The following is a 141,807-nucleotide window of genomic DNA, read 5'->3' on the forward strand; positions in this document are numbered from 1 at the left end:
GGGCCAAACTAATCCCATGCGTAATAGTCCTTCGGTTAAAATAGTTATATAATGCTCAAAACACAAGTAGCTGATGTAAAAATATTCAAGGCTTTTATTTTGAAATTTTTGTTAAGCTTCATTTTAAAGGGCCAAACTAATACCATGTGTAACAGTGCTTTGGATGAAAAAGTCAAATAAAGCCAAAAAAGAGCAATTACGTCATGTAAAAATATTCAGGGCTTTTATTGTGAAATTTTCAATATGCTTAATTTTAAAGTGTAAAACTAATCCCATGTGTAACAGTTACTGAGTTAAATCAGTTATATACAGCCCAAAGCAGCAAGTAGTTGTAAAGGCCAGTTCTCAGTCCTGATCTGTTTCAACTGAGGATAGATAGAACTACAACGATGCGTATTCGTAGTCCTAACCAGCAGCCAATAGCCTCTTGAGTTCCGTTGCTATGGCAAATAATGGTCTCAGCAGGTGTGAGCTCTGAGCTGTGAGCTCTCAAACACACAAGTGTGTTTGAGCAAACACACTTTACTGAAAAAAAGCATTGGAAACAAATCCTTCTTGTTCGGGAACCGTAATACATATTCGAAAAGCGTTTTAAGCGTATGACAGTTCAATGTGTCTTCTGCGATAGTCCCGAGATTCATATCTGTACCTCACTCAGAGCATTTACAGTGATGAGAGAAAGAAATGTTGTGCCCAGATATGAACCGAGGTCGGCTGTCACTCTAATATGAGCAAAAATGAGAAACTTTGGGTCGCTTAGAGGCAAATTGTGGACAAACCATAACTGGTATCGACGAGCCGTCTTCACTTTCGAAGAGATCACAGACGTATCTACAAAATGAAATTTGAATGGCATTTCTAGGTGAATTTGTGACGACACAGCAAATCCTCAAAAATAGGGTATTTCTAGGATTTTTCCCATTGAGTTATAATGGGGTTTTTTTCGTAGTTTTTTGCGAATTATGTCGCCACGTTAAGCCCAAATCCCACCACAAGTAATAGCTCCAATGGCGTGAATTTTCTGCACGTTTTGATACCTCATTTGTAGGTGTGCACCCAGCGGTACGAGCCGCATTAACGGTTACGGAAGAATAAAGAATATTAAAGAGACGCTTCTCTCCGACAATAGTAATAGGTTCCTGCCATTGCTTTGCATGGCAGGCCCCAATTATAATAAAGAGACACTTTGTTGGGTGTAGAGTAATAGGTTCCTGCCATTGCTTTGCATGGCAGGCCCCAACTAGAAAATTTCGGAAGAAATTTAGCCGGGGCCTGCCAAGGCGCGCCCGTCGGGCATGGGCCCGGCGTCGTCGCGCCACAAATCGGCGTTGACGCCAAAGAACGCCGCGACGTAAGCAGTGGCACGAGGCTTTTATTTTGGAAGTTTTGTTAAACTTCATTTCAAAGGGCCAAACTAATCCCATGCGTAATAGTCCTTGGGTTAAAATAGTTATATAATGCTCAAAACACAAGTAGCTGATGTAAAAATATTCAAGGCTTTTATTTTGAAATTTTCAGTATGCTTCATTTCAAAGGGCCAAACTAATACCACGTGTAACAGTGCTTTGGATGAAAAAGTCAAATAAAGCCAAAAAGAGCAATTACGTCATGTAAAATTATTCAAGGCTTTTATTTTGAAATTTTCAGAATGCTTCATTTCAAAGGGCCAAACTAATACCACGTGTAACAGTGCTTTGGATGAAAAAGTCAAATAAAGCCAAAAAGAGCAATTACCTGATGTAAAAATATTCAAGGCTTTTATTTTGAAATTATTATTATGCTCCATTTTAAAGTTCCAAAGTAATCCCATGTGTAACAGTGCTTTGGATGAAAAAGTCATATAAAGCCAAAAACAGCAATTACCTGATGTAAAAATATTCAAGGCTTTTATTTTGAAATTATTATTATTCTCCATTTTAAAGTTCCAAAGTAATCCCATGTGTAACAGTGCTTTGGATGAAAACGTCAAATAAAGCCAAAAACAGCAATTACCTGATGTAAAAATATTCAAGGCTTTTATTTTGAAATTATTATTATGCTCCATTTTAAAGTTCCAAACTAATCCCATGTGTAACAGTGCTTTGGATGAAAAAGTCATATAAAGCCAAAAACAGCAATTACCTGATGTAAAAATATTCAAGGCTTTTATTTTGAAATTATTATTATTCTCCATTTTAAAGTTCCAAAGTAATCCCATGTGTAACAGTGCTTTGGATGAAAACGTCAAATAAAGCCAAAAACAGCAATTACCTGATGTAAAAATATTCAAGGCTTTTATTTTGAAATTATTATTCTCCATTTTAAAGTTCCAAACTAATCCCATGTGTAACATTGCTTTGGATGAAAAAGTCATATACGGCCAAAAAAAGCAATTACCTGATGTAAAAATATTCAAGGCTTTTATTTTGAAATTATTATTATTCTCCATTTTAAAGTTCCAAAGTAATCCCATGTGTAACAGTGCTTTGGATGAAAACGTCAAATAAAGGCAAAAACAGCAATTACCTGATGTAAAACTATTCAAGGCTTTTATTTTGAAATTATTATTATGCTCCATTTTAAAGTTCCAAACTAATCCCATGTGTAACAGTTACTGAGTTAAATCAGTTATATACAGCCCATAGCAGCAGTAGTTCTAAAGGCCAGTTCTCAGTCCTGATCTGTTTCAACTGAGGATAGATAGAACTACAGCGATGCGTATTCGTAGTCCAAATCAGCAGCCAATAGCCTCTTGAGTTCCGTTGCTATGGCAAATAATGGTCTCAGCAGGTGTGAGCTCTGAGCTGTGAGCTCTCAAACACACAAGTGTGTTTGAGCAAACACACTTTACTGAAAAAAAGCATTGGAAACAAATCCTTCTTGTTCGGGAACCGTAATACATATTCGAAAAGCGTTTCGAGCGTATGACAGTTCAATGTGTCTTCTGCGATAGTCCCGAGATTCATATCTGTACCTCACTCAGAGCATTTACAGCGATGAGAGAAAGAAATGTTGTGCCCAGATATGAACCAAGATCGGCTGTCACTGTAATTTCAGCAAAAATGAGAAAGTTTGGGTCGCTTAGAGGCAAATTGTGGACAAACCGTAACTGGTATCGACGAGCCGTCTTCACTTTCGAAGAGATCACAGACGTATCTACAAAATGAAATTTGAATGGCATTTCTAGGTGAATTTGTGACGACACAGCAAATCCTCAAAAATAGGGTATTTCTAGGATTTTTCCCATTGAGTTATAATGGGGTTTTTTTCGTAGTTTTTTGCGAATTATGTCGCCACGTTAAGCCCAAATCCCACCACAAGTAATAGCTCCAATGGCGTGAATTTTCTGCACGTTTTGATACCTCATTTGTAGGTGTGCACCCAGCGGTATGAGCCGCATTAACGGTGACGGAAGAAAAATAAAGAATTATAATAAAGAGACACTTTGTTGGGTGTAGAGTAATAGGTTCCTGCCATTGCTTTGCATGGCAGGCCCCAACTAGAAAATTTCGGAAGAAATTTAGCCGGGGCCTGCCAAGGCGCGGCCGTGGGGTTCGGGCCCGGCGTCGTCGCGCCACAAATCGGCGTCGACGCCAAAGAACGCCGCGACGTAAGCAGTGGCACGCGGAGAACCGCAAGAACGTTAAGCGAGGCGGACGTGCACCGTTCGGTACGATTTAAAATGTTGTCAAGGCTTTTATTTTGGAAGTTTTGTTAAACTTCATTTCAAAGGGCCAAACTAATCCCATGCGTAATAGTCCTTGGGTTAAAATAGTTATATAATGCTCAAAACACAAGTAGCTGATGTAAAAATATTCAAGGCTTTTATTTTGAAATTTTCAGTATGCTTCATTTCAAAGGGCCAAACTAATACCACGTGTAACAGTGCTTTGGATGAAAAAGTCAAATAAAGCCAAAAAGAGCAATTACGTCATGTAAAATTATTCAAGGCTTTTATTTTGAAATTTTCAGAATGCTTCATTTCAAAGGGCCAAACTAATACCACGTGTAACAGTGCTTTGGATGAAAAAGTCAAATAAAGCCAAAAAGAGCAATTACCTGATGTAAAAATATTCAAGGCTTTTATTTTGAAATTATTATTATGCTCCATTTTAAAGTTCCAAACTAATCCCATGTGTAACAGTGCTTTGGATGAAAAAGTCAAATAAAGCCAAAAAGAGCAATTACCTGATGTAAAAATATTCAAGGCTTTTATTTTGAAATTATTATTATGCTCCATTTTAAAGTTCCAAACTAATCCCATGTGTAACAGTGCTTTGGATGAAAACGTCAAATAAAGCCAAAAACAGCAATTACCTGATGTAAAAATATTCAAGGCTTTTATTTTGAAATTATTATTCTCCATTTTAAAGTTCCAAACTAATCCCATGTGTAACATTGCTTTGGATGAAAAAGTCATATACGGCCAAAAAAAGCAATTACCTGATGTAAAAATATTCAAGGCTTTTATTTTGAAATTATTATTATTCTCCATTTTAAAGTTCCAAAGTAATCCCATGTGTAACAGTGCTTTGGATGAAAACGTCAAATAAAGCCAAAAACAGCAATTACCTGATGTAAAACTATTCAAGGCTTTTATTTTGAAATTATTATTATGCTCCATTTTAAAGTTCCAAACTAATCCCATGTGTAACATTGCTTTGGATGAAAAAGTCATATACGGCCAAAAAAAGCAATTACCTGATGTAAAAATATTCAAGGCTTTTATTTTGAAATTATTTATATTCTCCATTTTAAAGTTCCAAAGTAATCCCATGTGTAACAGTGCTTTGGATGGAAAAGTCAGATAAAGCCAAAAACAGCAATTACATGATGTAAAAATATTCAGGGCTTTTATTTTGAAATTATTATTATGCTCCATTTTAAAGTTCCAAACTAATCCCATGTGTAACATTGCTTTGGATGAAAAAGTCATATACGGCCAAAAACAGCAATTACCTGATGTAAAAATATTCAAGGCTTTTATTTTGAAATTATTATTATGCTCCATTTTAAAGTTCCGAACTAATCCCATGTGTAACAGTGCTTTGGATGGAAAAGTCAGATAAAGCCAAAAAGAGCAATTACATGATGTAAAAATATTCAGGGCTTTTATTTTGAAATTATTATTATGCTCCATTTTAAAGTTACAAACTAATCCCATGTGTAACAGTGCTTTGGATGAAAAAGTCATATACGGCCAAAAACAGCAATTACCTGATGTAAAAATATTCAAGGCTTTTATTTTGAAATTTTCAGTATGCTTAATTTTAAAGTTCCAAACTAATCCCATGTGTAACAGTTACTGAGTTAAATCAGTTATATACAGCCCAAAGCAGCAAGTAGTTGTAAAGGCCAGTTCTCAGTCCTGATCTGTTTCAACTGAGGATAGATAGAACTACAATGATGCGTATCTGTAGTCCAAATCAGCAGCCAATAGCCTCTTGAGTTCCGTTGCTATGGCAAATAATGGTCTCAGCAGGTGTGAGCTGTGAGCTCTGAGCTGTCAAACACACAATTGTGTGTTTGAGCAAACACACTTTACTGAAAAAAAGCATTGGAAACAAATCCTTCTTGTTCGGGAACCGTAATACATATTCGAAAAGCGTTTCGAGCGTATGACAGTTCAATGTGTCTTCTGCGATAGTCCCGAGATTCATATCTGTACCTCACTCAGAGCATTTACAGTGATGAGAGAAAGAAATGTTGTGCCCAGATATGAACCGAGATCGGCTGTCACTCTAATATGAGCAAAAATGAGAAACTTTGGGTCGCTTAGAGGCAAATTGTGGACAAACCGTAACTCGTATCGACGAGCCGTCTTCACTTTCGAAGAGATCACAGACGTATCTACAAAATGAAATTTGAATGGCATTTCTAGGTGAATTTGTGACGACACAGAAAATCCTCAAAAATAGGGTAAAATAGGGTATTTCTAGGATTTTTCCCATTGACTTATAATGGGATTTTTTTCGTAGTTTTTTGCGAATTATGTCGCCACGTTAAGCCCAAATCCCACCAAAAGTAATAGCAATCATGGCGTGAATTTTCTGCACGTTTTGATACCTCATTTGTAGGTGTGCACCCAGCGGTATGAGCCGCATTAACGGTTACGGAAGAAAAATAAATAAAGAGACACTTCTCTCCGACAATAGTAATAGGTTCCTGCCATTTGCATGGCAGGCCCCAATAATACTTAAAGAGACGCTTCTCTCCGACAATAGTAATAGGTTCCTGCCATTGCTTTGCATGGCAGGCCCCAATAAAGAAACTTTTCTTGGGAGAATAGCAATAGGTTCCTGCCATTGCTTTGCATGGCAGGCCCCAATAATAATAAAGAAACTTTTCTTGGGAGAATAGCAATAGGTTCCTGCCATTGCTTTGCATGGCAGGCCCCAATAAAGCTATTGGCTTCCCAGCATGCAGGCCTGCAGGTTCTTAAAGGGACATGCTCCCATTTCTCCAGCTGAAACGATGAAAAATTTTAATTAAATGAAAAATATCCCGTATCCTTTGTGGTGTGTGTATGTAGCACCAAAAGGGACTAAATTAAATAAACATATCATGAAATAAAAGTGTTTTAAAAACTCATTAAATAATGGACAGTAATATATATTTAAATCTTTTTGTAAAAATAATTAATAAAAAATTCATATAATTATTTTCTTCCATATATTTTTAAATAAATAGAAGAAAATAATATGTATTTTATAATAATTTTGGGGGTCAGGCTGAAAAGTTTGGCAACATATTTTTATACTTTATATCTGAAACCAAAGTGAAATTATTTAATTGTTCCTCAATCTTTGCCAGTGAAGCTGATTCTGATCAGACTGGTTCCAGATCTGAAGGAAGAAAGTCACATTTTCTGGAAAATCAGAAAAAATATTTTAACAGCTGTAAAAATGAAGACTTTCAGAAAATAACAGAACTAATCAAATTCGCAACACATCAAAACTATGAAGCTGGATACTGGGGGATACGGCTTTAAGGGGAGAAGAAAAGATAAGAAAAAATTTTAAAAAATTACAAGACAAGAAAAACTCTGAACTACTACAGTGCGGGCAGCACCTGAACGCCTCACAGTTCCCGTGTTGTCCTTTGAACGCAGCTCGTCGCCGTTGATCCAACAGCTGAAAGGTGAAGCAGGACGCGGCGAACAAGGTGAGCAGAAGCCGCGTTACGATCATCTTCTGCCTGTAAGTGAAACTGCAGGCGGTTATTTCCCGGAGTTAAAGTCCCGGTGAACCGTGAACCGTAAACCGGCTGTAGTTTCTGCGTCCAGGCGGTTAATGAACCAGAGGAGTCGGTAAAATATCTGTGAGGTTTTTAACTTCCAGGACCGAAGCATGAAGAGTCAGCAGGAAGTGATTCCTGGCGTGTTAAAGCTGGAAGTCAGCTCGCTTTTTATAAAACAGTTTGATTTATAACACTGTGGGTTCCGGTGGGCGGGGCTTCGATGTGATTGACGGCCCTCTGGTCCAATAGGAGAGGGAGAAAATATTTAAAGGCCCAGAGGACTTCCGGCTTTTGACTGAACTTAAGTTTGTCTCAAATTATCTCATTTATTTTCCTTTGTGTTCTGTATGACTGAAACTAAAGTAGATAAATAACAAACAGAGTTATATACTTCTTTAACTCTGATGATTCTGGCTTACAAAATGAAAACTAAATAAAGGTTAAATTATAAGATCAAACAGAAATGTAGGAATTTTAATAAATAAATGTGATTTTATGGCCTTCACCTTAGACACTGAGATCTACGATGAAGACTGCAGTGACTGACCCGCTCCACCAAGAGAGTAACACGAACGTTTTATTTTATTTAGCGGGAGATAAATATTTAGTAAATGAGCTAAATGTTATTGCAATAAATTTTCAGACATTCAGTTTGAAAACTTAAGCTTCATAGCTAAAAAAGCTAAATATTCTGTCTGGAAATTTACTTTGGAGTGAAACATTTAGCTTGCTAACAAAATATTTAGTTAGAGTTAAATATTTAGTTTACTCACTAAATATCTAGGTGGAGCTAAATACTTAGTTGAAAAACTAAATAGTGGGAGTTAAATGTTCAGTCTTGAAACTAAATATTTAGTTTGACATTCAATATTTAGCTTGGAGAAATGATTTGCTAATTTACTGAGAAGCATCTGCATTTCAAATTCCACAGAAACCCAATAAGTTACCAAAGATAACTGATAAATAAAGTTGTTAGTAAGATTAGTGCAGCTGCTTTACGTTTAACGGAAGATTATTTGGTTTTTCCAGATGACGAGTTTGCAGCTGAGCGCCAAAGAGGAAATGTTGGAGAAGTTTCTGGACGCTGCAGCAAGAGGAGACCTGTCCCAGGTGTCCACCCTTCTGTCCAACGCCCCTTCACTCATCAACCAGACGGGACACAGCGGCTGGACGGCGCTGATGCTAGCAGCTCGTAACGGCCACCACCATGTGGCGGAGAAGCTGCTGCTGCTCGGGTGAAACGCTGCTCCTTCGTCTGCAACAATCATGATTAGAGACGCACCGATCCACGTTTTACACTTCCGATACCGATACCGATATCTGAGGGTTAGCATCAACCGATACCGACAACAGCTGAATGACTTTAAATGTTTCTTTTTTTTAAAAACACAGACATAAATGTACTGAATTATAAATGTATTTGATGCACCGATGCAGCTCACTGAAATGCACCAATATCTTCAAAACCGATTAAAACAACGTTAATTTGTTCAGTCAGAGCAATTAGGATTTTAACAGCAAACGTAAAATAAATAATAAAGAAACAAACTGACAGAAACAACATGTTGACCAACTTGATTAAACTTAAAAATAAACTGCAACAAATCGTCTTTCAAACGGTTCAGAAAGTTCAGTTAGAAAATCTAAACATGATGTAAAATAAATAATAAAGCATGACGTCACTCACAGCACAAAGTATAGAACTAGATTGAATAGATCTGCCCTTATGGATCACCGATACCAATCTGGAATTTTTTTCAGTAATGGAGAGATAAAGATATTAATATCTGATCAGTGCGTCTCTAATTATGATTCACTATTCAGGTGATACAGAAATACAGAACTGGGTCAAACTCAAAAAGTTGAACTCTAATCAACATTTAAAATGCTGTAAACTTTCACTGATTTTGATTTCTGAATCTAATCTGTTTTTGTTTTTTTGGCCCTCAGTTGTGACAAGTTCTCAGTGAACAGTTCATCACAGACCGCCTACGATATCGCCACGTTCTGGGGTCACAGACACATCGCCGGCCTGCTGGGCCGCGCGGCCGACGGCTGCGGGCGAATCCTGCCCGGCGCCGACCTCCATCCGCACGAAAACTACTTCAGCAGAGAGACGCTGGACCGGCAGAGCGGGAGGAGAACCGATAAGGTCTGGTTAGAGGCCAAACAGAGCGACTCGGAGACCGTCTACCTCCTGTTCTCCAACCTCAGCCCCATGGTCAGAACGCAGCAGCAGGACGGCAGTGAAGCGGTACGACCCTGAGGCTAACGCCGCATCGACGGGTTGATCGGGTCAAAATACGACGCTGCAGAAGGATCTAACATACACTGCATTAAAGGTTCATCAAAGTAATACAAGTAGAAACAAAGATTTCTATTTTTGACAGATGAAATCAACTTAAACATATTAGTATGAGTAGATTGAGCAAGCTAACGCTAACATTAGCATGCTAAAGAAAACTCTTATAGTGAACCTTTGATTTTAATTTTGCTCAAAATCCTGAAACACAACAATTCCTGCGATGGCATAAAGAAATTTACTTTACCTTCACAGTCTTATATTAATAAATTAAAAAGTAAGATGTTGCACTTTTAGCTTAATATAATAAATATTTTTTTTTGTTTCATTGTTTTGATTTCATTTTAAAAAAAGGTCTATAACCGCCACTGGCACACAGTTAATTGTTTTAGCTTTCAAACTTGTTGAAAATGTTCAAATGTAACAGATTTTCTCTTGACTTTCTTTCCTTTACGTCAAATAAATGGATTCTTAAACTAAATTAAAATAAGTCTAAATACTAGCACTAGCTAGCAAGCCCTGATGTTAGCATGCTAAAGCTAGTTTTCTCATCCTCAGTCACATCTGATGTGTTTTAGTGTTTGTTCAGGGAACACAGAGGTAATTTAGTGCAGATAAGTATGAAGTACAACTGAATTGGCATTTAAAGCAGCTGGTTGGAAAATCTGTTGAGTTTGGGTCAGAAATTTGAATCCAACATGTTGAGATTCATCTCAGTTATTTATTTGACCTTTTGTGGCTCCTCCTGCAGCAGGGGGACATGAAACTGTGCCTGTTCAGGTTTGAGGAAGTGAAGGATCTCCTGCTGAAACCTTCATCCGTGACGATCTTCCTCGGAATAGAGAAGACGAAGAGCCCTTCCTCTTCCTCCTCCTCTGAGAAAGCAGAGAGTCTCTCTGAGCCTCCGGTTTGGTTCGCCATCAACACAGACGAAGACGCTGCTGCCCTCCTGGAGCGCTGCAGAGAAAAGAACTGTTCATTCCCAAGAAGTCCCAACAGAGACCTGCTGAAGCTGAGCGAGGAAGAGGCAGGTCAGGAACTTTCTTCTTCTCCTTCTGTGGTTTTCCTGCCGGTTCTTCCTGAGCGGTGATGCTTCCCTCTGTGCGGCTCCAGGCGTCGTGGCGCAGGCCCGGTCGGTGCTGGCCTGGCACAGCCGCTACAGCTTCTGCCCGACGTGTGGCGGCGCCACCAAGATGGAGGAGGGCGGCTACAAGCGGAGCTGTCTGAACTCTGAGTGCCGCAGCCTGCAGGGTGTCCACAACACATGCTACCCAAGAGTCGGTACGAATCTGCCGCTCTGCTCCTCAAACACCAACATCAGCAGGAAAGTTTAGACAAAGCTGCAAAGAAACAGCAAGAAGATAGTTAAACGACAAGCACCAAAAAGGTGAAGTTCTTATGTAATTCCCAATTTTTCAGCTGTCGCCTTCAGTTACTATAAAATGCTAAATGTATCAAATATGATCTAAAAGAAATTTGACTTCATAACACCTTGAAATTGGGCCTCTGTCTCTTTAAAAACTCCTGCTCTTCCTGAAGCTCCGCCTTCAGGACGTCGTTCCAACATGGCTTCTCTATTAACCCTTTAACGTTTTTTTCCTGCGTTGATCTGAGAAGCAGCTCCTTAATAACCTCAGCAGGTGTTTGCTAATTGCTGCTGGCTAGTCTGAAGGAGCTGAGTGGAGGAGGAGCTGTGCCTCGAAGGCGGAGCTAGGTTCTCCCAGGTGTTTTGCACAGCTGAATGGTTGGCATGGAGACTAAAGTATTTCTCAGACATTCATTAAAGAATCAAGTTTTTGATGAGGGAATAACATTATAACGTGATGGAAAATCAGAAATGTGGTTTCTATGATACTGCCCCTTTAACAGTGAGCGATCGTAGTTATAATGAAGAGTTAATGTTCAAACTAAACAGAGCAGGACCCTGAACACATCCCTGTGGGGCTCCATCAGCAAGTGAGATAATACATGAAAAAATTCGTAATAATATAAGAATAAAGTCAAGCAACAATAGTTGCATAATGAGAATAAAGTAATAAAACTTCAGTAAAGTCAAAATAATACAAAAATAAAGTGGTAATAATATGACAGTCATAAAAATATGAAAATAACGTCGTACAACAATAAAGTCAAAATAATACCAGAATGAAGCCTTTGATTGGCTGAACTGAGGTTCACTTGTTCACCACTAGGGGGAGCGCTTGAACACCACCGATCAGAACCAGATCCATTTATCTGATCTTCAATGAAAATACCTTTAAAATTGTCCAAGTTTAAAATGTTAATCTAATTACAACATGTGAAATTTCCAGATAAACACTGAACAAAACTTAAAATACAGTTTAAATAAGTTATCTTTAACTTTTTAAAAAGTCTTTTAAGTAAATTTATTTCTGATCACAGATGAACATGGATGTTTGTCAACCTGATTTCAGACCCAGTGGTCATCATGCTGGTGATCCACCCTGATGGAAACCAGTGTCTGCTGGGCAGGAAGAAGGTTTTCCCCGTCGGGATGTTTTCCTGTCTCGCCGGATTCGTGGAGCCTGGTGAGCTGGCAACACACACACACACACACACACACATCCTGGCCTGAAAAGCCGCCGGCCGCGGTCTGAGCGGGTCTCCATGGCTGCAGGGGAGACGCTGGAGGAGGCGGTGAGGAGGGAGACGGAGGAGGAGAGCGGCGTGACGGTGGGCCCGGTCCAGTACGTCTCCTGCCAGCCGTGGCCCATGCCCTCCAACCTCATGATCGGCTGCCTCGCCGTCGCCGTGTCCACCGACATCAAGGTGGACGAGAAGGAGATCGAGGAGGCGCGGTGGTTTCCACGGCAACAGGTCAGCAATAAATAATCCTGACGACATTAAGAGACGTTATTTTAGGCCTGTTGCAGTAACTAATTTTACTGGATGATAAATTGTCCCAGAAGTTATTCATTAATTATAATATTGTTGTTTTGAGATAATATAATGAAATGAGTTCATCCTCTCAAAGATCGATAAAGTTTAAACTCTGATAAACATTTAACACTGTAACTGGAAAACATTTAAAATATCCAAACAAAACAACAAATAAAAAGAATTATGAAAACAAAATTGTCCTTTAAAAGGTTTAGTTGAGACCAAAACACCAGACTGAAGACTTTTGTCATCCAGTTTTTGGTAGAAAGAAAGAAAAACAAATCAATTAAGAGGAAATTATTGAGTTTGTTTTGGTTTATTATGGGATGGATTTATTCATTACCAGTTTTACCCATTTTAAAAAGCCAGTATCATGTAAAGTCAACCTTTTCTATCTTTCCATCTTGTTATAAAATGTTTCCCTCATCAGAAACAAACATGGAGTGTTGCTTTGACTCTTTCATGCATGAGAAGTCCTGTAATCTCCATGGCAACCATTCAGCTGTAAAACACCTGGCTGGACCCCGCCAACAAGTTCATGGCTTGTTTTTGAGCCATGAACTTGTTGGTGTTTTTGGATCAGCTTCAGGCTCAGCAGGTTCAGTTCAGTTCTTCCTCCTCTGACAGCAGAATCAGCCGCTGCAGGCAGAAGGTCTCAGCTCTCAGCAGGGTTTCTCATTCACCCTCACAAACACAAACCTGAGTTTTCATCTTCTGTTTGTAGGTGATCGATTCTTTATTCAGAGGAGACCGCTCAGTGTTCGTCATCCCGCCCAGGCAGACAATCGCCCATCAGCTGGTCAGACACTGGATCTGCATGAACTCCAACCTCTGATACGAAACGTTCAGGATTCGATCTGTTGCTGAAACGTTCAAATGGACCAAACATCTGATTTTAAATGAAACACAACAACTGCTGGGCTCTATAGACTCATCTCCACACGGCGCTTCAGGTTTTACTTTTTATTTCCTGGTTCATGAAGAGAAACAAACATTTACACAAAGCTGCAACACAAAGAGAAACCACAGAGGAAGAAATCTGCTAGCGTAGGTTTTTGGAGATTGGAGAATAACAGATCATCGTCATCAGCAAAAAAAAGTCATTTTTCCAGGGAAGTAAAATGTTTAATAAATTCCCTGACTTACCTTGACTAACGTAACTGGATAGAAGAAACAGTTAAAAGAAAATAATTAAATCTTTTTGGTCCTTTTGGTTCATAAAACTGTTTTTATTAATGTCAAATGTTTTTACTGATTAATTTTTCCTACATCAAATTTAAACCAGTGCTGCACATGTTGGATCTCTAAACAAATAAAAGATCTCAAATGAATACTTTTCTTTTATAAGTTGCCATTTCAGATGTTTTTATTTTTATATTCATAACGAAGGTTCAGTAACTCATTAAAGCAGTTTCCTGTTTGTGTTGTCATGGACTTTTCAGCCACTAGGGGTCAGTGTTCCTCCTCTGAGTTAATGCAGGACTGATACTGAAGGTTCTGATCCAGCTGCTGGTTCTGCTCTGAAGCAGCCGTTTGTTAAATACTCGACCTCAGGGACCGGTTTGAGCGGTCCAGTCACCGGTTCCGGTTGCTCCAGGAAGTCCGTCAGGAGTTCTGAAAACCGAAACGTGAAAGCCTGATGATGATGATGATGATGATGATGATGGGGTGGATAAACATCTTCCTCGCTCTGAGGAGAGCAGCCGCTCTCTTCCTGTTCCTGCAGCAGAGGACCTTCGGTTCCTCCGATCTCCGACGTAAAAACTGACTGAAGAGAGAGCAGCTGCTGCTCTGTGATTGGCCGAACGTCCCACTCGTGTCCTGTGATTGGTTTGGTACCAGTAATGTGCACAGTGTCCAGTTTGACTGAGAGGCTGCTGATTGGTGGCAGAGACGTCTCCTTATGCAGATCTTTGGGGCGGACCAGGATCAGATGCTTCTGTCCTAAAATGTCCGTCACCTGGAAGTCGGCCACGTCCAGGAAGTTCCTCTCCGCACATTTCTGAGAAAATCAACAGAAACACTCAGATGACGAAGATGTTTTGTTCCTGCAGTTTGGCTGATTTTTAAATGTTTTGCTTTCGATCAATGAAAACTTCTCATTTGTTATAACCTTACATTTTTAGTTGCTTGGATGTTGCGTTGTTATTGGTTTTTCTGTTGCTTTAACAGAAAGTGAAAAGCTGTGAAGTTTATTGCTGTATTATTTTTTCTTCATTATTTTATTTCTCCAGTTGTAGCACAATGTGTACTCTAGTTAACGTGTAACTAACCGCATAGCTCCGCCCCCAAACAAATTTAGAAAAATCCTACCAAAGTGGGCGGAGCAAAGACACACAGAGGGGCGTGGCCAAGTGTCCATGTTGCCCCCAAACACCATTTTATTTTTGGCTCCAGTTGTTTGCAGAACCTAGCTAATTTGTCAATTTTTTACTGCATATAGCTTGGATTGTAAAATCTTTTATTGGAGGAAGAAATCTTCCCCAAACAGAAACGAAATGAAAGAATAAAAGTCCGATCACCTTCAGGTTCGGGTTCAGCAGCCACTGGCCTGCCGTGCTTTTTCTAGGGCTGGAGATCATCGGGAAGAAGTACGACTTGTATCTGCACAGAAACGCCATTTATAGTCAGAATCAAAAATATACAAACATGAAGACATGATCTCTACAAGCAAAATGTCTAAGAGATAAAGTCACAGGAAATCCTGAGGAAAGCTGAATTATCTTATCGCCTTCACATCTGAACTTCCTTTCAGTAAAGTGAAAAATAACAAAATAAACCATCAAAGTTCACTGAGGATCTTTAAGAAACGCCTGAAACTAATAATCAGAATCAAAAATTGTTTAGTAAGAAGAAAGTTTTACATTTTAGAAACTGGTGATAAATATGTTTTAGATACTAAAAATTAATAAATAATATAACATAAACTACATTTCAACATATTAAACAGAAGCAACAGACGGACGGAGCAGCATTATCAGATGTCATGTTCGTCTCCAGTAACTCACAGAGTTCTGGAGAGGACGGAGATGATCGTCACCATGACGACCAGGAGCAGCAGAGGAATCACCATGGCAACTGCTGGAACTTCATCTGAGGAGAGAAAATCCCAGAATATCAAACCGGCTCCAACAACTTCATCCTCTGAGACTCAGATGCTGGTTTAGTTCGACAGATCGCAGATTACATGTTGCTGCAATAACATGCTGTCACCAGCAGGTGGCGCATGAAGAGCAGACCAATCAGCAATGAGGAATGTCGGATTCCCCTCAAACTAAAGACAGTCACCATAAACAGTCCAAACTCCAACCAACCAGGAGTTCCTCCCTGCTCAGATCAACTCGTTGCTTTTTAATTTCACACGATTAAAAACAACAAGCTGGTGTCTCTTTCATTTGAGTTTCGGGGCTGAACAGCTCACCATAATGAGTGGCCACAGGGATGATGATTCTGGAAACATTGTCAGCCAATAGGAGCAGAGAATACTCAGTGCTGGGAGTCAGGTTGGAGAAGGTGTGCTGCTGCTGGTCCGGCCACAAAGACAGAGCTGGAAAACAGATTATAGACCTGATGGCTGTTCACAGGTGAAAGAAACAAACATTTGTTTTTATTTCCTTCCAAGCAGCCAAACCTGGATAATCAAGCTAATTTGGGTGAAGCTAATTAACAGTGGTGGACACCTCTAACTAAAAATGTAGCTGTGCTAACCCAAAAGCACTAATCATAAATATTAGTTATGCTAATGCTAAATCCCGATACCAACATAGTATTTAGTGGTAGCTAACGCTAAAGCGCTATACCAACATTGGGCTCTCAAAAAAATTCATAACTGTAAATTTATGCATGTATTAGTTTAACTAACACCCCTAGTTGTTGTTCATATAAGTGCTGTATTCTTCTATATAATTTATTTGTTGTTTGTTTTACTCAATGTTCACTAAAAAAGAGAAAATGAGATGAAACAGAACTGCTGTGGAAACAGACTTCTACATTTGAGCATGAATATAACCAGAATTTCTAACTGGCAATGACAAAACGTCAACAGAGATGTTGAACTTTATTTAGCCAGAAAAACGTTTCAAAGTTAGCTAAGATGCTAAAGCGAAAAATTAGCTCTGCTATTAGCGGTTGCCACCAAAACTGATGAATAGTTTTGGCTGCTTGTGTCTCAGCTTCACTAAACTTTAAATACACGATACTAACATGCTTCAGGTGAAAACAGACGTTGTGTGTCGGCGTCTCTCCTCAGCATCACTCGGTATTGGTCCACTCTGATTGGTCCGGGCTTCCTTTGCCACGCCCACACGACGGTCACCGTGGTTTTAGTGACGCTGACGACCTTCAGACTGACGACCTCCATCAGGGCTGAGAGAAAACGCAGAAGAAAATCACCCAGAGGTCATGCTTCTCTTCATCCTCTTCGTTAAAAACAGCGGTTGCCATGGTTACCTCCATATTGCAGACTGCCGGCCAGAGACCGAGTAGGTCCACACTGCTGGTTATAGACAGGGAACACACTGACCAGGTACGACTCATCAGGGTCAACACCTGGAGACACAAACAGGGTCAGAAACTGAACAAGATGGAAAAAAGAAACAACACAAAAGTACAAACAAAGTTTTCCAAAGAGATTTTAAGAAGCAGCTGCAGCTCAAACACTTGTGTTGGTTTGGAAATTTTAACTAAATTAACTAAATTCAGCAAAAAAAAAAATTAAGAATATTACAGGAAATTAGGGCTGGACAATAATGTATTTCATGATAGATGTATTATCAATAATCAATAGATAATGCATCTATATAGTATTCAATATATAGAATATTCACCTAACTCTGATCCACAAGTGCACGGCATTCTGGGAGATGTAGGCAGAGGAAAGACTCACAGCTACGCAAGATTTGGTGGCATCAACTAACTCACTCACTCTTTGGTTACCTAGCAACTCACTCACTCTTTGGCTACCTAGCAACTCACTCACTCTTTGGTTACCTAGCAACAACCTGTTGAGTAACTTGCGCAGCAGCAGTTCCATGTTTCGCTAACGAGCCTCATAACTTCTTAAAAACAGAAGAACATGGAGGGGAAACTGGATAAAACAGGAAACGTCACCAGCAGTTTGACAGTTTGATTTAAAAGCAAAAAGAAAAAAAAAATTCTTAATTATTGATATCGACTGATATGAATCACTTAATTTCTTCAGGCCTAAAAATTACATGTGGAGTACAACAAGGTTCAATTCTTGGACCACTCCTATCTAATATCTATGAGCTCTCATAAGTAATAATATTAGTTACCATAACTATGCAGATTTACATGACGATGTCACCAGGTGACCTTTGAACCATCCAATCACTGAACAGATGCTTAGAACAGATAAATGTGTGGATGTGCCTAAACTTTCTCCAGCTGAACAGAACAAAACTGAAGTTATCTTTGTTTTAAATCTAGAGTTATAAATCTAGAGCTGTAGATCTAGTTTCAGTGCACAGCTTCTGGTATTACTGCTGGAAACCAGAGATCAGGTTGAACCTTCAGAGTCACATAAAGACAGTTACAAAGTCGGCCTTCTGTCACCTGAAGAACATTTCCAGGATTAGAAACACCTGATTAAGTTGCCTTTGATTTATAATAATAGGAAAAATAGATAATATTTTTTAGAATTATGAACTATAAACATGTCAGGTGACCTGTGATGACAGCAGAGGAACTGGAACCGTTGACTCTGACCCATCGGCTGCTGGACGGGTTCTCTTCTGAGCGCCACTGAACGACAACATGGCCGCCAGGCGGAGCGGTGGCGGTCGTCCACCGGACCTGCAGCTCTTCGTTTTCAGGATAACCGCTGGAAATCCACAAGTTCCTCACAGAGAGTCGAGCTGCAGGAGGAAGAAAGTTTCACAGAAAATGAAACGGTTAGAGAACCCACTAATGAACGAACACGTTTTAAAAATCTTCTCATTTTATAGTATTTAAAGTAAAGTATTGAAGTTTGTCAGTTTTTCAGTTTTTGATTCAGAGGTTTTTCAAACAACCCTTGATAATTTAACCCCAACTGATGTGACAGGAAGTAGTTTTATCCAACATCTGGTCACTTCCTCTCTGAATTCTCAGTTTCTCCTCTGATAAGAAACTCAACCTCACTCAGGATGTTGCAAAACTGAAGCAACAGAAATTAAAACGTGACAATTTAAAAGATAACGGTCAACTTTCCTGTTTTGATGAGACAGGAGAAAAGTTTTCGGTGTTTAATTTACAATGAACTGAATCCTCTGATCAGTCAAGCTGTGAAAAACTCACGGTTCTGATCCTGTGTGTCGATCTGCAGTCGGGTTGCGGGTCCGAAACCAGCTGCGTTGAAGGCCCGAACTGTGGCGCTGTAGTTCCCCCCCTTCACCACCAGGAGGAAAGTCGTCTCGGTGACGTTTTGAACGTGTTCGTTTGGGTCGATGCGGACCTGGTACCCAAGGACCCGACCTGGATCAGAACCCTGAAATCCAGAGAAAATATAGAACATGAGATTCTTCCACACGATTAAAATGTTTCTGTTACTTTTTGAATTATTAATCAACACGTTATGAGTTATGAGGGTTGCAGGGTGGAGCAGTATGGAGCTAAATTATTGCCATAAAATTTGTTTAAAAATGATTTACTGAAGTTTTAAAAAATAGCAAGGAGCTGAATTGTGATCAAGAAATGCGTTTAAAAATTTTTGAAACTGTTAAATTACAAAAATAACTGTATGGAGCAAAATTAGGGCCTTAAAATTTGTTTAATAATTTGAAAAAAGTAAGTGAATTTGAAACTGTAAAATCATGAAAAGGTAAATCTAATTATGTAAATACTTTGCCTGATATTAGCTAAAAGCTAATTTTTTATTTTGTGCTTTTAGTGCATTTAGGTCCTATCAAATTAATCTTTCAGTATATATTTAATGTGTTCAACATCTGGTTCTTATCTGACAGCATGAATTGATTCGACAAGTTTTACCATCCAGATGAGATGAAGGAGGAGAAACTCTTCATCGCCTGTCTTCTCCACTCTGTAACACAACTCTGCAGGCCTGGAGGGAACTGGAGACATAACGGTTAAAAATGATGCCAACCCATCATTTCAGTTAATTAATATGAATAAATAGTTTGTACCTCTGTCCAGGGTTCGTACGGTCGTGTCTCCGCTCCTGTCGCTCCCGATCACAGACTCTGAAGTTTTGGCTGCAGAGACCAAATACAGATTTCATCAGTCAGTCGACTTTCTCAGGCGCAGAAACAGACGACAACACAACCAAACTATACTGTGACATTTATAGATATTAATGTGTGCACCAGTAAATGTTTAAAATCCACACAAAAAGAAATAAAAACACCTCAGGTTTACTTGTGTAAAAACAAGATGCGTCCTCTTTAGCACAAAACATTTTCACATGCATGAAAAGATTAGTGTGGAAACAGCGGGTTTAAAATGAGATAAGAGCATATTCTCACTTTGATAACACGTTCACGTCATTTAGTAACGTCTGAACACGATGCAGTGACACGTAGGCGGGATATGGACTTGCAGAAGAGGAAGTTACTGAAGCAACTAAATACAGAAAATGTGAACAAAACAAGGTGTGGAATGGAAAAAAAGGACATTTTCACAAGATGAAATTTGTAGATAAGATATTAGAACGGCAGACAAAACTAGACATGTAATTAAGTTGCAAAACTACGGTGGCCAACAAGTCCAAACGCATGAATGATGTAAACTCCAAAACACACAAAAAAACTAATGCAACAGAAAAATTCTGCAACCACAGGAAACAGAAGCAAAAGAGAAAATGCTCCTACCTGGGGAAAGAAAAGTGTGTTCAGTAGTTTAGAGAGGCATTCTGAAAGATTGTCTGAAAGATTTAAAACCAGAGGAAATGTTTTAACCTGCATCCAACAGTAACTGAGGCTGAGACCATTCGTCTGTCCCGGTCAGGTAGCTCCGTATCCGGGCCGTCACACGGAGAGAACCCAGGAAGGCCGCAGGGTTGAAGATCCCCAGACAGGAATAGACTTCTGACCCGCTGAGGAAAGACACAAAGACGGCGGCGTGTTAGAGGCACTGTAGATACAAAAGGAGTAAATTTCTGCTAAAATACTCAGAAATATTAGATTAAGCTCAGAAATTATTTGGAAAAAACGAGGAAGTTTTCAAGTTTCAGATATCAAAAATAAGGACATTTCTAGCAAACTTTTGAATCTGCCAGGAAAACATTGAAATTAATAAAATAAATATTTAGGAAAATTAGGAAAATTAGGAAAATCTGACCTTCAAAAGTGGAAAATCTGAAAGAAAAATTTTTTACATTTTGAGATTCTCAGAAATAAAAAAAAAAAACAAAAAAAACAGCTAGGACATTTCTGATTTTGAAAAGTCCAAATTTGCTAGAAAAACTTAAATTTTGGTATTAATCTCAGAAATTTCTTAGAAAAACCTTGGAAGTTGTTTTTTTTATTCACTTTTGAAACTCAGAAATTTCCTTGTTCTTTCTGAGATTAATCTCAAAATCTCTAAGCGTCTTGGTGGAAATGTTCTTGTCCTTTTTATCCGCCCCGACCCGCCGCGGTGCAGAACCGGACGCGGTGGAGTGACTTCAGATCGTCTCACCTGGTGAAGACGAGCGAGACTCGACTCTCAGCCTGCTGGCTCCAGCTGCAGCTCACAGATCTGACTCCGTCTGCAGTCTGCTGGTAGTAACAGGACATGTTCAGCATCTCTGCAGAGGAGAATCAAAAACCTCCAGTCAAGTTCAACACCCGACACTTTCAACCGTCTCAGTTTGGTTTACTGGACAAAATGTCAACTTTACCACCAGCTAGCAGCTAGCTGCTCTGAAACTTTACTTCCTGCCTGCACATTTACTGATCGTGCTCAAAGATTATCATCGAGAAGCAAAAAACGTGGAAACTTCCCATCATCCAACAGTTACAGTCATAATCAACAAACTAGAATAAAGCCCATATTTCAGTTTAAATTGTAATATCCTAATATTTATCGTTTTGGGTCTAAATTGGTCCTGAATTTAGACAGTTTATCTGCTAAATTCAGTTTGTCTCATACCTTTTAGCAAATTGTGATATTGTTGTGTAAATTTGTTTATTGTGCAACATTTAGTATGAAACCAGTGCTGCCCCCTGTGGGTTGAACGGTGGTACTGCAGTTGAATGTTTCTGTTGGTTCCAACAGTCCAGTTGGGTTGCCGTCTACATCACAGCCCCCCGTTTGCTATACAGCCATGTCAGAGACTGGCAGCAGGGTCTAGGAAGGGAAATGTTCAATGCTGTCGCCATGAAAGTTTCCAACAACAAAGGAACAAGTCGTCAGGTTTGTCACTCGTTGCTTTTTTGATAATAATAAAATCTCTAGCGGGTCTGAAAAGTCTCCAGGTTGGGCTGTTGTCATGACAACAAGCCCACTTAGGCCCTCCCCTCATTCTCAAACTTGGCCACGCCCTTAGGTTTTTTTTTTGTTGACCCCGCCCCTAAATCATCAGGGGGCGGAGCTATTCGGTTTTCATTTCCCATTCAGTCACAGTCAACAAACTAGAATAAAAGCCCATGTGGCACACAGAGAACTCCATACGTTTGGAGGTAAAACATTTATTTAAAAAGCCAATAAATTGGGGCGTGCTGTGGTGGCACAGGGGGTTAGCACGCCCCACATTTGGAGACCGGGAGTCGTCGCGGGTTCGACTCCTGGTCTGCCTACTGTCCAAAAAAAATGCGAGCCACTAGCGCCGCAAAAACTCTTCGGAGAAAAAAAAGCCAATAAATTACCAAATATAGTTTATAATGAAACATAAATAATTCTGAACTCTAAAGATTCAAGTCTGGATCTAAAGTAGCGCCCCTGGAGGAACCTTGAGGTATTACATCACAATTGCAGACCTTTAAAAATATTAATAAAACATAAAGTGTGTTAAAATGCAATTTCATCAGATTTTTAAGGCTTTTGTCTAATATTTCAAAGTGTTTCCATGAATGTGTCTCACTCTGTGAAGGTGAAGGCGGCGGAGGTTTGCAGTCTCTCTGGTTGGTGACGCAGATCCGGTCGTTTCCCTCACATGGTTTCAGCTCAAAGTGTCTCACTGTGATTTCTACCATAGAAAAACACAAACAGATCCTGAAACTGCTATAATTTAATATACACAACTTATTTTAAATAAATATTTACTTTATGAAATTTTTAAAGAATCTAAATTTTAGCTCTACAATTTTGGTTCTAAAATCAAGAAAAACAATTTGAAGAAAAAAATTTATTAAAAAAAAATAAACAAAGTATTGCCATAAAACAGTTCAATCAAAGACATAAATAATAATTAAGAAGATTAAAAAAATATAGAAGCAAAAATACAAACAAACTACAAAGACAAAAACAAAAACAAACAAACCATAAAACTCAGAAACAGCAAAAGTTGATATTTAAGAAAAAATAATTGAAAGAAAAGCACAAAGTTTCCAACATACTGACAAGAAAAAAATGTTTAATGTGTTTTGGAAATCCAATTGTTATTCTATATAAATATAAAAATGTTACTTTATCATTTTATGAGAAAAGTAGTTAGATGTAAGTAAAGAATACATTAAGAATTATATTTCAGCATATAAATATTATACCGCCAGTAATAAGGGAAATTACAAATGTACTTATAGTATTATAAATATTAAAACAGTACATTTTAGTTTTAGTAATTCATAAAAAAAAGTGTAAAAATACACTGCAAAAACTAAACCTTACTAAGTATCTGGTCTATTTTCTACTGGAAATATTTTGGTAGACTTGAAGTTTATTAAGATTCACTTAGTGATTCCTTTATACATAAAGTACTAGCATAAACTTCAATGAACTAAAATGTGAATCACAATTTTAAAAATAGTAAATTAGTGCAAACTTAAAAAATGACCTGAATTTGTATTAATCGGTTTATTATCTACCTCGAACATTTTTATACTCAAACTCGTGAATTTAATGAAACGAGTTTTGGGTTCAGACTGGTGGGACTCATATCTGACTGAACTTTGAACGGATCAATGAAAAAACAAGGTTACCGATCGATCGGATGTGGAAAATGTTTAAAAACGTCTCTGAAAATGAAAAATGCTCAGAAGAATTAAAGTTGAATAAAAGCTGGATCTGCCTCAGATGTTTCCCTCCATGGTGGAGCTGTGAGCCAAACTCACCGAAGCAGAATCCACCGAGGCGAATCACCAGCGTCCAGATGAGAAAGAGCCGCTCCAGAGAGCAGCGGTCCATTTCAGCAGAACAGAACCAGCAGGAGGAACCTCAGGATTTTTATATTAATCTCAGAAATTTCTTAACCTCAGGAAACATCTGGAAACATCAGGAGACATCCAGCTGCTGTCTGCTGCAGCCCTGAACCCGAAGGACTCGCCTCTGAGGCCGAGCAGGAAGCGACTCCGTTCAGCGGCTCGATGCGTCACACTGAGGCTTTCACTTCCTCTCCATCATCATCATCATCATCATCATCATCATCATCATCAGGGGAGCTGGTTTTTACTCAGTAGAGATAAAAACAATTTCATTTCTTCATTGTTGGATGTAAACACAAACAAAATCACCAAGTTAAATAAAGAGTGGTTTCTGTAAGTAAAAAACATTTAAGTTCAAAATTACTTTATTAGAATTATAAAAAATTTTTTTTTGAGAATTAAGTCATAATATAATTTTATGACTATTTTCACAATTCCAGAAGTAAAACATTTATTCACCCAATTTAAAATGTTTGAAACTAGTCATTAAATAATGAGAATAAATTCATAGTATTATAATTTCATGTCTTTTTCACAATTAATTCCAAAAATTTAATGCAACTCATATCATCCAGTTTTCTTCAAACAGTTGTTGCTGTTGGCTGTATGAAGTAAAGATCTCCTGTAGCAGTCTGTATCACAGTGGTCCTGAAGAAGCCTCTGACTGAAGAGGATGCTCAGGGTTGTCCATTTGTTTGATTTTAAGACGAATCCTTCACAAATCACACATTTCTTTTTATAGGAGGTCATTTTCTTTTGTCACATTTAAACCAGAATCTTTTGGGTTTCTGTCGTCATCCGTTCATCTTTATAAACTCTGATTCAGTTAAAGCCAGAAGTATTCACACCCGGCTGGGTTATGATAGTTTTCATTTTCTCCAGTTTGAATTAGATTTTACTAGTCATTAGTTAAATATCGTTTAGTTTTAATGCAGTTTTTATTAGTTACAGTTTGGTTTTTCATACTTTGGTTAATTTTTAGGTGCAAAAGTCAAAAAAGGTCAAATTTGCAGATGGCTGACATAAACTGCTTGTGTGTGGAGGAAAACAAAAAAATCTTTCACTTCAGTTTGAAAGGCTAATAAACTAATTTATTAGCACAAAAACAAAGGATATTATATAAACACATACATATAGTTCCAGTTAGTTAAAGGTTTTCCTCATTAATTACTGTTTTCATTTATTTCAGTTAAAATGTTTGATCAGTTTTTGTTATTTTTAGTTAACCATAATAACCTTTATTCACACCTTCAGCACATTGATTTAATGTACATTCTGGTTTGGTTCTGAAAGATGAACAATAGAAAAAGGAGTTTCAGTTGGAACATTTTTTTGCAGTCACCCAAATTTTTTACTTTTCTTGAATAATCCTCATTAGCATCAAATCCTTCTATCTACAGGTCACCTCAGGTGTTTAGATGGTTGGAAAGCCTCTGTGCCATCGCCCTAATCTTCAGCTCCCTCCTCAGATTCAGGCCAGGACTCCGGCGGGGTCTGGGGTATGAATATTTATGAGCTGAACTGGTTCTCTACTGCAGGAGAAATAAAACTCCAAAAACCATGAAATTAACAAACTCATCAGTTCCACTTTTAATCTCCATTTTTGCTCCAAAACAAAATTTCTCCAAGTTTTGTTTCATATAAAATGAAAAAACAAAACAAAACAAAATTACAAAAACTTTTACAAACATTCGAAAACACAAAAGAAGCAGGAGAGAGAAATTCTGTACAAACGGACCGGTGGGCCCACACGGAGGGGGAACGTTTTCACTGCGACACACTGAGGCTGCTGCTGCCACCTGCTGGCAGAAAGTCAAACTGCAGAATTAAACATTTCCGTTTGATCTGATGATTTCCCACATCGGCAGTCGCCCCGCTTCCTTTACGATGAACATTATGACCTTTAAAACATTTCAACTTCCTGATTTTAATCAATTCCAGCAGGAAATGAATGTTTTCTAAAAACACAACGTCCAGACGGTTCCGGTTCTGATTTGGTTCTAAAAACCTTCATTAAGTGCTTCCTGTGAACCCAAAGACTGGACAGCAGGAGAACTCACTGAGCTGCTCCGCCCAGTGTTCTGCCTCGGTTCTGAGGAGCCGGATCCGACCATTCGCTCACCGTTTCCATGGAAACAACTCATGAAATTCATGATTGAAAATCCCGGATCGGGTCGGAGGGAAAGAAAACACAGGAAAAAAAAAAGACAAAAAAAGAGGCGAAATCAAAGGGAAAAGTGGAGAAAGAAGCAAAATGGTGGGTTCTGAAGAGGTTCTGAAGAGGTCCGGTGGGTTCTGGAGAGGTTCTGAAGAGGCCCAGAGTCCAAACAGAGGCAGACATGTTTGAAGAAACTCCCAGAAAACCCCTCGGTACTGACTCCCAGCAGCTCCAGGTCAAACCGGGCCGAGCGGGACCAAACCTGAGCGGGTCCGGTCTGCGTGTGTGTTAGTGTGTGTGTATCCGGGTCGGGCCGGGTGTTATTTGGGGCGGAGCAGCTCCAGCTGGTCCTGGTACTCTGTGAAAAGTCTCTGAAAGCGCAGATTCTCTCCGATGACGGGCAGAACCTCCCGCAGCAGCTCGCGTTTGTGCAGACCCTAAAAACAGCGACACAGGAAGAGACACGAACACAGAACAACTAGATAAGGTCAGGAAAAAGTTTTGAAAAAGAGAAAAACAAAGATTTCTCTTAAAGAAATCTCTCCGTCGCTGATGCTGGATAAATTCATCCGGTCGCCAAACCTTATTGGCAGCAGCAGCGATTTATTCAGCCAGACTTCTAACCAAACAGAAACTGAAAATAAAGTTCTGTTACCAAAGTTGCTGGTTGCCAGGATGAAGCAGCAGATTTGTGGACCGGACCCAGAAGTTCTTTACAGAGTTCCCGGAGCCGGTACTCAGAACCTGGACGGAGGAGAAGGAATAATAATCTGTCAGATTAATAATCTGTACTAAATTCATAACGTCTCTCTGCTTCCCGACTCCAGCTGCAGTTTTCACTCTGATCATTTCCTGTCAACCGTCAGGTCAGCAGAGAGGAGCTTCAGATCTTCCCTTCACAACATGTAGAGGTCAAAGGTCAGGAAAAGGGCTGTTGAGGCTTTTATCAACCTGCTGCCAGCGTATTTACACCGATTCAACATCTTCTTCCTGTTTTCATAAATATACATTTACTACAAACTTAATTTTATTTCCTTTTTATACATTTAAAATCTCATCATTTCCAGGAGTAAACAATAAAAGTAACAAAGGTGAGAATAATGGATCGATGCACGATCAAACCGACGGATTCTGGTTGATCAGAGTAAAGAAAATGAACATGGCGGCCTGTGTTGGTTGAACAAATCACTGAAAGAGAGTAAGTGTTGGTTCTGTTTGCTCAGCCTCGGGTCAGAGCGAACAGAACCCGGCGGTGGCGCTCGGTACCTTCGTTGACCAGGAAGCGGGCGTAGATGAGCAGCCAGTAGCGGTACTCCTGCGCCGACTGCAGCGTCAGCGCCGACGCCAGCTGGTTCTCCAGGAAGGCCAGCGTCATGCTCTGCTGCAGGTGATGCGGCGTGGAGGACAGGCGGGACGCCAGCCGCCCGGCGCTGCGGGGGGGACAGGAAGCGTTAGCTGGGACGCCGCGGCAGGAGGCGGAGCTTAGACAGGAAGACCTACTTCAGGTTGCGTCCCTGAACGACGGCCAGCGGCCCCGACGACGCGGCGGCGTCCTGCGACGGGAGGCAGCTCCTAAAGTCGGCGCACTGGACCAGAGAGTCTCCTTTGTCCGCGATCAGCGTCCTGCAGGAGACACAGCGTCATTAACCGGAGATTTACCGGGTCAGCCGGTTCGGTCCGGTCCGGGTCTCACCATGTCTCCAGAGACACGCTGAAGCAGAAGGACTTCCCGTTGGACAGTCCGATGATCGGGACGCCCTGCTGGGTCAGCAGGGACAGGGACACCGTCGTCTCAGCGCCTGTGGACACAAACAGGAAGACGTTCAGTCAGAAGAGAGACGTCCTGATGGACGTTTCATCGGGACAATCAGAACTACACATCCACTTCATTCAGTCACTGCACGTTTGGTTGGTGAAGATTTAAACTTTCCACCAATGAACTCGTTGGGTTTCCATAATTCAGAGTGATGTCATCACGCCCAGGGCGACCATCTTGTTTGACACGTTTTCAGCTTCTATTTATTTGGACATTGAATTCAGGTCAACTCAGTGAAGCAAAGTTACTGCCAGGATAAGGTTGAGTTATTTCTAATTACCAAAGTAAAGTTGTAATATTAATAGAATAAAGTTGCAGGGTTTCCCTCGGTGTATTATAGGCCTGGCGGCCCGCCATGCTTTACAAGCCTCACCGCCAGGCTAAACCTTTCTTGTTAATGTTTTTAGGAAAATAATAATAAATAAAAAAACACTATTTTTTATTTTTGAGCCAGACTGAAACCAGCTTTCGCGCTTGCCTCGTAGTCACGCTTCATGCTGGGTTTATATTATTTTATTATAATTTTTAGTATTATTTTTCTGGTTACGAAGCATCAAACCGTATCAAATGTTTTGTCCACTTAGTCAGTCAGAGTTAAGATCTGAGAAACTGGACCAACCAAAACAGGTTCTGTGTCCCCTTGTTGAAAACAGACAGAAATGTTAGAGCTACTAAAGCCACATTAGCAGAATTAAATTAAATCTCAGTGCAGCGGATTTAACTCATCCTGCAGGGCCGGTCCCAGGCTGCATGAGGCCTGGAGCAGAATCTGACCCAGGGGCCCCTTTAGCTGCTAAAAACATGAGCGGCGCTAACAGCTTCTGTGTCAGATTTAATCTGGAAGAGAGGGAGTAGATTAACTGGCCAACCCAACAAGTTATAACTGCAGTTTACTAATTTGTTTTTGTGAACAAACGGCTCAAACTCAAAGATTAAACTCACAACATCAGATTGTTGCTATGGTAACAAATCAAAGTGAATATTGTTCTTTGAACTTTTACAAAGTATAATAACATTTAGACTCACCAGAAAAAATGGTCTGCAGAGATTCATTCTTCACCAGAGCCTTCTGCCTCTGCGCGTCCCTGCGCACACACACACACACACACACACACGCACACCCACACACACGCACACACACACACACACACACACACACACACACACACACCTTCAGTTTATCCAACATCAACCATCCACTTCCTGCTCTTCATGAGGAAAGCAGCTAATCAAACGTCAGTAGAAGTGTCTCAGTGTGTGGCGCTGACCAGACAGACAGCGTGGCTCCGGCGGTCAGCACCATGACGAAGTGGGCGGAGCAATGCAGGGCGGAGACGGGCGTGGCCAGCTGGATGGCGGGGAGGAGGCGTCGCCCGGAGCAGGAAAACACCGACAGCATCCTGTCGTCACAGGCGACGGCGAGGACGTCGCTGGAGGAGAGGAGGAAACATTCAGCGGGTCTTCTTGGTTCTCTCAGCTGAGAGACAACAGCGCCCCCTACCTGCTCCCCGCGGCGGCCAGCACAGAGCTGGGCAGCAGCGTGTTCCAGTCCCGCCCGTCCCTGGAGCAACGCAGCTGGCTGAGCTTCGAACCGGCAACCACCGACACATCGTTCTCCACCTCCAGGAACACAGACGGATCCATGCTTACCTGAACACGCACACACACGCACACACACACACACACACACACACACACACACACACACACACACACACACACACACACACACACACACACACACACACACACACACACACACACACACACACACACACACACACACACACACACACACACACCTTTAAACCGCCTGCTAGAGAACGACTTAACAAAGATGGAGGTTAAATTAAACTACAGAGGTTTTACTAAAGCTGCTGATGAAAGGAGAAATGAGGAAATCGTGTTTTTATAGTTTTTTTCTGCTGACTTTACTAAATTCTAACATATTTACTTAAACATATCTTTATCTAAAACAAATATCTTTAGAATAAAACAAAGAAAAGGAGATTAAATTTGAAGTATCAGATTATCCTCATTTATGTATCAAAGCCGAAAACGTTTATCACATATTAAACCTAAAAGAGGTTTAAAAAATTAAATAAAATAAAAAAACTTTGATGCTTTTATAGACCAAAAATTGTTGCAGTTTTTAATAAACTGAATTAAAAAATATCTTCTTTATTTAACCTGTTGATCACCAATCAGAGCCAAATAAAACTAAATCTCTGATTACTACCTAAATATTTGTGCTTCGTTAATATTTTCATCTAACCAGAAATTTTTCTCTGGGATTTAAAAAATGTTGAGTCAAAGGAAACTACAGGCAGCTACCTGCAGGCTGAAGGCTTTCTGCTGACTCGGCGTTGGCAGCCGCAGAACGGCAGCCGCAGCTGGAGGAGCTGCCGCTCTGCTCGGCTCCCGCTCCAGAGGAAGAGGAGTTATCTGGAGGTCAAAGGTCAAACAGAGAGGTCAGGTTACAACGACGACTCCTCTGGTTTAAAGCTGCAGTATGTAACTTTCACAAAAATTGATTTTTACGTATTTGTTGAAGCTGCCACCAGTTTAATAAGAGAAAATAAAACTAAGGAGCTCCTCTGGGTTCTCTCAGTACTAAATAAAAACAACCAATCAGAGCCAGGAGGCGGGCCTTAGCGTTGTTAATCCCTCCGTTTCCCTCTGCTACGCTACCGTTAGCATAGCTTGTCCTGACTGCTAAGCTAATTAGCATAACCACAGATAAATGATTTTCCTGTAACGGTAAGTTGTTTCTCCTCCATCAGAATATTTAGCAGCACATACATGAGGTTGATTAACAGCATTAAGACCCTCCTCCTGGCTCTGATTTGTTGTTTTTGGTGACAGTTTTAACAAATATGTAAAAAACATTTTTTATAGACCCTAAGAGAGGTTTAAAAGGTAAGGTCCTGCAGCTTTAGCGTCAGCTTGACTCGTTACCTGGGTGAAGGGCTGAGGGATGGAGGCGGCCATCTTGTCCTTCCTGGGCCGTCCCTTCTTCCTCTTCTCCACCACCTCTCCTCCGTCCAGCAGCATCTCGGGTTTCCTCTTGGCGAACGCCAGGTTCTTGTTGATGGCGGCCATCTTGTCTTCGCTGTCGCTGCTGGTTTCCTCTTTGGCTTTGGCGTCCTTCAGGGCGGAGACGCCGTCCTTCGGCCTGTTGGACGGACAGAACGGGTGAGACGGGTTTCGGACGCGTTTTCAGGATCCGTTCCCGGGGTCGCTCACCTCTCCAGAGGGGCGAGTCCGGCCGTGGACGAGATGGCCGACGGGATCCCCGGCGTGGCCTTTGACCTCTCTGTGAAGCGGGAGTCCAGGGCCTTCATCGGCTCGATCTTGGAGGCCGAGGTGAGCAGCAGGCCGGACTTCAGCCTGAAACCAGAGAAGAAGAAGAGTGAGTGCTGGAGGCTGGAACCGGACCAGAACCCCAGCGGCCAGACGGACCCGTCTTTGTCGTCCTCCAGGACTTTTGCGACGCCGGCGGCAGGAGGCGAGATGAGCAGTCCGTCCTGGTTGGGCCGGGCGCCCAGAGACGACGGCTGACCCGGGCTGGAGTCGGAGTTGAGCTGCGGAGCGATCTGATTGGACAAGGAGGAACCGGAGGGCAGGATGGGGGCGCTGTTGAAGAGAGCCGGGGAGAAATCCCTAAAGAGGAACCAGGACAGACTCAGTCTGATAAACCAAATAGATTTTTATGCTTTAATCCACATATAACCTCCGTTTAACGGAACTAAAAACGACTCTTAATGTTTAAATCAACATGTAATTCAGTGGGTTTGTGTGGATGAAGACTTTTCTTAGACCAACTACAACCTTTAAAAACGGCTCACATCCCGATCTGCCGGTTTCCTCACCCCGTGTCCAGCTGAGCGATGCACAGCGGCGTGATCCGTCTCCTCCCGTCCGCCGTCCTCGTCTCGACCTGCTTCTTCAGGAGGTTCTGCAACACGGAGAACCATCAGAACCAGAACCTCCCAGCTGGTGCGGTCCGTTTATCCCGACTGGGCTCACCTTCCGGATGTCCTCCAGAGACTCGCCGTTCATCACGCTGTTGACCTTGGGGGCGGCGGCTTCGGGCCCGGCGGCAGTGCCGGCGCCGGCGTTGTTCTGGGCCGAGTTCTGGCGCTCCTGCTGGTACTTGAGCATCTCTGGGTTCTCGATGATGGTGGTGGAGAGCTGGACCTCGGTGCTGGTGATGGCCAGGCTCTTCCCGTAGATGTTCTGGTGGATGGTGTTCTGACCGGCAGAGACAGACAGACGGACTGATTCAGAAAAACTAAAAGACTGAAACTCATGTTGGATGTTGGAATGTTTTGATCTGATCAAATGTTTTTGACTGGATCCAAATCAGCTGTTTGGACGTTTTTCTTTAAAGTTATTTGTGTTTATGTGGCAGAAACTCAGCAGTTTTACTGGTTTCTGTGGAGCCGCTGGTGCTTTTCACACCGGATCCACCAGGGATCCACTGGGAATATTAAACAGTTTGCATTTATCTTTACAGGCTGAAGAGCCTCCTCCTCTCTGAGCCACAGTCACCAGCAGAAAGCCTCTTCCTGTCTGAGCGTTTAACTCTGAGACCTTCTGCGGTTTTTAGACACGGATTCAGTTTTACTTCCACAAATGAAAACCGTTTCTCCCAGTAGAGGTTTGGTTACTGAACAGATGTTTCTCTGAATCCACCGCAAATATTCCCTCTTTGAATAAAATTAACTAAATATAAAGATCAAAATCAAAATAATATTAAAACAAACTGAAAATGAGATTCAAAGAGGGAATAAAATTAATATCATGTGAGGAAAAAACAGGAAGTAATTTCAAAAGTTTCAATTATACAAAAAATTACTGTGGTGTTTTTAATCTCAATCAAATGTTAAATTAATCAGAAATGATTAATCTGAACACTTTATCTGATGTTTTGTAACAGGAGCCAGAGCAGATGGCTGCAGCGTGTTTCACCTTCTCCTCCTCACTCAGAGGGTCTCCCAGCTCGTCCAGGGAAAAGTCCAGGTAGGCCACGGTGCCGTCCATGGAGCACACCAGCATCCCCAGACCGGTCAGGGTCCTAAAGGTCAACAGAAACACCTCAGAGTTCACTTCAGACCCACGTCCGGCAGCAACAAGCAACACAGACTTTCAGAACCTTTAACTCCGCAAAACTCAAACATTTTCAAGGTAAGTTTTCAAACTTTAGAGAAAAAACTAAACAAATAAACTAAAAAGAAAGTAATTCACTATTACATGGCATCATTTATTACTGTTAATAAAGTCATGTGACTGTTTTACATTCTGCAGCAGGGACAAGCTAAACTAAAATAAAGTAACATGGGAAAAATGTTTAACATGTAATAATCTGCCAACTACTTTTTGATCAATATTAAGGAATTATTGACATAAAACAAACTCCTACATCTTCTTAAAAGTTACTTTTAAGTTAGTTTTGTCTTGTTTGAAGACATTTGGGAACTAGACTAAATGTTTGGTAAGATTTTGTGTTTTTGCAGTGCAGGAATAATAAATACTCATGACATCCAAACAAATCATGTTACAGTAAATGTTACTAAAAATGTTCTTGTTTTCTGGCATTTAGCAAACAGAAATACTTTTGATCATGATTGACGTAAAAGAAAACTTTAGTCTGATTTAATTTCAGATAGCAAAATAAAAATAAAAATCTGTCTTTTTGTCAGCTGTATGAAAACATCTGGTTTCAACTGTAAATAATATTTTTCAAATTTAGGCTTTTAATCAAACGTTAGATTGCTCTTTACTACAAAATTGTGCATTTTGAACAGTAAGCACTTTCCAAACCTTGAAAACCCCTCAATGAAATTCAAGAACTTTCAAGGATGATTTTGTCAAATTCTCACCAGGAAATATCCATGATCGATTTATCAAACAGGTCATGGATGACCACCAGAGGGCGCTTCAGTGAGGTGAGCTGAGGAGAGAAGGGATGCGTTAGGAAACGGGCTGGTTCTGGTTCTGGTTGGTGTGAGCGGCTGAGCGGGACCGACCCAGACGGACAGCGAGCGGTCTTTGCTCCCCACGGCGCAGCAGCAGTACGGACAGCTGGGCTTCGGAGAGCTGCCGTTCTTCTGCTTCTTCTTGAAGATCTTTGGGTTGAATTTCTGCAAAATCAACAGAACCGTGTCGGTGGGCGGGTCGGACGGTAAAACCCGGGCCGGACGCGTCGCCGGAGCCTCCTTACCACCACGGTGACGGCTTTACGGTGGCCCACAAAGTCCATGTTGGTCTTCCAGCCGTCGCGCTCCACGATCTGGGCGGTGGGGCCCGAGTTGTTCATGGCGTGGGCCGACACCAGGTACTGGCCGTCCGGGGACCAGGACAGGCGCAGGACGTGGGTCGTCCCGCCGCACTGCAACACGAGTTTACAAAACACTTCAGTCAAAACAAAAGAGAATCATTTTTATAATAAATCAATAGAAATATGTATCACGATAGACACAACAAGCAATATGATTGATAAAATATTCAATAATTAGAATATTCACTGAACTGCAGTGTTGGTGGAATCAACTAACGCACTCATTCATCGGTTGCCTAGCAACTGAGGCCTTTCTGCTCAACTTATCAATACATCATAGGGCTGATCTGTTTATTATTGATTAATTGGATGGCAGAAGGTCATAATTTAAATTGGGTGAAGTTAAAAATGCCACTTGGTGTTTTAGTAGAGCAGGTTTAAGATAAAAGGATTTTTCTTTTTACCTTAAATACAAAATGTTTGTATTTTCTGGACAGTTTAGGTTTAATCACAGCTCTGACTGTGTTGTTCTTTTAGCAAATGGCTTTTTTTGTCTTTTTATCCAGACGACTAATTGATTACTAAATTAGTCGACGATTATTTTAATACTCGATTAATCATTTCAGCTCCAAAATAAATCATATTTATGTTTTGTGAACAAACTTTGGCACATATGGTCACCATGTTGTTGTAAACTACAGAGTTCATAGAGCCGAGTCAACCGATTCACTTCAGCCTCATTTAAAGTTCCAGACAAAACATTAAAAACTTTTTGACTTGTAGTCCTGAAGACCCGGTAGTTTAATCCTGGTGGTTAGCGTTAGCTCAGCGCTGTGGATGCTGGGTAGTTTTAGAGAGCAGCAGCTGCAGCCCGAGCGCCGCACCTCGTTGAAGGGTTTGGTGATGTTCGCCTCCATCTGCCAGTCCACCGTCCTCCACACCTTCAGGCTGTGGTCGTCGGCCTGCGAGGCGATGTACTTCCCCACCGGGTCCCAGGTCAAACCTTTCACCAGGCCTGTGTGGCCGCGCAGGCAGGTCACCATCTCTGAGGAAACAGTGAACAGTTTGATTATATCACTGCACAAACCAAAGGCAGCTTCCATCCAACATCTTTTCTGGGGAAATAAACATTTCAGTCGCGGTTCTGTGTGAAGTTCTGACTGTTGTGTCATTATTATCCATTTGAAAATTTACAAATAAAAACAGACTGACAGGGTTTTTCATCTTTCAAAAATCAGTCAAAAATTATGGAAAACAAAAAGTCCAGTGCGACCTTTGGGTCGGAAACTGTGACCTTTTGCAGACTAAGCTGCCTTGGAACTGGAAACCAGTTCATCTGCTGAATTTTACCAACTAGAACAATCAGAGGGATTGGAGTCAGATTCGTTCACAGAAGCGAGGAGTTGTTCTGCGATTCACTTGGATTCCTCCTGCAGTCAGAGTTCCAGTTTTCAGATTTGAGTTTTCTCCCACCTGGGAACTTGCGAGCGTTCCAGATGACGATGGTGTTGTCGACGCTGCAGGACGCCAGCCACACGTCGTGAGGCGACCACGCCACATCCATCACATCTGCAAACACAGCAGAACACTGAGCACCAGAAGCAGACGGATCCAACATGGCGGCCGGCGGCGGCGTACCTCCGGTGTGGTTCCTCAGGATGGTCACACACCTCCACTGCTCCACGTTGGCCAGCTTGCTGCTGGAGCCGAACACCGTGCTCGGGCCGATCAGCCTGCGGAGACAAACATGGAGTCTCAGACAGAACGGACCGTTTCTGAGAAACATGGCGGCGGTTTGTGGACGTACGCCGCTCTCTTCCACACCATCACCAGCTTGTCGTCTCCTCCTGAAGCCAGGTACAGCCCGTTGTTGGACCAGCGCACGCAGTTCACACAGGCTGCAGAGGAAACACACACACACACAGATTCACTCCAGGTTTAAAATTTTCTAACAGAAAAAAAAGTCACCAGATTTGTCACTAATCATCAAAGGGTCTGAAATGTTGCTGAATATAGCAACAAAGTCGCTAAGCTAGCATCAATGCTTTCCCTCTGCTGTTCCACTCTTGGCCACGCCCCTCAGTGGCTCCTGGCAAAAGTTACACTTTAAATGGCAAACTGACAATTTTGTTAATATTTATACATCCATTTAGTTTGATGCCTGAAACCTGAATTCAAACTGGATCAGTGAACCAATCAACATCTTGACCAATACCTTCAGGCTCCAGGGTTTTATCAGAGCAACTGATTGGTGATAAACACAGAGATGATGCAGAAATTCTGTGGATCATTTCCATTCAGACCGGAAACGATTTGCAGCATATTACAGTTCTGATTTTTACATAAACTCTGTTTTATGTGGCTATTTTTATGCTTCTGACCCACTTTTCACTGAAGGACCTTACAACCGTTAAAGTTCGGTCTAAAGAAATCTAAAAATGCATCTCAGTCACAACACAAACAGAGCTGAGACTTGGTTGTTTACCTAAGTGATTGTCCATCTGACAGAGCATTTTGGGAATATTCTCATTCTTCTCGTCTTCCTCCCTGAGGACAGGCGCCATGTTCCAGATCATCACCTTCCCAGAATCCTCCCCTGCAAAACAAACATTTAAAATCAGTGATTTCCATCAGGAGAGTTTCCATTTTCACTCTGGAAAACATCATTAAACAATATTTACTTTGCAATTTTCATTTGAGTTGATTAAAAATCAGAGACAAAGAGAATCATCTTGTATTTCTTTCATTTCCTGTTAGACTCAAAGCTACCATCTCTATCAATGAACCTGCAGCACATTTATGATCCAATTATAGAAAATCATTGTTTATTTAATTTGCTATTTTTATTTGATAGGGACAGACTCACAGTACATAAACAAACTGAATAAAAGAACAGTCCCAATCCAACTCGTCCGTCGATCGGCTTTTCTACACAGTACGTCTAAAAACTACTGGCAGGTAAAATAGGAATAATAATAATGTAAAATAATAAAACATGATATTAAGAATGTATCAAAAATCATAAATGTAGAACAAAGAAATTAAAAACATGGCAATAAAAAGAAACATTATGCATGGAGTGCTCTGTTTGACTGGTTTGTTTTTTGAACAAATTTAAGCCGGTTATATTCTTTAAATTTAATTAGAATAAATTTATAGACTTTCACATTTAATTGTTGAAATAAAAAACAGACAGATGAGTTTATGATGACTGTAATTATTAGAAATAACATTTCCACAGAATGGAGCGCAGGACGACGTCTCACCTTGTCCACCTGTTGCAAATTTCGTCCCATCTGGATGAATATCGACTGAAAAAATGGGTTTGCCTGAAAAACACAAACGCTAACATGTCAACATTTGACTCAAATCATCTTTAATTCACAGTTAAAACTTGTTGAAGAACAAACACAGGCAGCATCAGAAGAACATCCCAGCATTTTGTCTTAATGGAAATTTCCCAGATATTGTGTGATTTTAAACAGGTTTGTCGGCGAACAGGGACGAGCTGAAACCGGTTCCTCCTCTGCTCTCCAAGCTGCTCACGCCCGCTCTGCAATCTAGGACTTTCTTAGAAAGAAATCTGCTCCTGGTGAACCTTCTGGGTCGACTCCACCTCTGTCTCATAGATCTATATCTCTGTGTTAATGCACATTTACTCAGCTGTAACCTGAACAACCCTGTTAGTGTTTAGTTTTCTCTAATAATGCTAATAGAAATGGATAAAAATGGAGTAGAAATGAGTGGTTTTATCCATTCATGAGTCAGTTTAGGTGCTGGTAATTTTCCAGGATGTTTAATCAAGCTGGAGCTGCAGGACAGTAAGGAGCCCAGGAATGTGCAGCGTTAAAATTATTTAAATGACAGAACAGGTGGAACAGAGGTGCAAAGTAAATACAGGTTAGATGTGGAAACACGATGTTCCTGCAGCTTTTCTAGTCTGTCACATTATTCTGTCTGCAATTATCCTGCATAAATTTGAAAGTTTTACATTTCCATCAGTATTTTCAGGTGTTTTCAAACCAAAACGGACGTTTGAGTTCATGTCCAGCTGCTGAACATCTGGACCAGCATACAGGATGACATGGAGTCAGATTCAACCCTAAACACCTCGGCGTTTCTGACGACATGCTAGCAGAAATACTACATTTTTATGCTGCATAACTGAAGCAAACCCCAAAGTTTTACTCTGTTCTTGGCAGAGAAATCAGAGAAAAGTGTTCGATCTAAAAAAAAATAATAACTTAAACTAAAGTCATGAAACATCAAGAGCTTGAATGGTTATGAGATTCTCGTGGCTTGATAACTGGCAGTAAAAAACCTGCAGAATCAAAGTTCAAAGTAGACACACTGCAGGATGAGATTCAATTCGTGAAAATTATTTTGAATAGCAAAAAAACAAAAACAGTGAAGCAACGAGTAAATTTTGCTGTATTTAAGACCCTGTAAAGTTGGGAAGAGAAATAACTTGACTTAATTTCAAACTACTGCGTGACCACAATCATAACAACCTTAAATACACTAACTAGAGATGCAATGTTTCAATTTATAATTCATACTTAGTTTAATATCGATTGACAGCAAAAACACAACTGAACATGAATTCAGACATTAAGAGGGAAAAACTGTGTCGCAACAGTTCAACTGTTTGGAGCGTCAACAGTTATGTGGAAAAATAACCTCAAGTTTCTGCAGCTTATAATCTGATGTAAATATCAGTTATGAGCTGCAGAGACTGAATATGTGACCTGCCATATTGTAGCTGTTAACAGCCCTGCTCAGGTGTTCAGTTTAACCCGATATCTGCAGCCGCAGCTCGGCGTTCAGGCCGTTTCCTTCAGCGGTTAACTTTCCAAAGTAACAGCAGCTGGAAGCTTCCTCCAGCTCAGCCTGGAAACTGTCAGCAGTTTGAGAAAATGTCACTCGAAGCGGGAAAGATATTTATCAAAATGTCCAGTTTGACATATTAGCTGTGGACGTAGATAATTTTTTGGGTGGTTTGGCGTCGGGGCATTCGAGCTAGTCTGGGGGCTAACCAGCTAGCTGTGTTAGCTAATTTAAATCTATTCAACAGAGAGAATATGTGTCCTAAAATAAAAACTATGGGATGTTTTCATCCCATATTCGGGAATATTTGAGAACAGGAAAGTGAGTTAATAAAAAACAAGCGAGGACGACCATCATACCTCCTCAACTAGTTCCCCCCTCCGACAACAAAAGCACAACTTGGTCCAACAGATTCCTGCACAAGCAGCTTACCGTTGTGGCTCACCCAGCTCGGCTTCAGCAGCTTCATCTTCACCGGGACTTTTTGATTTCTCTGTTATCGGTATAAAAAAATGGGGGAAAGCCCCCCGATCGGTGAGTTCAGGCGGTGAACTAACGCCAACCGCCCTCCCTTTGTTTCAAACTCCGTCCGTCACTTCGCTGTTTCTGCGGTTGAACTCCATCTCTGTCCGCGGCGCGGCAAGCAGCATCCCCGGCTATCAGAGCCGAGCAGCGGGCAGGCTGACAGCCAGCAGCGCGCCGGAACATAAACCGGGTGACACCAGCAGGCGCTTCGGGACCATTTCCGTTACATTTAACCGCGCACAGGAAGGAGCTCGTGCACCTAAAATACTTCTCAATTAAAATGAAAACAAAATTTAAAAGTAATAATCGTAATCATGCTTTTATTAGCTATATTTTTATGATGTTTCTTATTCTTTTTTATTTAAAAAGTAAGATGAAGCGGTCATCGGGGTGATGAAGGTGAGACTTTTATTTTGAAATATTAAAAACAGAGCAAGTGCGCAAACGCGGAAATTCGAACTACTTTGGGTAAAATGAAGCTTTTAGTACAAATCTATTGTTAAACATTGGAATAGATATTCTCATAATTTTGCAATCATATAACGGATATATAAATATTAAAATATACACATGGATTAAACACAATTTCTGTTTATTGTACGTTATTTGTTATACAATAAAATGAAAGTAAATATTTTTTTTTATTTAGCTTTAATGTATTTGATTGTCGGAGGTATTTTTTATGTCATAAATATGCAAATATAAGAGGTACAAAATATTATCCAAATACTTAATTACTTTTTAAGATAATTGTTAAGGGTCCCACAGAAGCAATGGAATGAATTTAAAATTATGTTATCTATTTTTGCCATTATGTTTGATTTTATTAAATACTTGTCCTACTTTAAAATCAACATGTGATTATTATTAATTTTAATTTTATAATGTCCAGGCTAATGGTACAAAATCAAAGTAAAAATATAAATTTTAAGTGTTTGCTCATCAAAGTGAAGATTTGACCTCCTCTGTTTGCTTCTTTGGAAAACTTTTAAATAATTTGTCAGAATCTGGATCTAATTGGAACCTTTCTGATTGGATTGATGGGAAAACTACTGTTGTGAGTAAACCTAGTTGATCCGGTGTAACTGTATCTGAATGACTTTTTGTTTTGAAAAGTTGAACTCAATTCTTCTGTTTTAATCATTGCAATTTATTACTGCATGTGTTTTTGTCTTAGATTTGATTTTATATTTGTTTTTTAAAATCACAAATTCGATTTTTGATGAGAAAATGAATAATTACTGCAACACAAAAAAAGAATCACAAATTTTATTTTTTGTCATTGTGAAGATATGAAATGAGTAATTTTGAACATCATGACTTTACAAAACAGATTATTTTTTTGTACCAAAGAAGAAGACGAATCAGCAAAAAATAGGACATAAAAATTACAAACTGTGAAGAAACAAAGGAAAATTGTTCCCAGGTCAAATCAGCATAAGGCATCCATCTTTAAAACATTAAATTTATAAAACCATCAGAATAAAACACCGGTACAAACAGACACACGTAGTTGTTACAGTTAACAGATGTCAGCTTTTTGAATAAAAATGCAGTTAGTGTAAACAGGAACTCCATCAGCTCATGACGCATTCACTTCCCACCATCTTTATAACATCGTATTCTTTCCTCGGCCAAACTTACAGCAACAAGATGTTATTTTTTCCACTGAAACGGCATCAAGCCAAGCAAAAACAGGAAGTGTTTTTAGGAAGTCCCGTTCTGCTTCACTTTAAGGATCAACAGAGCTGATTCCAAATTTAAAACTTTTAAAATTCAGCAGATATTTCAAAGGAAGAGCAAAACACACAAACTTCCCTCTGCTAATTTGCAACTTACTTGATAATGGATTCATATAAGAATAAAGAAACCACAGCGAATCAGAAAATGCTGAGTCTGGTTGCTAAGGCGATTCAGCATTTTTTATCAGACAGATAGAAATCAAACCTCAAACAGACAGTGACTGTGCGAAAGTTTTAAGTCTTATTAAGGACATTTCTAACTGCAGAAGAACCTTGTGGAAGAGAAAATGGAAAGTTATTGTGCTTACTGTGATTTATGTGTTAAATATGGTTAAAACGTCCCTTCAGCTGCGGCTGTGAAAGAATAATTCAGAAAGGAAATACATACTGTTGGTGAATTTCGAGCATTTATGCACTTTGATGCACAAATTTTACATAAAATAAAACTACAACCATGAAAATAGCTTAACTAAAATAGTTTCTGAATATTTAAAAGGCTCAAACTCGATCATGACACTAGCATGGACATTTTGTGGTAAAATCAAATAAAAACACTCCTAAATATTCACTGTGAATATTTAAAAACTGTGTATGACATCCAAACACCAACGGGTAAAACCTAACACCCGCCGACTCGTTTAAACTTTAAATAGTGTTTCTAGTGTAAACTAATGAATAAGTGGAGACTTTTAACATTTTTGTCCTGATCATGGCTTATGGTTTTACATTTTCCTGTATGAATTTTCCCAACACTGAGCTTAAATCAGCAAACTGAAAATCATAACAGAAATGTAGCAAAAAGCAGCATAAAAACTCAGAAAGGGAAAAGTTTTAGTTCACGTTTTGTTGGAAGAGTTAAATAAAGATTTTATCAACTTAACAGCAAAAATCATCTTTTTTATATATTATCACATTAAACCCGTTTTTATAAGTGGTAGAATATGTAAAACGCTGTGTGGACACACAGACAGAAACTTAAGAAACTCCACAGACATCTTTTTGCCTTAGTGAAGTTTTTGCATCGCATCGCTGAAATCTTTAAAGAAGCCGTTAAAGCTTTGCGTCCTTCCCTCTGTGGCCTGCAGGGGGCAGTGAAGAGTAACAGGCGCCTCACAGCTTTCTGACTCTGTTGATGTCAGATTATGATATTTTTCAGCAGCCAACATGTCCAACTTATCATCATCATCTCTGTTGGCAGTTTGGTTGCACCTCACTAATACAGTAATAAAATACAGTTGAGTTTTCACAAAACAGACAAGAATCACTTAAAAATATTCACCTGTTTTCTGTCATAAAAGCAAATAAGAGAAAATGTTTGAGTTAGCTTCATGTTCTTGGAGGATATTTTCTGAATGCCCACTTTAACAGTCTGTTCAGGCCCCTGAGGTCCGATGATTGAGGCTTTCATGGACCTGATGTCCCTTTGAAAAGGGCTTCGATCTGCTCCAGCGTCTTGCCTTTGGTTTCCGGGACGAAGATGACGGTGAAGATGATGTTGAGGCCGCACATGCAGGCGAAGAGCCAGAACGTCCCGGCGCTGGTTATGAGGTTCTGGGAGGAGGCGGAGAAACGGATTAGAGGCTGTGAATGAACTGAAGCAAATCAGATCGTTCACATCAACACCACTGGGATATTATTAAAATATTGAAACACAAATAAACAAATAGAATAAAAAATAATAATAAATATAAAAAGCATATCAAGTAACTAAATAAAGAGTAAAGAAATCAAAATAATTAAAAATATATTAAATGCATTAAAATTAGGTTAAAAAGAATAAAAATAATTAAAAAAAACACTAAATGTGTAAAGATAAATGCATAAAAGATAAAGATAATATAACAATTAAAAAATATGAAATGCATAAAAATAAAAAACCTAACCAAAATATTTTAAAAACACTAAATACATAAAATAAAATATAAAATATTAAAAGTATGAAAATAAATTAAATGAAAACAAAACAAAATAAATAAATAAAAATAATGAAAAATATTAAAAGCATGAAAAAACAAATAAACAGATGGTCAAAAATAATAGGTTAAAAGTACATAAAATAAATCAACAACAAAAATTTTAAGAATGCAAATACTAAAAAAATAAATTTAAAAATGTAAAGAAAATGAAAGAATCTGATCTGAATCTATCAAACTAAGTTAACTAATTAGACCAAGCAGGAAGCCTTGATCTGTCCTGATAAAAGGCGTAGCTGAAGGAAACATCAGGAAAAGAAGGAATATTTTCCTGGTTGACCCACCATCATGTCCTGGAAGGTTTTGGTGACGACGAAGGCCATGCCCCAGTTACTGAGAACCACCGCCGCTCCAGCAAACCCTCTCACTCTGATGGGAATGACCTCCGACATGATCAGCCACGGGATGGGACCCCAGCCGATGGCGAAGCCTGAAAACCACACGCGTTACCAACGCTCTCCTTTACATCCTCCTGCTGACGTGAACCTGAACTCACCTGCGATGAAGACGGCCATGCTGGCCAGAGCCAGCCAGGTGAGGTCAGCGTGGGGCGCCGCCGCTCCGCTGGGAACTTTGGGCGTCAAGTAGAAGTAGACGCCAAACGCCGTGGTGCTGATCATCATGGCCACGCCTGGATTCAATCAGAACAAGTAAAATTTAGTAGGGCTGTCAACGTTAGCACGTGAAATTAACCTGAAGATGTTAACTCACATTAAAAAGGTTAATTAAACTCTATTTTCACATAAAAGTGTCTGTCCTGTGGTAACCGCAGAGCATTATGGGGAGCAACAAACGACAACGAAAGATTAAAGGTTTCCGAGACAACAGACGGCAACAGAGGTTGAAAATGTTCAACGTTCTTGTGTTGCGTTGCTAACCGGTGCATGAACATCAACGTCGCTTGGATGCACTGTAAAAACACAAAATACTACCAAGTATTTTTGGTCCAGTTTCTAGTGCAAATATCTTAGAAATATGACAAAACTAACATGTTAGTGACTATTCCGCAAGAATCAGGAGCTTGATTGTGTGGATGCACTGTGCTGAAAATGTGCCATATAAATAAAATTACCTTTAACTTGTTTTAAGTAAATAAATCCACTGGCAGATTATTTGACTTGTAACCAAACATTTTTCTCAACAGTGAATTAATTTGTTAATGAAACTAGAAATTCTTCAATATTAAGAAATTCTTGACTTAAAACAAGATCCTAATTCTTGCGGAAAAGTTACTGGTGAGATATTTGCACTAGAAACTTACCAAGAAAACAAGATTTTGTGTTTTTGCAGTTTGGATGAGAACAAACAGCTGTCGCCTCGTCACACAAAACCAACAGGAAATGAATGGAGAGTTTCTAAATTAACGCCTAAAACAATTTTTTTTAAACCTTCCTGAACATAAAAACCTGAAAACCCGAAAATCTTCAGTCATGTTTGGTGTGGCGGGTTTTGAAATGGGCAGTTGCCCAGGGAGGCATCAGAAAGGAGCGGATATGTGTGGTGGAGTAAGTTTCACTTAATTGCTGTTGATTACTGGGAGAAAAACACAAACATAATTGTTTGTGTTTTAATTGGTTGAAGTGCGGCAGGAGGAGGGACTTGCCCAACTGCGTGCTTATTTATATTTCAAGCTTACAAAGCTAGAAATAATGATTAATCATAATTAATCACAGCACTAGACTCTGATTAATCCAATCAGATTAAAAAGATCTATGATCCTGGAAAAATCAGGAATAGGCCAGAAAATATCTGAAAAGTTTGGGGGGAAAAAGGAAGAAAAAACAAAAACTGCATTGATGATTTGATGAAATAAAACTGGTTCTGTTGAGAGAACCTGAGATGACGAGCAGAACCTTCCTGCCGGCCCGGTCCATGATCACCGCCGCGATCCCAGTGAAGATGACCTGAATCAGAGCGACGATCACCGAAGCCAGTTCGCTCTCCTGAAAAACAGCAACATTCAGGAAGGGAATCCAGTTTTCAAACTGAAATCTACTTCTGCCTGTGAAATCAATGGAAATATTTCAGTTAAAATTCAGTAAAGCTGAAGCATTTTCAAATTAAAACTCTCATCTGAGCCCACAGCATCACTTTTTTACAACAGAAAGTCTCAAGATCAAAACCTCACCAGGTGGAAAATAAAAGTGTTGCTTGTTTATTATTCAATCTGTTTCTAGATGCTGTGGAGCTGGAAGAAATCCCAGAGATGAAACGGAGACTTTATGGATGCAGATATTGATATAAAGAGGTGTAGCAAAAGCAAATGAGGAGGATTAGTAGAGCTTGTCATCCTGAACATGTTAGGGTGGAATATCGTCTCTGCTGCCTGGATGTTGAGCTGTTAGCATGTCATGACGGTCATGAGACGGTCACAGCAACAGTCTTCAGTCAGAGGCCTCTTCAGATTCGTTGGTAGACTGACTGCTACTGGAGATCCTTCCTGCCCACATTCCAATCCACAATACAACTTCCTCAATGACTGTCTGAGGGCCGTTGGACGATACTTTATTAAACCCAGAGGGATTAATAAAATATTTTTAAATTTCAGAATAATAAGAAAAATGCAGATTTTTGATTCTTAACGAGAGGAAAACATCTGGTTGTGTATCTGCAACTGCAGAGTGTGTGTGTGTGTGTGTGTGTTTGTTACCTTGAAGTGCGCCTGTACGAATATGTCCTCAGCGTAGAACATGATGGCGTTGATCCCAGTCATCTGCTGAAACACCATCAGCATGATGCTGATCAGCAGCGGCTTGAAGACGCCGGGATCCTTCAGGTCGGACAGGTGGAACGCTGAACCCTGGAAGAAGACAGAATCCTTCAAACATTCAGACAGAGAACATCTCAGATTGACCCTTTAAAGGAGTAAAAACTGTTTGTGTTTTGTGTTAGAACTGTAAATATCTTTTATGCCATATATACTCAAAATTAACTTTAAGGACAGTGAGATTCTTCGTATTATTCTCCTGTGTGTGTTTTTGTGAGAGATGTCTGCAGGAACCTGATAACCTGCCAGATTGGAAGCAGAAACCAGCCACTCTGGAGACAAAACTAAGAACTGCTCTTAATAAAACACCAAAAGGCTAAAAGGTCAAAGTTTGTGACCCAGAGATACAGAAACTGCGCTTGAAACCTCACATGCAGAAAGATTCATTGTATAGAAAGATTTATGACTGTGTGTTAGCAGCTGGGTTCTGTTTCCCTCCACACCTTATGCAAATAGGCCAATGTAAATTATAATGTCATGATTGCAAAATAAAGGAAGAGAAGCAAGAGAAGATTCTCAGAGTGAGTTTGGAGACTGAAAGTCAGACCCTCCTCTCTTCTCCTCGCCAGTAAAATCCAGTTCATTTGTCTCTCTCTTCTGTTATCTATTTTTAGGCTGTAAACTTGACATTATTTTGGTCCTTTGAGCCGGAGTCCAATATACCTAAGGATTCCAGCTGATGTGTCAGAATCCAGAAAGACCGTGTGCACGGCTGAACTCTTTAGAATGAGTTTATAGATCCTTTTCCAGGACTGGAGTCGGCTGGATCACTGGCTGGGATCTGACGGTTGATAGAACTCAGTGACAACTGAAAGCAAGTTAACTTTCTTCTAAAGGAAAGTGTGAATGAGGGTCGACCACGTTAAGGGAAATGACAAAGGTTTTGGGAACCTTATAAACCGTGTGAATCCTAGGCTCTAACATGTAAAGCAAGGTTTAGAACCTGGTCCTGTTGTGGGACAAGGGGCCCGACTAATACCTGTGAGGACGACGGTGTCCTGCGAAGGACAGGAACTTAAATTCTGTAACAAAGTGTAACTGTGAGAGTGATTGATAGGATGTCGGAGTCCTGCTAGTAAACGCTTAAATTCAGTAAAACGTCTGATTGTGTGTGATTGGAGGTATAAAAACCACTCAAATAATTCAGGATGTTGGTGTTGTGGAAAAGAAGGACATGAAAATTATGCTACAGGCCTGAGTATAATTAGGATCAGCTCTGAGCGCTCAGACTCATGGAGTAACCTTAAACATAAATTATGAAATCTAAAATTACAAAGGATCCAATGAACCTTTTTCCTAAAGAATATAGAGAGGGGCTTTTTAGGGTTTTTGTTTGGAACCATAGGTTATAGGAAGTTGTATAGAAGTCATTATCATCGCATAAAGCAGGTTTTGATGTAGTTTTAGTTTCCTAAATTCAGGGAACAATTTCCTCCTTAAACTGGATTGTTTGAGTAAGCAAATGATTTATGAGTAATGAAATAATATGGTTGTAGGAAGGTTTTAAGGTTGTAAATCTGATATTTTGTAACTCCACCTGTTCGTTGCAGGCGTCCTCGATGCGGGAGCACTCCCACTCGATGGGAGCGTCCGGCCCGCGCAGGAAGCGTAAGGCCTCCTCAGCTTCCCGCCTCTTCCCCTTCGACAGCAGGAAGCGCGGCGTCTCGGGCATGAAGCACATGGCGACCATCAGCAGCGACGGCGGCAGCGAGCAGCAGATCGCCAGCCAGCGCCAGTCCACGAACAAACCTGCAGGACGGGTTCAGACACACGGCTGAGACCTGGGAGGCGTTTCAGAAGGAAAACAAAACCATTCATAACACACTTAGCTGGACAATGAACTGTCCCAGAGTTTATTACGATAAACGATGATATTGTGGGTTGGAGACCATTTTTAAGTAATACAGTAACATATTCTAAAACTTTAAATTCTAATGAACATTTAACTTTGCAACTGGAAAACATTGTAAATATCCAAAATAAATAAACAAAACAACAAATGAAATGAACTATGAAGACTCTGTAAACAAAGTTGTCCATTAAAAAAGTTTTTTTCTACCTCAGTATAAGTTAGAGTTTCTCAGTATGATGCAGGTTAGCTTAGATTAGCTTAGCATACTCTAAACTGAACTCTTTTTGTTTTACTGTAACATTGGGCTGCCCATCGTATTTTGTTTTACCTTATTTTAATGGAAGCTCATTTTGGATTTGGTCACATGTACCTGAACATAAATGTAAAATCTCAAAAGAAAGACGACAGGCTGCTCATTTCCACAAAGACGATGAAAAGAAAAACAGATTTCAGATTCTGGTTGTTTAAATCTTTGAAAAGAGTCAAGCTGCAAAAACAAGACAATGAAACCAACAGGGAAACAAAAGGAAACTTGTTTTGATCATAATGAATCACTGGATCTGTTACAGCGAGATTCCTGCTAGGAATCAGGAAATTCAATAATCTGAGATCATCAGATGGACTTTTTCCTAAGATCTAAAGTGAACAAGTGTGACCTTCAGAGGACAAACTCTCAATTTAATGATCATTCTCTTTATAACATAACGTAATAAAAAGGATCATTACATGATTTTTCTGGCTTACAACATTCAGTAAACAATAAATGTAAATACATCCAAGAATAAAAGAAAAATAAATGAATTTTATTTCAAAATGTTCAAAGTGAAGCTTCCTTGTAATTAAATGCTGTGACATCAATAATTATATTTTAGTAAATATATTTTAGGTGTTTTCCGTCCAGCTGTAGTGGACTGTTAGTGCTCTGAGAAAGTCCAGCTTTGTTCAAACTCCTTCAGAGAAACATTTAATCTTAACTGATTATTATTTAATTGCATTGTTTACTTTTGGTCAGGAACGTATGATAGCATCTTACCGTCAATGTGGATAGAAAAAAAGGAATAAATTTCAGAAAAAAAACAAAAAAAACAAGGAAAGTTCTGAGCTGGAAAAGTTGCTAGAAAATAAACACAGAAATGTTTAGATTAATCTCAAATTTTCTAGAAACAAAACAGACTCAGACTCAGAAATTTTCTTATTTGTTCTGGAAAAAATCAGAGATTTTTTGTGTGGAAATTTACAGCTTTTTCCTTTCTATCTAAAGGCTCTAATAAACCATCGTAGGAACGTCTCCAGCTGAAATAAGCGTGCTTCCATCAGATTGGTGCAAATAAGAGAAGCTTTAGTGGGTCTGGTTGGGTGTAATTTTGCTGTGCATGACATCCACAGCGGTTTTGCTGTTAATTCAGCGTCTGACGCTAATGTGGTCATTTTAATCCAGAGGATTCGTGTCAGCCTCCTGGAGAGTCTGAGACAGACAATGAGTCACTTTCATAAACTCATCCTAACTCTTCCTCCCTTCACATGTTTGAAAGATTTAAGAGAAATTCCACTGAATCTGTTTCAGAAAAAGGTCAAGATGCCAAAATGACTTTTCTAGACATTATGCTTCTCACTACAGATATGGACAGAAGTTGATTCAATCGTTTTCCAGGTTTTCCAGGTTTTCCAGATCCAAATTCAAAATAATTTTCGTGTGTTAAGTGTCGAGCCCTCGGGTCCCAGCACTGAGGAGGAAAAGTTTGCAAATGGTGTCGTGTCCATAGATACAGACAAGTTTTACATTCAATTTTGATGAACAGCATCAAAAAGAAATTTGGTGAAATCATAAAAACATCCAGAAGGTAGCATTGTTTATAAATGTATTATTATTTATTAAATTTATTTTTATTATTATAAAAATAAACCAGGATTGTAGCCATTGAGCCATCAGCGAGTCGCTCAGCAAACAGAAGTTAAAGGACTGAAAGACGACGAACATGTTGTTCGCTTTAACACGTTCTGAAAAACTTTAACCCAGCAGAAAGTTCTGTTGTTTTGCAGCTAATTTACTAATGTGCACAGAAAAGAAAAACACTGGATTTTATCCATCACATTATATTAACTTGTTTATGATGAAGAAGCAGAACCCATAAAACACAGACTTATTCTAAATATCTCTGAAAATGTCTAAATTACCACAGAAACAGATTTTTATACTGTTTTATATTTTTGTGTTAAACTCAGTATTTGTCTTGACTAAAATTTTATCTGGTAAAACATTGAACTGAGATATCACATGGTCATCTGGTGTGCACTGTTCAACGTTTGCATCGCACCTTTAACCTAATTAGTGAGATTAAACTAATGAAATTTCTTCATTATCTGTGGAAAAAGCAGAATCCAGATCTTAACCGTATTTACGTCAGAGTTCTGGTTGTGAATAAGAGTGAAAACAACAACGAAGAACAGCTCAGACTTTGATTACACTCTAACACAAAACAGAACAAGATCCCTGAAATCAGGCAGCATCCATCATTTGATCCGTCTGAACTTGTGTTTGCTCTGTTAATAATCAACTTTTCTGCACAGCCAGGCTATCACGAGGCAGCCCACCTGACTGGACACTCCAGCTTTTATTTGGAAAACATGAGTGGCATGCAGCAGCCGGAGAGGATCCGATCTTATCAGAGCTGAGCTGCTGAACTGATCTCCTCTTCCTCCAAACATTTCAATCAAAGCCACAAACAAGCCTCAGATAAACACTCACACCGCGACCGGACAGCCAGACCGGCGTCAGATTACAGAGGAGGAACTCTGTCATTGATCAGAGGAATCCGTTGATCATTCACAGAATCCTGGACCCGATTGTTACAAAAGCAGCAGCGACGTACCTGCCAGGTAAACTCCCATGATCCCAGAGACCACCATGAGCTGAACGCAGGAGCCCAGCATCCCGCGGACTTTCTCATGCGCCGTCTCAGAAATATACAACTGAGGAGGAAGAGGGAAGAAAACCGTTTATTATTGTCACATTCACAAGCAATTCAAAAGTTATTTATGGCTTCTTTCTTTTTTTTTTTTTTTTTTTTTTTTGTAACCCCTCCAGGGGGTCTTTTTGTGGGCTCTAGTGTCCCTTTTCATGAAGTAGGCTGACAGGAAAGGGGGAGGGAGAGGGGGGAAGACATGCGGTAAATGTCGCCGGGTCCGGGAGTCGAACCCGCGACAGCCGCGTCGAGGACTTGAGGCCTCCAAATGTGGGTCGCGCTAACCCCTACGCCACCACGGCACGCCCTATGGCTTCTTTCTAGTAAAAATAAAATCTAATGGTGGTTTTAAACAAACGCTCCATCAAAAGGTGAAGCAGCTTCAGCAAAAATTAATCCCAGTAGAGATTTTCTGTTGATCTTTATCCGTCTAATTTTGGACCATCTTTTTCTAAATAAATATACTAATATAGTATACTACTGCATATAAATAAATAAACCATTTTTTCTCATTAAAGCAACTTCTTTTTCACAATTTTACAACCTTCTACTGGTAATATCATTTTTACTCATAATATTCTAACTTTATTCTGCTGATGACATGACTTTATTGTCGTAATGATTTTATTCTCACAATTAAAAAATAAATCTCTTAGTCTGGCCCTAATGCTCTTTGTGTTGGACCAGGCGATGAATCGATTATTCCATTTTTCAGCCGCTCTGCTCCAGATTTGCTCGAACAGATTGAATTTCCTGGTGTTCAGGTTTAAAACCTCCAGGCGTTTCTCACCGGGACAACCAGCGAGGTGATGCCGCTGGCCATGCCGGTCAGCACCCTGCCCACGTACAGCATCCACACGTTCTGAGCGGCGATGATGATGGTGAAGCCGAAGACGTAGGGCAGCGTGCAGGACATCAGCGTCAGCTTCCTGCCGATCCTCTGCACCATCCAGCCGCCCAGCAGGCCGCCCACCGCCGCGCCGATCGTTACGATGGACTTTAAAAACAAAACGTGAAACTTCAGCGCTCCTCTGATGAACTCAATGCAAATCTTCACTTTAAACAGAACTTATTAATATTAATAAGTTAATTTTCAGCTAAACTGTATAATTTATCTAAATCTTCGTCTTTGACTTCAACCAGATTCAGCTAACAGTCAGTTTTGCATTTTCACTTCTTTATGTACTTTGTTCTAAATGTAAATATGTACAATTAGGTCTCATCAGACCTAATATCTGAAAACTTTTACCTTGTTAATAAATGAATTTCCATCTATTTAATCCAAATCTTCCTGTTTAAGTGTCTGGTTGACTGTTTTTTGCTGTAATAAGTATTTTACGCCAGCATGTGACGACATAAAGCTGCTGATGCAGCCCAAAGTCGGCCCGGCTTCCAGCCATGTGATGTTGCGTCATCGTACCCCAAACCAGGAGCCCTCCACTTCGTTGAGCCGCAGCCGAGGGTCGGAAATCCTGCTGAGCTCAGGGATGGCGGGGGAGCTGTATCCCAGCACAAACCCGAAGCTCATGGGACCCAGAACGGCGGCGAACGAGGCCAGGTACAACTTCCTGTTCTTCACTTTGCTGCGGGCGAAACAAAAGAGGAAGCAGGTTAAATGAACTGTAAATGTCTGTGCAGTTTTATATGTTCATATTTATTTTATTTAGGAAGAATTTTCAAACTTTGTGTAAGAACCACTTTGTTTCAAGTCTTACCATAGTTTCTCAATTGTGTTTTGGTCTGGACTTTGACTAGGCCACTCTACCATATGAAAATGATCAAAGGCATTGTTTTCCAAACGTTTTCTTCAACAATAAAGTAAACAGGAAATGCTCTAAACAACAAGACAAAGTTGCCAGATTTGTGTGAATCACTTTAGAACCAAAAGTTAAATCTAGTTTTCCAATTATTCTTTATTAAAAGAAGTTTTGCAAATGCTTTTTGGCTTGATTTGGTAAAAAAAGAGGAAAACACTGAGTATTTTCACAGCAATAACAGGAATTTGGGGAACTCTTCCTCTAGAAATGTTGCTATATTTAGCCAACTTTAATAAATTAAATAAAAACTGATTTAGATGCAACAAAGTCTGCTTTTCAGTGAAAGTCACTGGACAGATGTGGTTTTGTTCAGCAGAAAATTAAAGAGAATGCAAAGCAGTGATATTAAAAGAGAAATGCTGTGTGCTGTAACCAACATTTTCCATTCTATGGAGACTGAAATGAGTCAGAATTATTCTTAAAATGCTGCAGGCGGCCGCTGACCAGAGTCTGGACACGCCTGGTCCTGTTTCAGGTTATTGTCTTACAGGTTTAACTCCAACTCTGACCAACTTCCATGTCCCCACAGCATGATGCTGCCACTACCAGAAACGATCCAGACCAGAGTGTCCATCATTCCAGTCAACCCTGGCCATTGCCATCCATTAATTTCACATGTTTTCTAATTATGTATTAAAATAAATCCTAAAAGGAAACTAACCAATCAGAGCCAGGAGGAGGGCTTAAGCGCTGTCAATCACTCTTATGCTCATATCCCCACCCCCTTACTCTCTGCTACGCTACAGCTGGTTCACCACAACATAACCTGCCATGAATGCCAAGGTTAGTTAGCATAGCTGGTTAGCATGACCACAGATTAGCACAGTGAGTAGTATTGATTGACAGCGCAGGAAAATTTCTAAATTTGGCATAAATGAAGTTACTAAAATGAACAAAATCAATACAAAGTCCTCAGACTGATAGAAGGACGTTTGTGTTCCTGGTTTCTGGATAAAGTTGGAACATTTTCAATGCTTAAATACCAAATGCTTCACAGCCGACACACACAGTCCCAGGCTGACGCTGTGAGCATTTGTGTTCAACAAATAAAGTCAAAATAAAGATAGAAATAAGTTGAGTAGGTTCACCAGACCCAGACAACCAGAATATGAACAGAGTACAGATCAGGTAGTGGGGAGCAAGACGGAGGAAAACAAGATTTATAAATGAACTTTTGTGAATAAAATGTATTGCATTGGACTGCAGGCAGGAAGCTGCAGCAGCCAGTACCGTGTTTCTGTTGGAGTGGATGAGACTGAAAATAGGAAACTTTTTAACCAGTTGATGATTCTCAATTTTCTGCATTTTACAATTTTATGTCCCTGTAAACAGAAAACCTTTGACTTCTGATTTGATGATCAGACGAAACAAGCAAGTCCAACTCGTCATTTTGGACTTTGGAAACGCCTAATTTTATCTCTACCAAGCATAACTATATTTTATTTAACAGAGAGCAGAAACAGCTTAAGCTGAATGCAGCAGAATAATCTAGGTGGTTATTTCATGTAAATTGTTGGGTGTTTCCCAGCCTTGGTCCTCGGGGTAAAATGGTTCGCTTCAGGTGTTTCTCTTTTCTAACAAACCTGATTTAAAACCAGATTCTGCAGAACTAATTGACCAACTCATTGTGCAACTCAAGCCTTAGATTTGTTTTTTTAAAGCACCTGAAACATCCAGGTACGTTTCTACCAAAGATGAGAGCTGACAAACACTTTTTAGACTTTGTAAGTCCAGAAAACCCGTTTGAAAAGGTCAGATGTCCTCTGATATTCTGGCTGCATAAGTTTTAGTCAGGCTGACCTGAGATAAGCCTCCTGCTCGGACAGCAGTCCGGTAGGATCGTCATCTCCACCCTCCTCATCCAGCAGCCTCCGTCTCTCGGTCTGGATGTCCATGCTGACGGCAGCGATCCTTCCCGCTGTTCACCTTCTGCTCTCGGTCGCCCTCAGCATGAATCCACCGGCCGGAAAAGGCTGCAGCGGAGAAACAACAGCAGCTGCGTTAATAAACTAACAAAAGAGAGAAATGAAGCCGTGGGATCAAATATGAGATCTGCGGTTGTTACCTGAACGACCCGGTTGATCTCAGCTTCCTCCACCGGCTGACAACTTGCTTTACTAACATCAGAGTCAGCTGATCACCTCTATTGCCTGTTACACGACTTTCAAAATAAAAGTCTCAAACACAATCTATTACATGTTAGTACATATTATGACTTGGTTATAGTTGAGAGTTTCAATGTACACGTTTTAAAACATTTACCGGTGATTTTTACATTAAAGACGTGTTATAAACCAGCTTATTACCGTATAAACATACTGAAATAATATCGAGTATACGTTAACATATGGAACCAAGATAAAACCCAGGAAACTGTACAGCTAAAATTACTTTTTAACACCACTTTTAAATATCCAGTCATTTTTTTCTCTCTCTCTTATATCTCATTAACTACATGTTTAGCTAGCAACGTGATGCTAGCAGTGAAACACAACAAAATAAGAATTACAAATCAACAACTGTTCACTCTTACACGACTATGCGTTTGCATTTAAAGTTTTACTATATTATGTTACATAACACAGGACTTTTAGCAGCGAAATGACAGTTCCTGGATTTAATTTGACACTTCCGGCTGTTTAAAAACGTTACCGGAACAGGAAAGGACACGACTCAGCGATGAAACTCTTTGTTAAGAAAATAAAAGCCCTGGCGGTGTTTTGAGTTGGTTTCCTTGGAAACATTCAGGTTTAATGTTAAGGTATAGAAACAGAAGCAGAAAGAAACGAAGCAGATGCTGCAGCAGTTGAGTGACTCCCCTTTGGTAAACGCGTTTTTGCAAACATGGACACGTCCGAGAAGATAAATAATCAAACAGTAAGTCAATTATTAACAAACAACGTAAATAAAGATAAAATAGCTTTTTTCAGAGTTTGATAACTGCTAGGTTTCGTAACTCAATCACTATATTCAAATCAAGTCAAAACTTTTTAACTGAATCATTGTTTTTTTTGGTTTATTTAATTTTTGTTTTTAATTTCAATCTAGCATATTTTTGTTGAGTCATTTTTCATTTGGTTGCTTTAACTTTTATGCATTATCTTACTTTTGTTTTAATTAACTTTATTTTATATTATTATAAAACTAAATTAAAAATTATAACAATTTTATCTTTTCCATTCTAATTTCATTTATTTTAAATGGAAAGAGATTTTATAATAATATTTTTGTTGATTTGTTTTATTTTGGTCTAAGAGAAGCCTGGTTAGAAGGTGAAACAAAGAGGCAGCTAATTAAATATTGGGATAAATTTCTTGTCTTTATTTGTTTGCTATATGTTCCGTCCTCTGCTGTCTATCAGGATGAAGATGAACAAAGTGTTTTCCCCACCGCCGTGTCTGAGGAGAAGCTGGAACGGGCCAGGAGAAAAAGCACCTTCGTGGGCTTCAGTGATCGGCTTGTGGCAGTCAGAGAACATCGCTTTCTAAAACCAAAACTGAATCCGGACAAAATCATTCGGAGCAAAGCTGCAGAGCAGTGAGGACAAAATCAATTACTAACCCAATCTGCAGAAGAAACAAATTCACTGCCAGAGTATCTACCGCAGAATTTACTGAAATCGATTCCTAAAAGATAATACAATTAAACCTGTCGATGATTTATACCAATAATATGTGCAACATCTGATCATATAATCTGATGCTTTTAGGCAATAATTAAAGCTTTTCATTTCAGTTTTATTAAAGGGAAAGAGGCAATGGAGAAGTTCCAGTATGAGGAGGCTGTGCTCTGCTTCTCCAAAGCCATCTACCTGCAGCCTGAACAGGTGAAAACTCACAGACAATGTTTGCTTTTGATTTGGTGAACAAACTTTTAATATGTTTGAACCTTTCTGCTTCAGACTGAGCTGCATGTGAGCCAGGGCGAGGCTTTTATTCAGCTGTGTGACTTCCAGTCGGCAGCCGACTCTTATAATCAAGCCAATTTTCTGGACCCTGGAGTTTTCAACGCTCGTCTGTCCTTCATCTACAACATGCAGGTCAAACGTCCAGCGTTATTTATCCGAAACTCCTACAAATACAACATCTAAGACAAACTCAATGTAAATCTAAATATTTGTTGCTTAAATAGGAATCAGGATTCTTGACTCATTTTCACTTTTTTACTGCATTAAAAAAACGAGAATAAAAGAAACAAAATATACTTTCCAGACTTAAATGTCACAGTTATCTGTACAAAAGACGCAGATATGAACTGATTTTTTAATTATTACTATTTATTCAAAAGTATTCATAGTTTTTGGTTCATTATTATTGTTCAAAGAAATTGAATATCTTTTTCTAGACTTTTGTTAATCTTTTTGTTGAATCGTTGCTGTTTGGACAATTATTCCTTCAGGTTTGGATGCTGTACAGCAGAAAGAATTTTTGCTCTTTACTATTTTACATTTGGATAGTTGTTATGATGTGTAGCCATGGCAACAAGGTATTATTTTTTCAGCTGTTAGCATAAATAATACCTGAACTACGACCCGACATCCCAGAGGAGTTTAAAAGGATGTTTACGGGATGCAGAGAGCGAGAAGGAGGAAGTTGAAACCATGGTAACCCCTACTCCAACATCCCTCTAAACAAACGGTCAGGCAGAGATTTAAAGAGGCAAAAGCAAACGAGGTGGATTAGCAGTGTTTGCCCAGAAACTGAGCTGCTAGCATGTCATGACAGTCTTCAGTCAGAAGCCTCTACAGAGTTGATGGAAGACTGACTGCTACAGGAGATCCTTCCGGTCCTCAGCATCACCATTCACAGAAAAGCTTTGAAAATATTTGGACGATGAGTTACAACAACATTTCTCTTTAGGGAAATAAAGAAGCTTTGAATTTTTATTTTTCTGCTAATCGACTTGAATTTTAAAACTGAGGAATATTTATTCTATTTTCCTGTAAATAAAACTGATGATTTCTGACAGCTGGCATCTTAAACGGATCAGTCCAGTTAAGTCCAATTCTGTTCTGACCTGGAGTCCAGCTGGTTCTGCTCATTTTGACTTTTATTTGCTGTTTATTTGAGAGGGACAGATATAAAAACATAGATCCAATCTGAATCAGTTTATATATCCACAGCTAAACTGCAACCTTATAGAAAGACCTTTAACAGCAAACTGAGTGTTTGGTACAATTTTACAATAAAGCTCCTCGTATGAAAGGCTAATAGTTTATAAATATGTTTTCAATTCATTTATAAGTCATTTACATATCATTAATTACTGTTTATTATACGTTAAGTAAGAGTCAGAGGGAGACCATATGCAGACGTCCTGGTTCTGGTTCTGTTCTGGTTCTGTTCAGACTGATGTCCTGGTTCTGTTCTGTTGTGTTCAGACTGAAGTTCTGGTTCTGTTCTGTTCTGGTTCTGTTCAGGCTCAGTGTGTGTTCGACCGCGGCCTCTTCCTGGAGGCTCTGGACCTGTTTGAGAAAGCTGCTGAGCTGAAGCCGGAGGCCGCCAGCGCCTTCCGAATCAGAAGGTCCGCAGAATCTGCTCCTGGTTCTGGTTCAGCACCTCATTCTCACTCTGCTGCAAACATGAGCAATTCAACAAAAAGAGAATCTAAAAATAAAAACCCTGATGGCAAACAGGGAGACGTTTCATGATAGAAACTCATTTAATTTTTTATACTGTCAATATTTTTACTGTATTTTAATCAAAAAGAACAAAACTTTGAGACAAAATGTTTTGTAGTTTGTTTTATTGCTTTCCAAAACTTTTTAATTTCCCAGATTTCCCAGATGCAATGCTTTTTATTCTAAACATATTGTGCATGTGTCTGGTCTACTGGGATTAAACCCATTTACATTGACTGGTGTAATAAAGATTCACATTAACCATTTGTACTGCAGTGACCTGAAGCACCAACTGCAAAAACACTTAATCTCACCAGGTATTTTGGTTCATTTTCTAGTGTAAATATCTTAGTACACTTGAGATAAGACAAAACTGATTTACAGGTAACTTTTCAGTAAGAAATTATTTCTTAATACTTGTGAAAATTGCTAGATTATTTAATTTATAACCTGGGAGAAATGTTTTGTTAAAAGGGAAATGGGACTAGCACTTTTCCATTGATATTAATGAATTATTGACTAAAACATTCCTATATCTTACTTTAAGTTAGTTTATTTCAAGTGTACTAAAATATTTGCATTAGAAACTAGACCAAAGATATTAGGGTTTTGTGTTTTTGCAGTGTCAGTTAGTTGTTTGTACGGACAGTTTGCCATTCTTTTTAAATTTAAAACTCGTTTTATTTTTCACTCCAGAATCAGTTTAATTCTGGTTTTTACCCTTCAGGTGAGTTTTGAGTTTTCAGTCTTGGGTGGCGTTTCTCGTTGCAGCCTGGCCTGCCTGACAGCCGCAGGGCGACACGACGACTGTCTGAAGGAACTGAACCACATCATCTCCGAGGGTCCGTCTGCCGAGCTTTACGTCTTCAGAGCCAGAGTTTACAAGGCCATGAACCAGGTGAGACCGGAACCAGGTGAGACCGGAACCAGGTGAGACCGGAACCAGGTCAGACCAGCACTGCAAAAACACTAAATCCTACCAAGTATTTCTGATCTGGGTTCTAGTGCAAATATCTTAGTACAATTTAAATAAGATGTAACTAACTTGTTACTAACAAGTAATTTTTCAGCAGTAAATAGGATCTTGTTTTAAGTAAATATGTTTTTAATATTAATGAAAAGTTCTACTTCCACTATCAGATTACTTCACTAATAGCAAAACATGTTTCCCATGTTGTAGGTAAAATATGTTAAGGAATTATTTACTTCAAACAGGCTCCTATATATTGCTGAAAAGTTAGTTTTATCTTATTTCAAGTGTGCTATAAATTAGCAACATAACTTGACAAAAATACTTGCTAAGATTTTGTATTTTTGCAGTGTAGGTCTCACCAGGTTCTGGTCTCACTTGGTTACACTGTAAAAACACAAAGTTTTACCAAGTAGTTTTGATCTAGTTTCTAGATTAAATGTCTTAGTACACTTGGAATAAGGAAAACTAACTTATAAGTCAATTTTCATCAAGATATAGAAAATAAAATTTTTATGTGCAACATTTGTGCAGCCAAACTGCTGCATTTTGTCAGTGCTGCTCTGGTCATTTGAAACATGTCCACCATCACACATTCACACGCTGCATGCAGATCACCTGTGTTGGTCAGAAGCACTGCAGGATTTGAACCCACAACCTTCTGACTTCAAAGTAACCAACCAGAAATGTGTTTTTTTCCGATATGTTTGCAATAATTTTCACCAAATTTCTGTCATTTTTGGCCAGAAGCTGAGGGGCAGATCACCACAGTTTCCTACTTCCTGCTCAGTTTTTGTTTTTGTTTTATGTGGAGAAAAAGTCGACTCAGTTCAGGTGATGAAGCTGGTTCAACAGGACGGTTAGGAACTATAATTAGCAACTGAAACCAAATCATTAGTCACATGAATCTGGAGGCCAGCTTTCATTTCTCCAACAGTTTGGTTGGCTTTACTTTACAGAAACATGAAAACCTGTTGAACATGTCAGTGACCATGGAAAATCACATGCTAGCATTTATATTACAACAGGGACGTCCGTGTGTTAATTTAGATTAAATAATTACATAGCTTTAAGAAGTCCAAATTTAAAACATAATTAATTGCTATTTTTACTTCCATACGTTCCGCTACGTTTCTGGTACATCCGTAAATCCGACGCACAAGCTGCTTCCGATAGCATCTGCTAACAACCATGCTAACAGCTATGCTAATGGCGATGGAAAGCCATTTTTCTGTAAACAAAAAACAATGTAAACAAGTCCCATCACTTATTTTTGTCTTTGTTTTCTACAGTTGAAGTTAAAAGCTGAACTTCCTGATAATGCTTCTCATGTTTTGTATGATTTTATTACAAAAATTGGGTTTGATTTAAAAAGGGTTTTTTTCAATTCAGTGATGTGAATATTTTCAGCCCTAACCTCAGGATTCTGCCTTTCGTCAGACAGCCTGTTGTCTCCGAGACCTGCGGTCAGCGCTGGAGTTGGACCCGGAGAGCCAGCAGGCCAAAGCGATGCAGCAGCACCTGAAGGAGGCCGGCGAGGAGAACAGGCAGCAGGCGGTGATCAGGATGCTGTCAGGCCAACTGCAGGAGGCGCTCTGCCTGATCAACGCCGCCCTGGAGAGCAATCCGGAGAACGGACAGCTCTACCTGTTCAGGTGGGATCATCTGGAACCAGAAGGTTTCTATTGGTGCAACGTTCACCCCGGTCCAGTTCTCTTTGATCCAACTCCAGTCCGTTTGCCTAGAAAGTCCGGTTTGTTTGGGGGAAGTGTGAATGTGCAGTCAAACCAAAAAAACAAACTCTGGCCTGTTACAATAAGAAATATAGCATTTGATTGCATGGTAAATTGAAACAAACTCAATAATTTTCATTTGCATAATTTATTATTTTTCTGTTTTTTCTTTTTTTTCATCCAAAAACTGGATGACTAAAGTCTTCAGTCTAGTTTGGTCTCAACTAGCCGTTTTTTTTAAAGGATAATTTTGTTTACAGAAACTTTTAAACTTATTTTATTTGTTGTTTCTGTTGTTTTGTTTATTTATTGTTGATTTTTAAAATGTTTTCCACTTTCAGTGATAAATGTTCATTAGAATTTAAAGTTTATTGATCTTGCATTTTTATGTCATTACCATTGCAATACTTGAAAATTGCCTCAAATCAAATGGAATTATCTTCTATTGCAATAACTTCTTGGATAATTCATCGTGCAGAGAAATGACAGGCTTAGGTTTGGATTAGGTTGAAGTGAACTCTGGTTCAGTTTGATTGCAGGAAATGGATTACAGTGCAAGGCATTCTGGGTAAATACAAGCAAACCAAATGAGCGCTAACAGGAGAAAAGACTCGACGTCTTTCACCAGAGACAGAACAGAAATCCTCCCAAAAGAAGAAGGAAGTTGCACTCAGTGTCTTCAGAGGTTTTGTGTTGTTTCCATGAGTGGTTCTTGGTGCAGCGCCCCCACAGGTGAGGAGGGGAACAGGTTTTTCAAAAGGTTTGTTTGGTTTGACTCAATGCAGTGAAAAAAAGAACCACAGCAGCTGGAAATGTAACAAATGTTGCAGTTTTAATCTCCAGTCCAACCGAGTCGACAGTGTGACCTTCGTCACTAAGGTGTGAAAACATCCTTATTCTCGTTTGTGTTTGAATCAGCTTGTCTCCCCCCAGAGGGACTCTGTACCGACGTCTGAAGGAGTTTATCTCGGCCATCGAGGATCTGATCCTGGCTGCTGAGCTCTGCGAGCCGAAGGAGGAGGAGAGAAAGGAGAGCAGCTCTGTCCTGAAGGAGGTGCAGCTCCAGCTGGCTCTCACCTACAACGACTTCGCTGTCCAGTGCTTCAGCAGAGGCCTTTACGACGAGGCGCTCCTGCTTCTGAACAAGGCTATCAAGGAGGACAAGAACCTGGGCGGCCTGTACCTGAACCGAGGAGGTGAGCTGGGACTGTCCAACGATCAGGACCTCATAAGACATCCTGAAGCAGAGCGCTGTTTGTTACTGAGCTGGGGTCAAATCAGGCATCTCTTCTGATACCTAAATCATCTTTTGCACTTGATTTGATCCTTTTACTGCCTGTTCTTGCTGCCACAACTTCAAGTTTAACAGGAACCTGACTTACAGTCAGGAAATGACATCTTTGTCCTTCTGTTCTCCAGATTGAAATCTGAAAGAGTCAAAACATTTAATTCAGTTCAAATTATTTATATATTTTATTTATCAAATCGTTAACTTTACAGTAATCCCTCATTGTTAGCATGCGTGAGGAAAAACTCCCCTTTAACAGGAGGAACCTGCAGCACAGTTTGAGTTAAATGTTCCCACTGAGCCCTGAAGCTGTCAGAGCTGGTACCTGTCCAGGTAGGGACGGCATGGCAGGAAGTCATGTGACTCTCAGCCAACAGGAACAACCTGAGAAACCGGATCAGAGCGGGTCCGGTTTCACTGCTCTCCTCTCCAACGAGCAGAGTTACACTTCTAATAAATCAATTATTGTTTCAAAATGTCATTTGTTAAAATCTCATGACCTTTCTTTTACTTAAATGTTTGATAGTATTTATTCTATAACTGTGATACTTTTTTTTTTTACCCCTCCAGGGTCTTTTGTGGGCTCTAGTGTCCCTTATATGACAGTGTGCTGACAGGAAACAGGAAAGGAGAGGGGGGAAGACATGTGGCAATGTTGTCGAGTCCAGGAGTCGAACCCGCGACGAGACCTGAAGGCCTCCAAATACGGGTCGCGCTAACCGCTACGCCACCACGGCACACCCCACTGTGATACATTTAGTGTAACTCTGTATTTGTTGCACTGTTTCAACAACAACAACAACAATAATAATAATAATATCTAGTAGTGAAACTAACTATTATTTTATTTATCAATTCATCTATCAATTATTCTGATCAGTTGGCACATTCTGCTATTTTTTCCTTTTATTCAATATTAGACATAAATTAAAAAATGCAAACAAACAAATCAATTAGTTTTTTAAGAAAGAAAATAAACATCTTATTGCCTAAAATATAAGTAGTGAACATTTGATCATCTGTAGCAAAGGATCCGTCTGCAGCTAAAAAATACTTCTAATAAATGAATGCGAAAGGTACTTTAGATTTTAGTTTTTATTACAGAATTTGAACCGATTGAAGTTTGTTTTTGTCTTAAATGCAAAGAATATACAGTATATTGTTTGTACAGTTTTGGCAGTGTTATGTAAAATGTACTTTTTTGAGCTTTCCTTCATGTTTTAATGTTATTCCCTCATCAGAAACAAACCTGGAGTGTTGCCTTGATTCTTTCATCCATGTTTGAGAAATCCTTCTATCCTGTCCTTTAATCCTCCACTCCGCCCCTTCAGACTAGCCAGCAGCAATTAGCAAACACCTGGTGGATCTGCTCATCTGCTCAGAGCAACGCTGGTGAAAACGTAGTTAAAGGGTTAATAGAGGAGCCATGTTGGGATGACTTCCTGAAGAAAGAGCAGGAGTTTCTTAAAGGGACAGAGACCCAATTTGAAGGCGTTAATTACAAAATCCATTGTTTTAGTCATATTTGATATAAACAGCCTTTCAATAATTGATTAATCACAATTATTTGGATTAATCATTTCAGCCATGGTTTAATCTGATCTGAAGCTATTTAAACGCTGGTTCTGCTGGGTTCTGCTGGGCTCTGCTGGGTTCTGCTGGGCTTTGCTGGGCTCTGCTGGGTTCTGCTGGGTTCTGCTGGGTTTCTGTGACCCGGTCTGTGTTTTGCTCAGATTGTTTCTTCAGGCAGGCCGACTGGTGTTACGCTCTGCTGGACTACCAGCAGGCCGAGGAGATGCTGAGTCCCAACGAGCCGGCCCTGAGGCTCCGCCTGGCCGTCATTCACAGCACTCTGGGCTCCTTCTGCTTCCATGAATGGTCAGAACCAGAACACCAGTACTCCCACAGGAACTCCCTCACAGGTTCAGTGACTGTGTGTTTGTGTCTGCAGGTACTTCCAGGACGCAGCCGACATGTTTTCCCTGGCCATCATGTACAACCCGACCGCCAGTCCGTACTATGAGTACCGGTCGAAGGCGCTGCGCCGGATCCATGATCTGAGTGGCGCCAGAGAGGACCTGATCCGCCTGCTGATCCTGGACCCCGACAACGAGGAGGTCCGCAGCTGATCTTCACATTTCACTCAGGAAAGCTGATGACGGTGTGTCTGTTTGTGCAGATCCCCCCGATGATGATGAACCTGTTCCCCGGCAGCACCGTGGCCCAGGTTCTGTCCAGCGCCAAGGGCCAGTCGCTCCAAGACGAGCTGACGGAAACCATCCGGGTCTGGGAATCTTCTTCTGATCCAGAGAAGAGGTTAGCAGAACCGCCACCAACAGATAAAACCTCCAAGAGACTAACCAGTGGTTTAGTAATCGATTATTCTGATGATTTATCAATTATTTTGATCCCTAATTACTTATTCTGACAATCAATCGATTACACTGATGATTAATTGATTATTCTGATGATTAATAGGATAAAACAATTGGCACCTTCTGCCAATTTTCCATGTAACGGTTTCAGTTTTCTTTATTTAATATTAGAAATACATTATAAGATGCAAATAAGCACATAATTAATTTTAAATAAAAATAAACATATTATTTTCTAAAATGCAACAACAAAGCCTTCCTTTAGTGAACGCTTGATCATTTGTAGCAAAGGATGCACCTGCAGCTGAACCTTGTAACATGTCTTGTTATAAGTGAAATAATCTGCCAGATAATCTGAACTTGTACTTTTTTAATCAATAATCAATATTTTTTATTTTGTTAAAACAAGCTCCTATATATTGTTGAAAAGTATCTTATAAGTAAATATTGTCTTATTTCAAATGTAGAAATTTATCTGCACTAGAAACTAGACCAAATCTACTGGGTACAATGTTTTTGTTTGTGCAGTGAAATGTAAAATGTATATATTTTCTGTACAGTTCTGGCTTACTTATTGCTCGGAGTGTGTTGTTCTTTCAGCAAATTGCCTCTTTAGATTTTTTAAACATTAACCAATTACAAAATTAGTTGACGATTATTTTGAGAATCGATGAATTGTTTCAGCCTTACAGACAGGAATGTCTGTTCGGTTTGTTTTTAGTCTGGAGGAAAGTCTGACCAGCCTGACTGTGAGCGGTGAGAATCCGGAGGGCGAAGCGTTGAGCCTGTTTGAAGCGGCGCAGGAGCTCAGCCTGTGTGTGAACAGGAAGGACCTGCAGAACGCAGCCCAGGCCCTCCTGCAGGTACGGGGACAAGTCAGGGTTACTAAACACGTTCGCTGCATTTTTGGCACAAAATCATTCTTAGATAATGAGATCTTAGTGTGGTGAGTTTTTTTCAAATTAAAATCCTGCTGGCCACGCCCCTCACCTTAACGTTTACACTCCCATGTGAGAATGACTGCAAACAGATGTGCAATTATACAACTACGCATGTTTGAAAAGCAGAAGTGGAACCTCCCGCACAATCAATAAGAATGCAGCAAGTGGTTTCTGGATGGTAAGTCAGCAACAAAACACTTTTCCTTTCCGGCAGCCATTGTACACACAACGGTAAAACCAGCTGACCAAATGTGCTGGAGCTCCACTTGAGTTGCTAGGTGACAGCGCAGTACTCACTGCGACAATAGGAACGTTTTTATGAAACAGCTCATGAAACATCAAAAAACATGATCTTACTGCCATAGAACGGCTCGGTATTTTTTAAGTGTTTGTACATTTTATAGAAGCAGCTCAGACTCAAACTGAAGTGCAAAAGTATTAAAAATGTGAATTTTTCATGATTGGTTTCCTTTGACGCTGCTGACCGAGTTGCTCTGTGTCCTGTGTTCAGGTGAAGGAGGCTGTGGAGTCGTTCATCCCCGTCTGTCCCGTCCTGCGCCAGAGGAGCACTAGCGCCTCACAGTGTCCACCACCAGCAAGCGCATCTATTTTTCCACTGACAGCAAATCTGAGCCGCCTGGGGTCTAAAAAATAACACCTGCTTTCACATCCACACCTCTCTGTTGTTAGATTCTCTGTTTTAACGTTTCTACTTACTGAAGGTCATTCAGTACCGTCACTGATCCAATGGAACAACTGTAGTATTTTCCATTTTAGACATACATTTGAAAGTCTAATCCTACAGAAATGACTAAAAGTTCATTTGCATCAGCTTTTCTGAACAGTAAAACAAGGGCCACTCAAACACATTCCATGGGCCACAAATAGCCCCCGGGCCACACTTTGGACACCACTTTAGTAAATCTTCCATGAAAGAAAACACTTTTTAGTGAAAATGGTCTCATATTTCTTATATTTGCAGGACACAAAAATATTTATCCTCTTAGAAAAAATTATATGATTCAGCATTTTTACTAAAAATAACAGAAAATTCAGGCAAAACATTTCAGGTGTTAAAGGTGCTAATGGCTCCGATCGTTTAGTTTTTATTTTTACTAAATAACTGAGTTTGACACCAAACAGACACGAACAGCCAAAAAACACAAAAGTCAAGTAATGTAGAGAAAGAAACCTGCAGCAATGAAGAAACGCCATTTCTGATTCCAGCTGTAATGTAGCATTTAGTCCAGCAGGTGGCAGCAGAGCCACACTTTGAGCGGTGAGCTCTAATTTTATTGTTTTATTTATTCTGTTTTATTTAACTTGAAGATTGAATTTAAATCTGTTCTGCTCAACGTGGCTGTATAAATAACACATTATGAAATAAAAAGGTAAGTTATTCAACAATATTAAAATAATAATTAGGCTGTTGAGAAAAGTCCCCAAAAAGCCTTAAAATAAAGCGAGTTTTGACTGAAGCTTCTAATCACAAACTAAAAAGTGTATAAAAATCTAGTCTCTAATTTGAGTAAATTTTTGAACTGTGAAGAAAATCCTAGTATAATTATTATCTTTAATAAAAACCCAGCTGCTATATGTTGACACACCTTTACTGTAAACTTTACTGTAAATTAAAAGTGAAATTGTCTTTTTAAATTAGATATTTAAAATCTGTCGTCTATGACTGTTTTTAACTGTTAATAAGAAACAAAAGCTCATTTTTCTGTCACTTTTTAAAATAGGAAAGACAAGAAAACATGTAAATAAAGTAAATCTATGCTGAGTAATAATTAAAAAGTGTAAAACCAGGAAGGATGAGGAGTCATATGTATTTATCTTCCTTCCCTCTAATAAATATGGTGGAAATAAAAAAAAAATCTCTTCATCTTTGTTCTTTTCTTAGAGATAAACCCCCAGCAGTGGTTTCATCCCTGGGAATCAGTTTCAGCAGCGCAGACATGTTGTGGCTGCAGCTGCGTGAGGCGGCTGACCTGCAGCATTAACAGCAGCTGTGGCAACAGCTGACCCACACACACACACACACACACACACACACAAACACACACACACCCGGTCGGAGCAGGAGCTGCGGCACACCGGCTACCACCGCGCAGTAAAAGCACAAACATGCCACACATACCAGAGAGCATCTCCGTTCTGAGGACTTTCAGGTCCAATATCTGAGGAAGATTTCTGGAACTCTGCTGCAAGACGCAACTTTTATAAAACATTGGTTCTTACATATTTGCTTAAATTGTCACCATGTCATAACAGTTTAAGACAACCTGTGGAAAATATCAAGCTGCTCTGCTTTCTCCTCGTACGAACTAGAAACAACCAATCAGAGCCAGGAGGCGGGACTTAGTGCTGTCACTCATGCCTTTGTGTACGCCACATAGTCTGTTGTGAATGCTAAGGCTAGTTAGGATAGCCAACTGTTTATCTGATGGCAGATAAAAAGTTTTCCTATAATTGTAAGTTGTTTTTCTGGCTTTCACACGTTTAGTAGCTCGTTCATGAGGATGATTGGCAGCGCTAAAACCCGCCTCCTGACTCTGACTGGATGTTTTTGGTGCATTTCTTCAGACAGCAGTAGCAGCTCAGATTGATCTTTTCACATATTATCTGCCTCATAAACTCACAATAAATATGGAGAAATATATTTTTTATAAATGTCCCGACCTGCAGCTTTACATTAATTCATCAGAACATTTATTAGTTTCATTTTGTTGTTCTTTATCTTTTCTTTCTGGATTACTTACCTACTGACACTGGAAGAGCTCACCTGGTTAACTACAGGAAGACTTTTGGTCAGGGGTGGGCAACTCCAGGCCTCGAGGGCCGGTCTCCTGCAACTTTTAGATGTACCTCTACTTCAACACACCTGAGTCAAATAATGAGGTCATTAGCAGGACTCTGGAGAACTTGACTGCACTTAGGAGGTGATTCACCTGTTGGATTCAAGCGTGTTGGATCAGGGAGACATCTAAGAGTTGCAGGACACCGGCCCTTGAGGACCAGGATTGCCCACCCCTGCTTTTGGTAGTTGAACATCCAGCAATCGTTTTTCACAAACTTAGCAAAAACATTTTGTTTTCCTGAAGCGTCTCTGAGATTTAAAAGAAGAGAGGAAACAACTGAAGGACTTTCTAACAACCCAAAGAAAAACTAAGTTGGAAACTTTTGATTTATAAAATTCAACATAAAAGGTCAAAAATTCTAATTATGAAATGATTAGAGGTCTGTGTCAGTGAACGCATCACACCCCCGTCCCACCACTCCAGCACACAGGAAGCAGCTGCAGCCTTGCAGAAGGTGTCCAGTCCTCCCAGTTTGGTCCCAGTCCTGGCTGCGTGTGGGCAGACGCCGGCCGTAACGGAGCCGCTTTTCACACCGAGCGGGGCAATAAACGGCTCGCCTTACCGTCCTGTCAGGGCCCAGACACAAACACCTCACTGAGGGAGCGGAGCCGCAGGTTTGGCCCCCGGTCAACGCATTCCCTGACGGGGCCGGGCGGGGGGCGCTCTCGCCGCGGACGCAGACTGTTTGGTCTGAGATAAGCCGGACGGGTTTGTAGACTTTGGGTCGGGTTCAGGACAGGTGACGTGCGGCGAGCTCAGCTCCCACTGAAACCCGGTATGTTCCTGTTCAATTAGATTAGAGGTTCTGGACTGAAGTATGTGGCGTCGGAGCATTTCTCAGAGAAACGGAGACGTTAAAAGCTGCTACACTTTGTTATAATATCACAGTTTATTTAAAAAAAATACACAAACATCAGAACAAAATGAAATAAATACTTCATCACACAGAGAGACGTGTACGACCGAGTTTTAGGGCCACAATAAGAAAATAAAGTAATATTACGAGAATAAAGTCAAAATAATACAAGAATAAATTCATAATATTGCAAGAATGAAGTTGTAGTATAACGAGAATAAATTTGTAGTACTATCACATAGTACTATGACATAGTACTACAAGAAAAAAGACGTACGAGAATACATTTGTAATGAGTAAATTTGTAGTATTAAGAGAATATTTTGTGATTTTCTGACTTTATTTTTTGTAATGTTTTGACTTTATTCTAGTAATTTTCTGTCATATTTTTCGTAGACGTGAGCTAAGCAGAGACAGATGACAGCAGGAGTCCACCTGCTCCTCCAGAAGACATTAAGACGCCAGAGACAGACTGATGTCCTCATGACGTCTCTGGCACCTGCAGGACGGATGAAACGCCTAGCTGTGCTTTACAGTCTAATAATTCTCAGAAGCCGCGTGCTTCCTTTCTAGGAGCGATGGAAAAGAGAAGGAAGAGGCGAGCAGACCGCCGTTTTCCCCAGAGGAACATCTCTAAACACAATTTATCCATCTTGGAGAGATAAACCATCTGCTGGTCTGATCATCTCATAAATCGCGCTGTCAGTTTTACAGGCTCGTCTCGGCCGTCTGTCTCGCGCGTCCCGGGTTCTGATCTGACGTCTCATTCACCTCAGAGTTTTACATCGGGTCACTTTTGTTTGTTTATCATCTGGCTTCCAGTCGCTGGCGGATTCCTCAGATGGCTGCTTAAACAGAAAACCAGCCAGGTCTCAGTTAGGTAGGAAGGAAAATCCTCATGCGTTTCCTGAGTCCTGACAGCCGCTTGGTGCCGGTCCAGCGCCGCCGGCCCGTCCGGCTGACCGCGGCTTCACTTCCAGCCGTTCAGCTCCTTCAGCTTGCTGATGCTCGTCCCTTTGACTGGGTGGGAGGGCGGGGGGGCGCAGACCGGCAGGGTGGGGGTGCCGGACCCTCGGGGCCACAGCTTCTCCGTGGGGAGTCGCCACACCGACCGAGACGACTTCTTCTTCTGTGGTTTGTTCGTCTTTTCTTTGGAAGAACCCGGCGACATTGTCTGGACAGCAAACAGAGCAGAGATAAAGAAACACAGAAACTGGAGAGCTTTACTGAAGTATTTACACCCACATTAAAATGTTTCAGCATCAAACTGAATGTCGTTGGGATTTTATCACTTTTACTGTTGATGCAGGAGCGGCCATTTTGAAACATGATTCCATTGGATTTTCTGACTAGGAATTTGGAGTTTCCGAGTTCCGACTACAAATGAAATGCATCATTAGCCGTTAGCACTTAGCATTAACTTCCGCTCATACTTTGTTCCCACAAGTCTGTTCCAGAAGTGATCCGCGCCATCTTGGTAGGCAACGCAGCACAAAGCATAGATGAGCCATGGCTTCCAGAACAACAGAGAAAGTAGATATCAAAATATAAAAAGTACATATTAACATATGTACATATGTACAGAGAATGAAAACATGTCAGACGATGTGGACAAGCTGCCTCTGACTATGACATTGTTCACCACTGCTACCATGAATACCTACAATCCGTATTTCAACGGATTCGTAAAGGACTACGAACTCTTCATGTGAATAATGAGCTTCTGGTGACTGGCAGAGTAAGTATCTGTAGTAACAAACATGTAGGCTACATGTCTGTCTTAGCTAGCAGGTGAAAGCTACATGAGCTAAGCTAATTTTGCTAGTTCGGCAGTAAGTTCTACAGTAAATGTCAATGATATTTAATATTTAGTATCACACAGAGGTGGGTAAAGTACTCGGAAATAGTAATAGTTTCAATGTGTTGTTTATACGTTAGATAGGAACAAGACGAGAGCTAGTGCTAAGCTTGTGGCTTGTTTATTGTTGTCGTAGCAACTCAATAGCAACTGTCATGACAGTTATTAACAGATACCTACCAAGATGGCTGTCAGCTACAAAGTTCCTGGAAGTGTGATGTCACATGAGAGCTTTATGTTACCATGGTGGCGTAGCGCCTAATGTTTATGATTAGCGTGTTAGCGTCAGCCATGTTTTATATTTTATTTTCTTTTTGCTACCATTTCCTGTGGTTGCAGAATTTTCCTTTTGCAACGTTTCTTTCGTGTTTCTTAGCATCTTTTGTGTGGGTGCTGCTGATTTGTTGTGTTTTGTATTTTTGCAACCTGCCAACATGTGAACAGCTTCCTGGGGTGTGAATACTTGTGCAGGCTCTGAGTATGGTTGTGAATGTGACATACGCAGCAGCAGAGCGTCAAGCAGGTGATCTTTGCAGCGTTTTCTCCCGTCCCGGCGTAGCGGTTCTTCTTGGGCAGCAGCAGCACGAAGGACACGGCCAGAGACAGATGGTAGAAGCTGTGGACGTAGGCGTAGTCCCACTCCTGCAGGCCAAAACAAGACAGCCAGACTCTGTAATTAAAACCCAAACAATCAACTCGCAGATGAGCGGCAGACATTTATCTTCCGGGCTGGGCTTTGTTTTCACGATGAGGCACCTCAAAGTAGAAGCGCAGCATCAGAGCGAGGGCGCCGAAGCAGCAGCCTGGACCGACCTGCTGCGTGTAAACGCTCTTCTCCGGGTAGACGGCCCTCAGCTGCTTCATCTTCTGCAGCTGGAACAGCAGCACAACATCAACCAGACAATAACAGACCCGGCCGACTGGAAGCAGCACTATCAAAATAAAAGCTTCTTAAAATGCAGCTCATGGAGGGAAAGCTGGAAAGGAAGAACTCAGAATATCAGGAGAGGTTCTTCTGTCATTACACAGTCAGAAATTAATAAAATTATTTGAATTATTTAGAGAAAAAAGTAGAAGTGAACTTTTCAAAAGCATATTGTAATTATAATATTCATTCGTTTATAAATGTCGGTTTCAACTAATCGTTTGGTTTACCAGATAAATATTTAGTTAGGGAGTTAAATATTTAGCTATGGTGGCCAAGCTCCTGTGAGGTCACGCCTTGTCATATGGCCACGCCCCCTGTGAGGTCACGCCTTGTCCTATGGTCACGCCCCTGTGAGGTCACACCTCGTCCTATGGCCACGCCCCTGTGAGGTCACACCTCGTCGTATGGCCACGCCCCCTGTGAGGTCACACCTTGTCCTATGGCCACGCCCCTGTGAGGTCACGCCTTATCCTATGGCCACGCCCCCTGTGAGGTCACGCCTTGTCCTATGGCCACGCCCCCTATGAGGTCACGCCTTGTCCTATGGCCACGCCCCCTGTACAAGCCCTTTCCCCTCAGTTTGTTCAGCTTCCATGAACAAACTGGAAACAGTTGGTTTGAAATTAAATGTTTCAATGTTCAGTTTTGAACTAAATATTTAATTTGGAGCAAAATTTAGTTGGTTAACTAAATATTTTACCTGCTGACTTGATATTTATCTTCCAACTAAACATTCAGCTTTAAACTAAATATTTTTATCAGTTACCATGTTATTAATATATTCACACTAAACATTTAATTGGCAAGCTAAATATTTAGCCTGAAACTGACATTTATAAATACATAAATAACTTGGTGAAAATTGTTTTCCTCTAATGACAATCTAAATAACCCAAATTATTTCTGTTAATTTTTATCTGTTATCTTTACAAATGGCGGCCCGGATCGCTCACCCATTTGATGGTGATGATGAAGACGGCTGATCCGATTGGTCCGGAGTAGATCCCGTAGCCCCAGCGGTCCTGGTAGATCCTCACGCCGATGGTCAGCACTCCAAACATCGATATGGTGGAGCGCTGTGGCTCGTCAAAGTCTCCCAGAGCTGGAGAGACGAGACCGGAGACAGATCCAGGTCTTTACTGGGCGCTACCCAGTAACACCAGTGGCTGGACGCTACACCCAGTCACACCAGTTGGGTTAACATTCAATAAGGTAAAATTAAGAGCAAATCTAAATCAACACTGCAGAAATACAAAATATTACCAAGTATTTCTGGTCTAGTTTCTAGTGCAAATATTTTAGTACACTTAAATATTCAAAAGTAACTTTACGAGTAACTATTCAGCAAGAAATAGGAGCTTGTTTTAAATCAAAAAGTTGTGAAAAAGTTCCAGTTCCATTGGCAGATTATTTCACTTATGTGAGAAATGTTTTGTAATAAGTGAAATAATCAGCCAATGGAATAAGTATTTTTTAAAATCAATATTAAGGAATTATTAACATAAAACAAGTTCCTACATATTAAATTTACTTTCATCTCATTTCAAGTGTACTAAGATATTTGCACTAGAAATTAAACCAAAAAATACTTTGTAAGATTTTGTGTTTTTGCAGTGAACCAATCAGAAACTGGGATTTAATGTCATTTAATTCCAGATTAATTTCTGATTGGAGCCTCAGTTAGCACAATGTTGCGCATTTTAAAGATATTTTTAGGGACATATTTGATACAAGCGAAAGACAGATGGACCAATCAGAGGACTCAGATGTTTGACATTTGCTGCAGAGGCTCAGTCAGATGCAGGCGGAGCAAATTTTTTGCTTCAGAGCAGTGAGTGCGCCCGAGTGTTCAGAAATCAAAGACGCAGCAAATGTTGCAGCAACTGCAGCAGGCCGGGACGTTTGAACCGCCGCTGTTCTTCGTACCAAGCAGCATAAATATGGTTTTACCTACGAGCGTGACCCACATGGAGAGCGCCGTGCCGTAAACGCTGAAGTACTCCAGGATGTCGTATCTCATAAAACAGAGGACGGAGAGGCCTGGACCGTCGCAGGCATGATAAATCTGCAGGAACAGAGTCACAGAGTTACACTACACTGGACTAATCCAGGACCCTTCACATTAAAGTTACCGCAACGTGAGATTTTTATTCAGTGTAATGATCAGCTGATTCATTGCAAAAATTAAGTCAATTTTTTTACAATAAAACTTCTAAACAAAGAATTTTAAAATGCAAAAATAATTTACAAATAATTTTAAAATGATTATCAATGAGAAATTAACTATAATTAACAAAATAGCTCAAAAACACAATAATAGGAATTTTAAAATGAAATTAACCCTTTATCTGATTAATATTACATTAATGATAACTTTTATATTTCATTGTGATTTTAGATTTTTCTTTTTACACTTTTGTGGTTTGACTATTTGATTGTTGATTTACTTTGTTTATTTCAGTAACATTTTAAATTATTTTAACTGCTAATTTAACAATAATAATAACTATTAACTGATTTTTAATAACAGTCATTTAATTAGTAAGTATTTGGTTAATACATAAGCAATTAAAGTAACATTACTTAAATTTATGTATTTTTTCAACCAATCAAATCAAATTTAACATAAAAACACAAAAATAAAAAGCAGTAAAAACATCATACAGTCACCAACAGAGAAACTAGTAAACATTATATTTTGTTACAGCTCTTCTAAATCATCCATTCACATCAAATATGTTGATCAACGTTCCAATAATTATGGTTCAAGAACAGAAATAAACAGGTGAGTTTTTGGTCCTGATTTAAAGGAACTCAGGGTTTCAGCTGTTTTGCAGTTTTCTGGAAGTTTGTTAAAGATTATGGAAACAAACTTTTTTGAAACAAACCGATACATTTTTTCCTAAGCTTAATAAAAAACAGACGGTGGGATTTACTGGTCGTCCTTTACGCTGCAGGTAAGTGAAACGGTTTTGGATTCTCACCGCGGTGAAGAACATGGTGAAGAAGTAGACCATGGCCTCGGTGTGGAAGCCCCTCTTGGCGGCCACGCTGGCGGCCGGCAGGAACACCAGGCTGCTGGCGGTGGGGAGCAGCATCTTGGCGATGAAGGCGCCCATGGCTGGATCAGACTGAGGCAGTGAAGCTTTCACAGGAGAACATTTCTGATCTGCTCCTCTCCTCTCTGTCGCTCAGCAGACAGCTGTCCACTGAGGCCATTTAAAGTTTAAATGTCCCTCAGATGACGGGGCCATGTGGGCTCTGGGGCCATCTGGGCTCTGGGGCCGTGTTATTGGTGACCAGCTGTCTGCATACCAGCAACTTGACGCAGGGCGAGGACCAACATGGCCGACTGTTGAGGTGAAGCGTCTGTTTCTGCGTTAAAACGACTCCTGTTAGATTCTCCTTCCTGGTCCAACTGCTCCTGACTTTATCATTACACCTTCTGTGGATCATTTCTTCCACGTTGAGACCAACGTCAGCTGCGTTTCCATTTACCATAAAATAGCACAAATTGAGATTGTGAAAATAAACTTGACTAATTGCAACATTCAAATAATAAAAAGCCTCAATAGAAAATAGAAAGAGAAACAAAGCAGCTGAAAATGGAACAAATGTTTAAGCTTTGGTCTCAACAGAACCGAGTCTACTGGACTACAAGGTGAGAAAACACCGTACAGACGGCGGTTTGTAGAAGTCAGAAGTAGGAAGCTCAGAAACGGAGCCTCTCCTTCTCCCTTTTGACTCGATCAAATAGCCTGAATTCAAACCACATGATTTAAATATAAGCAGCGTTTCTTCTGACACCAAAGCAAAACCCAAAAACTGTTGCAGAAGTGGAAAACAGTCTCAAAACAGACTCAAAATATGTTTAAAAAAACCCATAAACATATATAGATGTATGGCGTCTCCTTTCTTCTTCTTCTCCTCCTCTGTGCTCATGTAGGAGGCGTGGAGGCCGAGAGCGGCTGGGACATGGACACCAGTTTATGGAGCCTCACTGGAGTATCACTTTAGGAGCAATTAATTTCCACTGACCAGGAATAAGTTTGGTGATATTTTGGTTTCTATGAAGCCATTCTGAGACTCTTCAGGACATTTAAGAGGATTTTTAGCTGTAAAACCTTTTCCAGCTTCAGCCTTCTTGGATTAGCAGTAGAAACTGTAATTTGTTGAATTTAAAAAACGTTTCTCTGCAGTCGAACCTTCAGTGCCATTCTCCAGCACAGCTTTCAGGCCAGTCTGATGATTTGTGTGGACGGGAGAGGAGAGTAAGAAATGCAGAGTGAGTCCAGCTTTCTGCTGCTTGGAGGGAATCTGTAGTTTTTATTTGTCACTTCCTGTCGGGGAGAAGATTTTATAGCCGGCTTCGCTCTGCGGTTGCTCGTCTCGGGCTCGTCACCAGGCTGTATGTCTTCATTACAGGGTTTGTAAGTGTTGAGCTGAAATCCTGCCGAGTTACGCCCATCAGCTGGGAGCACTGGTGAAATCCTCCGCCGCTCCAGCTGGAGAGTAAAAACCTGTCGCACAAACATCAAGATGTGAAAAGTTTACTTTTTGGTTTTTGTTGATTTTTATTTTTTGTCTTGTTTTGATCTGTTTTGTAATTGTGCAGCATTTGCTTTTGATTCAGATAAAAGAAAAATATTTCTGTTCATGTCTTTCATTATTAGGATAAAATAACTAGATGGATTAATAATGGATAACTGATTAAATATTTACTTTTACATGTGTTAAAGTAGCGTCACAGTGAGTCACACAAACTGCAGAAAACATGGAAATAGTAAGAAAAACAGAGACAGGGAGTTGATTTAAAGTATTTCCCAGATGTTTAGGACCGAAGCTGCTGTTAGGCAAGAAAAAAAAAAAGATATTTGATTTTATTTTACTCTGTAAAATAAAAACAAACACTTCAGCTAATGCGTTTAGCAATCCAGCACTTTTGCTCACTTTGAAAACGTACTTGGCTTCTCCTAAATAAAATTTTCAGAATAAATTCCAAAGTGCTAATTTACTAATAAGTATAATTATAAAATGACCAAGTTTCCACCAGGGCTACTACTGTTGAAGCAAAGAGCGGCCATATTGAAACGTAAAGAGAGTTTGGACGGCGTTCCAGTTGATTTTTATGACTGGGAAGTTGGAATTTCTGAGTCCCAACTCCAAACTGAATGCACCATTAGTGTGTTAGCAATAGCTTCTGCTAATTACCATGGTGGTATAGCACGTAGCATTAGCAGAATTATTGTCTATTGTTACTGAATCAGGTTTAATGAAAAATCAAATGGAGAAAATTCAGACTTTGTGTTCTGCACATTTACCAGATATTTTCCTATATCTATGTCAAATTAAACAACTTCTGGATTCAAGGTTTTATATGAGAAAAAGCAGAATATGTCAGCATCTTCTCACCAGCTAATAAAAGCTAACATGAAGCTGTAAGGCTACTTTGAGTGAAACAGCTGAACCATCAACCATCATATACTGGACAGTCAACGTCCACTTCTAACCCGACTGGATCATAACCAGTTCAGACCTATGATGGTCAAACTGTGTGAATGTAAACAAACCCCATGTGGCACAATAAAGCTAATCATCAGGCTAATCTGTGTTTGCCTCCCAGAGAAACCTTATTTGACTGAAGGATGTCTGAAGACGGCGTGGCAGCAGTTGGCCCTGCTGCTCCCCTCTCAGCTGTTGCACCTGCTCAAAGACTCGAGGCAGCAGCACAAAGGGTGCAGTGTCACAGGACTCTCACCACATGCCTCTGATTCCCAGGGAGTTTTATCAACCAGAGCAGGCAGAGGACCGGGGAGGCTAAACCGCACCATCTGCCGGGAATCAACTGCAAATACGACACAAACAAATCTGTTGGCAACTCTGCTGTGCAAAAATAAAACCTTTTCTTCTAAGGCAGCATGATCTCAGCCTGAAGCTGTGGCAGAAATCCAACCTTTAGTGGAGGAAAACAAAATGTTTTAGATTTGTTCCTGTTTGTTGGACAAAAGCTCAATCTTAAAACTCAGAGGTTTGGTAAAGTTGATCAAACTCCTCACATTTATGTGTGACAGCAGGACAGAAAATACTTTTTTGGTTGTAGACGGCGTCTGACGGTTGTCATGGAAACCTGAAGGCCCCTCTTCGGTGCAGTTCTTCATATTTATACCTCATGGAAACAGAAAGTCATGATTAGAGGTTCCCAGGAACTCTGAACTAAATAAAACAAAACATTCCTTTCAGTTTGGTGTTTTGAATTAACTCCTGTATTTTGTTATTGTTAGTTAGTTTTACTGGTTTTATTTATTCTACTTTTCCCTGGATCCTCTTCCTTCTGTTCAATCTGCCATTTTAACCAGCTTATGTCCCTGTGTTTGGATTTTCAAAAAAATATCCACACTTCACATGATTCTGCCTACATACTGCCTGCATTTGGTGCTGCAAAATATCCTTGATTTTTTCATTTATGTATAAGAAATTCATAGGATGTATTCCATCTTCTTTGCCTGATATTTTTACCAACTGAATAATATAAAAGGCCGACTTTGTCCTAATTATTATTGTAGGAATAATGTTAGAGCAACAAAAAAGGCTACTGACACTTATTTATCAGAGGTGCTAAAATAATTAGTCCATATCTGAGTCCTTTGTGTTTCTCTCTAAACATTCACACCAGGCCTGTTTCACAACTTTAATCCAACTCCAGTCCATCTGTCTAGAAAGTCCAGTTGGTTTGAGGAGGTTTGACTGTGTAACTGGACCAAACAAACTCTGGGTCACCTACAAACCTCGATCTTGGTTCTGTAGTGCATATGTGAACACCAAGCGGAAAATCAGGAAGCAGACTACAGCGCAGGGCATTCTGGGTAAATATAATCAAAACAAACATGCTAGCCTAGCACTAGCCAGAGAAATGACTTGTGGTCTTTAGAGAAATCCAAGAACAACTAAAATCTGATGCCACTCCGTCTTTGTTTACATTTTGTAAAAAAATTAAGTTGCTCTCAGTGACTTCAGAGGTTTTGTTGTCGTTTCCTTCAGTGGTTCTTGCTGCAGCGCCCCCACAGGTGAGGAGGGGAACAGGCTAGTCCCCAATCAAACCACATCTACCGGACTATCAGGTGTGAAAACATCCTTGGTCAATTTATTGGCTGATTTAACTTAACCTGAGGTACAGCATCCATCCACCCTCAGGGTGATCCGAGGCCGTTTCCAGGTCAGGTTCTGTAGTTTTGGTTCTGCTGCAGGTTTCCTCCCTTTAGACAACAGTACCAACCCAGGATGGACCTTATTAGTTGTCACATCATGGGTTTCCATGACGATATCTAGTGGTCCAATGTTGGAACTAGTGGGTTTTTGGAACCTTTCACAGACTGTCCTTCTGCACTGAGATGTAAAGATTCCCCAAATTATAGCATTTTACAGACGTTTTTTGTTTAGTTTTCCATGTCATGAGACTTATAGGAGCAACTTCATGACACATTTTTTGACTAATGTGCTCAATATTACTCGAGACATGAACCAGGGGTTAAACATTACCCTCTGCAGCCATGAGGAAAGCCCTGGAAGCCAAGGAGGCAAATATGAATGACTGTGCAGGTGTTACTGCCACCGCATGCGTCTCCGCTGCGCACTTCACCGTACCTGACCCGGCTGGTTCAGAGCACAGATATCTGCTCATCAGAAATTGCCAGTAGACTTCAGAGTCAACATTGACAGTTTCTGTGAGTTTTTTGAAAGCAACTGAGCACGATGTGTCACCAGATCACATCAACACTGAACAATTTCCAAATAAATGCAACTTATGCTCCAGTATATCTGGTATGTTTTTCCTTTTCATGACACATTTTTTGACTAACGGTTTGTTGTAAAAGTTGAAATCCCATTAATTTGCATGGAATTCAATGCTACAACTTTTATTTTGAAGGCCACTGCTTTCCTAATGTCATCAGTGCCTTTATGTGGCTCAGCAAATGTGTTAACTGCCCTTCAAGAAGTTTTTTGCACTTAAATATGTCAGCTAGCGTCAAAGAGGAAAAAGTGATGCAGAACGCAGAGTTTATAAAAATAATTGCCATCCCTGATGTGAATCCAAATACCACCGTTCCTTCAGAGTTTCATGCTGTGGATGCTACTAAATGATTTTTAAGAAATGAGAAGTAGAGGTCATTTAGTCCAATAATTCATCTTAAACATCTAAATTATTTATTTTTAACTGTGTTTTATCTAACATCCAATAACTGAGCAAAGCCAGTTTTCTTCCTCTGAATATTTCTCACTGCGGTTCCGTTTATGACACTTTTAATTGCTCTTTGTCTGGAGGCTCTAACCCTAATGACTCCCAACACTTTGCATGCTGCTAATGGGCACGCTCCAAAACACACACACACACACACACACACACACACACACACACCCGTGGGAGTGTTACTTACATTCACTCAGCAGCCTTTATTAAACTCTCACATCAAGGTGGCACGCTTGAATTACTGGTGGGACCGTATTGCTCTGGTCTGGCAGACGGTGTGAACTGCCTCCATCAGCAGGGAGCTAAAGCTAAAGAACAGGACCTCAGCAACACACGTCAGGTCCAACAGTGTTGCTTGAATGTTGCCTATTATGGTTATTATTCAAGCTGTTTGGCTGCAGAGAAGATGCTAAACATGTTTTCCTTTTATTTTATTTTGAAGTGTTTATTTTTGCCTGCTTGCAATGTCAGCCAAACTTCATCCTATAAAAATCCTAGAGGGTTTTTGTGGGCTGGAAAGTGTCCATAAAAGCTGTCTGTCCATATGTCCCTCCATCCATTCGTCAACTTATAATTTTAGTTTTCTAAATAACTGAATCTGAACCAACTATGACCTGTAATGTTGGATAAATAAATTGTGGTGTATTCTAACCAGTTAATGAAGTGGAGAAGAAGTCGATCTGACCAGGAAGCGAACAGACGATTGAGAGGACGCTCTGGTCATGACAGGAGGTAAGTTCACAGACCTGAAAGTAAAACCATGAAACATGGAATGACACAGAAGGAGTTCAGCACAGTGAAAAGACAGCTGTACCAACAGAGGAGCGACTGAGCGAGGTAGAGAGGAAGAGGGAGCGGCGAGAAATAACAGCAGAGGGAAAGATACAGGAGACGAGCTGAAATCATAATAAAACATGAAGGACTGAGACAGACAGGGGAAAAAAGGGCAGGAAGACACGGTGGTCCTCAGACTTCTCTGCTTCACATCATTCACCTGGATCTTCTGGGCTCACCTGACGGTTCCTTGTGTCCTGAAAGGAGTCATTTACAGAAGGAGATCTATGAGCCAGTTCAGATGAACAGAAAAGAAACAAACAAATCACTGCAGAAAATTAAAGGAAAGAAACAGACACAGATACTGTAGATGCATTTAGGTTTACAAAGAGGCCCTGAATCTGCTGCTGAATCAGGGAAAGTTCTGGAAAAATCCCACAGACGAAAACGTCTGAATCTGTTAAAAGAAATGACAGATTTCTTAAACTTTACTAAGATCTAAAAATTGGACCTAGTTGCTCCCTTCTTGACCTCCGGTTAGAAACTGAAACAAAACCTTTTTCTTTCTCACTGTCTGACATTAAATCAGACTAATCCTTTCTGTTAGGACCACATCTGCTACAAAAAGTAGACAAAACCCCCAAAACGGAGACCCTCCTCTCCATGACCACGCCTTGCATCTTATCCAGGAACAACACAAACAGGATGGAGACCCGGTAAAGGTTCATGCTGCCCCTGGGAACCCACAAACCAACCCAGCAAAGCACATGTGAACCAGTTTCACCATGGCCTTGGGTCCATTGTTCCAAAGAGAGGATCCTTCTCCTATTGAATCCCACGTTTTAACCTCATGGATAAGGTCCACCAGACCCTCTGACCGCCACCAGCAGGGAAAGTAGGTTCATTTTTTTGCCCAAGGACACAACGAGTGAGACGGACAAATTGGGAGAACCCACCAGTTAAAAGCCGAACTTCCACCTTCTGAGCCATTATGAATTAACTGATCCACTTCTGACTCCCTGAGGGTTCAAATGATCAAGCCGGTCTCTGCCATCATGATGGAATAACCTTATAGCTCAGACCATCTCCACAAAGAACATGGTGACCAGACTGAGCAGATCTGCAAAGTACTCTTTCCACTTACCAACAATATCATCAGTCCTGGTCAGCATCAAACCAAACACAGCTGGGGAAAGTCCTGCTTTCCTTTAGGTCAACAAGAAGTCTTTTTCAACAACCTCCTCAAATTCCTCCCTTTCCGGAGCTTTTGTTTCTGCAACCAAAGAAGCTGCAGACCTTCTGGCTGCCTGGTTCCTGTCTGCTTAAGGTCAAGCCCTAAAGCCAAAGTGCAACTTGATGGGTTTCATCACTGGCAACCACCAGTGGGTCCTCTGGTCGCTGTCATTGTGGGTACCAAAGACATGGCCCATTCAGACTTTATGTTTCCAACTTACCTCAGAACATGAGAGATGTTGTCCCAGAGGTTTGAACCATATAATTGTTTCCTTAAATGCAAAGGAACTAATGTGGTCAGAAAAAAGCACTGAAAATTAGCAAACATGGAGCTAAACATTTCTTTAGTTCTTTAGAAACATAAAGAACTTTGTATCAAGGCTACTTTAGGCTTTGCAAGGTACCAATCAACCAGAACGCTATGGATCTAATCAATGTCTGCTTTGGTAGATGTTTCAGTGACACTGAAGATGAAGAAACGGGTGAAAGACTCTTACAGTCCAAGGAAGGAGGAGCAGAGGAAGAGGTGATCGATCACTGAGTCTGAGTCCATCAGAGGCGTTAGTGCTGATGGAGCGACTTCTCCTGGGTTAGGGATCCCTCATCCTTCATCCAAAACCAAACAGATGTCTTCCAAGCAACACTTAAACAGTAATTGGCCTGTAGCAAAGTTTTAACCAAAACTTTCTGGTTGCTATGGAGTAAATCAGTGTCAGGTAGAAAGTATGATTCAGAGCTGTAGTCAAAGTATCTTAAGGAGACGAGTAAGAAGATGTGAAGTTGAGACTAATGAACTGATTACTAAAAAAAAATCAGTCAGAAAGCAGAGCAGTCAGCCAGACTCCTCTGGTCCTCCCACCTCCTCCTCCTCCAGCCCAGACAGAGGAGGAGGAGGAGGAGGAGGAAGAAAAGGGATGCAGGGAAAGCACACCTTACCTCCCTCCCTTTCTTCATCCCTCTTTCTATCCCTCCTCACTCCACATTGACAGCAGCTCTCATCACAACTCAACACTGCTGTTGCCGGCAGGCTGAAGCACATTCAGGCACACACACACACACACACACGTTAAATCCCACTTACTGACGCTGAGTGGCATCTTCAGCACACACCAAGACGCCCTTGGACTGCTGCAGGCGAGGTGAGTAAATATTTGGGAACTCCTCTGAGTGTGTTGCTGCTGTGCAGTTTGTGTGATTTCTGTGTTGGCGCTTTGGACGCCTGCATGTGCAGTTGTGGTTTCCCCTCTGCTCTGTGTGTGTGTTTGTGTTTATGAGGCACAATAGAGCCGATGGGAATTGTGTTTTGCACCAGACCAAAACAAATCCACAAAATAATGCTGACTCGCTCTCAAAGGAGTGTGTGTTCCTGTGCAGGCATGCGTGCATGTGTATTCCTGGAGAGGCCCGAAGTCTGACTGGAAACTTGTCAGCTGTTGGGAGATGTGAGTGTAAACTGTTGAGGTAGAGGCTCACAGTGGGTCCAGCACGGCTCGTCTGGGGAGTTGAAGGGATAGAAATCCTACGCTGAACTTTTTCAACCAAGCGTTTTCTGCTTGATGCAGAAAATGTTTGCTTTCAAAAAATGCTCCTGCTGTTTAGAGAAAAACATGTTTCTGGTCATTGTTGAACTCCGTTAACACTAAGGCTGTTTTCACTGTCCGTCAGACTCGGTTTGATTAGAGACCAAAATGGCAGCATTTGGTGCATTTTCAGCTGCTGCGGTTTGCTTTCACACTGCACTGTCAAACAATCCAAACAGTTTGAGCAACCTGTTCATCTCCACTGCACCAAGAACCACTGAGGGAAACGACACGAAAACCTCTGAAGAAAACAATCATCGCAACTTCCTCCTTCACAAAATGTAAACTAAAATGGAGTGGCACTATATGTTAACAATTGGAGGATTTCTCCTCCAACTGAACCATTTCTCCCACTGGAGCTAGACATATTAGTCTGTTTTAGTTGTATTTACCCAGCATGCCCTGCTCTGTAGTCCACTTCCTGCTTTTGGAGTGGTTTCTGGTGCGTTTGGTGTTCACATGTGCATTCGAACCTCAGCAGAGATTACTTAAACCAAACCAAGATTGAGGTTTGTAGGCGGACCGGAGTTCTTTGGTCCGCATCAGAGTTCGATTACGAATTCACACCTCCACAAACAAACCAGACTTTCTAGGCAAACAAACTGGATTTCCAATCAAAGCATTAGGTAAACTTACCTAAGTTACTTAACATCTGTTAACTCCTGTGCTCATATTGTCCACTCTTTAGCTAGGCAGTATAAGTGAAGAAAGAAAAAGCTGAGAATTCACGGCATAATAGAAAGATTTGAGCTCTGCACACGTTACAAAGCGCTTTGATGTGTTTTGCAGTTTTAATGCAGACCATCTGATGAGTGCTTTAGCTATGTATTGTAAATTAAAGCCATTAATCATGTGAGGAAGTCAAGTCAACATGGATCAGAGCAACAACGTCTAAACCGACTCTTTTGTTCCTGATCCAAGCAGTAAAGGTTTTGTGGGGAGAAGCTGCAGTAAACATTTCTGAGTACAGAGTTTAATCTGCATCTGAATCACAGCAAATGTGTGCGATTTATTAGAATTTTATTAGATCAATTACTCTGCCTTCTCAAGTCTCTGCATTGAAACCCTCCAGCTCTTCTTTTCAAATCCAGATGAGCTGAACATAGCTGCGTTCCTGGAAATCCTGGTTCTGAAGAACTTCACTAAGAGCCTTCCTCCCTCCGGCTCCTTCCTCCCTCCGGCTCCTTCCTCCCGTCTCTGATCCAATCCCTTTCTCAGTCATCATTCCTGTGAGAGGAGACCGCGGAATGAGTCAGTTTCTCAACAAGTAGACACCCACAACCAACCTCTTGCCTCCCAGCGTCTGACCGATGCTGGGGTTTGTCTAATTACCAACGTGTCATTCGGCTTTTCGTCGCTAAGAAATGATCAGAATGCCGCGGTCTCCTTTCCAACGCTCAGTGGCTGCTTTTCCGGGATCGGGTATCGCCAAAGCTCCACAGGTGACATTTACCTCAACCTTTTCTCGTACAGCCAATTGGGAATCCTGATTTTAAGACAGAAACATAGATGGGAATTGAACCACCAACTGTGTGAGCCTGGTTGATACTTGCTGTTGATGTTACCCGACACACAGCTGGGATGAAGTGAGTGAAACGAGCCAGAAAGATTCAAGCAGCAGCCATGATAAGATATCAAAGTTCCACAATGTCTCCTTTACGGTGCTTCGTTTGATCGTTTTCTTCACATTGACTCAATTATCTGAATTCACCTGAGATCAGAATGTGTGAACAGCAGGTTTTCTGACCACTGCCTTTGTCTTTATGACCTGTATCTGAATTTACTGAACTACTAAAGCCTCTTTGCTACAAATCATTAAAAGTACTTTAATGCACTTCTCAGACGGCAGTGGTTCAGGTTGGCAGAGCAAGTTGGTCGTAGACCTGTAGGTTCCCGCTGTGAACCCCATGTCCTTCTTCCCCCAAGATAACAGAAAGGTGTTAGGCCGGTAAGATCATCTGATGTAAAATCTTTGCCAAGTCTGTGGGCACGCAGCTGTAGAGTAGAAAGAACTTTTTGTCAGGATTCTCAGATTGTTCTTCCATGGGAATCCTTCTTAAGTCATCATAAAAACAAGAGTCACCTTTCACCCAATTTCACCACCATTAGTGTGTGAATGAGTGTAAGGAGAATGCTGATGTCACCACAGAGGCGATGGACTTTTACTGATGAGGAGTTTGTCTTTTCACTCATAGCAACATGATTCTCAGGTTGCATTCACACCACTCTAATCCAAATCTAGTTTGCTTGCCTAGACAGTCTGGTTCATTTGGGAAGTTTAGAATACGTAATCAAACTCTGCTCCGCCTAAAAACCTCAGTCTCGGTTTGGTTGTAGTGAACGCTGGTGCGGCTCGAATGCATATGTGAACACCAAGTGGACCGGAGACCACGCCAGATCTAGGAAGTGGGCTACATTGCAGGGCATTCTGGGTAAAAACAACCAGAACAAACACTTGAATCTATCGCTAGCGGGAGAAATGTCTTGTGGTCTTTAGCCAAAGACAAACGAGAAATTATCCAGCTGCTATAATCTGACGCCACTCCAGTTTAGTTGAAATTTCGTAAAAAGTCGAAGTTGCGCTCAGTGTCTTCTTCAGAAGTTTTGTGTCGTTTCCTTCAGTGGTTGTTGGTACAGCGCCCCCACAGGTGAGTAGGGGAACATGTTGCTCAAAGGGTTTGGTTCACTTGACACAGTTCAGTGAGAAAGAGAAGCTGAAAATGTCAGAAATATTGCAGTTTTGGTTCCCAGTTGAACCGAGTCTAAAATCAGTAGGAGTCAGTTGAAGTTGTTTGAGCATCTCGTTTGTTGAAGGCTTCAAAAGGATGCACCACTTGGTAGAGACTTTTAGGCAGACCCAGAAGACGAGCTGGAGAATGTCTTTTGACTCATAGCAACATGAGTCAGTCGGGGTTGAGTTAGTCATCCTTTTTACTGTGGAAAGGGATGACTGGGTTTCCCTCCTGCTACCTCTGAACCAATCTCAGGAAAGTAAATAGAAGGATGGAAAACAGAAAGAAAAACTCCTGGTGATTGTTCACTTAGATTTCTCTTCTTTCAAATGCCTGTTGGCCGTCTGAGCATCATTGTGACTTACAGGACGTTTCTGTATGCTAGAGCAATAAAAGACGTGGATGTAAATAACCCTGAAAACCTCAGAAACAGAAAACCTATTTGAAGACTGGAAATCTTGAATCAGAACATTAATCCTGGATGGATGAATAAAACGCTCAAAGCTTTATGTTCCACCCCAGTTAAATACATTCTGCTCATGATTTATACATTTAATTAAACCTTAAACTGTTGGATTATTTCAGGTCTTCCTGTAAAACATCTTCATTTAAAAGACGATATTCGTATAACAGGTGTCGGGCAGCGTGATCAGCTCCAGTCCGGCGTCCTGGGGGACAGACCTCTGCTGTCCGTCTGTCTCCTAAGGTTTCCACGACTACAAAAACAAGACGGAGAGGCGAGGGGCCCCAGGGGTCCATCAGGGTGGGGAGAGAGTTCGGGAGCAGGGAAGACGAGGGAACTGTGTTTACTTTTGTCTTCTTTTTTTTTTTGTCTGCCCTGCTTGGCTGCTGGGAAACGACAGCAGAGTGAGGAAGGAGAGAGGAAGACTCTGTCTGGACGGCAGCAGGACGACTGCAACCTGCAACCCTGGGATTGGTTTCCTGTAGCAGCTCAGTCCCAGCTCTACACGACCAAATCTTTCATCCTAACGTTGTAGAAACTAAAGAGCGCTTCGCTACACTGAGGACAGATGGTCCTCTTTACTGAAGGAAAACAATCATTATGTTTTATTGTTCAGTTCAGCTTGTACAACCAACAGAGAAACAAACATCATCTCAAGGCAATCTGAAGCACAAAAGTACAAATATATATATAATTATGTTAAATTTGCTCCAAATTTAGGAAAAGCAATTAAACACAACATGACTAACGTAATGTCTAGTTCACACGGAAACAGTTTTATCCAGATTTTTCCCTTCCAGTCTTAGGAACGTTCTGAGTATCTGGATGGCTCTTAAAGTAAACTTAGAAGTTATTCCTGCCGTGTGTGAAAAGTGATCTGCTCCGCTTGGAAAGACGTTGGGACCACTTCCATCTAAAATCGGGGTATATTGTAGGACAAGCAAGAACACAGCCTGTTAAATGCAACGTGTAGCCAATCAGTAAGCAAGGTGACAAAGTCTCTAAAATACTGAAGACAAAACAACGGAAAATCCGATGGACATCAGAGATTTGTTTCGTTTTTCTCTGTTAAATATATTTCTGAAACTACCACCATTGCTTCTTCACAGTCGGCCATGTTGGTTTACACTGAAATTGAGAGGTTTTATTAGATTTCTGACCCGACATCTAAACGTTAGTGAGAGTTTGTGTGTGGCGTGTTGCCTTTAATTTGATTTTTTACCGTTGTGTGTGAGGTCTCTCAGGTTTTGAAAACTCCAGTTGTCTAAGATACCAACGGCTGTAAAGTTATCTAAGGAAGATCAATCAGATACATTGAATCTTGACTTTCCTGCACCGCCTGCTCCTGAGCAAGCATGTGGCGACAGTGGAGAGGAATGATTTCCTTTCAACAGGAGGAGACTTCCAGCAGAACTGAGGACAGACAGAAACATTCATCCTGCGGCTTGGTTACTTTGGTATGAATCAGTCCATGAATTTCTTCACCTGTAACTTTTTCTGGTGGCTCGGTTTCTTTTCACGCAGAGAAAACACAAAGCAAACAAGAACTGGAACATTTGGTCTGTTTATGGGTCAGTTGTTCCGGGCCGGCAGAACCAGATGTACACAGGAAGCAGATGGTGTGAAATCACATCATTAGTGTTTCTGGGAACTAATTCAGGTAAAATACAGAGTGATTATGAGAAGACGTCTTAAATGTTGGACTTTATGCTTTATGAAAAAACTCCCTCCGTCCCAAAATGCAACGCTAACCTGGCTACAGAAAGAGGTTTGGCTAACTAATTTTAACTAAACAAAATTTCTAAAACAAGTAAAATATAAATATAAATAATACAAAGTAGGATAGCTCAAAATGGAATATCTCAAATGAGTTGAATAATCCTGAAGAGGTTTAGCTTTAATAAGTTAATAAATCCTAGAAATGAAGGATCAAGATTAAAATTCTTAATTCAACTCAGCTTAAATAGTGCAGAAATCCATTTTTACAGTGTACAGTACATGATGGTATGACGAATGAGTGAATGAATGAACTGAGGGAAAGTTCAAAGGTTTAGTCATGAAAAAAATGGCAATAAAGACTTATAAATACTATCTTGGGCCACACCCAATACACTGTAAAAAAAAAAAAAAACATTAATAAAAAAAGTGATTTCAGAAGGGCACTTTGTCCAGAGGAAAAGAGCAGGCGCTCTAGCACCACCTAGTGTCTGTCTGTGAAAGTCCCTGTGGTCATTTATTATTAAGTTACTAATTACTTTGTCTGTTAATTAAGTTACTAATTACTATTAAATTACTAATTTTCTATGATTTAACAATAATATTTTATGTTTCTTTCTATTGTTTCTGTTTTTTGGTCTCTATGGGAAACAACTTTAAGGTTTTGGCAAATGACGTTCAAAGTAAAACAAGTTTTCAAATAAAAGTTTTAAATAGAATAACTTCAACCTGACTTCAGAGATAAAATATTTCATGTGCAGAAACAGAAAACTTTTCAGCTGTGGTTTCCTGGCCGGCTGGTTCACACCATCATCCTGAGGATGACTGTAGTTTTTAATCCAGTTTTTATCCAGGCCTGCAGAGTGGGAACATGCAGAACGATGATGAAGATGCTTCCCTCAGCGGGGGACGCTGTACACGGAGAACATTTGCTGGAAATTTAGCATTTTGGCCAAATTTCCCCAATAAAGTTTGTACGCAAACTCAAAACGCTGAGCTCAAAGTCAGAATCTGCTCCATCGTTACTAATGTGTGTGTCTGTAAACAGCAGAGAGGTGGAGTAAGACATGCCTGTGTGTTTGGGATACCTGTGTGTGAGCTCCAGCGTGCACAGAGCCGCAGTGTGTGCCGGCGCTGAGTCATGCCACTGGCTGCGTGTGTGCGCACGTGTATCCGTGTCGGACAAAGCGTCTGTCTCCTCCCTGAGTGTGTGTCTGGCAGCTGGCCGCACTCCAGCTGCGTCTGGTTGGATAATGAAATCCAGGTTTTTCTTGCGGCTGCTTCAAGACACCTGCCACCAATATTTAACGCAGAGAAAGCCAGACTGCAGAGGGTGAGACCAGCTGCTTGCTTATTTTATTAAGAGCTGTCCTAAAACTGGGAGTTCAGGGATCAATGAGCCTGTGCTGGTGATCAACGTCCTCCTCTGAGGAGCCTCTACAGTTTGGATAAAACATGCACATGCAGGGAGGTTTAAAGCACATTCTACATACAGTTAAAACCCAAATTAACACAGTTAGGAGAGAAATTTATAGGGAACAGTTTGAGCAAAAACACCCAAAGGAGAAACAACAATGGCAGATAATTAATGGCAAAGATAATGGCCGACAATTAACATGCGAAAGTTCAGGAGATGTTCTCAGAACATCAACAAGAAGTTCATTAGTGATTGCTTTTTCCCTCTGCAGCGAAACGTGACTGTGGTAGAAACTGTAACTATAAATGTTGAGACGGACGTGGAGGCAGTGGCTCAGCGGCATTCGGTACAGGTCAAAGGTCAACAAGTCAGATTCAGAAGGTGGAGGACAACGTAAAATCCAACAAAAGTCAAAGAGTGGACTGATGGACAAATCATTTCAGTCCAGCATTCAGCTTCTATGAACCACAAATCTGGAACAAACTTCCAGGAAACTGTAAAACAGCTGAAACACTGAGATCCTTTAAACCAAGCTGAAAACGCAGCAGGTTAGAGTTTGATTGTCAGTAACTGGAACATATTTGATGCGTATTTGCTTGGTGATTTTGATGTTTGACTAAATATAATGTTTATTGCTCGTTTCTTAATTGATGACTGTATAATGTTATTATCATGTAACACACTGAGCTGCCTTGTCGCTGAAAGGTGCCATATTACTAAACTTGACCTAATTTTATGTAAAAAAGTAAAGTTTCTGAGTTTTCCCTAACCAGATGATAACTCAAAAAACAGATTAATTGAATTTTTTCAGTGAAATTTCCTCTTAAGTCTTTGGGACTTCACTGAATCCTTGAATTTCAGGAAACTCCTTAGAGAAGCCTCCTTTTCCTGTGAGTCTGTGTCTGTTCCTGCCAGCCTTTACATACAGACATGTACATTTCCTTATGGTCTGTGGAGCTAAACAAAGGCCTACCTGTGTAGCAGCAAAGGGAAACTTCCCTTCCTCCTTCCAGCGCTTTAGGGCGTGTTTGGCTTTTTAGAGTCCAGCTCACCCGTCTGCACCACCTGTGGCCTCTCGGCGGCCCATCTGCGTCACGCTCCACCTGCCAGCAGCCGTCTGCGCGGACCGCCAGCCGGTCTGCACGGCCCAGAAAACAGATGTTACTTTGTGTTGCTTGGAACTGGCTTGTATTCATCAAGTTTATATCGAAGCTGCGTGTTATGCAGGTAATTCTGAATATTTATATGGGTTAAAGGGAGGCAAGTTATCGATTAATGAGTTGATTGATCAACTAACAGTTGATGAGCGTCTTTTTAAAAAAAAATCTGAGTTTTCTCTTGTATCATGTGGGCTGATCATCTTTCAAAGAACTTCATTTTTCATCATATGCTGATAATAAAAATATTCATTTTAACATTATTTTGTGTCAACTGTATTAAAGCTGCAGCATGTAAGTAGATTTTTACATATTTGTTTATGGTATAAGAGATCATCTTCTTCCAGTGCTATCTAGAAAAAGCAATCAGAGCCAGGAGGAGGGTCTTAGCGCTGTCAATCACCACTCCATGTGGCGCTGCTCATCCCCCTATCTTTGCTATGATATCGCTTCTCCCCTATCTTTTCATAGATCAGTGACGTGCGGTCAGGGGAGGCAGGTGAGGCAGTGCCTCACCAGCCATCATGGAAAGAAAGAAAATATATAATCATAAAGTAATTTAAATTGTTATATTCATCCGGTGGTTTGTACTAAAAAATATTTATTTTTCATGTAGCTTCACCAATTTCGATTTTTATTTGTTCAAAATCGCTGAATTTTCTTATTTTCCCATTCAAATGCTTGGAAGCGATGCCGGTGAGGCAGCAGCGAGCTCTGCCTCACCTTGGATTGCGCAACCCCTGGCTCTGCGCTGGCTGCTAAGCGGAGAGAGCATGTTGCTGTACGGCGTCAATAAAATGGTTTAAACAAATTTAATATGTGAACTTATTTCCAATAATTTAGCTTATGTATATAATGTACAGTGCTTTTTGTCACCAACTGTGTTTGTGTAACGTGTTTCGTGTAATGAGCGATTATAAACGGCAGAGAACAGGTTCGAGGTGAGGCAGGCAGTTCTCTTGCCTCATGGCAGGGGGCGCTCAAGATCCCAGACGTTCGTCTTGTTCACTCCTCAACTGCCGAGTAAGTGACAGCGAGCTAGGCTAAACAATTCGGGAAGCAAGTCAAGTGCAGCGATAGATTTTGTGAGCTACAGTTTGTATGTGTAAGGATGCAGAAGTGAAACATAACCTGTAAACTGCTGTCAATCTATGCATCTATTTGCAAATCTGATTCTGATGACGTCAGTGCCTCACCAGCTATGAACCTCACCGCACGTCACTGTCATAGATTATATGTCACCTATTATACTGTCACAACATGGTGACAGTTTTAACAAATATGTAAATAAAATATTGTTTTTCAATAAAAGTTACATACTGGACTGAATAAACAGAAAATTGTGGCTTTCTCACATTATTAAACTTAGACAAACTTATAAAATATAAAAAGACAGGAACCTCTTCAGTTGTTGGATAGAAAAATCAAATATGTGAAGAATAAAATGTGAAACAATTCATTCCCCATGAGCAGAGATGTTCTACATGTAACAGATGGTATCAATGAGTCTCGGAAGTCGTTCAGGTGGGTCTCAACCAGATATTTTATTTTTTTTTTATTCTGGGGGAAGAAGGGAAAACAAATGAACAACCTCCTCAACTCCTTCTCCCTGCACTCCAGCTCCACAGCAGCACAGAACAACGCTCTCCTAACATTTTTTCTCTCTCTCAGACTTAACGAAAGTTAACAAAAAAAGAAATCTTCTCACAAAAATCGCAAACGAAAAACAAGAGGAGAAAAACGCCACCTGGTGGCCACAACAACACAATACAGTGGGACAGAGTTAAATAAACAGAGATAAAAAGTATAAATTAAAAATAAAAACACATACCTGGGGGAAGAAGGGAAAACAAATGAACAACCTCCTCAACTCCTTCTCCCTGCACTCCAGCTCTAAAAATGTGAAAATAAAAACAATGTTCAACCTAGCTGTGCTGGACTAGCACCGGTCGTTCGCGCCAAAATAAAAAAGGAAATTATAATAAAACTGTTTATAAAAATAACCTACAATGACGGTCAAAACTGCAAAATAACACACTAACAAACAATAATAAACAACATATGGTAAAGACATCAACATGAACAACATCCATACAGAAAAACAAACATATCTCAGCAGCTAACTTTCCTCTGACTTACCCACAGCAGCGCAGAACAACGCTCTGAGGGAAAAAGGGGGGGCAGAGGAGCTATGAGGGCTGGAGTAAACTACGGAAGCCCAGGAACCACAAACGAGGCGGAGAGCAGAAGGGCGACCCCCGCAGGCAAAAACAACAAATTAAATAAAAATAACTGAATAAGATAAAATTCACAAATTCTCAATATAAAATGAATAAGAAATAATAATTTAACAAAGAAACACATTTGTTACTCTGTTACATACAGAAGCTACGATAATCTTCAAAATCAACCTTGCTTATTAGCATCATGTCTTTTTCTATCACGTAACATTATTTCTCGTTTTAGCTCCTTCGCTTTTCCAACATTTTCCTCACCTTCATGGCAAATCTGTAAGAATTGCTTCAGAAATGGTCTCTGCTCCGTTATGCAGCTCCGCTGAATGACGCGCCGTTGAGGTGAAACGTAAAGAGCTTGTCGAGTATCAAAAGTAACATTTCAAAACAAAAGCGCATAAAATGCATTTTGCATCTCAAACCGGACTCAGTTCTGACCTTTTCCTGTCCCAGTTCTGGTATGACCGCCATCTTTACTCCTGGCTCCGTTTAAGGACGACCAGCGGCGCCCTCTGCTGGATGGCGACCAAACTACAACAATAATAGGCTGTAAAATCGGGACGTTATTAGAAAATCGATTGGAACTAATTTAAATCTAATTAACCATTAGTCAACAATTAGTAGTAAGTCGATTGATTGTATATCTATATCTATAGTTAAACAGTTCCAGGATAATCCCAGTAAGTTTACTGTCTGCTTGGAAATGTTGGCTTAGCTTCATGCTAGCTACTCAAACCGCTAACGTTGTGTTTCAGAAAGCGAGATCACTGCAGGCAGAGAGGAAATATTAAGACTCCTAATGTGTTCTCTGTGCATGAAGCAGCCGAGACTCTTGTGTGGTTTTGGAAGCTGAGAAGCCTCAAATTGGAGTTGAAAAAACCACCCGCATGTCTCGGCTGAAAGCTTCCATCCGCAGCTCATGTAGCTGCCGCAGGAACTCATTAGCGGTGGCGATGCTTCCCTCCAGACCCCTCGGTCTGTGTCAAGCAATCATCGCTGTGCTGTTTTTATCCAGAAACACATGGAGGTCTGCGGCCCCAATGCTGATCCCAACCCCTGCATGCATGTTCTGAATGTTTCGGTTCTGCTGGAGACAAACATGCAGATCCGTATAGAGATGTTGAAACTGAGTGTTTTCTCCGTTCCTGTGTGCAGGATGAGGGTGTGGTCATGGGAGCAGTTTGGGGAGACAGGTGTGGTCCTCCTTGGCTTCCTGACACTGGCCATGTCTGTGGGAAACCTGTCGTCCAGAGGCCTGCAGGTACACAACCTCAGGAGAACACTGCAAAAACACACAATCTTACCAAGTATTTTTATCTACTTTCTACTGCAAATATCATAGCACACGAGAAATAAGACAAATCTAACTTACAAGTAGCTTTTCAGCAAAAGAGGAGCTCACTTTAAGTCTTTAATACCTTAATATTGCAGTATAATATTAATATTTTCTTACTTACTTGTTGAAACAGTCTATGTCATGTTAGTTTGGTGTGACAGATGATCTGTGAAAAATCGAGATTTTCTGTCTTCTTCCAGTGCTAACTAGAAACAGCTAATCAGAGCCCGGAGGCGGGTCTTAGCGCTGTCAATCACAATCTGTTTGGCTTCTCATCCTTTCTCCACATCGCCTCCTCGAGCTCTACTATGCTGCAGCTAGTATAGCTTGTTGTGAATGCGCGGTGTAGGTTTCTTGTAATGTTGAGTTGTTTCTCCATTCGTTAAGCATCAAGTACACAGGTTGATTGACAGCGCTAAGCCCCGCCTCCTTAAACTTTTCCATATTTTGTCCCACTCTTTTTATATGTTTTATTTGGGTTTTATGATGACCAACACACTGTAGAGGGAAAATTACTTTTTGCATTGTTTTACTAAAACAATCTGAAAAGTGTGGTGTGCATTTATACATGGAGGCTGAAATCTTTGCAAGTTTTTGGGGGGAAACAGCTCCATCCTCACTCAGCTCAGATGGTAAACATCTGTATCATAATTACTTCAATAACCTCTGTTATATTCCTCACTTATGGAGGTCATCATTTTTACACCTGTGCAATGCATGCTGGGCCAGAGACGTGGGTAGGTTATAGTGACTGAAGTCTTTAAACAAAACATCAGAGGTCAAGGCTAACGTTACGGGAGTTGCTTCAAACTTTTTATGTGAGATAAATGTTGAAACAAACTAACGTGATTGGCTTGTCATCTACTGTTTGCTATATTAGCTAGAGCTAACATCATTAACTAAACTGATAGCATTAGCTGGAGCTAGCACCATTGGCTACAGCTAGCACCTTTATTCACCATTCATTTAGCATGAATGCTGCCTCAGACCTGCTGATGTAATTGGCCAGGAGTTCTTAGGGTTTAGCAGTGGAGTCTTCCACATCCTTTGGTTTTTCTTGACAGAAACTTTTCCACTTAGCGCTTGTTACGATAACTTGAGGTACAAAGCTGCTTCATGAGTTTAACAATCAACCAATCAGAAAAATGAGTATGAGAAATAACTTTCAATAAGTTACTTTAGACAGAATAAAACAGAAATATCCTTTATTATCCCATAGTTGGGTAACTTGGTTATAACAGCAGCATCAAGTGGGTACAAAGAAAAGTTCAAAAAGTGTTCAAAATATATTTAAAAAAATAAGATTAATGATAAAAAATATATACAGTCTTCAATAGTGCACATCTATTGGACTGAAGGCTTTTTAAACATTTTATTTTATAATTTTAACTTATCTTTCATAATTATTGTGATGTAAAGCACTGTCAAGCATAATTTTGATTGAAAACAGATTATATTTTATTTTAAAAAAATAAAAAATTAATTTGATCCATTTTTTTCTGAGGTGGGCCAAGAGAGTGAAGAAGAGCCACGTTTTAGGAATTTTCATCAATAAAACAATTTGAAAGCGATCTTTCATCTTCCTTCACAAATATGAGCTAAGATGTTAAATCAAATCCCAATAAAACACATTCAAGTTTGTGTCCGACGAACGTTTGGAATAAAGAGTCTCAAAGTCTTCCAGTTCAGGTGTTTAAACTCCCTGAGAAACAAAGAGAGGTTAATAATCTGGATGTCTGCAGTGGAATCGGCCGCCGGCCTCATAAATCTGGACTCTCCTCTGGACTCTGTTGCTCCGTGTCTCTCAGTCTGTCTGGTATTTGCCGAGTTTCCCTCACAGCTGCGCTGCCTCACACCTTTACAAGGAGCTCAGCTCACATTCCAGCGACCCCTCGGACGGATCTGTTTGAATAAATGGATGCCGCCTTCAGCCCGGGCTAATGCTGCTAATCCACGGCAGGAATGTGGGAAGCGCACCGAAGCCTCCGTACAAAAACATGGTGGCCGTCACTTCGCGGGCCGGGATTTGTTCTGGTTCCTGACGCACGCTCCCGTGACGGTCCAACAATCCTACAGCTGTTGTTGTTACTGTCAGGAGCTTAGGTTCTCTACACACAACACGGGCCATCAGCAAAACAAACCGGTTCTGCTGCGCTTGCACCTGAACACACCAGAACCGACCCAGGTTCTGCTTCATCACTTTGGTTTAGGAGCATTTTTATTCCAAGAGAAGTGGATCATAATTTACGGGAGATTAGAACCAATAAAATAGAAATAAAAAAAGAATAATGACTTTTTCTCTGAATTTTTGCTTTTTGTAATCAAAACTACTTTTGATTGCGAAAGATTAAAGTCAGAATTCTGAGAAAAATGTCAAAATTTCCAAGAAACAAACGATGGTAATTTCTGAGCTTGAAAAGTCGAAAATTTGGTAGAAAAAAAATCAGCAATTTTGATATTCATGTCAGAAATTTTCTAGACAAAAGGTGGAGTTTCACAAGTCCATTAAAATTCAGAAAATTTTAAAAAGTTGAAATTTCTTTATATTTGAAATGCATACATTTTTTTACTGTACAAAATTTCAGAGCTTAATATTAAAATTTCTCAGTTTCTAGCAAATTCTCAACTTTTCAAACTCAGGAATTTCTGGTTTGTTTCTAGAATATTTCTGAGATTAATCTGAAAACTTTTCTAGCAAATGTTTGACTTTTCAATCAGAGAAATTTTAACTTGAACATTACGGAATTTGTTGTAGCAAATTTTAACCCTAGAAAATTTCTGAGTTCAGTCTCAACATTTTTGAGTTTTTCGGCAGAAATTGACTCTTCCTATTTTTCTGTCTCCAGTGGCTCGGCGTAGAGCTGTGAGAACGAAAGTCAGAATTTTGTTTTCAGTGGTTCTAATCCTCTTCCGTTGTATTAATCACATTCATCCTGTGTGTTGTAATTCTCCGTTTCACAGGAGGAGGGCGCTGCGTCCAACAGCCTGGAGGACCAGCAGGAGGTCACCACCTACTGGTGGGGCGAGTGGGCCAAGTGGACGGCCTGCACCCGGACCTGCGGCGGGGGGGTCATGTCCCAGGAGCGCCACTGCCTCAAACAGAGGTCGGTCGGTCGGTCCAACCCAAACACGATGAGCCCACCCGGTTCAGTTCGCTGGTGACCCAGTTTTATCAGCTCTTAAACTGATTAAAAAAAAACTAACAGTGGAGAAAACCGAAGAGACTCCACAATGACATTACTTACTAAATAAACATGAAAAACTGCAGCGTGAGGTCACAGTTGCTGCATGCCAGGGCAGAAAGACATCAGAAATATTTTCTAGGAGTTCAAAACATGAAAGAATTGACCAAAAACCCAAGAGAAGGATGTTAAAAATAACACAGAACAAGACGTCTGCAGCAATGTGCTGTGAACTACAACAGACTGTTAGGTCCAGACTAAGATCATTTTTATTTTTAATACAAGAAAACAGTCAAAATATTAGCAGAATAAAGACGCAGTATTAATATTTTCTTACATATGTAAAATGTAATGAAGATGAGTAATAAGTTTTAAAGGGAAAGAACAAAATAAGAGGAGATGAGAGAACACGACTCTGGAAATCTGTTTCTAAACCTGCAGAAAGAGAGAAACAAATAAACAGAGAACCGAGAAACTATAGTGAAAAACATATTCATTTATAATAATAACAAAACGTAAAAAATACTGGATGATACAAAATGCATTTACTGGCAAACACACTTAGTGTAACTTAAAAAACTGGATCTAAACATTTATGTGTTTAAATGTGTTATTAATCAGTGGGATCATCTTTTAGTTTGATTTCTGTTGATTGGGAGCTTTAACCTAACCCAACAGATTACTGTGTGTGTTTTCTCATCTTCTCAGCCTGACTTTTAGCTTTAATGCGCCGCCGTTTCTCCAAACGTTTGTTTTCTGTCCAAAGAAAGAAAGTTGCTGCTGGAAAGGACAACATGACCTGCACAGGAACGGCCAAGAAATACCATCTCTGCAACACCGTAGTGAGTCTCAAACTTCCTCCTCATCACTTCACATCTTTACAAAAACAAACATGGCCGCTCCAGCTGGAACAGATTCAAACTGTCCTCACAAACAGAAACAAACTGTAAAACCAGAGACTGTCACTGCAATATTAGAGGCTTTTTGTCATTAATAAAAACGGTTTTCTTTATTTACTTAAAATATTGCATATTGAATTCATTAAAGTATTATAGAAATTAATATATGTTGTACATTTATGTTTTTATGTCCCAAATACATTTTAAATATTTCTTAAAATTTATATTTTAAAAATTAAAAGACTGCTTTACTATTGTTATATTGCTATACTGCTATTGTTTTACTATTTTAAAAACGTGTTTTAATGGACAACTCTGCATTTCACAGCAGAATGTTTTATCTTCAGCCGTCTCTCCTGTGATCCTGGATCATTAAGTTATGTTTCAGCAGAGACAGGGAGGAGACGTGTCTCACTGTCTCTGGCGTCTCTGTCCACCAGGACTGTCCCGCCTCTGGGAGGAGCTTCAGGGAGGAGCAGTGCTGGTCCTTTAACTCACAGCGTTACAGTGGGAGGAACTACCAGTGGAAACCTCTCTATCCTGGTAATATCATCACAAAAACACTCAGCCCACAGCCGGCCCAAGGCAGAAGCAAACTAAACCATATGTAAAACTTCTGTTTGTTTGAGAAACAAAGACTTATAAAAGTTGCAGTATGTAACTTTTATAAAAAATATGTTTTTTACATATTTGTTAAAATTATCGCCATGTTGTGACATATAACATGAGACAGATAATCTGTGAAAAGATCATATTGCCGTCTGAAGAAATGGACAACTCTTGATCAAACCAACCAATCAGAGCCAGGAGGCAGGTCTTAGCGCTGTCAGTCAATCTCATGTACTCGCTGCTAAATGTCCTAAAGGCACAGAAACAACTTAGCATAACAGGAAAACTGTTTATCTGCCGTCATCTGTGGCCATTTTAACTAGCTTTAGCATTCACAACAGCTGCAGTGCAGGGGTATGAGCAGCGCCACGTTAGATAGTAATTGACAGTGCTAAGACCCGCCTCTTGGCTCGGATTGGTTGTTTCTAGTTAGCACTGGGAGAAGACACAGGAGATGGATGTTTTGCCACAACATGGTGACAGTTTCAGCAAATATGTGAAAAAAGGTCAAAGTTAAATAAATAGTTTATATTAATTAAAAGATTTTAAATTGTTTAAAATTTATAGAAATTTGCGAAATTTTGGAGAATATTTTTTAATGTTTGTTGTGTTACCGTAGTAACAATTTGATGCTATGAGTTTAACCTTTGTTTTCTGTTTGAGTTAAATTTGTTCACATATACAGATAATGAATTAAGCTCCACCTCTCTCCCAGAGTTTCAATCCAGATTAAAATAATCTGGATTGAAACTCTGTTAGTGGGGGTCATGGAAAGTTTGGGGCCCAAAGTTAAATTCTGCCTGAGGCCCCATTAAACCCTGGTCCGGCCCTGACCCGATTCATTTTTACATCATTAAACAGGCAGGATGTGAGTTAGAGCTGCAGCAACACCAGAATCTTTAACTGGACCTTCTTCACCTTCTGGTTTCAGAATTTTTATTAGAAAACAACTTATAACTAAATCAAAAAGGTAATAATTATTAATATATGAATGTTTCTGTTTTTCAGTTTTTTCATTTTTGTCTCTTTTCTTTTACTTTTATGTCATTCAATGTCCATGTCTTTTAGTGTTTTTGCTACTATTTTGGTTGTATTGTTATATTTGTTGTATAAATTAGAAAAATCTAAATAAATAGGATTTTTTTTTCATTTAGTTTTAAATGTATAAAATATAAAAGTAAAACTGGATAAGTGAAAAAAACATGTACAAAAAATATTAAACAGAACAAAATACAAATCATTTTGTTTTTGGAAAATAAAAACAATCATTTAGAAAAACTAAATGACAACCAAAAATAAATATAAGACAAAACATGATTAAGATAAACAAACCATGAATTTTCTCCAACGTCTCATCCAAAAAGCTCCATCAGCACCGAACTTGGGCTGCAGGTATCTGGGTCCGACTGGGCATTTAAGGTCATAGGTCACTAACCCTTCGACATTTGGGTTGTTTTAATTTAATGATCCAAACATGAGCCAAACGATGCCGGCATGCCGGGCTGTAAAACCATCATGGCCGCCCTGTAGGAGTTCGACATTGAAACCAGAGGTCATGTCGGCTTCGTTTCCTCCACGTCTTCCCTGTTCAAACTGTTCAAACTGTTCAAACTGTTCAAACTGTTCAAACTGTTCAAACTGTTCAAACTGTTCAAACTGTTCGAACTGTTCAAACTGTTCAAACTGTTCGAACTGTTCACTCTGCCAGCTCAGGATGTGAATAAATTGGTTCTGTTAATGAGATTTCTCTGACCAAAGCTTTGTTCAGAAGCGAGGAAGTGTTTTTAGATGAGAAATGAAACATCTTTAAGAATCAAGAGAAGAAGTCCAGTTCTTTCCTGCACTTAAAAATGAATCAGTAATGAGTTAGTAAAAGGGAATCGTACTCTGACCCGTCTCCTCCTCCTTGTCTTCAGATGATTATGTTCATATCTCCAGCAACCCCTGTGACCTCCACTGCACCACGACCGACGGCCAGCGGCAGCTCATGGTGACGGCGCGAGACGGCACTTCCTGCAAGTACAGCAGCTACCGCGGCGTGTGCGTGGACGGGACGTGTGAGGCGAGTCTGACCCGTTCCTGCCCTCACAGCTGTCTCCGGCTTTATGACGCCGGATTTTAGTTCCATGTTTACGGGAATTCTTGACCTTTTCCCCCGAAGTGCATGTGTGAGGTCAGACACTGATGTTGGCTGAAAAGGTCCTGTTCTCTGCAAGGTTATTAGAGTTCACTAAAACAAACAAAACAACAAAAACATTTTTGTTAACTGAAGTAAATAGAAACGGTAATTAATGGGGAAAAACTAAAACTAATTGGAACTATATTGTGTGTTTATAAAGCTGAAACAAACAGAAATAATAGATATAATACCCTTTGTTTTTGTGTTTATGAATTTATTTGTTAGTTTTTTGAACTGATGTGAAATAGATTTTTTTATGTCAGCTGTCACCAATTTATGGCACTTATTCTATTCCGTAAAATGGCGACAGCAAAAGTTTTGCGAAAACTTCAGAGTCAGTTGGTTGTTCAATAATAATTAAATACATTATTAGAGAATTTTAGAAAGTATCTTCTGTTCAGTGTTCATTACCCAAAGTTCAATACTTTGACCTTTTTGAATTCTGCATTTAAAAATTAACCAAAGTATAAAAAACTAAAACAACTACTGTAACTAATAAAAACTAATCTGAGACGAAACATTTAATGAATTTAGCAACTAAAACAGTTCATGTTTTACTTCCTGCTTTGGTTTGCAGCCGATCGGATGTGACGGGGTTCTGTTTTCCTCCAACACGCTGGATAAGTGCGGCGTTTGCCAGGGAGACGGCAGCAGCTGCAGCAGAGTCACCGGAAACTTCCGGCGTGGAGCCACAACGCTGGGTGAGCCTGCCGGGCTTTGACTAGACACCAAAATACAAACATCCACACGCTCAGCATGTCTGTATTCCGTCTGGTTCAGGTTATTCTTTCATCACCCAAATCCCTGAAGGATCCTGGGATATCCAGATCATCGAGAGGAAGAAATCAGCCGATGTTCTCGGTGCGTTCGCTGGGCTTTTATTTAACAGAACACAGTGAATAAAAAGTAAAACGTGAACTCAGCTGAGTTCCCATTGTTTTGCGTTCCAGCTGTGACCGACCAGGCGGGAAACTTCTTCTTTAACGGCGCCTACAAGTTGGACAGTCCGCAGAACTTCCACGCCGCGGGAACCATCTTTAAGTACCGGCGGCCCATGGACGTTTACGAGACTGGGATCGAGTACGTCGTCGCCAAAGGCCCCATCGACCAGGCCATAAATATCCTGGTACAGACGCATCAAAAAGTCCTTTTATTTCTCCTGAAACGGTTACCGTCCCCGACAGGGTTGCCAGATTGGGCGGATTTTTACCCATTTGGGCTTTTTTTTAACACAAAAAACAGCTTTTCACAACATTTGGCAGGTTTCAAAAGCATTCAAATAGTTGTCATTGTGTGGCAGAAAAACACAAAATGCTCTAAAAGATTCTGGGATTGCATTTCTGCATTTACCTTATTAGTTAATTTATTTTGAAATCTAAGATTCTGTCATACATGATATCATCATTAACTGCGTTTGCATTGCAAACGTGAAAATCTTTCTAGATTTTCTTCTAATGTTGAAAAAACACCATGTTGGCGTTTCCATTGAATAACAAATGATATTAAAATCACAGATGAATAAGTTTGTTCACATAATAAGTGATTTAAAAACATGCTGCACCGTCATCCTCCAACTACTTCCTGTTAAAAAAATGTTTTAGTCGACATTAACATAAACAAATTTGGAGAAGCAGCTACTCTGCATTAGTTTGTAAAACCAGATCACAGTGTGACTCTGCCTGATAAAATAAGCAATAAATAAATAAATTGCACGATGAATTAAAACAAACGTAATCATTTTCATTTGCATAATTTATGTTTTTTCTCTTTGGTGTTTTGGCCTCAACTTGCCCATTTTTGTGAAGAATAATTTTATGTAGAGACTTTATAATTTATTTTATTTGTTGTTTTTATTTATTTAAACTTAAAATGTTTTCCAGCTCCAGTGTTAGAAGTTCAATATAATTTAAAGTTTATGTACCATTATATTACTTGTAAATGGTTTTAAAACAACAATCTCATTGTTTATTGCAATAACTTCTGGGACAATTTATCATCCAGAAAAACTTTCATTACAGGTTGAGATTTGTGCTTTTTTATTTTTTAAGTTGGGCGGGTTTTACTTTGTGTTTGGGTGGAAACTGTCAGTCAGATCTGGCAACCCGGGTCCAGGATCATCTGTAAAAGTCTCTGTTGGTTCAGGTGTGGAACCAGAACGGCCGGACGCCCTACATCACCTACGAATACACGGTCCTGCGGGACTCCCTGCCCCCCGTCCCGCCGCCGCCGGTCTACACCGGGTCGGAAACGTCCGCCACCGAGGTGTCCGTGGAGGAGGACGGCCCCGCGTCGCCCAACGGCAGCGTCTACGAGCAGAAGGTCCCCGGGGGCCCGCTGGAGGCGGGCGGGGCCGACGGGCCGAAGGGCCAGGAGACCAACGAGGTGTTTGAGGAGACGACGGCCATCGACTGCGATGAGGACGAAGCCGGGCTGCCGAAACTCACAGGTGAGGACAAAACCAGACACATTCACCTGTTTTCCTTACAAAAAGGTGAAATATTTGATTCGTTTATCTTCATTTCTGATGTAAAAACCTAAAAAAAACTATTTTTGCTCCTTTCTCAAAAATAACTAAAGTCATAATATTATTACTGGATTCTTGCATTACTTTGACTTTATTCTCATAGTATTTAGACTTTATTTTCAGAATATTACGACTTAATGTTTGTATTATTTCAGTGTTGTACAATTTTATTCTCGTAATATGATTTTATTGTGATAATTTAATTAATCTTTTTCTTAGTATGGCCGTAATATTCTATTGTAGTATTTTGTTAAATAGTACTATTTTAAATATTTTTTTAAAATTATTTAAAGAAATCAAAATGCTCAGATAATTAGTTATAAAAATGTGAAAACAAAGATTGTTTAATATCAGTGATTCTCCATGCAGAGTCAAACAGTAGATCCCCTCTACTGTAAGTCAAATATAAATCTGAGTTTTTTTTTTGTTGGCCGGGAACAGATGGGTCCAGTTTCACTGATTCTTTCATGCTCCATTTTCTGCGTGTGTGTGAGAGAGATGGCCCTTCAGGCTCTGCATTATTCAGAGAACAGACACATAAAGAAAACCAGCAGATGATGAAAAATTCAGAATTTTGTGGCGTTTTTGTCTTTTAAAAATGGCCGCATCAGAAGCATGAGCACTAATGGCTTTGCTGCGGCCTCTCGGCTCGCTGCGCCGGCTGCAGGACTGACAGCATGTTGACTCCGTTTCCACGACGACCCAGGTTCCTCGTTTTGGCTCGTTTGTTTGTATTATTGCTTACTGAAAGCAATTACAGTTAATTGCTGACGATCATATTTTGTACTGGAATCGGTTTCTATTACCCTGAACATCTTAAAGTGGAAAAGTAACTTTTCCGTTTCTGTTGCTGTTTGAGGAACTCTGTCTTCGCCCGCTGCCTTCGCTCACATCCTGTGCATGTGATTCACATTTTGCATGTTTTGTGTTTCCATTTGTGTCTCAACTGCTTCTAAAAATAACCCAAACGCTTAAGAAAAGTAAGTAGGCATTTCTAAAACCTTCAGTCACAATTAACGGGCACTGCCCGTTACCTAGCAACGCAAGCTGAGCTCCAGCTGGTTTTAGCTCAGTTTTCACTGTACAATGGCTGCTGGAAAAGACGAGCGTTTTATTGTTGACTTCCCATCCAGAAACCACTTGCTGCATTCTTGTTGGTTGTGCAGGAGGCTCCACTTCTGCTTTTCCAACATGTACAGTTGTATAGTTGCGCAGATATTTTCATGTGCGAGTCGGGGGGCGGGGCCAGCAGCCGCTTATTTGCATTTAAAGTGACACACATCCTAAAACGGCTCAAAGTGCAGAACTGAGCAGAATAAAGTCTCATTATCTAGGAATTTTTTAAAAATGAAGTGAACATGTTTTGTAGAGACCTAACCTGAACAGGAGACCTTTAGAGCCAGTGGCGCCGCTGATCAAAGCTAATCATCTCTGATCCGGGTCAAGGAAACAGCAGCCAAACTCACGGCACCGCCAAGCCTCCCCCCGATGATGCCGCCCTGGATACTGGGCCGGACTCCACCAACCTGATCTGGCGGGTTCTGCTGGACGGACGGATGGGTCCGGATGAGCTGCTGATCAACATCTCCACCAACCAGCTGCTGACGGAGGGTGACGCCCTGTTCCCCCCCGAGGCGGGCCTGAGCGACCCGGAGCGGCCGGCCGGCCCGCTGGACCTGAACGACACGCTGGAGTTCGCTCTGGGCCACAAAGGCAACGACAGCGGGGACAACCAGAACCGCACGGCCCAGACCGGCGCCGGCCGCTCCAACAGAACCAGGTGAGATCGAACGGAACCGAACAATAATCCTATAATTTACGTTGGTTTCACCTGTTCAGCAGCCAGGAGGGAAAAAACAGAGAAAATGGAAAGAAAACACAGAAAAATCACAAATTATCCAATAATATGTGACGAGGAGTTAATAAGTTTAAATAAAACACCTGGCAGAGAAATAAATTACAAGTTTTAAGTAATAAAACTGGAAATAAATTCTGAAATAATTGATTTAAAAAATATAATTAAGAATGAAATTAAATGATTTCAGTGTCATGACTGGTTAGAAAAACCTTCCTGATATCTTGGATTTGTTTTCTGTTGAGTCAAAATGTTATATACTTGTGACGTTTTGAAATTTCAATAAAACAATGAAAAATAAAAATAATATTTTTAAATGATGCTCTATTGTCAGCTTGGGAACAGCTTTCAGCTTCTCTAGGCTGTTTTTTAAGTTTAATGTGTGTCAGAAGAGAAGAAAAATGTTCATTTTTCCATTTTCTTCCAGTTTTGTTCATGAAACTCAAACTTTTTGCAGGCGACAGTTCGGACAGCTGACTGGCAGCAGATGGACGCTTACACACAAGTCTTAATTCAGCGATCAAAAAATGTTACTTTGATTTGTCATAATTATGTTCCAGATATCTTGAGCTCTATTTACGGATATCTGACCCGTCAAATGACGAATCCGGTGACATCATTTCAGACATCCGGAAAGGAAATTTGACTCGTCAAAATGTAATAGAAAACATCTTTAATTTTTATTCTTACTAGTCAGGATGTAACACAAATATTTTATATTACCATATTAGATATCTGTGATGTAATTACAGATTAAACAGATTTTATGTTACAACGGCTTGCCGTAGCAGGTTTCTGTCTGCAGATACTTCCTGTTTTCTGCGTCGCTCTGGTCCACAGTGAGCTGAAATCACATCTGAATTAAAGTTCTGGTGAATTCTGCCGGTGTTTCCTGAGCAGCGCTGCTGACCGTCTCTGTGTTCACCAGGGGGAATCAGAGGTTCTTCCAGAAGAATCTGAAGCTGAGCGCTGCAGACATGTACCGCTGGAAACTTTCCTCCCAGGAGCCATGCAGCATGACCTGCTCCATAGGTAACGCTGCGACCCGACAGGTTCAGAGCGTCTGGAACCAGAACTTCTTCACTCTCACATGAAGCTCCTTTTAGTTTTCACAGAGGAGGGTGGCAGCAATCGCAGCTAAAAGTGTTTTTATCTTTCTGTTATTTTTAAAGGTTAGAATGTTTCACAGTAACATTAACATTTACAAGTCAATCAGTCGGTATTTACAGTACCAGTTAAATAAAACATTATATCATTTATTCAATATTTCACCTTAAAAAATATAATTTAGGGATATAGGGATATAATTTACCACAAAATGTCAGTTTTACTAAAATAATCTTAGTTATCTCTCTATTATTTCTCTTTATTAGGTAATATTCAACTACTGCAAATATTACAAACCGTCATTGTATCATCTCTGAATTTATTTTTCTAATTACAAGATTTTTCAAATTAAAAAATTAGAGCGAATTTCTAAGAAATTGTTCAGAGGAGTGCATTTTTATATCTCATTAAAAAATAAAAATAATAATAATAATAATGTATCTCATTAAAACACATTTTGGAGATATAAGACTCATCTCGTAAAAACGAGAAAGTTTCTCATTATAACCAGAATCATGATGATGTAAAACATGTTTTATTTTGGGTTTTGCATCTTGTTATAAAAGTATGCAGCAAGTTAAATTTCTCTTTATGAGACGGAAAACTTACTAAAGTGGAAAATGTTCTTGTTTCAATGAAACATTTATGATTGTCATAAAGAGATAAAGTTTTATACGTTGAGAAAAGATGTTGTTTCCCTTTATGACGAGAGATAAAAGTAAAGGGAAAATCATAATGACTCATCTTTTGTTGTGCATCTCATTATAACTAGAACTTTCTCTTTATAACAAAAAGTTATAAAAACCTTTTCATTTTAATGTGAAATTTATAATTGTTATAACAAGACAAAATTCTATATGTCGTTATAATGAGACATAAAACTAAATCTCGTTAGAGCGAATCTCATTTTAACGAGACATTAGGATAGTTTAGTGAATACTGACCTGGAGGAGAGGTTGAACATTTAAATAATAACTTTAGGAAGGAGTAACTTTAATCTCGTCCATCCGGGTCCAGGCGTGTCCAAGTCCTTCGTCTCGTGTGTTCGCTACGACGGCGTGGAGGTCCACGACATGTACTGTGACGCTCTGACTAGGCCAGAACCGGTCCACGACTTCTGCATCGGCAGAGAGTGTCAGCCGAGGTAGAGTCGGTTAAAACGTCTCCTCCCATCACGTTCCAGTTCGTCCCAGTTTGAGGTGGATGTGGGTTTTCCAGGTGGGAGGCGAGCAGCTGGAGCGAGTGCTCCCGGACCTGCGGCGAGGGCTTCCAGTTCCGGCAGGTCCGCTGCTGGAAGATGCTGTCCCCGGGCCTGGACAGCTCCGTCTACAGCGACCTCTGCACCATGGCCGACCTGGAGCGCCCCCTGGAGAGGCGCGCCTGCAAGAGCCCCACCTGCGGCCCGCAGTGGGAGGTGGCGGAGTGGACGGAGGTGAGGCTCCACTCAGGATTCACACGTCATCAAACTCCTTCCACTCTGGATCCAAATCTCGACACGTTTTTGTTTTATTTTCAAGTGAATTTTGTTTTCAGGAACCTCTAAGCTGTTGAAGGTCAGGGCCGGTCCAGGGCTTCTTGGGGCCCGGAGCAGGTTTTCATTTGGGGCCCCCTTTCCAAAATGTCGACACCAGATTTTTTAGTATTTATAAGCTACCCTATGTGTAACACACAGGCCTGTCGCAGTAAGCAATAAATCAGTTAATTGCATAAAACATTTAAACAAACTCAAGAATTTCTGTTGACATTATTTATGTTTTTTTTCTCTGCTCTCTTTCTACAAAAAACTGGATGTTAAAACTCTTCAGTCTGCTGTTTTGGTCTCAACTTTTGTTTACAGAGATTTTATGATGAATTTTATTTGTTGTTTCTATTTATTTGGGAGATTTAAAATGTCTTCCAGTGTTAAATGTTCATTAGAATTCAAAGTTTGTTGAACTTTGGAAATGTCTTCTTGCATTAATAAGCCATTACCATTATATTACATGAAAATAGTCTCAATAGTATTATTAGTTTTGTAACTTCAGAGACGATTTATCGTTCAGTAAAATGTGTTATCATGACAGGCCCGTTAATATACCTGCTAACTTACATCATACCAGCCTTATTATAGCTGTTGATTTTAACTTTACAGACGTAGCAACTTAGAGAGAAATTATTTGTTTTCTTGTCTCAGGATCTAAATCTCTGCAGATGTTTTATTTTCAGTGAGTTTTATAATCTCTAAACTGTTGTAACATTTGGGATGACAGTGGCTGTCTCTGCTGCAGTGCCCGGCAAAATGCGGCCGTAAAGCTCAGGTGACGCGAGACGTCCGCTGCTCGGATGAGACCCGACCCTGTGACCCCATGACCCAGCCGCCAAACGTGAAGAACTGCACGGGGCCGCCCTGCGAGCGCCACTGGACCGTGTCGGAGTGGGGCCCCGTGAGTGTTTTCACCGGGATTTGGTTTTTAATTCACAATTACAGAAACGAGCAGGAATCCCTCATCAGCAAGAAAATAGAAAGTTAAAGATAAAATCCTTTGTCTGCAAATCATTTTAATATTTTTGACCATGTTTACGTTTCTTTATGGAACATGATGTGTAATCCTGTTCAATAAATAAATAAACAATTCATTAAATTATTGCATGAAAAATGAAAAGGAGTTTCCATCCTGATGATTTTAATATTTTTAACAGACATCATTATCCATTTTCTACATGGTTTTGGTTTCCTGTATGTTTATTTTATTTATTGTTTTTGGTTGTCGTGTTTTATTTTGGATATTTAAAATACCTGCCAGTTCCAGAGTAAAGTGTTCTTTATTAAATTAAAGTTTATTGGTTTTTCAGAGGATGAACTTATAATATTATTGTATACTGCCATTAACAGTATTATTGTTAATCATAATAATTACTGGGACATAATTATCGTAATCGTTACAGGCCTAACGGTGTCTGATTTGTGTCTTTGTGTCTCGGTCGGTGGTTGCAGTGCTCCGGGTCGTGTGGCCACGGCCGGATGGTCCGACATGTTTACTGTAAGACCCCTGAGGGCCGCGTGGTTCCTGAACACCAGTGTTCCCCGGAGAACAAGCCTCTGGCCATCCACCCCTGTGGAGAGAGGGACTGCGCTCCTCACTGGCTGAGCCAGGACTGGGAGCGGGTGAGTCCAGCGTCGGCACGGCGAACCTTCACCTGGTTTATCTCCAGCAATAAATCTGCTGAGCGAGTTTCTGGAGCCGGTAAACTCTGCGTTTCTGTCTGCAGTGCAACACGACCTGCGGCCGCGGGGTGAAGCGGCGGATCGTCCTCTGCGCCGGCGTCAGCGGAGGAAAGTTCCAGATGTTTGATGAAGAGGCGTGTGGAGGCGGCGAGAAGCCAGAGGATGAAGCCACGTGTTTCGAGAGGCCGTGCTTCAAATGGTACACCACACCCTGGTCCGAGGTACGTCACTCTGACTTTATTATATGCGGCGCCTTTTTGTTTGTTTTATTAGCTTAATTTATGCTTCAGCGTTAAATCACATTTAGTTTTATTATTGTCTTTCTATTTTCAATTGTTCAGTTTCTGTCATAACATTTTGTTTGTACTCCTCCATCAATCAAAGAACTTTTAGAAAAAGATGATTCATGGATTGTTGGTTGGTTTGGTTGATGGTTGGATGGTTGGTTGGTTGATGGTTGGTTGGTTGGTTTGGTTGGTTTGGTTGGTTTGGTTGGTTGGTTGATGGTTGGTTGGTTGGATGCCAGTCAGTTGCCATCCATTACTAGACATTCAGGTGCAGTTTTAAGGTTCATAGGTCAGAGAATGGAGTTGATTGTCGACCGTCTCCTCCAGTTAGAGTCCAGGACTTGTCATCCAGCGGTGGCGGCCATCTTTCTGTCTCTGTATGTCCTCAGTGCACGAAGACATGCGGCGTTGGCGTGAGGATGCGGGACGTGAAGTGCTACCAGGGCAGGGAGTTGGTCCGGGGCTGCGACCCGCTCACCAAGCCGGTGGCCAAGCAGACATGCACGCTGCAGGCCTGCCCCACCGAGCCTCCAGGTAGGAGAAGGTGTGGAACACAAAGCCACTCCGACATGTCCGCCTCGCCCAACATGTCCGCCACCTCCAACATGTCCGCCTCGCCCAACATGTCCGCCTCGCCCAACATGTCCGCCTCGCCCAACATGTCCGCCTCGCCCAACATGTCCGCCTCGCCCAACATGTCTTCCCATCAATACACAATAAACATAAATATAACAGGATTCAAAATGGCGCTGAAAAATATTGAAAACCAATTAAAAAAGCACTGACTCTCCTCTTTAGAATGAGATTAAAATATAAAAATAAGTAACACAATATTAATTTAAAACTATGGTAAATTGAATTTTGATTGAACAACCAGTTCAATAATGGGATAAATCCTTTATTATTCACTGACATGCCAGATCCTTTCAGCACAACTTCAACACAACAATCGTCTTTTAAAGTGTCCAATCAGATCAATTATGAAGCAGAAATTGTCATCATCCATTGTTATTGTTTGGTCGCTTGTGCGTCAGAATCACGCAAATACAGCAATAAACCTGACTAATTGTGTTAACATTTTATAACACGTTAAAATCTATGTAATTAAAAATTAACGCTTGTCAAAACATGCAGGCAATCCGGTACTGACAAAAGGTAATGTCAAGTTAAAGTTCATTTATTTTACTTTACTTTAAAAACAACTGAAGCTGACAAAGCAAACAGTGGTCAACATACATTACAGAAAGAGAGAAGAAAAGCATAAAATACATCTAGATAATTAAATACATTGAGCTGCTTTATGTGTTTGTTAAATTCTTTTTTTCTCTAATTTTCCAGGATGTTTCTCCAGCCTCTGTGCTTTGAGTAGCTTCATTGGCTGCTGTTTTTCCTGATTGTTTTCCAGATGAGAGCTGTCAGGACCGACCCTCCACCAACTGCCTGCTGGCTCTGAAGGTCAACCTGTGCAGCCACTGGTACTACAGCAAGGCCTGCTGCCACTCCTGCCGAGCCGTTCGGCCATGACGGACCGGGACGCCGCAACTGCAGCGTCGCTTCAGCTCTCTTCATAAAAACACACAAACGCCGTTTCCCTCGTCTGGTCAAGTTTCTATTGACCTGTCCAGCTTTTTAGTTAAAATCATCAGTGATTAGCTTAGATTGTTATAAATTTAAAGATGTAGAATTTGGAGGGTCGTTTGTAAAGTTACAGTCAAAAATGAACAGAAATAATTTGGGTTATTTAGCCTGTAATAATAGAAAACAAACATATTTTCATCAGGTTATTTTATTAATTCATAAATGTCACAGATTCAAGCTACATAGTCAGCTAGCAAGCTAAATACTTAAATCCAAACTAAATATTTAGATATATTTAGCTTGTAGCTAAATACTTAATTTGAAGCTAAATATGAATTTTTGTAACCAAATATTTAGTTAGCTCCACACTAAATACTTAGCTTGCTAGTTAAATACTTAACTCACTAGCTAAATATTTAGGTTGATGCTAAATATTCAGGTTTTTAGCTACATAATGAGTTTGGAGCCAAATATTTACCTTACTAATTAAATATTGAATCTAGTTAAATATGTAGCTTTTTTTTAGCAGAAGATTTAGTTAGCTTCACACTAACTATCTAGCTTACTATCTAAATATTTAATTTAGCAAACTACTTAGGTTGTTTCCTAAATATTTAGTTTGAGGCTAAACATTTAGCTTGCTAGCTAAATACTTAGTTTGGAGCCAAATATTTATTTGCCAAGATAAATATTTGACTCTAAGCTAAATAATTAGCTTGCTAACTAAATACTTAGTTTGAAACTGTGACATTTAGAAATAAGTGACTAAAAGTTTAAATATGACTTTGAAAAACTGACTGGTTAACTTTACAAACAGAACTCAATAGTAGTGATCATGTTTCATCCTCTTGTTTTCATCCTTAAATTGAAACTCATCGCCCCCTACTGGCTTGGCATGCTCACTTCAGCACTGTTTGGATTCTTTTCCAGATTCTTGAGATATTTTTGTCCGGATAATATCCGGGACAGTCCAATCGAGGCCTTTTGTTTTTAAAGCAGCTACTGTGAATAATGAGGAAACGTTTTTAAAAAGCAGAACTTTATTACATGATTTTGTTTCCTTTTTTGCTACACAGACTGTAAGTCCTTTAGTATCAGTTGTTATTGATTATTTATCAGTTATCAGTTCTGCTGTCGAGCCGAAGATGAAGATGATTTTACACCTTGTGTCATGTTCTTCGCTGCAGCAAAAATCCTAAATTATTTCCCAGCTGAATATCCTGCATGACTTTATTACAGACAGTGTTGATATTTAATGTGGTTTTGGTGTCCGGCTCGCTGCAGCACCATGTCAGAAACATTCCCGTTGGACCCGCCTGCACCGTGCGGGAGCGTATTTATTAGTCGTAGCACATTTTCATTTATCGTGACGGTCCCGACGCCAGCTGACGGTTCTCAGTCGGGTCAACTGATGCCAGTTCTGGTCTGGTTCTCCGGAGCGCAGACAGACAGATTCCTGACACTTGAAGTATGGCTGAAATGTACTCAGATGTGTATTTTAAACTGTTGGTACTGTGTGTTTTTATATAACTGATACCTCTTTGTACAAAACTGAAGTATGAACATTGTGTACTGTTAATATTAGCTGAAAACATGAAGGTACTTTAATTTCCATTAAATAACAGCTCAAATGAAAATGTTTTCTTTTTTGTTATTTTCTCAATTTATAAACAACACGTCCAGATGTGAGATTATGGGTCATTTTTATATATTTTATCAAATCTGGAGCTGTGTCTCTGTTGTCTCTCTGACTCAAACTACTTTACTGAAATCAACTTTTAATTTTCGATTTTAAAGTTTGAACAAAGATCAAAAACTCCCAGCTTGACTTTCAAACTTATGACGGAGTTTAGAGGCCATATTAAATTAAGACAAAAAATAAAATGATGTGAATAAAATAATAAAATTACAAGAATTAAATTGCAATACTTCATTCTGGTATTTTTTGGACTTTATTCTCATAACAAAATTCTCATAACAGACAATTTCTACAAAAGTTTCACTTTATTTGTAACTGTTTTTGTGTGTAAAGTTTATGGTTTGCTATTATACATGTCAGTCCCTCATAAGGATCCTGTCTCTGAAAAACAGTTTCATTTACAGTAATATTTAATATATTAATAAATGTTTTCTGTTCCTGGAACTAAAGCTGGTTCAGCATACGCTCTCTAAACATTTAAAGGCAGTTTGCTGAGGAACATGAATCAACATTTTTTATTTTTATGAGTTTAAGTGAAAACAAACACAAAGTGAAATGTGTGCTAATATTAATATTTAAACAGTGGATCTCCATCACTTACAGGAATAACACAAAGAAGCTAAACTTACATTATAATAAGTTTTTTTTATCTGAAAATTGAATCTATTTACCAATTTATTTGAAACATTATCAGAATTATTTTGTTTCCTTGAATAAAATCTGTTAAAATATGTAACTTATTTTTTTAAAAGGTAGATTTTTACATATATGTTAAAACTATCATTATGTTGTGATAGAATAAGACAGATAATCTAAAGAGCTCCTTTGCTTTCTCCCTGTCGTCCTACTGCCATCTGCATAAATACACTGTTCTTGGCGCTGTCAATCATCCTCCTGTATGCAGCGCTCACGTCCTCCGCTTTCTCTCTGCTGCTACAGCTCCTTCTCTATAGCCTGTCATGAATGCTAAGGCTAGTTAGCATAGCCATAGATGAACAGTGAGTTGCTTCTCTGCCGTTAGCACATTGAGCAGCACATACATGTGGATGATTGCCAGCGCTAAGACCCTCCTCCTGGCTCTGATTGGTTGTTTTTGTTGCATTTCTGCAGACAGAAGGTGGAGGAGATCGATTTCTTTCACAGATTACCTGTCTCATATGGTGATTTTTCTAAAGTTACACACTGCAGCTTTAAATCTACTCGTATGTTTTTATTTAAATCCATAAAGAAACATCAGTAAGTCTCTCATTTGGTGGTCTAGCTACCACAGATTCAGATATATTGGTTATAAATGATCGTTTTGATGCTGATAGAAAGAATCTGTTCAGAAACAGTTTTCAGCTGCAGACAGTTTTCCACGGCGTATCAGAGCCACTGCAGGTGGAAAGAAGGAATCATTTTTGATGTTTGAAACTCAGAAACGTCTTTTTCTCAAACATTTCAGAGATTTTTTTTACAAATGAACATATCCTTGTTTTTTCTTAGAAATTTCTGATATTAATGTGAAAATGTTTGAGTTTTTTGCCTGCAAATTTTTGAATTGTCAAACTGAACTTTTTTTTCAAGCAAATTTACAACTTTTCAAATTCAGAAATTATTTGTTTATCTAGAATATTTCTGAAATTAATATAAAAATTTCCACTGATTTTTCTCAGAAATTTAGTTTTTCTAGAAAATGTTCTAGAAAATATTTTATTCAGAAATAATTGTGATTTTTAGAACATTTTTTAGATCAATCTGAGAATTTGTGAGTTTTTTCTAGCAAATTCTTGGTTTTTCAAACTCAGGAATTGCGTTGTTGTTTTTTTTCTCAAAAATATTAGATTACTCTCAAGACTTCTGCGTATTTTGGCAGAACTTTGCTCCTTTTCTCCATCGGCCCAGATCCTGGCGGCAGCTACACGTCGGTGCTGACGCTGTGGTTCACCACCTCCTTCATGGTGTAGGAGCGGATCAGTTTCTGGTAGAAGCTGTCCAGGTCGGCGGGCAGCTCCAGGTCCTGCTGTTGCACAGTCCGGTAGCTGATCCTGCGGCCGCCGTTGCACAGCCGCTCTGGATGCTGCAGGTAGAAGGGCAGCGAGCAGCGGGCGCAGGACGGGCAGAAGGCGTGGACCCGCTGGCCCCGGCGCGGCGGCGCCGGCGGCGGCGGGGAGTAGCTGCAGGGCCCGTTGGCCTCGGTGAGGAAGGTGGGCGGGTACGACTCCAGCTCGTCGCTGTAGTGCTCCGGCGTGGGAGGCGTGGGCGGAGCGCACAGAGCCAGGGGCCGAGAGGGCGACATGGTGGACAGTTCCGGTTCCTCGTCGTCCTTCTCAGACTCCTCCGGCTTGCAGCAGTAATACTGCACAGCAATTAAACAATTAGTAACAAAACATCTTCTGTTCCTTTGAGGTGTCACACTCAAGTGATGACCTTATGTTGTGACGGTAGGAGGCGCTGTTGCGTAAAGTTTAGTCTTTTTCTGTAACTTACAGTGTGGTGACAAAATCTGACACGAGCTATCAAGTTCTGTGACTGTCTATATTTCCAAAATATTCATAATATTACTGTTCAAATGTTAGCTTTTGTTAGGCTTTTTACAGCAGCGCCTCCTACTGTCACATATACTGTTGTCACAGAATCTGGTGTAACAGATTTTATTTGGCTCTCTAGACTCCAGACACCAAATTATATTAATCCCTCCAGTTTCTTGGGATTTCGCGATCACACAAACTCAACACACCCAGCATTTTTCACTCTAATGCATAATAGTGAGTTTATTACAAAATTTCCCCAAACATTAACATGGGCTTAAATGATGCTAACTCCCACCTGCAGGTGACAGTAGTCTACATAAAAACCAATAAACACAATCTCTTTGTCAACAAGCTGTTTGGCAGTTTCCAGTGGTGGAGAAAATACTTTACTTAATACTTTACTTAAGTAAAAGTACAAGTAAGTAGATAAAATGTACTCTAGTAAAAGTCCACACGGACTAAACGTACATTAACATTTTAATTTTAGATCGTACACAATCTGTGTTGTAAAAGAAAAGTTTTAAGGTGACGAACCTGCAGCCTACATAAACACAACACAGCGACGATGGTCAGTAAAATGACTGTAGCCAGAATTCCTCCTGCGATGACCACTGTCCCGGCTGACATCCGAAATCCTCCCCATCAACCAGCTGCAGGCGGCCAAACAAAGAGGCGACGGGACGGATAACAAGGTCAAACAGGAGAAACCAGCAGATGGAGGGGAGGACAAATGGGAACATGGCAGAAAGAGGAGATGAAGGATTATGAGAGGGAAGGTTAATGTGTTGAAATCATGACAAGAAGGAGAAACAAGCAAGTAAAAACCCCACACTGATTCTGTGTTTATTCTGAACAGTTCTGATTGAAAAAATGAATATTTTCCAACCATCTGTGCATTTATTGGGAAGAAAACATGAAAATCTGAACTAAACCAAATTAGATGTGGAGTTCCTCAAAGTTCAGGCCCTAAACTTTTTAATTTATACATCAGGAGACGCTACTGTTACTGTCAGTCCTTATGCTGATGACTGATTACATCGCAGGTTCCACTGTTTTGACCAAAATCTAACTTTTTCATGATGTTTTAGATATTCAGTTATGAGTTATTAGAGATTAAACTGTAAATTATTATTATTTACTGAGTTTTTCAGCCAAATTCAATGCGGTCAGCCTCTCACACTGAACCGCGTGTAGTTCACACTTCAACCTCTAGACTGGAGTCAAAGCTCTTTTAATAATAACATTAGTATTAAATATGTATGTATGGACCAACATTTGTAGTATTCATGCTTCTGTTTGGCTGCATTCACAGTGAAAACGGTGCAAAGCTAATTAGCTTCACTGGTCCGTAAAGGGTTAATAGAGAGTTTCACTTTTCCTGAACTGAAGGAATAAAATTAATAAGACAAAGACAACCAGAGGAAATAACAACAAACCAGAAACAAAAAAACTGACTGGTTTATCTGAAGAACAAGGGAACGAATTTCAAAATAAAAGAAGTAAACCACACAGTCCAAAAGGTTGAGCAGTTTAAGTTACATAACAGACCATTTATTTATTTCCTGTCAACTTCCAAACCTGAATTAAGTGGGAATTAGTGAATTAAAACACAGAAAAGGCATCAGCAGCCGTTTCCCGTTCCGCCGCTGCAGGCCTCTGACTCACGCTCCTCTGCTGCCTGAACAGTTACATTTATTCAACGTTCCTTCAGTGTTTCTAAAATTAAACCAGAAATGCAGGAAACAAATGACTGTGGATGTCTTATTTGATCTGAGCCTCTGGGTGTGATGAGGCTTGAAATGTAAATCTGGGTTTAAAAGAGTTTAAAATACATTTTAATGATCTGGACAGAAACGTTTTAGTCCAGGTGGATCAGTGATTGTTAAACGCCTCAGTGGAAATGTGTTTGTTACAGAAACACGGTTATTCTGTTGAAATTATTTGGCATTTTATAGTTTTTGTTCAGCTCTGAATATTTAGATTATTGTTTATTGCAAAGAGTTTTATCATCTTAAAATGATTCTTTTAAAAAGAAGAACAATTATTCCTGAGTTAAATCTTCAGTTCAGGTGAATCTGTGAAATAATCAATCTGAAATTATTCTTAATCTAATCTGCAGACTGGATTATAAAGAGAGATGAGATGAGAGACTCGGCTGCAGGATGCCAGGATGCTGCTGCCACCAGTGCAGAGCTTATAAAACCCTGGCAGCAGGTGTTGAGCCAGTGAGGAGAAAACATTTGGAAAACAAAGGAACCAAAACAACAGAGACCAACATGAAGTCCTGCATCCAGAGATGAGTCAGAGTTCATCTTTAAAGGCATTTTGATTTAAAACCACTCAAATATGAATTCTGAGGAAGTTTCTTTTGAGCAAATAAATTAAAAAACTAAAATAAAAACTAAATGAACATGTTTCCCTGCAAAGCAGCTTCATCTGGACAGATTCTAACCATGAAAACTGAAGGAACTGATGAAGCTTCAGCAGCAGAAATCAGTTCAGATTTTCTGAAAGTGAAATGAATCAGCAGCTCAGCTCAGACTCACCCAGTGAAACGTCTTCCAGCTCCGCTTCAGCTAATGAAAGATGAAGCTGTTTGGAAATATTAAATGTTTACAGTGTATAAATAAGGATTTCTCTTTTTAATCATAATTTTATCAACCAAGGCTGAGACTCCAGAAACTTCAGATTTAAGGCGACAGGAAGCTTTTAAGGAAATAAAAACCGAATTAAGTTATTTTTTTTTATCTGATACTATATAAGCGTATAGTATCAAATAATTGACCTCGAATAGTTACGATCCAGAAAGATTCATCCTCCTTATTTCTATTCCATTTTACGCATTTGCAGCGCTTTTTACGCATGAAACTAGCGACTCCTGCAGAGACTTCCCACCTCACTGCAGCCACAGATTCATCCCATAAACACTCTGGGTCTTACCCGTCACTCAGTGTTTGGGTGGTCTCATGTCTCCCCCGCTTCAGGGCGCAGCGGGAGGCGGGAAGAGGTGGAACCGAGCGCCAGACTCCGAACTGGAACCAACCGATTTATCCACAGGCCGGGATCTGAGAGAACCAGAGGCAGAAACACGCACAACCAGGAGTCACCGTGGATGTGGCAGAACAGAACCGTTCTTCAGAGATGAACGGACTTTCTGTGGTTTTCCGATTTAAAGCAGCAACGAAAAGTCCCGTCAGTTAAAATGTCCAGATCTTCATGGAAACAGGCAGAGCGCGGCTGACTGCAGATCAGATCACTGGTCACTGACTGCGCGCTGCGCGCAGAGGATCCGGTCTCATCCTGCCCGTGATGCTGCGTGGATGAGACAGTGCGTCACAACAAACAGAGGAAATGATCCCGCAGCATCACGTCGAAACGTCCTTTAAAGCCCAGAAATCTAAAGAGGCATCAGAGGAAATTTTCCGTCCGGAACTGAGATTTTAAACTTTGATTTTTCTTCTCTTGTTTCCGGAACTGATGCTGATTGTAGTGAAACTGTTAGATTTGGTTGGTTTAAGGAAGAACGTGACTCTGAAGCTGATCTGCAAATAAATAAAGGAAAAAAATTAAGTAAAATAATCCAAGTGAATTTCACGCTGAAAATTCATAATTTAATGGAAAATACACAATTATGAAATAGTTTTTTTCTACATTAGCGTAATGTTGCCGTAGTTTGACACATTTTAATGGGGAATCCCTCAGGGTTTAGATTCAGTGCCTGTTGAATCGTTTCTGTGTTGGTTTATCTGACATCGTGACTCAGTGCTGACCAGTAGAGCTTTACTGAAAATGTCCTGACATTTCAAAGAGTTCCTGAAGATCTCACATCTGGAGCGGTGAGCTGTAGAGAAGTTTTTCTACCATCCTGACTTTCCTCCTCCAGGAAAAAATCACAAACTGCATTTTCACTACACAACGCAAAACGTTCCACTAATGTCCGAAAAACGAAGCTTTGCAGTTGCACTGGTTCAATTAAGTAAGAAAGGCAATTAAAATCACACTTAGCAGCAGGTTGTTAAGAAATATGCCGCTCCATCATCGTTCAGGGATTTCCTGTTGTCTTCTTCGTGGTTTACGGCAGTGGAAACGTCCAGTTGTTGATCGTGTGATTCGTGATACAAAAAAAGCTTCAAAGTGTTTTTTTTAGATTGAAAAAAAAGAGATTTTTTGAATTGTCATGTTTTCATTAAGAGGATTTATTTCTGAATGTCAAACTGCAGTTATATGGTCAACGGAGACGCAGCCAATCAGACCAGCTGTAGCTTCTGTGGAGAGAAAAACTGAGAAACAAAGTTAACAGTTGAAAAAATATCAAATAATGCAAATTAGAGAGTAGGAGAAGAAAGTGAGTGAAAGTGGTGAGTCAGTCAACATAAACTAAACACAAAAACTCACTTGCCCTCAATGTGCTGCTAAAAGTTTAAAGGAATCAGATTCATGTTTTTACATTTCCAGAGTGAATATTTGATGCTGTAAAATATTATTTTAGGGTTTCTGACACAAAGGGAGAGACGAGATGCATCACAGTCTAAATCTGCCACCAGGACCAAAGTGAATCATCCTTATTCTAACAATAATAATAATTTTTACTCCTAAGTTAAGTTGTTTTAAAGTGATGACCCAGAAGAAATGTGGATTTCCAGAACCTCTGGATGGTTTGGAAACGTTTTCCCTGAACCGGTGAAGAGACCTTCAGCCTCGCTCCGAGAAACGACGACTTTCATAGGAAAAGGAAGGGAGGATTTTATAGTGTGAATTATTTAACAGGCTGAGATTCTCCTGTATTGTGCAGACAAGAGTTTGTAATATTAATGGAGATGAGAAGTTAGAGGTTATTTTCCCTCCTTCCTGTTTCTGATGCTGACATTCAACACTTCAGCTGCTCCCAGCGGACCAGAAATCCTGAAGACTTTAAAACTCACTTTCCAGATTATTTAACAGATGAAACCATCACAGGAAAGAACAATTAATCTAGATTATTTACCACAAAAACACTGGAGCTGTGAAAATTTATCCAATTCTTCAGTTTTTAGCTCATAATTACCAGAATAACTACAAAAAAGTCATAACTACAAGAATACAAGTAATTTTTTGAGAACAAAAGTCAAAAAAATGTACTTTTGAAACTTAAGAGTTTGAAAAGTTTATCATTTTCATGGAAAAACTGTTTGAGTCTCCCAAATTGAAAATTTTGAATCTTTGAAACCCACAAATTTCCAAAAATCTAAAATATTCAACTTCTGAAACTCGTACGGTTTCAAGGTTTTTCTGTAACATTTCTGAGATTAATCTTATTTTTTCCCCTTTTTATGGCATTTTGTAGCTTTTCAAACTTTAGAACATTTTTTAGATTAATCTCAAAATTTCAGATATTTTTCACAGAACTTTATTCTTTTTTTTCTGTCTGTCTTGGCCCTGTACGCCGTCGTAGCGCGGCGATCTGACCCTGTGGAAGGAGCCACAGTTTCTGCAGACGTCTGTCCATCAGAGCGGCGTTCCTCCTCAGTTTGTTGTTTTTCTGTCATTCTGCCTCCAGAGTTTCCCTCTGCGGTCAGGCTGAGCTGCAGGCGCTGCAGGCGGGACGCTCTCTGACCTTCCCCTCTGCTTTCCCTCCTAACCTCAGAGTTCATCAGACGCCTGAGGTTTTCCTCAGGTTTCGCCGCGTGATGTCAGCCGTCGTCGCTCTGCGTCATGGCAGCAGAAACAGAACCGCCGCTTCAGACCAAACAGAGGAAGGACCGGATCAGAACCAGATCTGCTGCTCCACTGTCTTTGATTTGTTTGGATGAAGGCGTTTAATTTGATTTTCAAAGAAAACTCAAACCCCATTAAGGTTTTCTGTTTTTGGGCCGTCAGGCTGAGTTGGTTCCATTTGAAATCTTACTCATGTTTTCAGTCTGGTTCAGTTAAATTCTCCATTTGATGGATGTTACAGAAACAGCTGCACTAAACACGTCATTTTCACTCGTTTTTCATGATGTGTGCTGGAAAAACTGTGAAGTTTTGTTTTTGGAGGTTTGTTTGGAGACTTGATGCTTTCAGTTTGTCAGTCAGTGGAGGATCGGCTGAAACGGACGGAGCATCAGAAACAATCAGGCCGATTATCCAGAGGCCAGCAGGAGCAGAGAACCTGTCCAAACGATTTAACCACTTCTCCTGATGTTAATCAGAGACTCTGACCCTCATCTATGGGTTTATATAACAAATATTACTGTTAATAAAGACAAAGCTGGAAGGGAAAACTTTGAACAATGTCTCTGTTTCTAGATGATTTATGAATAAAATGTAGGAAACGATTAATCGGATTGATTGTGATTAATTGATTATTGACATATAATCGCTGCAGTGTACAGACTCTAAAGATTCATTTGATGAAAGAACAACAAACTCTGAGCTGTAATTAAACCAAAACTGTACAAAAATATTTACAGTTGAGATAAAACCTAAAAACTTTTCTCTACAAAAATCTTCTTAAAACGTCTACAGAGGAAGTTTTACTTTCAAAAAGTTCAAATCCTGTAAAAAAATTTCAAGCAACTTTTGCATCCATTTATTAATAACTTAATAGAAAAATAATAAACAGATCCGTCCTACGTTGTGTTGATGTGCAGGATAATAAAACTAAAGGAATCGTCGTTGGATTTCATGGAAATAAGAAAACAAAATGTTTGTCTTGTTGTCTTAAAAATGAATTACACCTAAATAAGGATTTCCATTCACTGCTGATAAAATAAACTCATTAACTAAACAATAGCACATTTATGTTTTACCTAAATAAAATCAGGAGTTTGAGGTTTGCAGGTGGTTCTGTATCCAGATCCAACATCAGTTACTGATCACAGCTGCTATGTTCACAACATGCAAAGTAGAAAAGATCATTTTGCTTTAACTTTGGCGCCCTCTTTAGCGTGGCGCCCAAATGTTTAGCTAATTGTTCAGCCGTCGGTTTGGTTGAAGTGAAATCTGGTTCTGTTTGAATGCAGATGTGAACGCCAAGCGGAGCAGAGACCGCTGGGAACTCAGCGCCGACGGCAGGAAACGTTGGAGGAACCAAAATAAGACATTAATGAATTCAGCCATTTTATAATCTTGATTTTATAATATTCAAATGCAATAATTATTTTTGTCTTTCCCTTTTTTTTTTACCCTTTTCAATTTTTTATCTTTTTTTTCTATTTTTTCCTTTTTCCAAAATAAGTCTTTTTTTTTCTTTTTTGGAGACCGCTCCAACAGGAGGAAAAGGACTAAAGCGCAGGGCATTCTGGGTAAATACAATCAAATCAAACGTGCTAGCCTAGCGCTAGCAGGAGAAATGGCTCCTGGTCTTCAGACAAAGACTAAAATCCTCCAACCAATAAATCTGACGTCTCCATCTTCGTTTCCATTTGGTGAAGAAGGAAGTTGTGCTTCAGTGGTTCTTGGTGCAGCGCCCCCACAGGCCAGGAGGGGAACAGGCTGGTTTGACTCAGAGCAGAGAGGAAGAGAACCACATGGAACAAATGTTGCAGTTTTTGTCCCAGTAGAACCGGATCTTCCGGACTCTCTGGTCTGGACACATCCAGGCCTCAGTTAGCATCTCCGCCTCATTCCTGCTCCAGCCGGTTTCTGGTTCCCCTCCTCTCTGCTCCGGAGCTCAGAACAGAACCAGCATTAATAATGAAACACAAAGATCTGCAGTTTATGTTCCGACCCTCTCTGACGCTCTGACCCCACTTTTAGAAAAAACAGAGCAGCTTCTTTTAAAAGATACTTGAGCTCATCTCCAGTGAAGCGCGCTGAGAGCATTTCTGTTCCAGGCTTTTACTGCACACAGCCTGAGAGCGGGACGACGTCCGTCCGTCCGTCCGTCCTCACCGCGCCGCGCCGGCCTCTTAAAGCCCACAAACACCACAGCCGCTGGTTCACACACCCAGCTGTCAGGGGAGGCCGGCACCAACACTGCTGCTCCACACAAACATCTCGACTTCACTGCAGCACAAATAACTTATTAATCTGATGCTTTCAGCTGCTTAAAGATTATTTTCCTTATTAAACAAACTGGAAGACTGAAGAGGAGCGTTTGTAGAAAATAAACATTACTTGCTGCTGTTGCACTTTCCAGACTCTGCATCTGTTTTTGCTGTTTGTGCACAAAACCAAAAATTCACATTTTTGTTCTGTATGATGGTTCTCTGTTCAGTGCTCACTATAGTTATTATTTTTTAGTCTTTCGTGCACATAAATGAGTTAAAATCTAAAAACTGCTGTCAAATTTTGCACAAGAAACAAAAGAAAATCTCTGCAAACATTCACAAAACGACATTTGTATAAGACTACTTAGCTAAAGAGCTGCACTTTATGCACATTTATGAAAATCAGAAGTGAGAATCAGCACTTTAAGGATGGAAACCATCGATCTGCACTGATGGAGAACAAACTGTGGATGAAGATTCATTTAGAAGCTTCATTCATTATCAGATAATAACCAGACTGGAAATGGGATCTTTGAATTAATGAGTTGAAAACTTCTCCATGTCGGGTGTTTATGGTGTGCAGAGAAAGTCTGCATGGGGAAAAACTCAGCGTCTCCTTAAAAAGCCAAGCATGAAGAGGAAGGTCAAGAAAACAAGCAGAGCTTCTCACCGACACGACTTCCTGTCAGCAAAGCTTCACAGCTTCACAGCCGACTTAAATGATCTCAAACATACAAAAAACATAAAAATAACGAGCCACAAGTTTGCTGATGGCTACAAATATCTGTAGTAATACTGCAACTTTATGAGCATTTCATCAACTACTGGGAGAGATGGATGATTATATTTGAGCCCAAATGTAAAGTTTTATTCTTGTTTCCAAAAATACTGCAGATAGAAAAAGGCTAAAAAGGGGGAAGATTAAAAAATTATAGCAGCTGAGAGAAAAAGAAAATAGAAAGTAAGAAGAAAAGATTAAAAAAGAATTAAGGAAAAATATTGTAGTTGGGAAAAAATAGAAAAAATGGAAAAAGGAAATATGTAAAAAAATTGTGAAAAAGGAAAGTAAGAAAATAAAGAATAAAGTGTAAAAAAAACTAACACAAAAACTGAATTTTTTTGTTTTACTTTAAAAAAAGAGACAAGAAAAAAAATTTGGCATTTACTTCAAAAGAATAAAAATGAAAAGCAAAAAGAAAAAGAATAGAAAACAATATGTTGGTGGAGAACAAAGAACATTTAAAAAGAAAAAATAATTATTGCATTTCAGTATTATGAACTCAAGCCTATAAGAATTCATTAACGTCTTATTTTGGTCGCTCCAAAGTTTCCTGACACGAGGTCTGAGTTCCCAGCTGTCTCCCTCCAGCTAACGAATATTCACAGCCTTTATTAGCCTTTATTAGCATATTGCTGAAGATATTTGTGACAGAAACGTCAGGCGCAGAGGAAGCGCTGAATCAGAGGACGCTCAGAGAGAAACAGATGGTCCAGCAGCTGAACGGGACGGGAAGCGCTGACAGGAAGGTGGAGCGAAGGAGAAACTAAACAAACCTCCACTTTCTAACTAGTTTGGCTTCATTACAGAGACGCTGAACTCTGAGGAAATGATAACAGACTTAATGTCAGTTTGAAATTAAATAAGATATTCGACAGGAATAACCTGTGTTCCATCAAACTGTTTTACATTTTAACAGTAAAAACTGTATTAAATAAGGATTAATGTCTTATTTTACACCGATGGACTGTTTAAAGTTAAAGTATTATTTATATTCTGGATTTTCATCAGTTTTTCTTTAACGCACAAACTAAAGTTATTGCAGATCCTGTCAGATGAAACATCACTGCTCCAGATACAACATGTCAACATCCTGCTGATATTTAGTTATTGCAGATTTTCACTCGTTTTTAATAACATTTCTGCTGTGATTGCACGTCTGTTTCTCTGCACCCATGTACTGCACTGTAAATAGTCCGTTCTGATTTTACATTTTATAAAATTCATCCGACTCAGTTCCACATCTGTTGGATCGCAGGATATTTCTATTCTAATAATGTCAGTATTTTTTAAATTATAATTGTGTTATTATTGCTGTTATTCTCAATCTTGATTTTTCTAACATTTGGAAGTTTTTTCTGTGAACCTACATATCTTGATGCTGCTGTTACACCTACATTTCCTAAAGTCTAAAGTTTAGAAATACATATAGGCTCTAAATGTATTTCTATGAAACGGTTGGTAGCATCATTAGCCGCATTTCTATACAAACATGCACAAAACTCCAAGTTAAATATTCAGCTAAGGTCACACAATTTTGCAATTGCAGTGTTTCCATAAAATAAGAAGCAATTAAAATCACCTAAACAATTTTGTTCAGGCAATAAATCATTTTTAAAAAGCGCAGCGCCATCATCCTCCAACTACTTCCTGTCGTATTCTTCTTCGTGTGTTGCGCCAATGGAAACATCTGGTTACAACTTGTGTGATGTAAGAAATATACCAATTTCGATATTGTTGAATTTACTTTCGAAATGTCAAATAGCTGAAAGGAAACGCAGCTGGTATTTACTTTATGCTCCTGTTAGCTCCCGCCACGTTTTAACCGATGTAACAGCCGTAATTGTGTAGTGTCTCTTTAAGATACTCTAGTATTACTGATGACGTCACAAGTATGCGCCACGGCTTCTCCGTAGAGAGCGTGGGAGAAACGTGCTAGCAGCGATGGACATGTTAGCTCCCTAACTTTCTTTAGTAACGTTACGGGTTGTTTGGACTTTGCTCACCTTCATGTCTGATATTATCGCAGCTGTTCCGGCTTGTAAGTTTGGTGAACAGAGTTTATTAAAGGACAACACTGGGAAATTCCCAGTACCAGAGTGGTTGGGAGTTTCTGACCGTCCTGCCAGGCTGCCGCTTCCTCTCCAACCCAGCGTTACAGCGAGTCTGGAAATCAACCAATAAACCATCAACTTTAATCTCCTTCCTGGAAAAACCAGCTCCGACATTAAAAGAGGTTTTTCTTATTTATCTCCGTGTCAGTGGAATGAGGACTGAACTGGTTTCCAGTGTCTCGTTGCAGCAGCTGTGACCTGGTCCGTAACGACCTGAGATCCGGGCCCAAACAGAACCGCTTTCTCAGCTCCAACCAGGCTGGATTCGACCTCCGGTGACCCGGTAAAGTGCAGGCTCACCTGAAACTCAGCGGTTTCCCCTCTGTGACCTTCTGCTGCTCAAACTGCTGCATCGATATCCTGATTGATCCTGTTCTCACCAGATCCACCAGGGGGCGCTACTGCACCGGAGAGACGCTGCTCGTACAGATTTCAGACTGCTCTGTTTGAAGAAGGCGCCTTCAGCACCAATAAGGGTTTTAATGATGTGGTTCAGTTTAATTAAGGTTTGCTCAACTCTCTGAAGGTCCACAGCATTTCAGTCAGTTTGGAGTTTGTTTCTTTTCAGTAGTAAACATAGTAAACATCACCAGAGACATCAGAAATGTTTTATCAAAAGCAGCCCTGCTTGCACCACAATCTGCATTTGATTTATTGAATCTGCTTAAATACAGCACAAATATTTCAAAGAGAAAATGTTTTATTTTGAATGGTTTACAGACTCAAAAATGACTAAATATTGCAGAGCAGTTTCACCACATTCTGGGGGAACATCACTGGTGAAGACAAAGGTCATTTATTTAGTATAAACTAAAATCTGATTCTGCAGTTTTTTCAAAGACAGTCTGAAGATCTGGTTTGTTCTGATTTGTAGGATTTTGTGCCTGTAGTTTAATTTATGTTTCTGTTTTAGTCACTTTCTGTGTCGTTATGTTTCCACTAACTGGAGTTATGACGCAACCAACCAGTTTGAGTAGAAATCGTGTTGCTGCCCTCTGCTGAGGAACTGGGGGAATTACCAGAAGCGTTCAGATTGTTTTAGCATCGTCTGGTTAAAAGTTCAAAGTCTGGCAAAAATGTAGGTAGAATAAAATCAAATCTTAATAAATGTCGGACAGAATGTGATTGTTAGAGAAGTTGTGTATCTGCCAGTGAGCCGTGACAGAAATGAGTGAGAACATTTTGGGTAAAACAAACTGAATCCAAGAAAACATTAAAAACTATAAAAATGAAGAACAAAGAGAAATAAACTGAACATGGCAGGGCCTTTCTGGAAATACTGAACACATCAATTATATATAAAACATAAAGAAACACAAACATCAATGGATTATGACTCAACATTTTAATAAAGCATCAAAAGTGTTTTCCATAATTTTATTATCTCAGCGATGCGTTTAAAGCAGCTTTTGTAAAAGGATTAGACAGAAACTGAGAATGAGTTTCACCTCAGAGGGGAGGAGACTAAAATAAATCTAATGCTAAATAATAACTAGACATAAGAAACACAATAAACTAGGATCACTAAAGAACAACTGAATGAAAGAATCATGAACCTGGAGAAGAACAGTTCATCTTCAACAACAGACAGTAAAACATAAACAATGAATTATGGAATAATGATCAAACTAGAAGTAACTCAAAGTCATTAGTTATGCGAGCGGCGGTCTGTTCCAGACACACAGTTTGTTTGCAGCCTGAGGTTTGACTTAAATCTGAATAACTGCATGTAATCAGAATGGATACCAGGTCTGACTGACTGCATTCTTCTGTCTGATGGCTGAAAGTTATTTTTTGCATTTTATTAAGGTTTGGTTGAGTTTTAACTGCTGACTCGTCTTTGATCTGTGACATCATGAACCTGGAGAAGACGTGTTTTCATCTGTCACTATAGACAATCCAGTGTGCAGGTTGTACTAAACCAAAAGACCTGGACTGGAAAAATACTCAACTACCTGCACCATTGCACTCCTACTGATGAGAAGCATAAAGAGTATGAATTAAAAGCATAAGTGAAGCTGGAGCTCTATATCAATGCCTGGTAAAGCTGTGCTAACCACACATTAGCAGCTATTCAACAACACTGGAGTTGGACAGAGGTTTACATCTTTCCACTTCAGTCCCAATATCTCCAACTTGGACTCCATGATACGTTCCAGAGATGATGACCGATCTGGTCTCTCCGTCTTCATAGATGTGACTCAGGCGGGCGGTGAAGGGAATGTCCATTCTGTACTGATAACCAACCATCTTTACTTTGCAGCTGTGGTTTGGTGGTATGGTAAGCTCTAATGTGATGGAGTGGGAGATTTCCTCTGTCCAGGATTTTCCATATGAGAATGCAAGAGACGTCTCTGCAGTGACTTCAACCTGTCCTTCTGTAATGTAGGGAATTCCTGCTTTGATGGTCATTTTTGCAGAAACTCTGATAGAGAAGCTGAAGTCCCACCGTCTCTCATCTTTGGTTGTCTTACGCAAAGAAACCGTCTTTGTCACAGGTCTGAGGGCACGGTTAGTGACAGTAGTGCTTTGCATGGTTTTTGGAGGTTCTTTGAAAATCTTGTCTTTCTCTATATTATATTTGACATCAGAGATTAAATCTTCTTCCGCCTTCATGTGGGTCAGAACCTCATAGCTCTTCTGGTACCAATGCTCTTTTCCCTTCCAGGGGAGATAAAAACATTTATCTTTCGGATCAACCTTCCCCAGTCCGTACTTGTTCTTCCCTACATACATTTTTCCACTGGAGCAGGTTCTGATTGAATTCTGTGGAACAGAACCATAAGAACCTTCCTTCCACTCCAGGATCTCAAAATTATCTTTGTTCACCAGGACTTGAAAAGAGGAGGAACGATGCTCTTTTTTTTTATTGGGGTAGTGGCAGTAAGAACCCATGCTGGGGTTGTAAAACCCAGAATTGCATCTGACTTTGCAGATGTAGTCGATTCGTTTGGCGTAGCTGTTATGGATGGAAACGGATCCGTTAGGAAGGGAACCATTCCATGTCACCCACTGCAGTTTTCCTATACTGCCAAACTCTGGGAGTGTCGAGTTAACTGGGATTTTCTGTCTGATCGGTGCAGAAGTCATAAGATGCCGGATTATTGAGACAGACACGTTAGCTCTGATTTTAGCAACATCACCTGCTGGATCTGGTTTCAGGAAGGAAACTGTGAAAGAAAAAAGAAAGTTTTTCACTGTTGGTTGTGAATATGTCCATATGTCTCCACTATTGTGTGTGGTGTCCCACAGGGCTGTGTTCTGGGCACTGATGTCAGTAACGAGTTACTGATGTTGGACCACTTTCAGTAACGAGTAATCTGACCTACTTCAAATCCAGTAGTCAGACTACAGTTACTTATTGAAAGTAACTGTAGTCTGTCGTTCTAAAATCCTATTTATAGTTTTCCAGACAATAGAAACACAAAAACACGATCAAATTATGAAAGTTTTTTTTGTACTGTTGTTACCGTTAAACAATCTCCCCTTCAGCTCAACCATATAAATGGAGACACGTTGTTGATGTTACCTTTATAAAATAACTTGCAATTAAATGTTGGCAAAGATCAATGTAATCTTCACAGCTGCAGAGTGTTGTTGTTAGCAGCAGCTGAAAGTAAGTAAAAAAGTTACTTTTAATGTAACTTAGTTAGATTACTGATTACTTGATTTGGAAAGTAACTAAGTTACTTTTTCAAGGAGTAATCAGTAATGTAATTAAAGTAACTTTTTCAAAGTAACTCTACCATCACTGCTTCTGGACTCTTTCCTCTTTAGAGACTAAAGACTTTCACTTTAGTCTCTATTTTTAAGAGACATGAGATTTCTTAAATTTTATTTTTAAGTTTTCTAAACCTAAATGAGGGAAGAGAGAGGTGATGATTTTTGGTGACTGATGTCGGCTCCTTGGCCCAGCAGGATTATTATTACTAATTTAGGGGTTAAAATTAAAGCTGGTCTTAAGGAACAAAATGTTTCTGCATTAACAGGCACAAAAATTTAACCCAAATCTGAGATATTAACTCCATCATACTGCATTCTGTTAATTTAACTATTACTTTTCTTTAATATTTTGCTCATTGATTTTATGACTGATCATATTTGTATCATGTGATCATGTGCAGCACTTTGGTCCTGTGGTTGTTTACGTTGCTTTATAATCCTTTTTTTTGCCACATTTTGTTGTTTAATTCTGAGTGTAATAAAATTCAAGTTTAAATCTCAACTCATGATGCAAACGTCTGTTTCTGCACGACAGCTAAAATACTGAGTTCAACAACAGCATTACAGAAACATTTATTTTTTAAAAGATGGATCCGAATCTCTTCCTTCTTAACGATTCCATCTGGTTGCTGGTTCCTGTCCGGGTCCAGAGGACTGGCTGAGGACGCAACCAGCAGCAACAGCAACTAAAAGGAGCAGAAATCAAAGTTATTATCAGTTATAATGACGATAAAATGCTGCATTAATTAAAACAGCATAACACAACAAACTGGACAGATCAATTAGATTTTTTTTTCCCTCTCATGTCTTTTTGGTTGATTTACTTTTTAAAAATCAAGTCAAATGTTTAACTTGAAACTTGAGAGGATTTTTGGAAAACAATTAATATTTCAGTTTACTTTAATTGGTGCACAAATTCAGAATTTGTCTTATTTAAAAATACTATTCTGAAGTAAAATAATTTGATTATGTGTATGATACATGCACAGTGCTGGAGATCAAGAAACAAACTTTAATAAAAAATAATCCAAGTTAAAAAGAAGGGATTTTATTACGGGAAAATCTATTAAATTTAAACTGGCTGCTGCATCATTTATGAAACTAATGTTATTCCATATTTCTCAAATGTCTCAGTACTTTTATCTTTTTCAATGGCTTAACTAGCATGAAACGCAATTTTTCAAATTATTGTCTGGATTATTCCAGTTTTTCAATCAATAGACTTGAATACTGATCTGTTCATAAAGTTTATTGTCTGTTCATAAAGTTTATTGTCTGTTCATATAGTTTATTGTCTGTTCATAAGGTTTAGCAGAGTTTTAAAATGATTGTTTTTGGTGAAAAGTACAACAGATTGTTTTTACTTTACCATTTCTGTCCGTGTTGGTCGACTTCAGAGCAGCAGAGCAACAGCAGAAACTGTAGATAACAGAGACGAGTCAGTTTTAGTTACAATCCAAACATAATAACACTAATCTAATCATCTAAAACCAGATTAGTTTAAATCATAATGATGGTCTAATATATCATTTGAGAGAACAGAGTTAAGAAAGTGAACATTTTACCTGATTTGCTGAAGAGTCGTTGACCAGCTGACGAGTTCTCAGGTCTTGGTTTTTTCAGTGGGTGAAATAAACCTGCAGGTTTGTTTTAGATGTAGAAATGGTTTCATCTCAGCCTGACGCTGCTTTAATATCTGATTATCTGAAGGAGGATTTTTCTAAAGAGCCTATCAGAGCTTAATTCAACTCACACAACACCAAATAAAGACACGACTCCTGCAGACACTCAGGATTGGTTGTTGGTTGTTACCAGCCTCCTCAGGGTCTTTGAGGTGAATTTATTGCGTTATGTTTAATTATTACTGAATATTTTTATTTTGCATTAACACATTTTATCAAATAACGTAAAACTGAAACTGAACACCTTTTGTGTTTATTTTTAGGTTTCTGTGTCTTTTGAGTCTCCATGTTGTCCTGTCTTCCCCTTGATTGTTCCCAGGTGTGTCTCGTTCCCTGATTACCCCGATTGTTCCCAGGTGTGTCTTGTTCCCTGATCACCCTGATTGTTCCCAGGTGTGTCTTGTTCCCTGATCACCCTGATTGTTCCCAGGTGTGTCTTGTTCCCTGATCACCCTGATTGTTCCCAGGTGTGTCTTGTTCCCTGATCACCCTGATTGTTCCCAGGTGTGTCTTGTTCCCTGATCACCCTGATTGTTCCCAGGTGTGTCTTGTTCCCTGATCACCCTGATTGTTCCCAGGTGTGTCTTGTTCCCAGGTGTGTCTCGTTCCCTGATCACCATGATTGTTCCCAGGTGTGTCTCGTTCCCTGATCACCCTCTGTGTATTTAATGTCACCTGTGTTTGTCGGGTCCTTGCCCATCCTGTCCTACCAGTCTGTTTTATCTGTCTTGCTCTCCCATCTAGTCTGTTGCTGGGTGTCTATTAGTTTGCCAGTTGCTGCCAGTGTTGAGCCTTAGCCTTTCCTCTCAGCTGTGCTGCCTGGACTTTGCATTGTTTGTGCTTATTTTCATTATTAAATCACCATCATTAATTTCAACCTGGGTCCACTGCGTTCTGCCTCACCACCTCCACCACATGTCATGACACCTTTATTTTCTCACTTCCTCAAACTGAGTCAGACAAACCTTTTCCAGTGTTAGGCAGCGTCGCTGTATAGGGGGGGAAATTTATGTCAATTCCAAGGGCCCCTGACCAACAGGGGGCCCTCCACAATTTATTTGTTTATTTATTTTGTTCATAGAAATTTTAAAAAGGGGCCCTGTCAATTACAACTTTAATTATATTGTGTTTTCTAAAATTGTTTTTAGCAGTAAAAATTAAATGTTACTCCTCCCAGACCAAAAAGCAGACGGTGGCCCTGAACCCCCCGGATCTGCATAAAATGGTTCCTGCTTGGATCTTGAGGTGACGATGTTCAGCAGCAGTCAGTGGAAAACAAGAACGACTGTGGCTGTTACTATGCTGCTAAAAAAATAATAATGTAGGTTTTCAAAAAATAGAGAGACAGAGAGAGAAAAAGGTAAAATTAGTGACCCGGTTTTTCTCCAAGAGGTGAGTAGACTGTGAGATTATCAACCATAGTTAGCTTAGCTACAGACTGTTTGCCTCCATTTCACTAACATTTAATGAATTAAGGAAAGAAATGACCAAGATATTCATATATTTAACGAGTCCCTGTACCTTTTATCACACTTAACAGGTGAGTCAGTCACCAGCAGCTCTAACCCACATCCCTCCTGAGAGAAACTAAAGCTGCAGTCTGTAACTTTTATAACTTTTTTTTTTGCCTATTTGTTAAAACTGTCATGTTGTGACAGTATGATATAGAAAAAATCTGTGAAAAATGTATTTCCTCTGCCTTCTCCCAGTACTATCTAGAAACAACCAATCAGAGATGGGAGAGATTTGGTGCTGTCAATCACAATCTCATGTGGCTGCTCATCCCTATGCTGCAGCTAGCGCAGCCTGTTGTGAATGCTCAGTCTAGTTAGCATAGCTACCAGTGACAGCAGATGAACATTTTTCCTGTAATGATAAGTTGTTTTTCCACCATAAGCACATTTAGCAGTGAGTGAATGAGATTGATTGACAGCACTAAGACCCTCCTCCTGGTTCTGATTGGTTGTTTTGGTTGGAACGGTGCATTGCTTTAGCTAGCAACAGTAGTTCAGGGAGCAGGTGGAAGAGATTGATTGTTTTCACAGATTATCTGTCTCATAAACTGCCACGACATGATGACAGCTTTAACAAATATGGAGAAAACATATTTTTATTAAAGTTGTACACTGCAGCTTGAAGAAGTCTGAATTGCTTTATGTATATTTTGCATGTTGCCTATGACTGTTGCTCGTGGCGAGAGACATTTCAGTATCTAAAACTAATAGAAATAATTTAAGCAACCTACTTGCATACTGTATATGGACTGTTGCATGTAAACATCACTAGCAGTAAATATTATGCTAGTTATCAGGATTGGACCAAAGAAATCAAGGCAGTTGCAAGCCTTTAAAATTGAGACGCTTTTGATGGGTCAGATAGACAAGAAACTGTAACCGCAGCTGCGTGTGTGTGTGTATGTGTGTGGGGGGGGGCAATTTAATTTTTTGTCATCTGCCATCATCTGATGGTGTGTTGAAGCAAGGAAACACCTAAAACATGCAGGTCAGTGCAGGTCAGTGCAGGTCAGTGCACCTTCAGGACCAGGGATGGAAACACTGTGGTAAAGGATTGTCTAAATATCCTCCAAATTCACAAGTTTAAATACATTTTCATAAGATTTGATAGAATTGGCTTTACGCTTTGTGACTTTGGTCAAACATGTTGTGTTTCCTATAAGCATCTGAAGTTTGCTGTTGGTTTGCAGGCTCACACTCACCATTTCAGATTTGCATAACAAATGTTCTTGATTATATCTGTACCACTAAGCTGTGATATTCTTAAGATTGCAAACTTTCCCTTTTCTTCTGAAAACAATGAGTTACTTGGTATTTCTAATTTTACTGGTTTTGGTAACACCTCATATAGTGTCACAAACATCATGAGGCTCATAAAAAACACCAGGTGTGAAATCTGTAGACTTACATCATGGTTTTAAGTACTAAGGTTTATCTGGAAGCTAACAACCTTTGAATATTTTAGGTTATCAAAGCAGAATTGAAAAGCGGTGTGTTGTATGAAATATTTCTCTCATTCAAACTATGGCTTTCTAGGTTTTTGATTCTTAAACTAAATTTAACTTAGAAAGTAGACTCTGATTGTAATGTTTAGAAAACCTGACCTACCATATAAGTGGCATCCAGCTAAATGATGAAATATTAACAGACTTTATATAATAATCTGATTTTTGCAAAACATAATTTAGATTATTGTTGCTTTTTACAGCCATCTTGTCTTATGCAGCTCTGCTGGTTAAGTGTTTTTGAGGTAAGGTAACTTTATTTAAAACTTTCTTTTGCAAGTGTTTTTTGTAGATCTGGTTTTGTGTTGTTTTTGAACTTCCTGTTTCATTTGTCTGCATATTTCCTGTTTTGTTTCATGCAACTTGACTTCCTGAGATTCCCTCCTTTAACTCTCCTCTGGCCATTTGGACCCAACGAGTGTTTTTCTCTGTATTTGTCGCACCGACCCCATGTGTGATTTTACACTTGTTTTTGTGTTGTTTGGAGAACTGACGGTCTGATGGGACAACCCCCCGCTGTCTGACCGTGACATTTGCTGCAGACCCAGGGAGGGTTGGAAACAGAAATAATAACTTCTTAAAATTAAGTTAGAAATAACCAAACCTTGTTTTTGGAGCTTGTTGCCACTTCCAGTTATGGAGTTTGTTTGAGCTCATTCTGGGTTTATTTTATTTTTTTTCTCATTTTAATACATTAAGGTGCAACAAAAACCTAAATAAAAATGTTTTGGGAATAAGTTGCTGTTGTATCTTTTATTAGAATAATATATGTGTTTATTTATTTTACATACTTTAGTATCTTTCATAAAAAAGAAAATCAATAACAAGAAGCTTACATTATTTGTTGTAAATAATTTCAAAGGCATCTTTATCTTGTTTGGATTTCTTTGTTTGAAGGATTGATAAATAATTTTTTAGTCATCATTTAGATTATTCCAGGTATTTAATGCACCTGAATGCTTCAAGGTAGTTTGGGCACAAAATTGGTGTCAAACGTTTGTGCAGCTAACATTTCCATTTGTGCCGCTATAATTTTAAAGATATTAAGAAATGTTTCCAGAGGTCATGAAAGGTCAACCAGGCCCCCACCGACAAACTTGGTGTCGGTCAACTCGACTATGTTTCTGCAGCAACATTTTTTGTTTGTGCTGCTTTGGCTTTGAAAATATTAATGAAAGTTTAAAGGTCAAAACATCGACCAGCTCCCACTTTTACTGAACTAAAATGACCTTTAAACCTTTAAACATCCATGTGTGACCTCTGCAGACACACATGATTGGTTGTTGGCCGTTTCCAGTTCACTGTTATTCTGCTAAATATATTGCATTGTAACCTAATGTTTTTTGTGTTGCATTTACACATTATATGATTTAAACTTAGTAAAGTTAAAGCAGATTATGCCATCGTCTGGGTTTCCTCACTGACATTTATTTGATTCAGATGGAATAACAGAATAAATGTTTGGATGGATGCCGGGATGTTTTTCATATTTTGCGTCTATGTTTTGGTTTACATTTGAAGGCCATATTGTCAGACAATATTTTCACAATGTAGGATAAGACACTGGCTTTCATAAAGTGTCTGAGTGACTCTCTAGGACCTTTACAGTTAAAACATTTTCATGTTCGTCAGATGAACATGTAATGTTTGAAAATTTATGGGATAATTTTTCACTTATTCTAATAACATGGAATGTCTGAATTTCCTTTAACATAATCAGTGGGTATGGAATAAAATTTGCTATGTGATTAATATTAAAATATTGTCATGAAGTGCAGTGGTGAAGGTGGTGAGGCAGACGCTGTAGACCCAGGATGTGATAAATAAATGATTTTAATGATGAATGTCCAGAATCAGTCCACAAAACCAGGCAGCACGACTGAGCAGAAACCAGGCCTCAACGTCGGTAGCAAACAGGCCAATTGAAGGGACAGCAAAACAGACTGGTGCAAACCACACTGAATAGACAAGGACCTGACAAGGAACAAGGAACACAGGTGGAGTTAAATACACAGGGAGTAATCAAGGAAACGAGACACAGCTGGGAACAATCAAGGGGAGACAGGACAACACGGAGACTCAGAGACAGGAACTCAAAATAAACACACAGAGAAACTCAAATCACAACAAATATGTAATATTCTTATCAAAAGAGGAAAATGTGGTGAACAGTTTTATCATAAGGATCGCATTATGGCTTTAGTAAACTGCTTGTATAAGTCCACCAGCCGAACCGAGCCGAACCGAGCCGAACCAAGGCTGGATGTTGTTTTCTGCAGCTGCTGTTCCGGATTGCTTGTCCTCTTTACGAGCCAAATATGTGTGTTTTCCATGTTTGGTCACTAGAGGGCGCTGCTGGTAGCAGGTCGGTGTTGAACCCGGAAGGGCTACAACCAGACATTTTTTTGTTTACAGAGACTTCATAATTATTATTTTATTTGAGATATTTAAATATTTTTCTTGATAGTTCCTTTTATTTGTTGTTTCTGTTGTTTTGTTCATTTATTTTGGATATTTAAAATGTCTTCAGTTTCCATTATTGATCAGAATGTGTCTTGCATTATTATGCTATTACTATTATATAACTGGAAAATGGTCTCAATATAACAATATTATCATTTATCGCAATAAGTTCAGGGACATTTCATCGTCCAGCAAAATGTGTTATCAGACCTGGATCTGAGGAGAGACCAGAAAATCAAATGTAACATTTTGAACTGAAAATGTTTTACAGTTCTGCTCTCAAAAATGACAAATTGTTTCACTAAAATATTGCAGTGTAAATTAATTTTCAGTAAGTAAAAAACAAAACGATTCAAAAGTTTTAGTTAAATGTTTTTTATTTTGAAAACTCAAAGCTGAACTGGATCAAAGAATCCCAAACCCAGATCAGGTTCTACAGTTTTGTCTCATAGACACAGTTACATAGTTACCATGTTCAGGTGACAGAATGTGTTTAATTTATGAATAAATCCATGAAGCTGCGGGAACGTGAGTCTGGCTTCGGTTTTATAAAGACTGCAAGTTCACACACTGAACAAACATGCTGCTGCCCTCTGCTGTCAAACTGGGGAAATTATCAGGTGATTTCTAATTTTTTTTATTTTAATGATATTAAAAAATGGTCAGACAGAATGGGGGTGTGAGAAAACCTCTGACCAAAGTGAGTATGGCTGTAAACATTTTGGGTAAAGCAAACTGAATCCAAGAAATCATTTATATAAATTCAGGCTGAAGCTCTGATCTGTTCAAACCTCTGGAAAATAAGACGGAGATGAACTCAACCGTTAAACTGATGAGTTGCTTTTAAAATCTACTATGTTTTTATTTCATAAGAATCAAGGAATGGTGATTGTACTGAAGGAAAAGGCTCATTATGAAACTGTAATTTTATACAATTTAAAAATTAGTTCATGTAGGCTTGAAACAAAACAAGAATTTTATTTTCATTGCTTATAAGCTTTATTAATGCAAAACAAATTACATAGAATGACTCACAATGATTCATCTGGATCTGAATAAACTTTAAATTAGATGATTGTTAAAATATTTCATGTTCTTCATAAAAATTACATGCAGTAGGTCATACAAACATGACTGAAGTATCATGGATAATATCCTTGTTAGTCTAGTAATTTCTCTGTTCACAAACATTTCCATATTTATTATCTGACATGCAGCAGTAAAAAACCAGCAGGTTAGTTTGGATGTAACAGCAGACAGAAATGATGCTACTTCAGTTTAAAATCAGGTTTTTGTTTGTTTTTGCTAAGTTTCAGTCAAATACATGAATATTTTTCTTTATTCTGCAGTGAGAAATGAAAATGTGATTTGACAATTTTATAAAATCAAATCTGATTTCATAAGTTTGGAGTTGATTTGATAATGTAGACAGAAAAGTTTACAAATTGTACTTGAAAGCTCAACAGGCTAACCAACTAACTCAGCAGTTAGTTTGTTAGTTCACCAGTGGTGAAAACGCCTCCAGTCCCAGAGTTACTGCTGATATTAAAGCTTTCCTGGTGTTTTGGTCAATTGCTACAAGCAGCTTTTCTCCCCATTTGACTCTGTACTGGTGATGTTTACATGAATTTTAACATGATTTAGGAAAATAATAAAGTTCAGAGCCCAACAAGTAAATTATCACTGGTGAAAAGTGCTTTGGTTATGACAACTTTCTGAACAAATCAAACCAAAAGGTCTGAAATGTACCAGAAATATTCTGTGTGACAGTTACACTCCTACTGATTACATTTATAGTCTGAATTAAAAAGCATAAATGAAGCTGAAGCTCTAAATCAAATGCCTGGTAAAGCTGTACTAGCTATGCGTTATAGTTTCTCAGTTTGCTTCCTGTATTTTGTTTTGAAAGGCTTGAGAACCGGACAAAGGTTTGCACCTTTCCACCTCGGCCCTAATTTCTCCAACTTGGACTCCGTGATAATTTCCAGAGATGGTAACTGATCTGGTCTCTCCGTCTTCATAGGTTCGCTGGAGGACGGCGGTGAAGGGAACGTCCATCTTGTACTGATAACCAACCATCTTTACTGTGCAGCTGTGGTTTGGTGGTACGGTAAGCTGTATCGACACAGAGTGGGAGATCTGCTCTGTCCAGGTATTTCCACCTGAGAACGTATGAGTCGTCTCTGCATTGATTTCAATATTTCCATCCACAATGAAGGGAATTCCTGTAGTGATGGACGTTTTTACACCGGCAGTGATGGAGGAGCTGATGTCCCACTGTCTCTCATCTGTGGTTGTCTTAGTCAGAGAAACTGTTTTTGTCACAGGATTGAGGTCCTGGTTGGTAGTAGTAGAGCTTTGGAGGGTTTTTGGAGGTTCTTTCAATATTTTAGCTTGATTTGTGTGATATTTGACATCAGAGATGAGATTATCTTCAGCCTTCATGTGGGTCAGAACCTCATAGCTCTTCTTGTACCGATATTCCTTCCCCTTCCAGGGGAGATAAAAACATTTATCTTTCGGATCAACCTTCCCCAGTCCGTACTTGTTCTTCCCTACATACATTTCCTCACTGGAGCAGGTTCTGACTGAATTCTGTGGAACAGAACCATAAGAACCTTCCTTCCACTGCAAGATCTCAAAATTATCTTCATTCACAAGGATTTGAAAGCTGGAGGAACGATGCTCTTTTTTTTTATTGGGGTAGTGGCAGTAAGAGCCTTTGCTGGGGTTGTAAAACCCAGAATGACATCCGACTTTGCAGATGTAGTCGATTCGATCGGCGTAGCTGTTCTGAATGGAAACGAATCCATTTGGAGGGGAACCATTCCATGTCACCCATTGCAGTTTTCCTGTACTACCGAACTCTGGGAGCGTCGAGTTAACTGGGATTTTCTGTCTGAACGGAGCAGAAGTCAGAACACGTCGGATTATTGAGACAGACACGTTAGCTCTGATCTTAGCAACATCATCTGCTGGATCTGGTTTCAGGAAGGAAACTGTGAAAGACAAAGACTAGTTAGGATTTTTACTGTTGGTTTTAAAGATGTTTTAGCCTTTAATATTTGACAGATTTCTCTATTGTTTAATCCAGAACCAAGAATCAAATTTTTATTCTAAGGCTCAACTCTCCTCCCTCGTACCGTTTTCATCTGGTGGCTGGTTCCTCTCCACATGCTGAGCACTGGATGAGGACGCAACCAGCAGCAACAGCAACGGCAACTAAGAGGAGCAGAAATCAAAGTTATCAGGTATAATCGTAATATAATACAGCCTTCCAGCAAATGCAGCAAACATGCAGCTGCAGCAAATGGTAAAGTCTTTCCTCTTGTGTCTTTTTGTTTGCTAATTATTTTAGGAATAATAAAAATCCAGTCAACGATTCAACTTCAAACCTGCTGAGAAAACTTTGCAAAAACCGTTTAAGGTTCAGAATTTGATTAATTTTAAATGTCAGACAAATTAGTTTCTAAAACACATTTATTTAATGTAGAAAATTGTAACAAATTCAGATTATTTTTATTATTTAAAGATGTTTTTCTGAACTGAAGGTAGTAATTTAATGAGGTTTATGATGCATGAACAGAACGCTGTAGATCAATAAACAAACTGGCATCAAAATTACAATGAGTCAAATAGAAAGCAGATTTTATATTATTTAAAAGCTGCCAACCTGACCAC

At 39.8% G+C, this 141,807-nt stretch overlaps 10 protein-coding genes across 11 annotated transcripts in view; 3 read left to right on the forward strand and 7 right to left on the reverse strand.

Annotated features, from left to right (window-relative positions):
• Nucleotides 1–6,928: 6,928 nt before the first annotated feature.
• On the forward strand, nt 6,929–13,752 carry nudt12 (nudix hydrolase 12). Its single transcript, XM_023344124.1, has 8 exons — nt 6,929–7,143; nt 8,248–8,453; nt 9,169–9,472; nt 10,272–10,551; nt 10,634–10,801; nt 11,956–12,069; nt 12,159–12,358; nt 13,146–13,752. The coding sequence occupies exons 2-8, from the start codon at nt 8,248–8,250 to the stop codon at nt 13,254–13,256; spliced, it is 1,383 nt and encodes a 460-aa protein (XP_023199892.1). The 5' UTR covers nt 6,929–7,143; the 3' UTR covers nt 13,257–13,752.
• LOC111610352 lies at nt 13,282–23,881 on the reverse strand. 2 transcript variants are annotated; one of them, XM_023344123.1, is made up of 15 exons: nt 23,629–23,881; nt 22,440–22,544; nt 21,056–21,164; nt 20,335–20,471; nt 19,564–19,632; nt 19,409–19,491; nt 18,719–18,908; nt 18,109–18,297; nt 16,871–16,969; nt 16,625–16,786; nt 15,843–15,968; nt 15,430–15,514; nt 14,944–15,025; nt 14,540–14,584; nt 14,334–14,423 (listed from the first exon to the last, which is right to left on the reverse strand). In XM_023344123.1, exons 1-14 carry the CDS (start codon nt 23,699–23,701, stop codon nt 14,567–14,569), a joined length of 1,527 nt encoding a protein of 508 aa, XP_023199891.1. In that variant the 5' UTR covers nt 23,702–23,881; the 3' UTR covers nt 14,334–14,423; nt 14,540–14,566. The 2 variants fall into 2 exon arrangements, with proteins under 2 accessions (XP_023199890.1, XP_023199891.1); XM_023344122.1 differs by lacking the exon at nt 14,540–14,584 and having other exon boundaries at nt 13,282–14,423.
• A 1,403-nt stretch (nt 23,882–25,284) lies between these two features.
• Nucleotides 25,285–39,512, reverse strand: LOC102216795 (protein HIRA). Its single transcript, XM_023344055.1, has 25 exons — nt 39,235–39,512; nt 37,242–37,304; nt 36,461–36,571; nt 35,783–35,873; nt 35,614–35,708; nt 35,449–35,544; nt 34,860–35,020; nt 33,919–34,086; nt 33,725–33,838; nt 33,578–33,648; nt 32,667–32,772; nt 31,722–31,946; nt 31,565–31,650; nt 31,155–31,355; nt 30,939–31,082; nt 30,651–30,867; nt 30,027–30,137; nt 29,194–29,342; nt 28,961–29,122; nt 28,719–28,777; nt 27,570–27,675; nt 27,377–27,499; nt 27,143–27,306; nt 26,532–26,620; nt 25,285–26,313 (listed from the first exon to the last, which is right to left on the reverse strand). Exons 1-25 carry the CDS (start codon nt 39,269–39,271, stop codon nt 26,197–26,199), a joined length of 3,066 nt encoding a protein of 1,021 aa, XP_023199823.1. The 5' UTR covers nt 39,272–39,512; the 3' UTR covers nt 25,285–26,196.
• Nucleotides 39,513–41,457: 1,945 nt separating this feature from the next.
• LOC102217053 (solute carrier family 2, facilitated glucose transporter member 8) lies at nt 41,458–54,612 on the reverse strand. Its single transcript, XM_005812461.2, has 11 exons — nt 54,507–54,612; nt 54,242–54,414; nt 52,045–52,207; nt 51,415–51,621; nt 50,532–50,631; nt 47,347–47,558; nt 45,693–45,842; nt 44,877–44,985; nt 43,539–43,673; nt 43,327–43,472; nt 41,458–42,620 (listed from the first exon to the last, which is right to left on the reverse strand). The coding sequence occupies exons 2-11, from the start codon at nt 54,334–54,336 to the stop codon at nt 42,474–42,476; spliced, it is 1,464 nt and encodes a 487-aa protein (XP_005812518.1). The 5' UTR covers nt 54,337–54,414; nt 54,507–54,612; the 3' UTR covers nt 41,458–42,473.
• A 554-nt stretch (nt 54,613–55,166) lies between these two features.
• Nucleotides 55,167–67,225, forward strand: ttc16 (tetratricopeptide repeat domain 16). The gene is made up of 13 exons (XM_023343315.1): nt 55,167–55,318; nt 55,803–55,978; nt 56,177–56,267; nt 56,343–56,480; nt 57,861–57,964; nt 58,833–58,959; nt 60,472–60,686; nt 61,698–61,960; nt 63,786–63,930; nt 64,004–64,169; nt 64,232–64,368; nt 65,149–65,290; nt 65,880–67,225. Exons 1-13 carry the CDS (start codon nt 55,286–55,288, stop codon nt 66,021–66,023), a joined length of 1,881 nt encoding a protein of 626 aa, XP_023199083.1. The 5' UTR covers nt 55,167–55,285; the 3' UTR covers nt 66,024–67,225.
• A 2,663-nt stretch (nt 67,226–69,888) lies between these two features.
• On the reverse strand, nt 69,889–75,336 carry mymk (myomaker, myoblast fusion factor). The gene is made up of 6 exons (XM_005812463.2): nt 74,856–75,336; nt 73,822–73,936; nt 72,825–72,973; nt 71,700–71,816; nt 71,445–71,585; nt 69,889–70,259 (listed from the first exon to the last, which is right to left on the reverse strand). The coding sequence occupies exons 1-6, from the start codon at nt 74,988–74,990 to the stop codon at nt 70,056–70,058; spliced, it is 861 nt and encodes a 286-aa protein (XP_005812520.1). The 5' UTR covers nt 74,991–75,336; the 3' UTR covers nt 69,889–70,055.
• Nucleotides 75,337–83,116: 7,780 nt separating this feature from the next.
• On the forward strand, nt 83,117–112,763 carry adamtsl2 (ADAMTS like 2). Its single transcript, XM_023343328.1, has 19 exons — nt 83,117–83,262; nt 94,578–94,683; nt 97,720–97,862; nt 98,707–98,782; nt 99,280–99,382; nt 101,365–101,510; nt 102,205–102,328; nt 102,408–102,488; nt 102,578–102,753; nt 103,770–104,073; nt 105,598–105,931; nt 106,935–107,038; nt 108,131–108,257; nt 108,332–108,545; nt 109,381–109,536; nt 110,088–110,258; nt 110,363–110,539; nt 110,995–111,139; nt 112,011–112,763. The coding sequence occupies exons 2-19, from the start codon at nt 94,579–94,581 to the stop codon at nt 112,127–112,129; spliced, it is 2,805 nt and encodes a 934-aa protein (XP_023199096.1). The 5' UTR covers nt 83,117–83,262; nt 94,578; the 3' UTR covers nt 112,130–112,763.
• Nucleotides 112,764–115,637: 2,874 nt separating this feature from the next.
• LOC102218053 (protein FAM163B-like) lies at nt 115,638–119,636 on the reverse strand. The gene is made up of 3 exons (XM_005812465.2): nt 119,336–119,636; nt 116,930–117,045; nt 115,638–116,220 (listed from the first exon to the last, which is right to left on the reverse strand). Exons 2-3 carry the CDS (start codon nt 117,020–117,022, stop codon nt 115,780–115,782), a joined length of 534 nt encoding a protein of 177 aa, XP_005812522.1. The 5' UTR covers nt 117,023–117,045; nt 119,336–119,636; the 3' UTR covers nt 115,638–115,779.
• Nucleotides 119,637–129,309: 9,673 nt separating this feature from the next.
• Nucleotides 129,310–132,129, reverse strand: LOC102218316 (natterin-3-like). Its single transcript, XM_023344037.1, has 3 exons — nt 132,100–132,129; nt 131,528–131,648; nt 129,310–130,409 (listed from the first exon to the last, which is right to left on the reverse strand). The coding sequence occupies exons 1-3, from the start codon at nt 132,127–132,129 to the stop codon at nt 129,310–129,312; spliced, it is 1,251 nt and encodes a 416-aa protein (XP_023199805.1).
• Nucleotides 132,130–139,861: 7,732 nt separating this feature from the next.
• Nucleotides 139,862–141,807, reverse strand: part of LOC102223347 (natterin-3-like) — a 2,900-nt gene continuing 954 nt past the window's right edge. Inside the window, exons 3-4 of the mRNA XM_023343330.1 lie at nt 141,270–141,348; nt 139,862–141,125 (exon numbers count right to left, since the gene is read on the reverse strand). Coding sequence (XP_023199098.1) covers nt 140,005–141,125; nt 141,270–141,348 — 1,200 coding nt within the window. The 3' untranslated portion in view covers nt 139,862–140,004. The remainder of the gene's footprint in view (nt 141,126–141,269; nt 141,349–141,807) is intronic.

Source organism: Xiphophorus maculatus, chromosome 12, assembly GCF_002775205.1.
Source record: "Xiphophorus maculatus strain JP 163 A chromosome 12, X_maculatus-5.0-male, whole genome shotgun sequence".
Lineage (NCBI taxonomy): Eukaryota > Metazoa > Chordata > Actinopteri > Cyprinodontiformes > Poeciliidae > Xiphophorus > Xiphophorus maculatus.

Coding starts and splice junctions, on each gene's coding strand:
- nudt12 (XM_023344124.1), top strand. CDS start 8,248: ATGACGAGTTTGCAGCTGAGCGCCAAAGAGGAAATGTTGGAGAAGTTT. Junction 10,552..10,633: donor GCTGAGCGAGGAAGAGGCAG/GTCAGGAACTTT, acceptor GTGCGGCTCCAG/GCGTCGTGGCGCAGGCCCGG. Junction 10,802..11,955: donor CACATGCTACCCAAGAGTCG/GTACGAATCTGC, acceptor ACCTGATTTCAG/ACCCAGTGGTCATCATGCTG.
- LOC111610352 (XM_023344122.1), bottom strand. CDS start 23,701: ATGGACCGCTGCTCTCTGGAGCGGCTCTTTCTCATCTGGACGCTGGTG. Junction 22,545..23,628: donor CCTCGGTGGATTCTGCTTCG/GTGAGTTTGGCT, acceptor TTTCTATGGTAG/AAATCACAGTGAGACACTTT. Junction 18,909..19,408: donor TCCTTCATCTCATCTGGATG/GTAAAACTTGTC, acceptor TCTGGATTTCAG/GGTTCTGATCCAGGTCGGGT.
- LOC102216795 (XM_023344055.1), bottom strand. CDS start 39,271: ATGAAGCTGCTGAAGCCGAGCTGGGTGAGCCACAACG. Junction 37,305..39,234: donor GAGCTGGGTGAGCCACAACG/GTAAGCTGCTTG, acceptor TGTGTTTTTCAG/GCAAACCCATTTTTTCAGTC. Junction 33,649..33,724: donor ACCGCTCGCTGTCCGTCTGG/GTCGGTCCCGCT, acceptor TTCTCTCCTCAG/CTCACCTCACTGAAGCGCCC.
- LOC102217053 (XM_005812461.2), bottom strand. CDS start 54,336: ATGGACATCCAGACCGAGAGACGGAGGCTGCTGGATGAGGAGGGTGGA. Junction 50,632..51,414: donor TCACCTCGCTGGTTGTCCCG/GTGAGAAACGCC, acceptor CTTCCTCCTCAG/TTGTATATTTCTGAGACGGC. Junction 43,473..43,538: donor CATGGCCGTCTTCATCGCAG/GTGAGTTCAGGT, acceptor TGTGGTTTTCAG/GCTTCGCCATCGGCTGGGGT.
- ttc16 (XM_023343315.1), top strand. CDS start 55,286: ATGGACACGTCCGAGAAGATAAATAATCAAACA. Junction 56,268..56,342: donor TCTACCTGCAGCCTGAACAG/GTGAAAACTCAC, acceptor TTTCTGCTTCAG/ACTGAGCTGCATGTGAGCCA. Junction 60,687..61,697: donor GGACAGCTCTACCTGTTCAG/GTGGGATCATCT, acceptor GTCTCCCCCCAG/AGGGACTCTGTACCGACGTC.
- mymk (XM_005812463.2), bottom strand. CDS start 74,990: ATGGGCGCCTTCATCGCCAAGATGCTGCTCCCCACCGCCAGCAGCCTG. Junction 73,937..74,855: donor TCACCATGTTCTTCACCGCG/GTGAGAATCCAA, acceptor CTGTTCCTGCAG/ATTTATCATGCCTGCGACGG. Junction 71,586..71,699: donor TGCTGCGCTTCTACTTTGAG/GTGCCTCATCGT, acceptor TTTGGCCTGCAG/GAGTGGGACTACGCCTACGT.
- adamtsl2 (XM_023343328.1), top strand. CDS start 94,579: ATGAGGGTGTGGTCATGGGAGCAGTTTGGGGAGACAGGTGTGGTCCTC. Junction 98,783..99,279: donor ACCATCTCTGCAACACCGTA/GTGAGTCTCAAA, acceptor TCTGTCCACCAG/GACTGTCCCGCCTCTGGGAG. Junction 105,932..106,934: donor GGCCGCTCCAACAGAACCAG/GTGAGATCGAAC, acceptor TGTGTTCACCAG/GGGGAATCAGAGGTTCTTCC.
- LOC102218053 (XM_005812465.2), bottom strand. CDS start 117,022: ATGTCAGCCGGGACAGTGGTCATCGCAGGAGGAATTCTGGCTACAGTC. Junction 116,221..116,929: donor TGTGTTTATGTAGGCTGCAG/GTTCGTCACCTT, acceptor ATTGCTGTGCAG/TATTACTGCTGCAAGCCGGA.
- LOC102218316 (XM_023344037.1), bottom strand. CDS start 132,129: ATGCTAGTTAAGCCATTGAAAAAGATAAAA. Junction 131,649..132,099: donor AGCCATTGAAAAAGATAAAA/GTACTGAGACAT, acceptor TGCTCCTTTTAG/TTGCTGTTGCTGCTGGTTGC. Junction 130,410..131,527: donor TTTAAAAAATAAATGTTTCT/GTAATGCTGTTG, acceptor TTTCTTTCACAG/TTTCCTTCCTGAAACCAGAT.